The 144,179-nt window shown below is 41.3% G+C and overlaps 1 protein-coding gene and 1 pseudogene across 1 annotated transcript; both read left to right on the top strand.

Moving 5' to 3' along the window:
* The first annotated feature begins 34,242 nt into the window (after window positions 1-34,242).
* HK2 (hexokinase 2) lies at window positions 34,243-124,008 on the top strand. Its single transcript, XM_036751021.1, has 18 exons — window positions 34,243-34,947; window positions 56,539-56,701; window positions 87,207-87,355; window positions 93,434-93,553; window positions 94,465-94,560; window positions 95,666-95,765; window positions 96,985-97,168; window positions 100,853-101,008; window positions 102,336-102,569; window positions 103,824-104,128; window positions 104,745-104,893; window positions 105,450-105,569; window positions 111,664-111,759; window positions 115,815-115,914; window positions 116,026-116,209; window positions 116,817-116,972; window positions 119,262-119,495; window positions 120,519-124,008. The coding sequence occupies exons 1-18, from the start codon at window positions 34,885-34,887 to the stop codon at window positions 120,661-120,663; spliced, it is 2,754 nt and encodes a 917-aa protein (XP_036606916.1). The 5' UTR covers window positions 34,243-34,884; the 3' UTR covers window positions 120,664-124,008.
* LOC118841286 lies at window positions 106,528-109,780 on the top strand (annotated as a pseudogene).
* Window positions 124,009-144,179: the final 20,171 nt, after the last annotated feature.

The raw sequence follows: 144,179 nt of genomic DNA, 5'->3' as shown, positions 1-144,179 counted from the left end.
CTGCAAAGAGCTTTGATTATCAAGCTAAGGAATTTAGTGGAAATAAGGAACCACTGAATATTCTTAAGCCAAGAAATATAACTTTGGCATCTATGGAGAGGATGAATTATCACTTTAGGAATATCAATTTGGTAGCCTCATAGAAGATGACTGGAGAGGGCAAAGATTGGGACAAAAAGACTAGGTGAAAGACAATAAATGCCTGAACTAAGGTAACTGTGGTATAGAAAGAAGGAGACAGATTCAAGAGATGTTGAAGAGGTAACCTGGACAAGACTTGGCAACTGGTTGGTTATGGAGAGTGAGGGGAAGTTGAGAGTTGAGGATGACTCCTCATTTGCAAATTTAGATGACTGTGAATGACTGTAGTCTATTAATGCATTGTTGATGGAGCTGTGAATTGGTCTAGCCATAGTGGAAACTAATTTGGAACTATATTCGAAAGGTTATTAAATACTGTGCATACTCTTTGTTCCAGCAATACCACTACCAGCCCTACAACTCGAGGAAATTAAAGTAAGAGGAAAAGGACCCATATGTATGAAAATATTGATAGCAACTCTTTTTTTTTGTGGTTTCAAAGAACTGGAAACTAAGGAGAAACCCATTAATTAGGAGGTGGCTAAATTATGGTATATGGACATCAAGGAATAATATTGTGCCGTAAGAAATCATGAAAGGGACAGTTTCAATGAAATCTGAAAAGATTTTTATGAGCTGATGCAGAGTGATGTGAGCAGAATCAGAACAATTTATGCAGCAACAGCACTGTAAAAACAAACAACTTTGAAACACTAATGAATACTGATCAGAACAATGACCACCCATGATTCTAGAGGACCACTGATAAAGTATAATACACACTTCCTAATACAGAGGTGATGGACTTAGGCTTCAGAATGATGTGGCCAATACAGGAATTTGTTTTCCTTGGCTATACATATTTGTTACAAAGCCTTCCTTCCTTCCTTCCTTCCTTTCTTCCTTTCTTCCTTCCTCCTTTCCTTCCTCCCTTCTTTCCTCCCTCCCTCCCTTTTTTTCTTCCTTCCTTCCTTTCTTTCTCTAATTAGTGGATGAGTAAAAGGGAGAAAAAAATCAATTTTTGTCAATTAAAAATTAATTTTTTTAAATGATGGCAATGGTCCATGATGAGCAAATGAATAAATGAGTTTGAGGGAGGAATAAACTATCTAAGAAAGCAATCTGTAAACAAGTCCTTTACTATTTGTGTATATATAGAATGTATATCACATATTATCTATAGCATATATGTAACATACACATGCCCGTATATGTATATACGCATATATGTACATATATGCATGTGGTACATATACCAAAATATTTGTATGTATCAACTATGCATCAAGAACCACTTTTTAGACAAGGATTCCTTAGGACTATCCAAAATTCTGTGTGCTATAAAGAGATTAAACTTCACTTCTTTAAAAAGAGTGCCATAATCCAATTAGGGAGACTCAGCTTTCATTTGTGTTTAACCATCCTTTAAAATCAAAATCAAATGCCAGAGGCTCAACGCAATTCAACATGATAACAATTTATTAAATGCCTACACAGCACTGTCCTAGACCCAATGGACACAAAAGCGAAAAACAAAAACTGGACCAAGCATTCTTCCAGAAGCTTACTGTAACATGTAACATGCTAACATTTAAGTAGATAGGAGGGAGGATGTAGTCATAGGGATTGTAGCCCTCACTTGAGCCCTAAAGGAAGCTAAGGATTGAAAGAGAAGGATGCTGGGAGAGAGCATATAGAGACAGAAGGTTAGTTTGCTTGGAATATAGAGTATGTGAAGGGGAGTAGCATTGAATACATCTGGAAGGGCAGATAGCAGCCAGGGCTTTCAATGTCAAGCTGGTTAGTTTGTATTTTTATCCTAGAGGCAATAGGGAGTCAGTTACAGTTTTTGAGACCTGTGCTTCAGGACTATAGTTTGATCAGTGTGGAAGACTTATTGGAGAGGAAAAAGCCTGTTGAGACCCTAAAAAGACATAAGCTCTCTGAGGCTTAGTTCCCTCATCAGTAAAATAAAGAGTTAGAGGAAATAATCTCTAAGATCCCTTCTAATTCTAAAGCCTATTTATGTGATTGGATATTGCAAGAATAAAACTTGGAGGGGCAGCTGGGTGGCACAGTAGATAGAGCACCAGCCCTGGAATCAGGAGGATCTGAGTTCAAATTTGACCTTAGATACTTGACACTTACTAGCTGTGTGACCCTGGGCAAATCACTTAACCCTGATTGCCTTAAAAAAAAAAAAAAGAGTAGGACTTGGGATGGACCTGTCAATTATTATTGTCTCCTTTTCACAGAGAGAAGGAATGCAAAACTATAGCCCAGTCATGTCACCTTGAAAACTTGTCCTTTCCCAGACTACTTATGACCAATGTCCCTGGGTGGCAACTTAGTATTTAGTTACTTAGGGTCCTGGATGTCCCTTACCTCATTTTTGGAAATAGAAGTACTAACATAGGGACCTGTTCCCCACAAACAAGAGAGGATTTTGTTTTTCAAAGACAAGAGAAAAAACTGGCTTTGGATAGACAGGAGCCTTGAGGTTTGTTCAAGTCTAACTACCGAGAACTGCAAGTCCTCACCTTCCTCACCTTCTTCTCCCTGATCCCTCCCCCAGCCATTTCCAAAGCACTTCATGTACCTCTTGAAACTTGGACATTACAATCAGTCCTGTCCAGCCCTTCAGAATGGGAGCTTTATCTCCGGGGCAGGTTGTCCTCATTGTTTCTTGCCCAATCTCCCAGAACAAGGTCTCCTCCTACCCTCCCTCCTGAACAACTATTCAAGAGCCAAATTCCTTCCTTTCAGTTTAGATGATTATCTTTATTCTGCTCTGTTATGCCCAGCAATGATGCACAAGCTCCTCTAAACCAAGATTAGATTTGTTAATTCCAAGCACAGGAGACACACAGGATGGTGGGTCAGACTTCCAGGGCCCTTTCAGTTCAGTAGTCAGGACCTAATAAAAGTCCACAAGAGATAATTGGCACACTGTGGTATTTACCTAAAAGAAGACTGACTTCCAAAGGGTAGAGAAAAATCTCTAACTTTTTCGTGACTACCCATTATTAATATATCCTCTCTCTCTCTCTCTCTCTTCCTCTCTCTCTCTCTCTCTCTCTCTCTCTCTCTCTCTCTCTCCCCATATATATAATATATATATATATATACACACACACACACACATATATGTGTATATATTTTTCAAATTAGTAATACATCTATCAGATGTAATCAGACATAATTGGAGAGAGTGGTAATTGACTTCCAGGGTTTTGACCTCAAAAGGTTAGGGAAAGGTCCTTAACTTCCCCTTGATTACATATTCTTCATCTGCCTTCTTAGATATCTTAACAGATTCCATCCCTGTGGCCTAGATTTAGCATCCCCACTTTATTCAAATCTTCTTGGACCTTAGGCCAGATTAGTATCAGAGGTCCCTCTGCATAGAGTATTTCCAAGACTCTTTATCTGAAGTACTCAGAGCTTTACCAATCATCAAGACAGCTTACAACACTCAACGAGCCCTGCCCATTTAAAGATGGAAGAGCAGGTCCACTAAGAGAAGGGGTTTAACTAGCAGTTATCCAAAAAAAAAAAAAAACCAGGAAAAACTTTTTAATAATAATAGTAGGTGGCATTTATACAGCTCTTGAACAGTGTCTCCCCCTGCCTTATTTACCATACATACATACTTATTATCTCATTTGATCCCCACAATAAACCTGCAAGATAGTCATGGTTATTGTTCCCATTTTACAGATAAGAAAATTAAAGCACAGAGAGGTTAAATGATATAGTTATGGTCACACAGCTCATAAGATGGGAGTAATGGGGGTAGATTTAAACTCAGGTCTTCAGTGATTCCAAATTCGACACCCTATTCACTGTGTCACATTCCCACTTTATGGCCTTAAATAGGCCATCTCTCCAGTACAGTATTCTTTCTGTGCCTATCCTTGTAACTCCTGCACTGAGAATGTGGCTTTGAAGATAGTAGGTGCTTTGAAAATGTTTGAATTTAATTTAATTAGAGTAGAACAGACATTGTTTCAGCTGAGTTTGTTCTGTTACCAGCTTAGACAGGCTTAACCCAAAAGAGAACCAGAAAGAGGTGGGAAGGGACCACCTAGATGCTACAGGAACTGAATGAATACCAACTGTATAACTGAATTGAAAGATGACATAAAGATGTAAGACCCCCCCCCCCCCCCCAAGCTGTGGGGAAGGGAAAGGCTCACATAAAACAGCCCTGGGTCTCAGAGCTACAGGAAGAAGAACACAGATCACAGAATTGAAAAGTTACAGGACCTAGTAAAGCTCATCTTAGAAAAAGACATTAGAAAGATCATGTTAAGATAATAGAAAACATATTGAATGTGGAACTTCAAAGACCTAGGGTTGAAATCTTACTCTTGACTCTAACAGCTAGGGAGATCAGGACAGTATTCACAGAGTCGGTGGCACCTGAGCTGAACTTCTAAGCTAGCTATGTGACCGGGAGCAAGTCACTTAAACTCTATGAGTGTTAGTTCCCTAATCTGCAAATTGAGGATAAGAATACCTGTATTACCTACCCCACAGGGTGGTTATGAGGATATAATAATAATAGCTAGCATTTATGTAGCATCTACTGTATGTGAGGTGCTTTACAAATATTATCTCGTTTGATCCTTACAACGATCCTGGAAGGTAGGTACTATTGTTATCCCCATTTACAGTTGAGGAAACTGAGGCAGATAAAGGTTAAGTGACTTGTCCAGGGTCACACAATTAGTACATTTTTGAGGCTATATTTGAATTCAGGTCTTCCTGACTCCAGGCTCAGCACTCTTTCCACTGCACCACCTCCTGCCTCTATATAAATAAATAAGCAAAAGGATGTAAAAATGCTTTGAGAATTGTAAAACATTATAAGAATATCAGTTTTTACCACTGTCTAGTCCAATATTCTCATTTTTCAACTTTTATTTAGAATTTTATTTTCCCCAGTTACATGTAAAAACAATTTTTAATATTCATTTTTCATGCTTTCAGTTCCAAATTTTCTCCCTTCCTCCCTCCCCACCCCACCCCCACTGAGAAGGCAAGCAATTCAACATAGGTTATACATGTGCAGTCAATGCAAAACATCTCCATAATGGTCACTCACATTTTCATTTTAAAGATGAGGAAACCGGGGCCTATAAAAGTTAACTCGCCAAGGCCACAGAGCTAGGTAAGGAGAATAATTAAGGTCGGATTTGAATACTGGTCCCTAGGTTCAAAGCCAATGCTCTTTCCAGCTTCAGAGAGAACAAAATAAACACAAAAACATTACGCCAGTCCTACGGACCAAAGCCCCTGTCTGCAATGATACAGTCACACTGTCAATCATACTACTTCAGTTTTATTCTTAACTAAGGGGTCACAGTTCAGGGGCAGGCTACTTTAGCCCTTCTTTCTCCTGGAGAATTCTACTCTTCAATGGAAAAAAAAAAGAAAAAGAAAAAGATTATCCTTGAGCTCTAAGGTACACACTGTTCTCTGTATCAGAAATCATCACAAAACATGATGGCCTTTGATATGTACATAAAGGTGGTGGTGATTGCTGTTATTAAAATAAAATGGCAGACTACTTTGGGTTCCTAGCCATTTTCTCTATTCTCCCCTTTCTTTTTTCTGTCATTCTCCCTTCTTGAACACTATTTACTATGATCCAAGGACTCGCAGATAGTTGCAGTAAATCATTAAATGCTGTAAAGAATAGATTTCAGTAACAAACTAAAAAACAGACTTCCTTTAAAATTAAAAAAGTTTTTATGATTGTCTTTTTAAAAATTTCACTATAGTTTCCCTTTATTTGTTTCCACCTCCCGCCCCAGAGTCATTCCAATATAATAAATGATATTTTTAAAGACAAAAAAGAAAGAGAAGAAAGAAAATCAGCAAAACTAATCAATACATTGAAAAAGCTAAAAATATGTGTGATGTACAATACTTATACACTTCTCACCTCTGCAGGGAGTGTGGTGGAGGACAAGTCTTCTCATATCTCTTCTTTTGAATCATGATTGTTTTTTGTAATATTGCAACATTTGCTTTTTATTTTTTTGTAGTTGACCTTTCAGTTCATATTAGTATACAGTTATTTTTTTTTATGCTTTATCCTTTCCTGATTTAGGCATCAGGACTATATTTGTCTTATAAATGGAGTCTGACAGGGTGCTTTCTCATTTTTTGAGAATAATTTGTGCAGTGTGGTTACTAATTGTTCTTTTTAAAGTTTGATGAAATGTTCTAGTGAATCCATCAGGACTAGAATTTTTTTTTTTTGCTTTGGTAGCTTTTTAATAGTTAATTCTACTTCTTTTTTTTGAGATTTGATATATCTGGTCTTTCTTTAGTTTAGTTATTTTACATTTTTGAAGATTTGATATATCTGGTCTTTTTTTAGTTTAGTTATTTTACATTTTTGAAAGTATTCCTTTTATTTGTTTTATACTTTCAGTTTTTGGTAGCATATAACTGCACATAGTAGTTTCTGATAATTCTTTTTATTTCTTCTGGTTTTGTTGTGGTTTCACCTTGTTCATTTGCTATATTGTTTGTTTGAGTTTTTACCCTCTGCATTTTAATCACATTGGCTAAAGGTTTGTCAATTTTATTAGTTATTAATCTTTGCAAAGAACTAGCTTTTAGTTTTATCATTTCTATAAGTTTTTTTTTTTCTGGTTTCCAGTTTGTTTATTTTTCCTTTAATCTTTAATATCTCTTTTGTGCTTGTTTTAGGTTTGTTTACTTGTTGACTTTCAAATTTTTTTAAATGCACGTTCAGTTTCTTAATCCTTTTATATTTTGCTAATTAATGTTTTTAGGGATATAGTTTTTTCCTTGAAGATTGGTTTAGATGCATTCCAGAAATTCCAGTATTTTTTCATATAATTGTTGTTTCTATGATTTGTTATTTGACATTCTCTTTATAATTTTATTGTTAAATCTCCATTTGGGTCTATATCTTTTGTTTGTGTTACCTGAACTGATTATAGTTTTAATTTTCTTTTGTATCTATCTATATCTATATATTCTTTAGGGGGCATGTTTACTAGTTCTATCTTTTTATATATATTTTTTGCAATATTCTTTGTGCCTTAATGAACAGTCAATTTTTGTAAAAGTTCTGAACAGTGCTGAGAAACACATATACCCTTTAGCAGTTCAATTTAGAAAATGCTCTAGCTTCTCCAGCAATTTGTTCAATTCTATATTTTCCCTTTTGTTTATCTTTCTGTTATATTTTTTCAAAACCAAAGAAGAACATTGACGTCTCTGGCCACTATGTGTTACTGTCTATATATTCTTACAGCTCAGTTAATGTTTTAGATGCTAAGGCATTTGGAGCATTTAAGTTTAGTATTGATAGCAGTTTGTTGTCTATGTTTCCTTCAGGTATTATGTAGTCTTCTTTATTTCTTTTCTGTTACAAATTTTGTTTTTGCTTTGTCTGATAGGATGATAGTCAGTTTTGCAGGGTAGATTACCTTGGATTGAAGCTTCAGCTCCTTTGCTCTTAAGAATACATTTTTCCACTCCTGAGGTTTCTGGTGGGTTCAAAATTTTCTCATGTTATTGGACTTTCTTTTATATTGAATTATTTTCTCCTGGTCACTTGAAGAAGTTGTTGTTTGTCACATGAATGGTTTGTGTTTGTTGGTTGCCATCTATGTTTTTGTTTGTTTGTTTTTGTTTTTACCTAGAGGCAGTCTTTAGATTTTTTTTTCATTGGCACCCTATTTTCTGTGTTCAGAAGTTATGGGCAGATTTTTTTGTGTTTTTTTTTTTTTGCATTATGAGGTTCACATTTTTAACTTTTGTTCTTTTGAGAGACCTATGATCTTTAAGTTGTCTCTATGCACCCTATCTTCAAAATCATTATGTTTTGCTTGTATAAATATCATGCTTTCTTTTAATGTTATTGCCTTTTGCCTTTCTTCTTCCAGATTGTCCTTTACTTTTACATACTTGCATTCTCAATCTGTCCTCTCTTTTGTTTCTTTCTATCCGCTGCTCCACCCAGCTGCTTCTCAACTAAGTACTAGATTAATCTGATGTACCTCTCCTCACTGGTCACTCCATACTAGAATATTAGCCTAAAAGGTTCTATTTCCGAAGAAGGTGGAGTGAGGGCAAAGATTTCCTAATAAACCCATTCAGTTAATAATTACTTGCTAAGCATTTGTTGGGGGTGGGTGGTCTTGGCATTTAAGATCATCTTTGAAGGAGAAGAATTGGAGACTTGTAACTGGAGATTGAGAGAATTCTAAATGGATAGAATAGTATGAGCAAAAGTCTAGAGATGGGAAAGCTGAAGCATGAGACCTTCAATAGACTCCTTTGGCTAAAAGAGATATGGTGGGGAAAAGGCTGTAGAGGAGGAGTGGCTTCAAATTATGAAGAGCCAGGTAAAGCAATTTAGATTGGAGGACAACTGAAGGTTTTCAGCAGGAGTATAAAGTGATCGGAGCTGTACCCTTGGATATCCAATTTGGCAATAGCACACAGAATGGACTAGGTGAAGAGGCTAACCAGGTACAATATCGCAATAGTCTAGGGCAGAGACAAAGAAGGCCTCATTCAGAGATTCAGAACCATATTTTACTGGTAAAGGTAACCACCACTCCATAACGATTTCCATTAAACCTAAAAATACTCTAAGACCTTCGTTTACATTTCAAGGCATTTGATCCAATGCCCTCCTCCAATTCTACCCAAAACACACCCTTGGTGGTAACAGTTTCTCATCCAATATGTAGCACCCTGGGTGGGGGGGGGGGGAAGGGGGAGGGGGGCTGGTAATTCAAGCTCAGGTACCCTAGAAAAAAGAGGATCCAAAGGAACGCGGTGGATCTGATTTCCTAAAACTACAGCTCAGAAATCTCAATTCCTGAGTTAACCTTTCAGGTAAATTAGTCACACATTCATTAAGTGCCTAGTATGTGCCAGGCACTGTGCTAAGATACAAAGAAAGGAAAAATATATTTCCTGCCTTCAAGGAGCTCACAATCTAATGCCAACACATTAAAAAGTAGAAAAAGGTCAGGCTTTATAATGAGGTCCTGCAGACAGTGGGAAATGATGTCTGCCCCCACCTCTCCCCCTTAGGAGCTCTCTAATATCCACCCTTCACCTTCCCTGAGGGAGATCTAGGAATGTGTGGTCTTTACTGCTTCCAGTCTGGGTTTCACCTTGCTGATGGGTTGATTTGATCTTGCAGGAATGTGTGGTCTTCATTGCTTCCAGCCTCGGTTTCACCTGAAGTCCTTGGGTAGGGTGCTGTTAAACTCTTACCCTAGGAAGGGTGGGGTGCCTTTCCAGTTCTGCCTCCTCAGAGTCTCAATCCCTTCCCTTTTCCGTAGGGACCAAGCTCTCTTTTCCAAACATTCCTCCAGAGTTGGTCCTTTTTTAAAATCCTTAGAGACTTCTAGGGGCAAATACGTGTTCTCCGATGATCTTCAGGGCTACTCAAAATCTCAAGTCCTTACATAAGCATTGTATAGATCCTATGCTGGTGAGGTCCTTTGTTTGGTTGGGTTTTTTTTCTTTTTCTTTTTTTGGAGGGGGAAGGCAGGGCAATTGGGGTTAAGTGACTTGCCCAAGGTCACACAGCTAGTGAGTGTGTCAAGTGTCTGAGGCCAGATTTGAACTCAGGTCCTCCTGACTCCAGGGCCGGTGCTCTACTCACTGTACCACCTAGCTTCCCTGGTCTTTTGATTAATTTCTTAAAAGTAATGTAATAAATACAGCAGGGGCAACTAGGGGGCACAGTAGATAGATCTCTGGGCCTGTAGTCAGGAAGACCCATGTTTAAATCTGACCTCAGACATTTAACTAGCTATGTGACCTTGGGCAAGTCACTTAACCCTATTTGCTTCAGTTTCCTGGTCTGTCAAATGAGCTGGAAAAGGAAATGGCAAATAACTCCAGTATTTTTGGGGTCATGAAGAGTCAGACATGACTGAACAACAACTTCAGAACTTGTGTTAATGCATATAATGTACACAATTTTCTTCCTTTGGGAAATATATAAATTATAAGTCCTTGTATTGGTATAGTGCTTTATACTTTCCAAAGCTCTCTTGTGACAAACCTGTGAAGTGGGTGGACCATTGTGATAGCATCTTTATGTTTCTTTTACAGATAAGAAAATTTAGACATCAGAGATATTAAGGGACTCAACATAGAACAAGTGAGTGGTAAAGCCAGATTAAGGACCCAGGTCTCCTGACTTCTACCTACTCATTCTACTGAATCACACTGTCTCAGTATACCATTAGAAACTTCTTCAAACCAAGAAATTAAGAAACAAAGGTTTCTTTGACTAGGCCTTTAACTTCTGTAAAGTTTTTTTTTTCTTTTTTTTTCTTTTTTCTTTTTATTTTTTTATTTTTTTTTTTATGTAAAGTTTTTAAATGCAAGCATGCATTGGTTAAATCGAATGATTTTCCTGTGGTTAGTATCCATTCTATCTTACTTTACAATGTGTACTGAACTGGAAATTAAGAAAATGATATTTCTTTTCAATGTTCCATAATTTTCACTGGCCACCTCCTCCTGCCTCACCCAACAAGCACAGGTTCAATTTGTAGTATCTGCTCTCCCCCACCCCCACCCCCCTGTCCCTTCTACAGAGACTTTAAGAGGAGGTTGGACAAGTAGTCATCTAGCTGGTGTGTTTTATGTTGGGACTCCCTGTTCCAAGACCTTCTCCCACTCCAGTGTGATAGTAGCCACAAAGTCCACTTTATAGTTTCATTGCATTGTAATGCAATTAAGTTCAATCCCCAAACATTTATTATGTCCCTTCGACATTCAGAGGACAGGTTTTCTAGTTAACATCGTCCCTTCAGGCTCTTGTTGCAAATGTGTATTATTGTTATCTGTATTGCTGTCTTATCTACCACTAGACCAGGAATTCCTTCAGGACAGGGCCCATGTGTTATCTGAACTTTGCCACTTCCACAGCACCTAAAACAGTGCTCTGCATATATATTTTAAATTTTTTTAAATACTATTTTTTTAACTACATGTAAAAACAATTTTTAACATGTTTTTTTAAATTTTGAGTTCCGAAGTCTCTCTTCTGTTACTTGTCTTCCCTCCCTGAGATAGCAAGCAATTTGATATAGATTATACATATCCAGTCATGCAAACAAATTTCCATATTAATCATGTTGTGAAAGAAAACACAGACCAAAAAAAACCAAAACCCTGCAAAAAAAAAAGTAAAAAATAGCATCCTTCAATCTGCATTCAGATGCTTCTTTCTCCAGCTGAGAATAGCTGAGTCATTCACAGCTCTTCTTTGTACAAAATGGCTATTACTGTGTAAAATGTTCTCCTGGTTCTGCTCATTTCGCTTTGCCTCAGTTCATATAAATCTTTCCATGTTTTTCTGAAAGCATCCTGCTAACTAATTCACATGAATGAGTTCATCACGGAATCTAGGAATATTGGGAGTCGGAAGGAACTTCAAAAGTCATCTAGCCCAACGTCTTACCTGAATCAGAAGTTCCCTCTACAATATCCTTGAGAAGTAGTTACTCATACTTTGCCTGAACCCTTTGGTGACAGAGACCTTACCGTTTCCCTAGGTAGCCTATTCCATTTTTGGATAGCTCTGCTTGCTAGTAAATTTTTCTTTCTATTTAGCTTAAGTCTACCTCCCTGATCTTTCTACTGTTTGTTCTGTGTCTGGAGTTACAGGGAACAAGTCTAATCTTGCTTTTAGCTTGATATTCAGGCATTTTAAAACATGTTCCACCAAAAAAAAAAAAGTTTCCAAGGTTAAATGTTTTTGGTTTCATCTTCATATGACACGGTTTCATTATCTCTTAACCATTTTGGTTGCCCTTCTCTGACTGCTCTCTCCCTTGCCACTCTCTCTCTCTCTGAACATGTGGAACCCAGAACTGAACAACATGCTGCACAGTTGATCTTACCCTCTCCACTGGCTCCACTGTCTCACTCATCTTAACCACTAAGTATTTATTCACATTGCCTAAAATTGCATTAGTTTTTGGTGCTTGTGGAGTAACACTATTGACTTGTACTGTGCTTTCTGTCCACTAGAACCCTAGGGTTTTTCCCACAACCTATTTTTTAAGCAAATCTCCACGCTTCCCTGGACGACAGAAGGAACCTAACAACAGAAGAAGGCCATGGATCTTAGCAGGAGAAACTGAGTCATGGACCATTGTAAAGTACTAGACCTAAAGCTGACATTAGAGATCATCTGGTCCAATGACTGTAATTTACAGATGAGCAAACTGAGGAGATAGAGTTATCAAAGGCACATAGGTAGAGGAGCTATAAATTGGAAGGTAGTACTGATAGGAGAGGTGGTCCTCTCCAAGACAAATTTTGGCTTACTTGACAATTTGGTAACCAGCCAAGTTGGCCCTGGATATTTCTTTCAAAGTTTCCTATTTGAGATTAGAAGTATCTGTCTTAAACATTTTCAGAGAATTTGCTTTGGCCTTGGATTTGACACTTTGTCTCTTGGCTTCCTGAAAAAGAACAAATCTCTGAGCTCATCCACACAGGCAGATTAAACCCCAAGAAGCCAAATCCCATATTTATCTTTCCAAATAAGCAGCCTGTGACCTCTGCTTGATGGTCAGGGATTCAGCTTCTTGAAGGGTAGCAAGCACAGAGGACAAGCTGCTTTGATCCATTAGACAGACCACTCTGTCTGCCTTTGGCCAAGGACTCCAACAACAAAGCTAGCGTTGTCTTTGTCAGCCTTAGAGATATCCCTATGGCTGAGGAGCAATTCGTTAGCTGCAGAGATGATCTTGATGTCCATACAAAGGTGAGGGGACTTTAAACTTGATTTGCTTGGCTTTGGGGAAATGGCCTGTGAATAGAGAAGACAGACTGTACCACTCCAGGTGTGCTTGCCGAGCCCTTAATTAGCTGGAGAGAAACAGAAACAGAGCTATGTGGAACCTTAAGACATAGATCGTAGAATGGGTTTTTTAAAAAATGGATTTTTATTGATATCTTTTGTTTTTATATAGCCTAGATTTCCGCCTGTACCCTCTGCTTCCCTCCTCCCACAAAGCCAACCCTTACCCTTATGAAAAAAAAAATCAAGTGGAAGAAAATCTGATATTGTGTGCAATATTCCATGCCCATGGACCCCACTTCTGCAAAGGAAGGGGAATGGAATGGGGAAGGTATATTCTAATATCTCTTCTTTGAGCCAAGTTTGTTGTTTGTAATTTTACAACACTCATCTCTTAATGAATTGTTCTTTCTGTTTACATTATTGTAGTCATTATGGATATTGTTGTCCTGGTTATGCTTACCTCATTTTGCATCAGTTCATTGAAGTTTCTTCATGCTTCTCTGTATTCATCATGTTTGTTAGTTCTTACTGCACAGTAATATTCCCTTACATTCATGTACTGTAATTAATTTAGCCGTTCCTCCAATTGATGGACATCTACTTTGTTTTCAGTAAAAGTAAAAAAAAAAAAGTCTCCAGGTTAAATGTTTTGAGTCCTTTCTTCATATAATATAGTTTCAAACCAAATGTTAATGTGGGAAGACAGTATATAGGATATTAGAGCTGGGAGAGCCTTGAGAACATAGACTATTGAAAGTTAGAGGTCTATGATGCCTCAGCAATTCTCTTGCCCCACACCCTTAACTTGCAGAAGGAAAAAAAGGTTAAATAATTTGCTTGGGGTTCCTAGCTTGACCTTATTTTAAAAGTGCAACCCTGTCTATGAAAATAAAGCCGACAAGATATCCATAGGGGGTAGGAACCTTACATTAATGCTTATTAAATAGTACCTAATGAAGTTCCAGGCATCTAGTAGGTACTCAATAAATATGTGTTTATCAATTGATTGTGATACTTAAATATATTTCAAACTGTAGTTCTCCAATACACAATGGACACTTAATGCATGCTAGTTAAATAAATGAATGGATGGGGATGGATGGATAAAAAAGCGTTTATGAAGTGTTCAGCATGTTCCATGTACTGTGCTAAGTATTGGAGATACAAATACAAACATAAGACAATTCCTGACTTTAAGGTGTTTACATCCTACCAGGGAGAGGGAACACTTATAGGGCAGTGGAGGCTAGGAAGGAATATTTTGGCTTGGAAAATTATAGGGAACAAATATTCATTTGTATTATTTTAAGGTTTACAACGTGCTTTCCTCACAGCGACCCAATGAAGTAGACAGTGTATCATTATTCCATTTTACACAGCAGAGAAACTGAGGCTCTTGAAGAAATAGGAGTCAGTCGTAGCAACTAGTGTTTACAAAGCACTTCTAAATATGTACTTGGTTTCTATTCCTGATCTCTTATGGTTTAGACCAGAGCCTTGTCAGATAGCTAAAACAAACATTATTATTGTCCCTACCTTACAATGCAGAAGAATGAAGGGATAAAGACCATGACTGTTATTTCTATGACACTTTAAGCTTTATAAAGCACTTGATACATATTCTCTCATTTGATCCTCACAACAACTCTATAAGGTGGGTATTACAAGCCTGATTTTCCTCATTTTACAGATAAAGAAACTGAGGTCAGGACAGGGAAGTGGCTTGCCAGTGGTCCCACAGCTGGCATGTGTTGGAGATAGAATTCAAACCCAGGTGGCCTCTGACACTAACGCCAGACCTCTTCCCACTATGTCGAGCAGTATATAACTATTTTATGAGAGCCTATGGTAAATGAGTGTATGAGGACACATCCCGAGACCCCCACCTCTCCTAGGTTCAGATCAGGATGGCTGACCCAGGCTCAGCACTGATTTTGGTTCTGAGCGATTGTGATCATCTCTCCTGATGATTGTTGGCAGAGTTACACAGGACTGAACTTTCGAGTTCAGAGAATACTCCTACGTGAGAATGAAATAGGGCTTGAATCGTCACTCTGCTTTGTGCTGTGTGCTTTGGGGCAAGCTATTTTCCATCTCTGGACCTCAGTTTCCTCCACTATAAAATGAGGGGGCTAGATTAGACGATCCCTAATGGCCCTCCCAGTTCTAGATCCTCTGATATTGCTTTTGAGAATTGAACTTAGATTTGGAAACAAGTATGAAATGCCCATATGAAAAGAACAAAGAAAATGGCAAAGGAGATGAGAAATCACTATTTCCCTCAAGGACTGTACAATCTTACAGGACTGGGAGCCAGAAGGGACTTTAGTAAGTTTTTAGTCCATCCCCCTAATTTTACAGATGAAGAAACTGAGGCCCAGAAGGAGAAATAACTTGTCCAAAGTCATATAAGTAATAAATAGCCTTATCAGTTTTCAAACCCATGATCTTTATGCTATGTCAAGCCAACACTAATACTTAAATAGTCAATAATACAAGTAATAAGTATACAACTTTTTTCCATCTATCCTATGCATAACTTGCTTTGTATATTTTTGTTTGCCTGTTGTCTCCTCTTTTAGATCATAAGCTCCTTGAGAGCAGGCACTGACTTTTATCTGTTTGGTATCCAGAGTGCTTAGCACAGAGTCTGGCACCGAGTAGGTGCTTAATAAATGTTTAATGACTAATTGCTATGGGGAATTTCCTAGGAGGAAACTCCTTCTACTAATGAAAATGCACACGTGTTCTGTCTCCCACTTGTCTCAGAGAGCTGCCTGGAGCCTGAGAGAGACTTCTCTAGGATCACATAGCCACTATGTGTTGGAGGCCGGGCCGGGCTTGAAGTGAGGTATTCCTGACTCCAAGGCAGGCTCTCTGTCTAATTCCTTACAGAACTACTTTTTGAGAGTCAATGAACAGAACTTCTACTAAAGGCCTCTCCCAGTGCCTCACCATGACAAGTGGCTGACCCCTTCATCGCTGGGCCAGGGAAGCGAAAGCAGCTCCTTTCAAGCAGCAACGGCTTTGAGGACTTGATTGGTGATGGCCAGAGGCTGCTGGTGTTGGACCAGTCTAAGTATGGAGAGACCAAAGTGATGAGTTGTTTTTTTTTTTTTTTGCCCCATTAACTCATGATAGGGATGGGCTAAGACCAGTGTTGGTAGAAAGAGTATCTGCATCAATGAAATTATGGATCACTGAGGCACTCAAAAAGAAATAACATCTATGATTTTATATATATATATGTGTGTGTGTGTGTGTGTATATATAGGTACACATATATATATATATGTGTGTATATACATGATTAAAATTTAAAAAAACCCCAACAAAACCCAGACTGCTAGGACCACAGGTGTATGACCAGCCCTTCAGTTTTAAAATTGTCAATCCTTACAACTTGGTCACATGCATTAACTGGTGTGATGTGAGACATATTTAGCCTACAGAAGGAAGACTCAGGGTAGATATGTTAATTGTGTTTGAATATTTGAAAAGCTGTCATGACAAAGAGGGATCAGATTTCTGTTTGGCTCCAGAGGGTAGAACCAGGAGCAAAAGGTGGAAGTTGCAAAAAGGCAAATATAAACTTGATTTTAGGAAAAACTTCCCAACAATTAAAAATATCCATAAATGGAACAGGCTGCCTTGAGAGGTGGTGGGTTTCCTTTCCTTGGAGGTCTTTAAACAGAGAATGAATGACCTCAGTGATGTCCTAGTTTGGATGCCTCTTGGGTGTTGAGTAAGTAGATGACTGCTGTGGTCTGTGCTAACACTCAAAGTCTGTGATTCTAGAGATCTGATGTGATGAGGAGGCAGTATGGAAAGAACTGAGGTCTCAGAGGTTTGAATCTGGACTTAAACCTCAGCCATCTTTTCATTTGGTGCTTCCTTGCCTAGATGAGACATTGCCCTGAAGGACTTAACCCTTTCAGCTCTAGAACACCCTCTCTGGGGCCCTTGTCATCCTGATTGCCAAGTGCTTTATGTGGCCCACTATATTTAAGCTGTCTCCAGCTTTGCTTCACTTGGCCATCCTCTTTGCTTCACTTGTCCAGCACCTTGCTGCCTGGCACCTCCATCCCCTCTATTCAAGTCTGTCTCTACCCAGATACCAAAGCTGGTTTCTTAAACCATAGGTCTGACTCCATTCTCAGTAAATTCCAATAGTTTCCTGTTACCTCTAAGGATCAACTATGAACTCCTGTGATTCATCTAAAGCCCTTCGCAACCTGGCTCCATCCTACCTTCCTAGGTTTATCAATATTGTTAGAACTCTCTAGGCCAGAACTGGACAGACCAGCCTTCTGGATTTTCCTTATGCAAAACATCATGTCCCCTTCTCCATGCCTTCTCACATTCACAGGGAGGCTATGAATATGTAGGTGCATACTGGACCTTTCTTTGTCTTTGACCTCCCTGGGGGAGGATATGCCAACCAGCTACCCATTTTCTTCCCCTCAAGAGGTTGTGTTATACAGAAAGGGAGAAAATGGGAAACATTTTGAAACATTTGTTCCTTAGTTAGGAATTCCAACTGACCCTTTCTCTATTAAATGTATAAAACTTTGATGCCCTGGAATTATCATTCTTTTCTTTCCAAATAACACTCTAATAAGTGAAATTTTGAGCAAAAAAAGATACTGAAAATCTTGTTCCTTGGATAGAATCCAACCAGAAAGATGTGTCTACTGTTTTGCAATCTCTTGTGCTGTTTGATGAAGTTTTCTGCATACCAAGAAAAGGCAACAAAAGAGCATTTGTGCTCTTGTCTCCCCTGAAATCCATCCATTATGCATGCTCACTTACAGGTCTCTTTATGCCCAAGTTAATTTTCCTCTATGCTGGAAACTCTAGACTTGACTCCTGCGTCACTACTGTGTGATGGAAAGGACTCCAAACTGGGAGGCAGGAAACCCATATTCTATTTCCAGATCTGTCATTAATTTGGTGGGTGGCCTGGGCCTCAGTTTCTACATTTGTAAAATAACAAAGTTGGATAAGCTTATCCTTAAGGTCCTACACCATCTTTAAGATTCGAGGATAATCTCCTTATTGAAGTAAATTTGGATTTATAACCCAGAAATCCTGCCAATTGTAAAAGTGATGGACTGGGTCAACTGGATTTAGAATGAATAAATTTAAAAAAAAACCCAAAAGCAAAACATTTAAACAGGTGCTTATTACATGCAAGGCACCATGCTAAGAGCTAGGGATATAGATTGTTGTTGTCTTTTGTTTCTGAAGAGGACCAATGAATGATACCATGGGTGACCATTTAAACAGGTACTTATTACATGCAAGGCACCATGCTAAGAGTTAGGGATATAGATTGTTGTTGTCTTTTGTTTCTGAAGAGGACCAACGAATGATACCATGGGTGACGTCTTGGCTTGCTTGTGGACTGGATTTAAGTGAGGAGGAGTTGAGCAAATTACAAAAACAACAAAAGTCAGTCCCTGCCCCCAAGGAACTGACATTCTAATGGGGGAGTGTGTTAGAATTGTGTCTTGTTCTAGTCTCCCTGTTTACCCCCTCTCACCCTCTGGGTAGAACAGTAACGAAGTTTATAAGCAGCCGAAGTAAAATAACATTAGCAGGAAGTAAGATTATGGAGGGAAATTTGTGAATTGTATCATATATTAACCCAAAATAACATCCTGGTAACGTGCTAAATCGGGGGAAGACATCTAGGCTCCATTCTCAGGGCCTCTCTGTCCTACGGTATGTACATCTCAGATAAAATCCACATATCCTCAATAAAACCAGTAGAACAATAAATGTTACTGATAACTTTGAGATGACAGATAAGGTAACTTCAAGTGACAACTTTGAGGTAATTTGTATGTGTTAGAGAACTAACCCCAAGGTGGCACAGAGAAAAATTAGTCTGTTCTCGGGCAAAAACCCTGTAAAAACAAGACCTCAAACTCCCGCCCCCTGAGCATGTTTTCATTTCCACCTGGGTCCATGCTGTCCAGAGCTCTCAACTCTAATCCATGTTTCCATGAGTGATTCCCTATGCCCCATCCCGTCCCCATTCTCTTCTCCATACTGCCTGCCTTCCTTCATCTTCTCGTCCCTATCCCCCATACCATCTGCCTCTGTAGCCCATCCTTCACTCAATAGGCACTTTCTATGCCCATTTACCCTGCCCCCTCTGTGCCTTAGTAAAGTGCTGCCATCATGGGCTTTGCCAGTGAGTTCCCAAAGAACTGGGTGTCCCTGTTCCCTTTCATAATGCCATAAATTGTCAATTCAGGGAGAAAAGGGAGGGAGGGGAAGAGGAACCAGCTTTTCTTTAGCACCTGCCATGGTCCAGGCACTGTTCTGAGTGCTTTAAAATATTATCCCATTTGATCTACTGTCAGCTAGCTATCTCTGGCTAGGGAGGGGACCTGAGACATCCCCTAGTCTAACCCACTCCTTTACAAAGGAGGAAGCTGAGGAACAGGGAGGTCACACAGGTAATTAGTGTCAAAGCTGGGACTGGATCCTAGGTCCTCTGATCCAAAGAAAATGTTCCATTCCACTGCCTCTTATATATCGCTTTGTGGTTTATTAAATGCACTACTTAATGCACACAGAGCTGAGGAAGAAAATGCAAATATCCCATTGGACAGACGAGTAAACTGAATTTTGGAGGGGTTTAGTGACTTATCCTTACAGCTGCATAGATCATGGGGATTCAAGTTCTGAGTCTGGTATCTGGTCTGCTAGACCACAGAAAGTACTCTGTCTCATTAAGTTAGAAGATCTGAGTTCAAGTCCCCTTCCAGGTGCTTATGGGTTGAGTGACTTTGGGCAAGTCACTTCAACTCTTTGAGGTTCAATTTCCTCATCTATAAAATGAGGATGCTTCACATTACCCATTTTATGGGGTTGTAATGAAAGTGCTTTGTAGATCAGATTAGCAAACAGTGAAAAGCTAAGAAGGCTGGCTAAGCCGGGGGTCCTAAGACACGGACATAACTAAACAATGAGGTTTTGTTTTTATTTTGCTTTGTTTCGTCTGGAGCTGTGATTGCAGCACCTTGTGGGAACCTCTTGGAATAGAAGCTCTCTTCATGGATGCAGATCATAGAATCATTAGGATCTCCCCTCCCCCACCCCACTTATCTTCTTAGAGAGTTGCCCCTGGGGACACTGAGAGATAAAGTGACTTGCCTGCAGTCACACAGTCAATATGTGTCAGAGAATGGACTCTAAGTTCTCCTAACCCCAAAGCTGGCCTTCTTTCGGTTACCTTTCAGGACAATATAAAATCATAGGATCATAGATTTCGAGCAGCAAGGTACCTCTGAGGTCATCTAATCCAACTTCTTAATTTTAGAGCCTAGGAAACTGGGGGGCGGGGGGTGGTGGTAAGGTACTTGTCCAGGGTCACAGAGGTAACAGGTGGCAGATTTTAACCCAGGTCTTCCAACTCAAAATCCAGTGAATCCAGTAAATGTGAAGTTCTGAAAATCAACTCTACACCAGTATAGGATGGGGGTGGGGTGGGGGGACCTTGACTGGATGATTGTTCGAAAAGGACCTGGAGTTTTTGGTGAATTGCAAGCTTGATTTGAGTCAACAATGTGATGAGCTCGGTAAAAAAGCTAACGTGATCTTAGATTACACTGAGGCATACTATGTAGAATGAGAGATTGTGATCAACTTTGCCATACTTTTCATGGTTAGGTCAAATTTGGAATATCTTGTTCTGTTCTGGGTGTCACATCTTATGGAGGCTATTGACAGGGATGTCCTGGAGTTAGGTTTTTGAGAGCCAATTGTTAAATTTTCAGTGTGAGATTTTATACCTTGGTAATCAGCAAATGCTCCAATTCAGGGTTTCATTTATTGTTCTGTTGATTGTCTAGATGTAAGAAAATGATGGAGAAAATGTTCCTATGGCAGATTAAACTTTAAAATGTGTCATGTGTACAGTTCCTCCCCCCCCCCCAAGTTGGTTGTTAAACATTTGCCTGACCCCTCCCTACTGCACAGTGACATACTAGAACGTTTCTAGAGGAAGACAGCCAGGGTGGCCTATAAGTATGGGTTAAGTGAATTAAGGATGTTTAATCTGGAGCAGAGAAGATTTAAGGGGCAGAGGATAACTTCAAGTATTCTAAAGGATGTCACACCAGAGAATGATTAGACTTGTTCTGCCTGGCCCCAAAGGGCAGAAGTAGCAGCAAGAGGGAGGAAATTTCAACTTGTACGGAATTGTGTTAATGCTTACCCCTTGGAGGGAGAGATATTTGGTACCTATTCTGTGTTTAATTTCCTAAGTACATGTTCTTTCTCTAGCGAAAAAACCAACCAACCAAACACAAAAAACCCCCAAACTCCATGAGGTGGAGATTGTTTTGGTCTGAGTCTCTGCATCCTGAGTTGAACATTGTTCCTGGCATATTTCATGAATGCTATTGATTCCATTGGATGAACCTGATTAAGGCGAAGCCACCCAGCATCTAGAACTGTTCAGATCAGGCTTCCCAATCAGGTAGCGAGTTCTCTAAGAACAGAGGTTTTAGGGAGGGGGAGGTTATAATGCTCTTTGTCGAGGAGCCCTGGGAGGAGCGCCCTGTCCAGGTGTTGGTCAGCCTAGAAAGATGCCTGAGGGTCTCTAATTCTAGGATATCACGGGGTTCTGTACAAATGGGCGCTGTTATGATTGATGATCCTGGTGAGATGCACACGTGCTCTGAATATATTTAGAATGTAATGTAGTGGTGCTCTTGCCATCCACATTCGCTTTGTGAATAGTCACAGTTTGGAGGGAGTTTTGGGGTATCTATGGTAGAGATAGTGGCTCTTCACTACCTAGGTCATAGGGGGACTGATGGTTATACTGATGCCCTGTATATGAGATTCTATTTGTAAAGTGCTTAGCATAGTGCCTAGCACATAGTAGGCTTCTTCTCTCTTCCCCTTGCCCTCATGCATGCTCCCGTATAACTATTACGATGTAATGGAATTAGCACCGGATTTGAAGTCAGAGGACTTTATCAATTAATCAATAAACATTCATTAAAGACCTACTATGTGAGCATTGTGGATACAAAAATGAAATAAGACAGTCACTTTACTCTAGAAGCTTACATACTACTAGGGAGAAGGAACATGCATATAGAAAAGTATACACAAAGTCATTTTTTTGGTGGGAGAGGGGAAGTATTAGTAGCTGGGAGAAATATCACCCAAAGCTCTCTGGACCTCAGTTTCCACACCTGAAGGGATACTAATAGATTCTATGATTTTCAGCTAGGAGGCACTTTAGAGAGAGTTTAGTCCAACAGCACGTAGCACAGTGCCTTGGACATGGGAGGGCTGATCCACTGACTTGCTTCACTTCATCATACTGTCCCTCCAAGGTCCTCTTTAGCCCTAAATCCTATGGGCTGAGTTAATTATGACCTCTGGAAGTTTTGTGCTGTTCATTCTGACAATATTCACTAAGTGAGTGAAAAAAAAATTATCAGCACATCTTAACTCCTACCCTGTGCCATATGGTGACCATATAGTCTCAACAAAAAAATAAGGACGTGTATTTTGAAAAAGAATAATACTTTCGTAGCCTCTTCAAAAATTCTTATTTCTTGGATTTTAGATTGTCCTGGAAAAATGCAAGGCTATGTGGTTATTATATATGTTTTTATGTATGTGTGTGTATATAGATGCATATATGTATATATATGCATCTATATACTGTATGATTACTGTGTGTATACACACATATTAATACACATATATCAATCATATGGCCTTCTATTGTATATACATATAAAGATGCATGTGTATGCATACGCACGCTCCATTCCTATACATGTATACGCGTGTATGTGTATCTACAACATATGTATATCTACAACATGTCTGTCTGTCTAGCTAATCTCATTTTCTGTCACAGCTATAACAGAATTTCTCAGGACTCCTCAGATCCCCATCTGCTATGGGTGCTTTCTTCCTCTTTCAATTACTTAGGTCACTCTGTTTAACCTTTCCTAAGTACTTAATCATTTTCCAACCCTGAGGCATCTGTGGCTTAGAAATAGCCTTAGATTTGTCTGTGCCACTTAATAGTTGTTGGACCTTGTGAGAATGGTTTCATTTCTTAAAACTTCAGTTTCCTAATAGTGCGTCACACTTGAAGTTAGAACTGGGGTTCAAATCCTTCCTCATTTTCTTTTTTTTTTTAATCATGTGAAAGATTATTTTATTTCCAAGGAAGGACCTGTTATCTTCGACTGAAAAACCAAGTCTTTCATTCAATACATATTTGAATGCTTGTGATGTACAAAGCTCCATGAGGGAGGAAGAGATTATAAGACATAGTCCTTGAATTCCACTGATATTTTAGCCCATCCACTCCAGCTTTCATCTGGGATCCTGCCTGGCTTCACACATTGATGGGTCAAGGTGGCTCAGCCTAGGAGAAAGAGCCCTTGAGCCGGAGTCAGATTAGTTAGAGCCCCAACTCAGAAAGTTGCTGGCTGTGTGACTGTGGACAAGTTACTAACCACTATTTCCTGGTCTGTAAAATAGCTGCCTCAGACATTTCCCAGCTGTGAGCCCAGGCAGGTTATTTAAATCAACCTGTATTATTAAGTCCCTCAGTTTCCTTATCTGTAAAATAGGGATAATAATTTCATAGGGCTGTTATAATGTTCGCACGAGATAATGTAGATAAAGGCCTTATGATCATTACAGAAATAAGAATTATGTTTTCAAATCTGTAAACTGAGAATAATAATTCCGGCACCATCTAGTTCACAGGGTTATTGTGGGAAGCCAATGAGATTACGCGCGGGAACGGTTTTGTAAACTGTGTGGGGGAAAGGCAGCAGTGCTGTGGTGGCTGGAGAGTTGTCCAGATTAAGGAAGACCAGGGGTTCAAGCCCCACTTTTGACCCTGGGGATGATACCTAGCCTCGCAGTACCTAGGAAACTGGGGTAGCTAGGTGGCACGGTGGATAGAGTGCTGGGCCTGGAGGAAGGAAGACATCTTCCCGAGTCCACATCTGGCCTCAGACACGTCCTAGCTGTGTGACCCTGGGCAAGTCACTTAACTTTGCTTGCCTCCGCTTCCTCATCTGTCAAATGAATTGGAGAAGTAAATGGCAAACCACTGCAGTGTCTTTGCCAAGAAGACCCCAAATGGGGTCAGGAAAAATTGGACATGACCAAAATGACAGAACAACAGCATCCTAGGAAACACTGAAAGCCTACACGTTGAAGAGCTTCAGCTGCTCTGCACTGCCAGAGGGAGTTTCTTACAGAGAAATGATATCATAGGTTTAGTCCCAAAGAATTCAAATTATCCAGGTTTATATAAATGTCAGGTTTCATTATGACATACAGTTATGTGTGTCCCTGCCACACTTCTGGCAGCAGACTACAAGCTCCATGAGAGCAGCAAAGTGGGGCGGGGAAGGAATAAACATTTATACAGTACCTTCGATGGGCCAGGCACTGTGCTGAGCGCTTTAAAACATTACCTCATCTGAATTTTACAACAACCCTGGGAGCCAGATCCTGTTATCATGCCCATTTTACAGTTGAGGAAACTGAGGCAAGTAACTTGCCCAGGGTCATGCAGCTAGGAAGTGTCTGAGGCTGGATCTGAACGTGGGTCTTGATCTCTAGACTATCTGCTTCTCCACCTAACAGTGACAGTGTGGTTTTAATACTGACAGCGCCTCCCACACAGGAAGCACTGGAGTCAGGAGTCAGGAAGCCTTGAGCTCAAATCCAGCCTCAGACACTTGACACTCCCTAGCTGTGTGACCTTGGGTAAGTCACTTAACCCCAACTACCCCGCCTTCCCCCCTCCAAAAGGAAAAAAAAATAAATGTTGGATTGAGTTGATTGTATCTGCTTTACAAACAAAACACAGTTGGTAGATTTTTGTTCTTGTTTAGTCGTTTCAGTTGTGTCTGACTCCTCATGAGCCCATTTGGGGTTTTCTTGGCAAAAAGATACTGGAGTGGTTTGCCATTTCCTTCTCCAGCTTATTTTACGGATGAGGAAATTGAGACAAACAGGGTTAAGTGACTGTCCCAGGGTCACACAGCTAGTAAAGTGTCTGAGGCTGGATTTGAAGCAAGGAAGAGGAGTCCTCCAGACTCCAGGCCTGGTGCTCCCCTGCGCCACCTAGCTGGCTTTCTTGGTAGGCATTTTCTAGATTTGGCAGATATTTTCTAGTTGGAACTACAGAACTACCGAAGTTTTAAAGTGAATTGCCCTCAATTCACAGCGCAGGTGGGGCTGGGGAAAGATTTTTGTCACGTCTTCAAAGAGTCCTGCTTGGTCCATGAGATTATCGTAAGAAAATCATTAATTTGCAACTCTCTAATCATCAGCTAAAAAAGGCAGAGCTTTCCAAAAAAGGAACTTAATGTAGATATTGACAGAGAATTTCGTGGGACTCGGTGAGCCTTGGATTTCTACCTCCAATGGGGGCCATAAACAACTGCATTTTTCTTACAAAGGGTACTTTGTAGCCCTGGGTGCCAGGAAAGCCTGAGTGAATCATCTGCTCCCCTCCCAGCTGACTAAGTCTGCATCTATGTTCACAAGCTCTTGTCAGGAGTCTGCACAGAGCGCAGTCACCACTCTGAATGTTCCTGTGGCAGACAGCCTGGAGAATTCTATGTGTCCTATCCACTGGAAAGGGTATTGTTTTTCAGCTGTAAATCACTCTGACAGTTCAAAATACAAGCGGTTCTTCCTTTTATGCAGTGGGAGCTTGTAGGATTTACAGCTGGAAGGGGTCTTTAGGCCATTTAGTCCAACCCTTATTTTACAAATGGGGAAATTGAGGCCCATTTATATAGCACTTTAAGGTTTGCAGTGTTTTACAAATACTGTCTCATTTGATCCTCACTACAATCTTGGGAAGTAGGTACTATTATTATCCCCATCTTACCAGTGGGGAAACTGAAGTACATAGGGGTTAAGTGACTTGCTTAGGGTCACACAGCTATGAAGTGTCTGAAGGAGCATTGGAATTCAGGTCTTAGCGACTTCAGGTCCAGATCTCTATCCACTGCGTCACCTAGCCGCCTCTAGGTAGGGCTCTATCTTCAGGGAGATTCTGGACACCATCCAGTCTAGATGGGCACTCCTAGCTCTAGGCAAAATGATGATGGGGGGGATGAAATCTGCTTTCATGTACTCCAACCTCCCCTCAACCCTCACCCCCAAGTGCTCATTGTCCTCACAGGAATATAGATTTTAAAGCTGCAGGGGACCTTGTTCTATAAGCACACAGTCCTTAGAGATTACCTAGTCATAGCTTCATTGGAGGCAGCTTTTGGGGCCAGAAGGTACATTAGAGGTCATCTAGCCCAACTCCTTCGTTTTACAGTTGAGTAGCTTTGTACACACAGAACCCAATAAAGCGGAGGGGGGGGGTGGTGGTGGTGGTGGTGGTGATGGTGGAGGGGGGGTGGAATGTTAAAAACCATTAAAACCCTATGTGGCAGAAACAGTGGTACGACCAGTTTTGTACTATAGATTTAGAGCTGGACCTTAGAATTCAGAATGGAATTCAGACCTAGGTCTTCCTATTCCAAAGATAATATCCTTTCTGCCTTACCATGCTACTGCCTTCTGACTGCCCCAAGTACTCACTATGGCTTTTCCCCTGGGTCTGCCTTCGCAAGACCTACTATTTCCTGCTTAGCATCTATACCTCAACCCCATCAAAAGTTACCTGTTCTATGTACCACTCATTCAGAGTCCTTCCATCTGCTAATTATTTCTTGGAAGGGAGTCTCAGAAATAAATTTAGGATAAGCTGTTGGTATCTGATAATATCCACTGCTGGGTGTTACAGTAGAAAGAGCAGCAGGCCGGGAGTCAAGAAGACATCAGTTCAAATCCAACCTCAGATACTTACCAGTTGTGTGATCCTAGACAAGTCACTTAACCCTGTTTGCCTCAGTTTCCTCATCTATAAAATGTGCTGGAGAAGGAAATGGCAAACCATTCCAGTATCTTTGCGAAGAAAACCTTAAATGAGGTCACAAAGAACCAGACACGACTGAACGACAACAAAATGCCAATAATAGCTTAATGTGTTATCTCCCACAAAGGTATCTCATTTTAACTTAGAGACTCTGGGAAGTCCAAAGCCTTAATGCAAATCAATGAAGTAGTCTTTATGGATGATGGATGACGTTCTAGGAACTATGTGTACGTGTATAATAGGGAAAGATACAAAAACATTTTAAGGCCCAGTCTTCAAGGAGTTCACTTATCCTACGATATAGTAGGAGCGTAAAAAGATTTTCCCAGTGCCCAACAGTGTAGAAGTACAATCTGGATGGCAATGTGCCAAGTATAGAGAAAGGAAAGATCAAGTGAATGGAATATATTTCCAGAGGATGGAACTAAGGCCATTGGGTAAAGGTGACGAAGCAGTAGATTTCAACTCAATATAAGAAAACGCTTTCTTACAACCAAAGCTGTTCAAAAAGTGCTCAAACAATTCAAGGATGGCATAGAGGGGAGGTCCCAGATGGAACGGGGGAATGCACTCTTCTCTCACCTGTGAGAAGCAGTGCTATACAGTAGACAGGGCAGTCAGGAAAATCTGGTTTCAAATGCCTCCTTGTAAAGACCACGATCTGTTCTGCCCTGATTGTAGGGCAGGCAGACCCTCCAGAAGATTCCTGAGATACTGAAGAAGGAGGGGCCTAGGTCGGCTTGGTTATTAATAAATTTTATTAGGGTTAATTGGGGGAGTTGACTTACAGGAGGCCAGTCCTGGGCAGCAACAGGACTGAGTGAAACGGATCCCTGTGCCATCCTTAGGCCAGGTCAGAATATTACATAGAAATAGAACAAAGAAGCCATAATGCCAGGGTTGGCCCAGAGTCACACTGGTGTTGTTTGTCCTTTGTTGTCTTGACTTTCTAGTAAATTGGATTTAAGTGAGGCAGAGCTGTGCAAAGTCATCAGCCTCACTCTCTCCTCTAGAGTCAATGGAGTCCAGTGGCAAGACAAAAGTTAAGACTAATGGTGAAGGGGCAGCTAGGTGGTACAGTGAGTAGAGCCCCAGCCCTGGAGTCAGGAGGACCTGAGTTCAAATGTAACCTCAGAGACTTGACACACTTACTAGCTGTGTGACCTTGGGCAAGTCACTTAAATCCGATTGCTCTGCTTTCCCTCCTCCAAAAAAAAAAAAAAAGATGCAATGGCTGACCTTGGCCTTTTTAAATTAATATCTTTCCCAAGTCTCAGTTTGTCTGAGGGAATACCCATTAAGTGATTAAGGACTAGGTTAGAATTGACACAAAAAAATGGCCTAGTTTGCCATCACAAAAGAATCAATTTGGAAGGGAAGCTCTTCAAGAGTTTCTGGTCAGAGCAGGAAACAATTGCTATTTCCACTCACTCTGAGCCATCAAAACCCAAACAATGAGCAAGTAAGGCTTGGGCTGGGACCTGACCTATTACTGGGCATTCAATGAAAGCCTGAGTGATTTGGGTTTAAGGGCATAGTCAAGAAGCTCCATTTGAATCACCATGGGCTTTTTCAAAGCCTGTTTTTCCAGAGCTACATTTCAAGAAATCATAAATGAAAACTGCCCAAGACAAAAAGTTGTGTCCCAGCTCTTTAAAAAAAAAAAAAAGACTAAATGGAAAATTTTAAAAAATCTAGCCACCAAACCCAACGCCATCTTACAAAATATAAGGGAGGATCATATGCAAATGTTCCCATGAGATAATTGGAGCTTCTTCTGCTATTTACTTTTGTTCAAGGAAGTTTACCTTAACTATGAGACTCAAGGCATGTTTCCAAGCTCTGGTTTTCACCACATACTCCTTAGATACTTACTAGCTTATGTGACCCAAGGCAAGAAGGTTAGCTGCTTGTGCCTCAGTTTCCTAATCTGTAAAACAAAGGGGTTAAACTCAATGGCCTCCAAGGTCTCTTCCAGTTCTTTACCACTTGGAGTCTTAGGCTTCCTTTAAAATTCACCTCAAAGGCCTCATGTCTTTCTGGTCCCTTAAGTGCAACTTCCCATCCAAGGTTGCCTTGGGTTTGCCGTGTATGTGTCTCATGTAGATCTGTTGTCTTCCCCAAGAGAATGTAAGCTCCTTCAGGGATTATTTCTTTTCTATTTTTGTATCCCCAGCATCCAGTACAATGAATTTCTAGCCCAAAGTAGGCCCTCAATGAAGATTTGTTGCTAGATTCCTGCAGTCAGTAGGATGTCGGAATAGATTACTTCTAAAATCCCTTCCAAGAATTTTGAGGAGTCAAGGGGCCAGGGTTGGAGTTCCAGCTCTGCCACCCACTTGCTGGGAAACCATGGACCAGTCACTTCATTTCCCTTAGTTTCTTCCTCTGTAAAACGAGTGACTTGGACTAGATAATCTCTTAAATATTCCCTCCTTAGCCAGAGGCGGCCAGGTAGCTTAGATGGAGCCTAGAGTCAGGAATGCTCAAGTTCAAATCCAACTGCAGACGCTTACTAGCTGTCACTGAACCCTCTGTCTGCCTCAGTTTCTTCAGCTGTAAAATGGAGATAATAAAAGCACCTTCATCCCAGGGCTGTCGTGAGGACCAAATGAGGTCATATTTGTAAAGTGCTTAGTGCAGTGCCTGGCACACTGTAGGCACTTAATATTTGTTTTCTTCCTTTCTGTGACCCAGTTTCCTCAACTGTAAAAGGAGGAGTTTGACTAAATAACCTCTGAGGTCCCTTCCAACTCTAAACTTTTGATTCTTGTTCAAGAAAAAGGTAAGATTTAAGCTGGGCCTTGATGGCAGAGAATGAAAAGGAAAAAGACAGACTTCAGCATCTTCCCATTCTCAGGGGTCTTTCTTTCTCTGGGTGTTCAAAGGAAGGGGTCTCCAGACAGAGCCTATAGCTCTCTACTTCCTCTCAGCATATTATTGGGTTTTATGAACATTTCTCCGCATTTTTGAATTCCTTTGAGTTTCTAGGTGCATCTGAACTAAAACACTAAACTGCTATGTCTTTTTCCCCTATAAAAAAAAATCCAAACAAAAACCAGCCCAGAGATTGTGGTGGCTATAACGTGAACCCCTAGGACCTGCCTCTAGTCAAGTAAGAGAGTGACCTGTACAATGAACAGGTCTGGAAAGAATCAAGTCCCAGCTTTCAAGAGGCAGGAAAGGGCAAGGAATTTGGTTAGCCAAAATCTTTGCCTTGCAGATTGTAAGGGTATTTTAAAAAAAAAAAACAACTCTGCCAATAAATATTTATTAAGCACCTACTGTGTGCTAGGCACACTTTACTAAGTAAATGTTTGAGGACATAAAAGAAGGCAAAAGACAGTCTTTGCCCTCAAGGGGCTCACAGTCTGATGGAGGAAACAACACACAAACAACTGTGTATAAACAAGCTACATACAGGATAAACTGAAGATTGTTTCAGAGAGAACACTCTAGAATTAAGGGGAAATCAGGAAAGGCATCCTGTAGAAAGCGGGATTTTAGCTGGGACTTGAAGGAAGCCAGGGAAGCCACGAGGTCGAGATGAGAAGGGAGAGCATTCCAGACATGGGGGATAGCCAGTGAAAATGCCTGAAGTCGGTAAATGGAGTATTTTGTTTAGGGAACAGCAGGAGACCAGAGTCACTGGATAGCAGAGTACATGGGGGGGCTATACGGTATATAAGAAGACTGGAGAGGTAGGGAGGCAGGTTGTGAATGGCTTTCAACACCAAATAGAGAATTTTATATTTGGTCCTGGAGGTGATATGAGGAGCTACTGGAATTTATTGAGAAGGGAGATGACATGGTCAGACCACTGAAGGGGTGCATCCTGACAGCTGAGTGGAGGATGGACTGGAGTTGGCCAATGCAATGGTGTGGTGGAAGTATCAGAGGAGAGAAGGGGTACAAATGGGAAAGAGGTTGCAAAAGTAAAACTGACAGGCCTTGGCAATAGGGGGAATGAGAGAATGAGTCAAGGATGACACCCAGGCTATAAGCCTAAGGCAGGAAGCCAGTTTGTCAGGCTGCAAGGTAGACAATGTAAGTGGCTGCCATTTTAGAACAAGGGAGGTATGAAATACCCAAGTAGCCACAAGAATATTTAAACTTATTTTGCTGGCTCCTTCTGCTACCCCCTCCCATTTTGGCCTATGTGTCATCTGTTGTCAAACAAACACACCCTTGGGTAGGAGACCTGTGGTGACAGCATACACACACCTACCATATACACCTCCTGCAGGGAATCCAGAAGTCACCTGTGGCCCTCAGGATGAATGAGACCAGACCTTATCTCTTTTTACTTATGAAACGGCCCCTCTTTTTGTTTTCATCATTTACTGTGACCCTGAGCATTTATATAGAACTTTGGATCAAAAAGTAGGCAAATAGATGGAGTGGGGGAAAGGAGGACATGAGCTGTCCTAAGATAGTCATGTCAATCTTTGACACATTCAATTAAATTCAGCAAATATTTATTAAATGCCTGTTGCATGCAGAACACCATATTAACCATATAGGGAAATAGTTTACAGGTCATAGTCCAGTAGGAGATAAGTTATGATAATGATTATACATGTATATAATTAGAGAGATGAAAAAACATTATAAAGTGGGATCTAAGGGAAAATGGTTATTATCAACTAGAGAATCAGGGAAGGCTTCCTGGAGGAGGTGATATTTGTGATAAAAATGGACAGTGAAGTAAGGAAGTAGTGGGGGAATGAGACTCCAAGATGAGAGAGGGAACAGTGTGATCCAAGAGCTAAGAAAGCACAAGGAGGGCATAGGGAATGACAAGTGATCCAGTCTGGTGGAGATAAAGAGAAACAAATAGTATGAGATAAAGTTAGAACACCAGGATTAGGCCAGATTGTAGCTGGCCTTGAGTGCCAGATTAAGGAGTGTGACATCTATATGAGGCAATATGGACCTAAGAAAGCTCCGAATGGCATAGGCAGACCCATGAGGATGGACTGGAAGGGGGAAAAGTGGGTGCACACAGACACGTTAGGAGGTTATTGCTAATAATTTTAGCAGATATTTAAATTGAGATCTGATTTGAGGCAAACCTGCGAAGCAAGCATTAAAGTTATGTGCTTTGCATAGCCTGAAATGTTTCTGCTTGTGGTTTTTCAGCAGTATCATTCCATTCACCCTTAAGACATGAAGTTCTAAAATCAAACATATTTTTACATACATTGCCCATCTAAAAGCCCCATTTTTATCCAGTTATCTTTACACAAAAAGTTCACTCATTCATATTCATTATACTTCACGAAACTGTTTTTTTCTACATGGATCTTTTAGGGCAGGGGTGGGAACCTGTGGACTTGAGGCCACATGTGGCCCTCTAGGTCCTCAAGTGTGGCCCTTTAACTGAATCCAAACTTCACAAAACATCCCCTTAATAGAAGGATTATTTATAAAACTTGGACTCAGTCAAAAGACCTAACTCGAGGATCTAGAAGGCCACATGTGACCTTGAGGACGCAGCTTCCCCCACCACTGTAGGGTTTAAGGTAGAAGTGACTTCAGAGATCATCTAGTCCAACTCTCTCATTCTATGGAAAAAGAAATTGAAAAAAGTCATCTATAGTACAGTAAGCATCAGAATGTTACAGAACTGGGGATTCTTTGCCTGAAGATGAGGATACTTATCGAGTACATGACCCCAGTCTTCAAGTATTTGGATTCAGAATGTCCCAGGGAGGAGTCTCATACTTACTATGTGACTGGCATGAGGGCTGATTTCTTTCCATCCTATCTTATCACAATGCTGTTAACAGTTATCTCAGAATGTCAGTTTCCTTATTTGTAAAGGGAAAGTGATAGTATCTGCATTCCTCACACAGGTGGGATATTGTTGTTGTTAACAAATAGAGCTGTCCAAAAGCAAATGAACTGCTTGTGCATTTATGGAAAAGGGGGGAGGGGAGGAGGAAGTTTCTTCACTATGGAGGAGATGGACCAGAGGCTACAAGACTGCCTGTCGGGAATGTTAGAATAAGGATTCCTATTGATACAGGTTTGGCTTAGATCACCCAGGAGGTCCCGGGAGTTCAATTCATATGTATTAAGTGCTGATAATGTGCTGGTGATAGGAAATAGGACTTGTGATTTCATTGGTAGGGTCGCAACCCATACTTTAAGAAGTGCTGAAAAAAAAAGTTACTGAAGGGGTCTCCAGTGGAAAAGTTTTAAGAAGCCCTGGATAGAGAACTCCTAGGTGAGGAAACTTTTGCCCATGGTGTCCCCCATCGGACTGTGAACTCCTTGAAATCTGTATCTCCAGCTCTTAGCTTAGTAGCTGGCATAGAGGCGGCACTTAATAAATGCTTGTTGATTGCAGGTCAGCATCTTCATTTCCATTTGTAGTTTTAGAAAGTTGCTTAGAGCATTGAGAGGTTAAATAACTCCTACATCTAGCGTGTGTGTCAGAGAGAACTTGAACACCTCTCCTAGGCTTTAAGTCCATCTCTCGATCCACTATGTACATCACACTGACTCCCTTGACTCTAAATTATATATACAATGTGTAACAATGTGACTCCTTACCTTTCCAATCTTCTTACACACCTTATTACCCTCCCTCCCCCTCCCCCCCACCAGGAACTCTGCTATCCTGTCACTCTGTTCTTCCTGCTGTTGCTCAAACAAGAAACTCCATCTTCCAACTTCTGGCATATATGTGTGTGCATATATGTATGCACACACATGTGTAATATACATACATAGAGACACACCCACATAGACAACACCTGAATCGTTAACCAGCCATACTCAGTTTACAAAGCTCCTAAACTCTCCCTTCAATTAATTGTGCAGGGATGGCTCATCTTTGGATATTTTTCCAGTCTTCCACACTCCTCCCCCTTCACCTTCAGCCGGGATCTCCACCCACCCACCCAATATGCACAACTCCCCCTCCCCACTTCCCATGCCCTACGCCATAATCCACTAACCTTACACACCCTCACCATCAGCTTTACTCACTCACTCACCACTTGGGATGGACAATCACGTTCCGTCACACACACTCACACCCAACCACGTGTCCCGTCCCTCTCCCCGCCTCCCTGCCCAGAGGGATGCTGGCTGCCTAGCTAGGCTAGGGGCCCCCGCCGGGGCATCACATGAGACTACCCGCCTTAGGCTAGAGGGAGGGGGCACCCAGGAGCCCGCGGACGGGGATTGGCAGCGGTGGGGATGCCGGCCGGCCTCAGGGAACACACACCCTCCAGTGGCAGCCAATAGGCGGCGGGCAGGGCGCGGGCGCGTCAGAGGAAGGCCGAGGGGCGGGCTCAGCTCTCAATGAGCCACATTGTTGCGCGAAACTCCAGCGAGAGCAAGAGGACCTCCCGAACCCTCCACCGTAGTCGCCACGGCCGCGGGACTTAGAGAGAAAAGGCAAAGAGCGAAGCGAGGCAGGAAGCACCGGGGGATCCAGACACGCGGGGAGCCCAGAGTGGCAGTTTTACCTTCGATGAATTAATTAGTCGCGCCTCCCATCCTGAGTTTCACCGTCTGATCTGTTGTTCCTTAAGTAACTCGTGTTTCTTACGGGCCAGTGCTGCAGTTGCTAAACCGGAGGCGCTCGGTTTGAGCTCGGGTTTTGTTGAGATTATTTGGTGGCGGTCTATTACTTATAACTGAAATAGTGTACCTGTTTAGCGAACGCTGCCTATTGAACTAAAAAAAATTTGGGGGGGGGGGGTGAGGCGACCAGATTTCAAACTTTTAACTCCTTCCCCTACCCTTCCATCCCTTTGCTCCATCATTTAAGTTGCCCCGAGCCCTCTTTCGATTTGAGGCATCAAGAGAGCGGATTTTTGCCTCTGGTCCAGTTGCGATTGAGCGTTTGGGACTCCACAATCGGCCTCATCCACGCGCGCCCACTTGTCGGTTAGATCCACGGCGCCTTCGCCTCCACCTCACTTCTGTCCTAAAACAGGATCCGACTAGCCCACTCGGGAACAGCTGGAACATGATAGCTTCGCATCTGCTCGCTTACTTCTTCACGGAACTCAACCATGACCAAGTGCAGAAGGTAAGGCGAGGGTCGGGGAGGGCTTGCCCCCCAACAGGTAGAAGACTATTTCTACCTCTTCTCATCCTCTCCCTCCGGGGCTGCCAGTCCCCCGGGGACTGAGAGATATCACCTCTTTTACCCTCGGTTGCCCGGGTTTTTCTAATCCGCTCCCAGTGGCTTGGGAGCTGGAGCCCTGTCCAGGACTCATTTTACTCGGGGCAGCTGTCCAATTCCGAGCAGTTTGGCGGTGGACCGACCCCTCCAGCCCTTCTTCTTTCCCCCCACACTGCCCCAGGGAGCCGGAAAAGACTACTTCACTGCTGGGAAACTCCTCCGCCGAAGCCACGTCCGCTTAACGAAGTCCGGGGGTGTGCGCGCACTTGGGTGGATAGGAGGGCTAGTGTGTGTCTGCGCGGGAGCGCGTGTGATTTCGGACTCTCTCTGTGTGTGTAGTATGTGTGTGTATGTGCACGTGTGTGTGCGTGTACGTGTACACGTACGAACACAGCTGGGGTGGATTTCCCTCCCCCATGTCCAGCCCAGAAGGTCAGGCACACACTTTTTCACTTTTGGAGGGGCCATGCCTTTGCGCACGTGGTTTGGGAGCCCACCAGCAGAACTACGGGAGGGGTTAGGAAAGCCTCGCTTCCTCCTCAGGCGTGCTGTATAGGTAGAGAAAAAGTTCAGGGAGGACTCAGCCCACGTTCGAGAGTCTGTGCCTGTCCCGGTCCAGACTTGGGCGGGTTGCTTTGGCGGGTGGGGCGCGACGGGGACTTGGTTGGCCCCGGTGCGTGTGGATTAGAGGGGAGGAAACTTCTCCCTTTTAAGTTCCTCTAAATGTCTGGTGTATATTTCTCCGCCCTACTCGTAGCTGTTCTCCTCTACTCCACTGGGAGGGCCCTCCAGCTTGGTATTCCACGTCAAAGGATTTGGCGTCATTTAAGTGCCCTTCACTTTATTTAAACTAACTCAAAGAAAACGGGGACGAGCTCTAAGTTGGCCTATGTTGTCCATCTGTAGTGACTGTTGGGTTAGGGGTTAGGAGGCGGGGTGAACTAAAGGAGGATGGTCCTACTGCCCCCTCTGTCTAGCCACCTATGTTCGGAAAGCCTCACCCCATTTACCCCCACTTTCAGCTCATCAACATCTTTTGGCTCTTTCTCATTTCACTTCTGTAAAGGTGGAGAGCGAGAGGGCAGGACATAAAAGAAACTATCTAGATTTAAAAGTTAGTTTCCAAAGGTTTCTAGGGAAGGTCTCCACCTCCAGGATTTTGTGACGGCAGTGTTGAAATACTTTTCTGCCTTCTTGGCACCCCTGTCGATAGTCTCAGTTACCCCAGCTGTGGAACTGGCCAAAGGTCTTTAGAATTGTCTCTGGACCCTTCTTTATAGAGTTTCGATGGATTTACATGAAAAAAGCCTTTTTGCTAACCTCTAGGCTGTTGCTGGGCCTCCCCTCCACCAGGCCTGTGGGGGTGACATAAAGCCCTCTCCCCCAGTTCAAGAATTTAGAATGCGCCTTGGCTTGGCGGCTCTAGTGCGAGGGAGGACTTTGGACTTATCTTGCTCCAGAGCTTGGGGTTGGGGGTAGGGATGGGGAATGAGTGGAGTGATTGATGGTGTGCAGGGACTGAATGAACCAATGCGTATTGGTTCAGAATCACAGTCTAGCGACTGGAGAGCACGCTTTTTAGGGAAGGGGGGTGGGGCAGAGAAGAAAGACAAACTTTTACACGTCAAATAGTTTGTCTACCTAAGACATTCCTTGAGCTTTAGTGAAACAGACCCACGTGCTTGGGTGCCAGTTGTTAGAGAGTCTGCGCTTACAGAAATCCCAAATCAGGTACTCAGGAGAGCAGGTGGGTGAAAGGCACTCATCTAAGAGTATAAAAGCAAAATAAAATGGGACCATCTAAAATCTTGTTCCTGGAACTCTGACAAAATCACCCTGCAAATAAACCACACCATGACAAGGCCTGGGTTTGGAAAAGCAACAGAAGAAAGGAGTGTTTTTGCTGAGCTTTACTTGTACTTATAAGTAGTACTTACCCACAACTCACTGTTGGAATGTAGCTTTAGGAAAACAGTGATTCCACCCCCTGCTCAGCTCTTTTAATATCCTTTTATTGAAACAGTCTATGAGCAAGCTTGCCTTTGCCAAGATCTCGAGGACTATCTGTCTGCCCGGGAAGGAGAGGAGCCATTTGAGTTGTGCCTTGGAGTAATTTTTTTTCTTAAGCTTTGCTAATGAATTGGTAAAGACAAAGTTGAAAAAGGGAAGAAATATTATCCTCTCGGAGGTCACTCCAGCTTGAAGAATATTCCCAACCCCAAAGCATTTGGCATCATTTAGAGTACCTTTTGCTTTATTTAAATTCCTACCCTTTGGGAATATAAATGAATTTGTATTCCTAATGGGAGATAGTGGAAAGAGCATTGGAATGGGAGTTTAGAGAGATCTGGCTGTGGCTGTGTCACTAAATTATCTTCCCTTTAACTTTTCTTAAACCTGTTTCCTTATCCTGACAAAACTAAAACATATCCTGAAAACTATTATATAACTATAAGGTGCTATTATTAGTCTCTCTGGGTTGCTCTTAGCCCCTCTGGGCCTCAGTTTCCTCATCTGTAAAATTAGAGAGTTGGACTAGATGGCCTTTAAGGTCTTTTGCATCCCTAGTTCCATGATCCTCTTAGCTTTATCTGAAAAATGAAGATATTGAATTAAATGATTTCTCAAGTCCCTTCAAGTCCAGCTCTAAAGTTTTTGATCTTTAGGTTCTATAATCTTTGAAGTCCTTTTCTCTTTGAAGTCTCTTCTGTCCTCCTCTCCCAATGTCACTTTACTGGTATCCACCACCATTACTTCATCTTATCCAGACTAGGGCTATAGGAAGAAAGGTCTTGCTTTCAAGCTGCTGCCAGACCAGTTTTTTAAATTAATTTATTTTTAGTTTGAAACATTCACTTCTATAAGATTTTGAGTTTTAAATTTTCTCCTCTTTCCCATCTGATGTAGACCCTGTTACATATACATTCGTATTAAACATATCTTCACATTATTCATGTTGTAAAGAAGAATTAGAACCAATGGGAGGAATCAAGAGAAAGAAGAAATAAAGCAAAACAGCAACAAAAAAAGAGAGCAAATAGTGTGCTTCCATCTGCTTTCAGACCTGCAAGTTCTTTCTCTGGCTGTGGATAGCGTTTTCCATCATGAGTCTTTTGGAGTAGTCAGTCATCAAACAATGTGGCTGTTACTGTGCCAGACCAATTTTTGATGTCCCCAGGGTCTGGTCATGTCACTCCTCCATCACCAATCCTCCTTGGCCCCCAAAGGCCTGCACAGTAAAGTCTAAATTGAAGGGCCTGGTACTCTAAGCCCTTCAAAATCTGCCACAAAACACCTTCCCCTCCCCCAAACTGAGGTTTTGCCAGTTAAGTGATTGTCCAAGCCCAGGAAGGATAATTAGCAGCTGGGACTAGAAGTCTGGTCACCTGATGTTTCATGGTAGAAACTCTTTTATTTACTTATCTTTGTGTTGTATCTCCCCTGGAGAATATAAACTGCTTAAGGGCAGGGATTGCTTCATTTTTTTTTTCTAGTATCCCTGATTCCTATATCTTTACTTCCAATAGCTGGATGCCTTAAATGCTTGCTTGCTTTCCAACTTATTTAACACCAATTCCTTACTTGGTTTAGCCAAACACTAGTTTGTGTCCCTAAACTTGTAGCTGTCATGTTTTTGCCCACACTGTTTCTAAGCCTGGAATGTTCTCCCTTCCCTTATTTTCCTACTGTCCCTTAGATCTAATTCATAAATGACACCTGTTTTGTGAAGTTTTTCCTGGTTTTCTCAGTTGATAACAACTTTCAGCTTTCATGTAGCACTTGGTTAGCACCTTCCGTGTGTGTGTGTGTGTGTGTGTGTGTGTGTGTGTGTGTGTGTGTGTTTACGTTTACATATATGCATATATATATATATATACACATAAAATAGTTTATCTGTGTGTGTATTCTTCCCAATAGCCATGAAATACAGAGTATATTGTTCATTTTTGTATCTTCAGTGGCTGTATAGTGTATAGACATAGAATTAATACTTGAATGTTTCTTGAATTGAACGAGGATAGGAAAGCCATCCTCTCTAAATGACTTCCAGTGCCTATCACAGTGTTCCATACATAACAGGCTCTCAATACTGAGTTTTGAATTGCTGAGTTTGAATTTAAAAATCCTTTGTTTCTACCAGTACCACCAATTGATCATTTCTCTCATTTTTTTGAAGTTAAAAATCAGTAAATGACCTAAGTGGCATTGGACTAATAGACTGTTTATTTTCTATAGAACTCTTATAACTGATCACTTTCAGCTCCTCAGTAGCCTTATGAAGGTGGAGAAGGGGGTGATGTCTGGTGGGCCCCACTTGTAATCTCCATGTGCTGGAGAAAGAGACACAGGCCTTTAAAATTTCTTTCCAACAAGTGGTTATTTCAGCAGCTATGTTATTTGGGGCTACATTCCAGTGGCTGCAATAGTTGTAGGGAGCCACATTTCACACGTGTTCAAGTGTTCCTCCGTCCCTCTGCCATTCATCCAGATAGCTCTTGCTCTCCTGACTAAAACTGTTTTAAAGAGCATTTTAAAGCTTGAAGCCATTAAAGAGATACATGTGTACGTGCATGCATGCATATATACATACACATGTATGTGTGTATCATTTGGCTTGTAATCACTCTAAGGAGGCTTAGATGTGTTTTCTCACTTCAATGATAACTTCTTTTGCTGTTAAAACAACGAATAGCAATAGTGGCAGGAGGGCTGGCCACAGGCACAGACTGGTTTAGTCTATAGGCAAGGACCTAATAAATAGCTCCTATCTGTGCTTTGAAGTTTATAAAACACATTCCTAACAACAACCCAACAAGAAGCTAGACAGTCCAACTTTCATTAATCCCATTCTTTATACAAAGGAGGAAACTGAGGTTCAGAGATTGAATGACATCCACCACTGTCCAGGGTCAGTCTGAAACCAAGTTCTTCTGACTCCCAAGTCCCTTGTTGTCTCTTCTGCTACATCATTGTCCCTCAGAGGCTTGGGAAAGAATCATCTGAATGAATGAATGAATGAATGAATAAAGCATTTATGAAGGGCTTATGTGTAAAGAACCTTAGTAAGCCTTGGCGATACATATGTATCAATCCCTACTGTCAAGGAGCTGATGTTCTAATGGAGAAGACAATACATACAGGCAGGCTTCAGCTGGAAGTGAAATGGGCAAAGCTCTGTGGTCCGGAGGAGGAAGCCAGGGCAAAGCAGATGTTACTACCTCTTCTTGAATGTCATTTTCACCGATAAAATCATATCAGTTTCTGATGTTGAGCCATTTGACAGTGCCAGGAAATTTGATAGCAAGGACTGACTCTTTTTTCTGTGGCTTCAATAGATGGGGCTGTAGTACATGTAAGAACAGTTTGCCAGGTTGCATCTCTACATGGTTTGCTTCCTAGAGAGATGGTTTCTGGCCACTGAGCTGGAAGCGTTGCTCTTCCCCAAGACTCTTGAACTCAAGGTCCTGGTCTTTCTCCATCATGGTGTGAGGGGAAATATATGGTGGTCAAGGTGGAGGTGGTGTTTTGAGTTACTTGGTACATGTTGCTTCCTGCCTTTCTCTCAGAGGTTCCTGCTGCTTTTTACCTAGGCTGGCTGACGGGCCTTTTGGGTGGAAATTGGTTAGCAAGTGGGGGGGATGGCTGGCCCATTACTCCACAGGAGTTGCTTTTCCAGATATTGGTTCTGAAGTCTGGGCATTTGCTCCATCAAGGCTCCAGCCCTCTACTGACTTAAAATTGCCGTTGTTAAGATTAATACACTAAGCAGAGGGGCAGCTAGATGGCACAATGAGCAGAACACCAGCCCTGGAGTCAGGAGGACCTGAGTTCAAATGCAGCCTCAGACACTTACACACTTACTAGCTGTGTGACCTTGGGCAAGTCACTTAACCCCAATTCTCGTGCCCTCCCCTCTCCAAAACCAAACAAAAAAATAGATTAAGCAGAGCATTTCCAGAATATCATCTGAGAGCTCTCTTTTTTGGGAGGGGGAGGGAGAGTGGGTAGGTTCATATTCCCTTTTATTTATCTATTTGAAAAACCACACATATGCACAGCTTAATAATTGTAATCACGTAGAAATTTCCCATAGTTCCACAATGATTTTCATTGGTTTCTAGATGTACTAGTATTGGAAACAACACTGCATTCATTTGGTAAGTAACTTTCAAGAACCCTAAGGCATATTCAAAACTAATGCTTGACTGAACACAAGAGTGTACTTCAGCTTAGCATGCAGGGGTGGGGAACCTGTGCCCTAGAGGCCACATGTGGCTTTCTAGGTCCTTGGTTGCAGCCTTTTGACTGAGTCTAACTTTTACAGAACAATCCTTTTATTAAGGGGATTTGTTCTGTGAAGTTTGGTTTCATGTGGTTCCCCACCCCTACCATTGGACTCCTCATGGAGACAAAATTTTCTTCATATTGAAAGAGTCAAATAATGTAACCGCTAAACTCTGAAATTTCTTTTTGTTCTGTGGTACCTAGTACCATAGTATTATCCATTTGACAGCATAATACATTGCTTCATGTTATTAGATGTTAATATATATTTATATATTCAATCTCTTAGCATAACAAATGGCTTCATATTATTAGAGAAATATTCATGTCAATGCAAATTTAAACTTTCCTGATCCCCCCTCAGAAGCTAATATTTCCTTTGCCCCAATTATCTTGTCTTTTGCATATATTTAAATGTGCACGTATTTTTTTGCTCTGGATAATGGAGACTCCTTGTGACCAGGGGCTGTTTCCTTTCTATACCCCCACTTGGCACAATGCTAGAAAGATAGTAGCTGCTTAAGAAATGCTTTTTGATTGACTGGCTCATTGATTGAATTATACTATAATGGGAGCGCTTTGCTAAATCTCTACCGGCAACATTCTTATGTGTTTGAGCAGGGCCTTGAAGGCTAGTCAAAAGGATCCAAACAAATGACTAAAGCACAGTGCATTGAATTCCTGATATCCAAGCCTAGGAGCAGGGACCATGCCATTTTTCTACATAGTCATTTAACATTGTTAAATGTTGACTGTTAACCTTGTTAATTGTTGAATTCAGTCATGTAAGCTCCAAATAGGAGATTTTTTTGATTGGGTGTTGGGTGAGTAGGTCATTGAGGTTTCCAGTTTTGGTTCTTTCACCAGTTATCTATGTGACTTCAGACAAATCAAGAAACCTTTCTCTCAACCTCAGTTTATTTATAAAATAATATACTACATCACAGGGTTACTGTGTAGATGGGTAAGAGGTTGATGTGAAAGTACTTTGTAAGCTTTAAACTATATAAACATCACTTATTAATCCTAATCTAAGTGAGTGAAAGTCCTGAAGAAATATCCAGCGTCAGAGGTAAGAAACTTAGTGGCTTCGGATGAACCCAGGGACTTGGAAAAGGATACCCGACTTTGTTTATCTGCCCTTAGTTATTTAAAAATGTTTTATTTATGCCTTTTTGTCTTTACATCGCAGTGATTTATGGGGGAGAAAAAGGCTCCAAAGACCCTTTGCTCCCTCTAATTTGAGTGCTCCTGGGTTTTCAGGAAAAATAGGGAAAGAAGCATTGAATGTGACCTAGTATGTAGCATTCTACCTTAGGCAGTCTCATTACTTTCTGCCAAAGGAGGAGATGCGTTAGGCCATTTGGTCTCAGGATCATTCATTTTTTGTTTTGTTTTGTTTTCAAATACTTGATAATCCGTGACTTTAAAAGGTAGCTTTTGATAACATTTTTCTTGACTTCAGTTCAATAACATGGTTTTTCATTGTCACTGAAGTCAGCAAAATTCGTTTGTATGTTAACACTTTTTTCATTTATGTTTTCAAAACAGTATCATGGTATAGTTGGTGATACTGTGCTATCGGGGAAAGTACTGACTGGACTTGGAAGTTTAGCCCTGGCTTTGCTACTAGCTAGCTGGGTGACTGTGGGTAAGTCACTTAACCCTCACTAGGCCTCAGTTTCCTTAGCTGTAAGACAGAGTAAGGTTAGACTAGGTGAGCTCTTCTTAAGTTTCCTTTCAGCACCAAAGAGCTATAAATCTGCCTTAGTTCTGTCACAAAGGAGAAACTCAGAAAGAATCCCAGCTTGCCGTACTGGGCATGGTTCAAAATATTTGGATTCAAAACCTTCCCCCTCTACTTTCTAGTTGCAGCACCTTGGGCAAGTTGCTGCTACTTTTAGCTGGTCCTTGTTTTCTTTATAAAATGAAAGGTTTGGGCTGATCACCTCTAAGGTCCTTTCTAGCACTAAATATATGATTCCAATAGATGTGTTATCTATTTCCTTGGATTTATGAGGCTTTCTTCTTGGTACTACATGGAGTAAGTCAAAGTTGAACTAATTTAATCTAGTGACTAAAATCAGAACAAAAATAGGCTTAAAGAAGGCTTGTGGTGGTTGGAATTTACTTTTCCTTGATGTAAATGTATGCAGAGTCTTACTAAAACCAGAGGTGACATGGAACAGGGCAAAAAAGCATTGGCTCTGGGGTCAGAGGATCCTTAGGAGAGGATTTAGAGCTGGTATGGACCTTAGAAATGACCAATACAACAACCCCCTCATGTTACTGCTGAGGGAATTGATGCCCAGAGAATAGAGATGACTTTCCCAAGGTCACACAGCTTTGAGGGGGGATTTGAACTTAAGCTATCTGACTCCAAGGGACCAGGAGCACTCAAGAAACCCAACTTACTCTTTTGGATTTAAGAATTTGCTTGATCATGCTTGTTACCTCTAGTTTCTTCCTTTGGGGTGGGTATGTTTTGTAGAGGCAGCTTGACAGATCCCTGTGGATGGATTGTGTTGTGGTACCTGGTCATGGTCATTTATTATCTCAGGACTTCCCTACAGTGAACTATAATAGAGCCTGGCCCACCTCAAGGCTAAGGTGAGCTCCAAATTTAAGTTTGGCTGCTTCCCCCTATAGGCCAGACAGGTGTACAGTGCCTCTTGTCTGGTCATTTCAGTTCAAATTCAACAACATCTAAGTGCCAGCTCTGTGCTCAGTAGTTTTTACCCTCAAAGGAATTTATAATGTAGCAGAAGAGGGTGACATGTACTTGTACAAAGCGCTCCAAGTTAGAAAGTGGCTCAAGCGTGCTGGAGAGGCTTGGAGCCTTTTATCGTTGGCCTTGCCCAACCAGGGGGCTCTTAAGTGTGGAGGCAGAATTCGTTTTTTTGAATTGGTTGATTATAGCCTGCACTTGGTAGTTAAATAGCCCAAGTGGATCCTCAACCCCAGGGTTCTAGGTCACTCCTTCCTTACTCCTGGCCAGACAGCATTTAGTTTGTGCAATGAATGACTCAGGAATCTTGGCCTCTTTCCTAGGGGATTGGCAGGCTGAGTCCCAGTTCACCTAAAGTGCTGCCCTAATTTAGGGGTGTTGAAGCTTTTTGCACTTTTATCTGTGGACTTCTACCTCCCAAGTACCAATCCTGTGAACCTCTCTTTGCAGGGAGGGTAGAATAGATGATTGGCAGTGACAGAAGTCACCCAGCAGGCCATCAGCAGAGCTGGGGAAAAGAGGCAGGGGTTGTTTAATGTCCTGGGCCTAATCCAGCTGGTCACCCCCATCACCCCCATTGGAGCCACTGCTTTACCAGGAGTGGTCCCTCATTCCAATCCCACAATTTGGTGGGATTCTGTAGCTGGAACAGACTTTTTAGCCTTTCTTGTGAAATTGCCAGCTTAGCTGTTGGGTGAAGAAAAGAAGAGAAATTATCAGAAGAGTCTTAATGAGGGGTAAAATCAGTTTAAAGCTGCCATTTTCCTTTACCATGTTGTTTGTCTATATTGGATATTTTCCCTTTTGGCCACTCTTCCCTCCAACCATGCTTGTTTCTCAACTTATCCACTAGGTTTTTCCAGACATGCCCCATCCAAATTATTCCAGTAACCTCCTTTGTTTTTTTTTCTTTTTCACACACACACACACACACACACATGCACACACATGCGCGCGCACACCCTTGATCAGTTACGTATAATGCTTGGTATACCGCCAGGTGGTTGTGTTTGCCTTTGAGTTTCGTAGATTTATGTTTGTATCACTTAAACATAGAATCTGAAGCTGAAAGGGACCTTAGAGATCCTCTCATCCATCTTCCCCACCATGCTTTACAAATGAGGAAACTGAGCCCCAGAGAGAGGGGGAGGGACTGTACTCAAGGTTACATAGCTAGTAGCATAGTAGGGTGGGTTTGTGGTTCCAATTCAGCTTCCTCACCACTCCACTCTAAATTCTCTTTCTATGAAGCATAAATTAGTGTCTGTCTGAGCTCCCCTAGAGCCACCAACTTTTATTTTAAGAACATAAATTAATTCAGTATTACAGAGGGTGTCTTCTACTTAAGCAAAAGAAGCATTGTGAGCCCTCTATCTACAGTCAAAACTGGGTCCAAATCTAAGTTGTGTTTACTGGCTTACTAGCAATGTGCCTTGAAAAAGTTGCCTCCTGTGTATGGGCCTCAGTTTCCTCATCTGTAAAGTGAATTCTCATTCCTTTGCCATAACAATCCCTACAAACCTCCTTATGCAATGGTGGCTCAGTTGGTTGAGGCATCTGATGAACATGCCCTTGACCTTTGCTCTGTCCCTCTCTTTTCCCTCTGCTAAACTAAAATGTATCTGATTGTAAGCCCCTTGAGGGAAGGGATCATGTCTTAAGACATTATGTTTCTATACCTACAATCTCTTAACCCCTCCTCCCAACAAACATATATACCCTTCCCTCTGTGCCTAGTGCATTGCTGTCTTTGGAAACAGTTCAATAAATATTTGTGGTTGGTTCAGATTTCATTTGAGTCATTATGGAGCCCAAGTGGCTTTTTTTCCCTAACCTCATACCTAGCCTGTCCATTGCTCTTCAGTCCACATGTGGACTATTCTGTTGCAGTCCCATAAAATCCAATCATTTTATTGGCTGGGCCACATGTGTGATGATATCATTTAAGTTTTTCTGTATTTTACACATTGTCACACAGCAGCTTAAGTTCTTTCTACTCAGGGCCATTAAGTGCACACAGTACTCTGTTTAGGGGCCACATGTTTAAGGTTCCCATGTAGCTCCCATGGTCCAGGGCTCACCAATCTTAATCCATTCTAGACCCTTAACTTCCTCTTTATGTTGCTGGATGAAATCTGTATGAAACATGATGCTGCAGACAGTGAGAACTGGATTAACAGGAAACTGTGTGACTCATGGATGGTTGTAATAGGATCTTGGAGGACTGCCCCACATTATAGCTCTGTCATCTCCACACCTAAACAGCCACCCTAGCTTAGCCTGTGACCGATGTGGTATGGCAGAGTTGGAATCATGGAGATGAGGGAGGGATTAGCCCAGGATAAAGAAGTACTAGTCTTACCATCTGAAGGGGATTGAGACTAAAGTTAGGATTTTTATACTGGTGTTTTAGGTCAAGGGGCTTAAAAACATCGTGGGGTGTGTGTGTGTGTGTGTGCGTGTGTGCGCGCGCGCGCATGTGCGTGCAGCGCGCTCACATGCACTGTTCCTGGTTGTCATTCTCCCTTTTATTATCAGAAGCATCTGGTATTTTCTTGGCAACTTTACAGTGTAAACTTGCTGCTATTTGCATAGCCCTGTCTCTTGAAGAGTTTGTCCATGTGTCATTAAAAGGGTACCTTGTCTTAGAACTGCCAGGCTTTATCCTGAATGGGTGACCCCAGCCTTGTGATTAGAACAGAAGTTAGTCATCAGGATGTACTCCATTCTGCCAGGGCAGGGACTTAGCATTGAACTTCCCTTAGCTTTTCCCTGCCTTAGGTTCTAAGCTTAGTTCAAAGAATCAATAAAAAACAAACAAAACCCTGCATATCAGCCAGTTTCATTAGTAACTTTAATCCTTTGGAAGCTCTGGCTAGGTAGATTATATTTTATCTAGATTTTTGGATTTCTTTTTCTTTCCAAGAACTCAAGGGAATTTGAATTCATGTATCTGGCACCTGGAAGGTGCTCTAGAAGATAGCTAATCTAATCCCTTAATATTAAGGACAGGACAGTTCTGCCTCAAGACCGGTTAAATGTGACCAGTCTAAGGTCACAGGTACTACCTGGCAGAATCAGGGCTCTGACATTGACTTTTGAGATTTCAAGTTCATCAGCCTTTCCATTATACTATGCTGTCTCATATTCTAAGCTCCCTAACAACTATAGTAAATAGCATAATATTCGTTAAATTGTATAATGTTATGTATGTTACATTATGTAATATATGATACACAGTATAACACGGTGTAATACACAATCTGTCATATACAATTTCAATGTATATATTGTGTTTATTATATAAAATGTATAACGTAGTAGATTACAATGTTATAACATATATGATAATATACATTTGAGTATAGTTATATTTTAGGAAATTTTAATTTTTAATAAAATATGATATTATACACAATTATACATAATATGTTATAAATATATGTGTACATATATACATGTGTGTTTGTTGTTCAGTTGTTTTCAGTTGTGTCTGACTCTTTGTGACCCCTTCCATTTCAGCTCATTTTACAGATGATGAAACTGAGGCAAACAGGGTTAGGTGACTTACCCAGGGTTGCACAGCTAGTAAGTTTCTGAGGCCAGATTTGAACTCAGATGTCTTCCTGACACCAAGCCTGGCACTTCATCTGTTGCAACTTCTAGCTGTTGCTAAATGAAGTATAAATATACATTTATTAAATTATTAAATATAACCAATATATTATCTATTTAGTATATTTATCAAACATATACATTCATGTATATAATATATTTTTATATTTCAGGAACTTAAATCTTTCAAGAATTGTTCTCAATGGCAGAATTCTTCTTTAAAAACTTCTTTTTTTCCTCCCTTCTTCCCTCTCTCACAAAAATAGACCTCATGTAACAAATAATCAGTCAAGTAAACAATTCAATAAAGTGGCTATAACTGGGAAAAAAATGAGGGGGTTGGGCTAGGTGACCTCCAGGTCCCCATATGTTATGTTCTTTCAGTGGATCCTTTTGTGACATTGTTTTCAGACCTTTCTTCATCCAGGTCACCCTCTCTGGACATGCTTTAGCACCTCTGAGTGTTGGGGGTCCATGAACTTGCATGGGAAAAAACTTAATCTTTATTTTCCTTGGTTTCCTTTGTTGTTCTGTACATTTTATTATACTTTAAAACATTATTTAAAATATTATATTTGAAACATTCTGAGAAGGGAGGCCATAAGTTTTGCCAGACAGCTAGAGGGAGAGTCTATGATACACAAGAAGGCTAAGAACCCCTGCTGTAGCCAGGGTGGACCTAACCAAATATAACATAATTAAATATAACATAACCAAAAAGTGCACATACTGGTATAGATAGGAGCCTCACCAGGATAGCATATGAAAAGATTATCACTGCCCTCTTTCTGGTTAGAAGAAAATGTGGGAATTGGAGTTAGGAAGATCTGGGTTTAAACCCTGTTTTTTACCTTTACAAGCTATGTGAAGTTTGGCAAGACAGTTAACCTCTGACCTTTCATTTTTTCCTCTCCAAAAGCAATAATAAATCATAATTTAATTATTTGGGGATAATGATGCCTATATCTCAGTGTTTTTGTGAGGATCAAGTGAGATAATACATGCAAAGTCCTTTGCAAAACCTAAAGGGCCATGTAAATGTCAGTTATTATGACTTGATACCGCAGCCTAAGTTCATGTTAAATTTTTTGGCTGCCATTTGATACTGCCAACTCTTTGAATGTGGTCAGTATCCTTCCCAAAACATGATACTCCAGTTGTATTCTGACCAAGGCACCGTATAGCAGGATTATCACGTCTTTTGTTTGGAACACTATTCTTGTATGAATTTACCCCAAGACCCCATTAGCTCTTTGGCTGCCATAGAACCCTTTTGACTCTGAGCTTGCTGCCCAACAAAAACCCTTGGAGCTTTTCCACACTAATGAATGAAAGCATAAATTGCTTTCTGAGCATATCTCGCTTAACTCATACTTGGGTAGTTGGGTTTTTTTGAATCCAAGTGTCGGATCTTACATAGGTTCCTATTAAGTTGTATCAGTTCATGATTCTAGCTTGTCAAGATCTTTTGAGTCTAGTTTTGCATACAGAACAGTTGATTCTTTGGCTTCTTCACTAAACTCCCACTAAACTAAGTCCCATCATCTCAAAACATCCTGTCAAGCCTCGTTATTCCTACTCCATCACTATCCCCCAATCAGTATCCCAGTATGGTAGAAGCCATAAGTAGGACCAACTTTCCTCCCACATCTCCTCATCCCCACACCACTCCCATTTCAACTTGCTTTTGCATGTTGTCTCCTCCCATTAAATTGTAAGCCTTCTTGAGGCTTAGTTCAGCGTACACCCACCTTCCCATTTTTAAAAATTGAACAACTTTTGTCTGTCTTTAGTCCAGTACCATTTCCGTTTCCTTTGTCAAAAATGGCAGCTCAGCAGTAGAATATTTTTCCCCCAGCTGTCCTGGGCTATAACTTGATTGATCCTGGTAAATTATATTCATTAAGGACACCAAGATGCTCTCTTACTATCACATCACCAAATAGGTTTTTCAATTCCTTGGTAACTTTTTTTGAGTACTTCTGCCAACTTAGAAGATTATTTTCCTCTGTAGAAAAAAGCAGAAGCCAAAAAGGAGTTGAATAGTTTGGCTTTTCTCCCTTAAGCCACAGCTCATCTTGAATTTCCTGACACTTTTTTTTTTTTTAACAAGACAATACTACTCTTGTGTTTGTCTTTTGATACTGGCCTCCTAGCTAATCCTCCCCAAGACACTCAGTCTCCTGACTCTGGGCATTTTCATTGGTTATCCCCCATGCCTGGGATTCTCTTCCCCCTCTCTGCTTCCTGGCTTTCCCCCTTTTTGTAAGAAGTCTTTCTTGATCATCCTCTTTATTGTCATTTTTCTCCAGTTTGTCCTGTATGTGTTTGTGTGTGTGTACATATATATGTTTATATGTGTATATATGTATACATACATAGACACACACACACACACACACACATATATATATATATATTATAATGTCTGTGTCTGTCTATCTAATTTGTATGCTGTCTCCCCTGTTTGTTAGACTGTGAGCTCTAACCACCATCATCAGCCAACTTTCTTTTTAAGTCTTAGATCATGCAATTCTACGTTATGTCTGGATTCTGAAATATACTCTAGTAAGTTCTGGAACACACTCCAGACCAATTTGTGTTCTCCCTCAGCTTATCACAAACTTCAGTTTTTGTGGCCACTGGGTTCCAAGGTTCTGGTTGTTCTTAGTTCACTGGCTGCTTCTTCCTTATTCATCAGAATCAGGTCCTGGATGGCAGTTTCCTCATCACTTCTCTTACCTTTGGAAAGCTGACATTATCTACAAGTAAAAATGTTCCCTGGCTGCTCAGCTTTTAAAAGAGGTAGGCCTTTTGCAGATAATAACAGTCGAAAGTTTTTTTTAACACTTCTGGCCACTGATCCACAGTGTTTCTCAATTGCCATTAAACAGTTTTTCTCCCTAATTATCAAACATTTGTTTTTTCCCCTTTTTTCTACTCCTTTCTACCCACTGAAAAGGGAAAGAAAAGAAGAAAGAAAAACATCACATAAGCACACTAAGGACAAAACAAATTGCTACATTGGTCATATCACAAAATATCAGTCCTATGGAACCATGGCTAACCATTTAGTTGGACGGTTTAATTGAACAGAGTTCATAACGCTTTAAAAATTGTTCATTTTTGTACTGTTGGTGTTCTATATAAATTGTTTTCCTTGTTCTGCTCACTTCACTCTGCTTCATTTTGCATAAATCTCCCCCTGTCTCTTTGAAACCATCTTTCCCCCTCGTTTCTTACAGCACAGTGTAAGAATGTATTCTATTTCATTCCACAATGTGATGTATCCCATTCCCTTCCTATACTACAATTTGTTCTGCCATTCTCTTTTATGTGCTTAAACAGGTTTGCCAAGTGTTCTGTGATGGTCGCATGCTCCAGTGGAGAGAGTGCTGACCTTAAAGGACCCGCGGTTCAGTTGTGACTCAGTCACTTAGAACCTTTGTGATCTTGGGCGAGGCAACCTCTCTGAGCCTGTCAAATAAGCGTTGTGGCAACAGTGACCCTAAGGTTTCTTCTAGCTCCAAATATATCATTCTGTGAGACACTCATAGACCATTAACAGTTAGCAAAGTGACGTTCTCATAGCCGTAGCATTGATTCATCTGGGTACAGCTTCCTGGCCTTTTGTGTTGGCCATAGTGGCTTTTTGTACTTAGGCCACTAGGAAGCTAAGTGAGTAGTTCATACCTTAGTACCTGGAGCCAATTTAAGGCTCAAGAGTGGTTTCAGTACCTTTTAAGGAAAAATGAGTATAGCCTATGAGGAGGAAGGCCCTAGAAAAAGCTAGTCCAGCCTATGAAGCTAGAGATAGTGATCGTACACACCAGCCAAGAACAACTCATTTCTGAATTGGATGTCATTGGTCAGAATGTCAAGCCTCATTCTCATACCATTTCTTTTCCTCTCCTTCCTTTAAACTTTGATCATTATATAGCTTTTATTACCTGTAAAACTCACGTTTCACTTACAAACTTCCTTATACTATAGTTGTGCCTGTTTAATTTCACTATCTATATTATAAATGCCTGGAGGGAAGTCCCCAGTTTACAATTATTTATCTGCCTTGTACATAAGAAGTAAGTGCTAGTTAAATGAAGATAGCTTGAACTTGTTCTGTAGAGCAGATCTAGGGTCATTGGGGAGGGAAGTTGCAGAGAGGTAGATGTAGCCTTGATATAAGCATGTTGACATTTAGAGCCATCCAAAAGTGGAATAGGCATCTTTAGCGGTAGGGCATTCCCTATTGGAAGTCTTGAGATGGAGGGTTAGAGGGACTTCCTGTGTATGAATGGGTTGGATCAGATGGCCTTCCAAAAGTAGAGGCCAAGTATTTTGTCCTTCATTATCACCCATCCTCAACCTCTGAAGATGCTTTAAGTTTAGGATTTTTAGGATGTTTAAGACAAGATTGGGCAAAGTGAACATAATATGATCTGGGGTAGGGTAAGGACTTGTGATTTCACTGGCATAAGGGACTCCACCAATACAGATTGGGATCTTTGTCACTTCTAGAACTGAACAAACACTTGGGGCAATTCTACTCCTCGTGGGTTCAAACCAGATTAAAATATAATTGGGAAATATTTAATAAAGTAAATAAATTCAGTAGAATGTAGATAATGCTAATAGGTGGTTTTTTAAGTCAATATGTGACCCTGAAGGGATCCTTATGTACAGTTTAGTGGCCCCATTTCTATTTGAGGTTCACACAACTGGTTTAGAGCAGCCAGAGGTCAAGTGAAGGCCTGGGATCACAGAGCCAGTGTGCGTCAAGCAGGACCAGAGCCCAGGTCTTCTCCACTTTGAGGCTTTGTATCCATGATGCTACATTGCCTCACCAATATGATCCAAAGAAATCATTTACATATCATTTACTTTTCCTGCTCTTGGTGAAAATAGGTATCATGCAAAAGAATACGGAAATTACTTTTAATTTACCTCTTGTGAATGTCTAGATCTTCACCTAGTGTATTTGCCCCAAGTCTTTATTCCATAGATAATTCTGTCTGTGTCAGTATCTTCCCCTCCTGCATCATAGAGGAAGTAGTCTAGTTCTGGGGTATGCTGTGGGGAAGGAGACAGAGATTACCCAACCAGGAAGTGCTTATCTATTCCTGGCTGCTAGAGAAGTTTCATCTAAATAGGATAGATAAACATAGCTTCCACTACCACTAAAATCTGAAGAAAAAATCTTCCTTCTCCCTCTTAGATGGATGACTCCTTTCTTTCCCTTTTTAGGGTGTAGGTAGAAAGTCTTGAACTTGAACCCTTGGCTGGCTCCAGTGTTTGCCCGGTCAAAGACTGAGCACCTTGTATGGACTGCCGCTGAGCATTGAGATTGAACTGTTGTCTGTTAATTGTGAGGTAGCATGGTAAAGTGTAGGGCCATGCAAAGGTGGCTCTTGTTTTTGTTTTAAATATTAGGCCACATAAACCAAAGAGCCTGCCCTTGTGAATGGAGGGTTTGTCTGGGAGTCAGAGCATTAATAACGTCCTGTCCCTCTGTTAGCCTGGGTGATGCTTGTAGACCTCTGGATTGTTGTGCATCTTCCAAGGACACGCGGCGGGTTTCTTCAGTTGTAATAACTCTTTAACAAGCTTTGATATGCCCATGAGAATCACTTGTGCAGATACTAAGACGGCCTTGCCCAGAAAGCTAAGATAGCAGCTTGCAGGTGGGTGATGAAGGCCTTGCATAAGGCCTTGAAGTGGGCTGACAAGGTCTTGATCTGAGCATTGCAGTGTTCTTCCCGCAGTGCACTTTTTGAGAGAAGGGCCTGTCTCACACTTCTGTCTGCATGCTTCACTCCAAAGTGACATGATAGGAGCAACAGAAAGGATACCATCAGGAACTTCACCAGGCAACCTCAGACAAGAAGGACTTTTGAGTCTAGGAAGATCTAGGTCTCCTGGGTCCAAACTTCAGCTACAGTGGAAGAAACCATCCCAAGCAGAGCAAACTTAGGCCCTATTCTAAAGGGAAAGCCCTTCAGATACTTGAGGACACTTCTCTGATTTTTCTCTTCTCTGAATCCCTTACCAGGTTCTCATGTGGCAGACTCTAAACACACCCTCTTTTTTCCTTAGCTGTTTGGCTCAGTGGATAAAGAGCTAGAACTGAAGTCATGAAATTTGACCTCAGACACTTAGCTGTGTGGTCCTGGGGAAGTCACTTTTCTCTGCCTCTTTTTCTTCAACTGTAAAATGAGGATAATGGTAGCACCTACCTCACAGGGTTGTTGTGGGGCTCAAATAAAATAATGTTTTAAAGCACTATAAGACATTTAATAGATGCTTCTTCCCTTCCTTCTGTCTCCCCACCCTTCCCCCTTTTCTCGGAATGTTCTTCACCTTATCAAGGTATCTTCAGGTCTCATATTCTCTGTTACAAGGATTCTATTGGGTCTGAAGATTCTATGTCCTCTGGTCTAAGGCCCCTTCCAGATTTACCAATGACATGATTCTAGTTGTCTACTCTGTGCTCCTATTTCTGTGACTGATCTGCCCATTTATATCATTTATGATTGAATCCTTTCCAGTGGGTTGAAGAAGGGATGACAAGATTTGCTATTTCCTAACCTTTAGCCTGTTGCTGTTATAACTCATACTGGGGAGTGAAGGCTCCTTAATGAGGTTAAAGCAAGGAGCTGGTTTGTGCAATTTGATCCCAATTAATAAGTAACATTTAATTGGACAAGCTTGATCATAGGCAAGAGTGATGGATTTCAGCTGCAAAGGATTTTAGTTTCCTGCACCAGAGGAAAATTTAATAAGGAGAATTAGCCTGGTGCTGTTATTTCTCGGGTCCTTGTGGAATCTGTTGCTGTTTAGGAAAGGGCAGTTATAAAATAAAACAAGACTTCATGTGATTTTTAACCACAGCATCATTCTAATCCTCATAAATGGTGTGATGGTGGGCATCTTGAGGCTAGGACACCTGGATTTAGTTTATTTCTGAGGTGGCTTAATATCTGGGATACAATGTCAGAAAACCAAAGTGGACTGAGTATCGGTTTTTCCATCTCTAAAATTGGCACAATAACATGCAGTATCTTACAGCGATGCTGTGAATGAAGAAAGTGCTTTATGAACATTTGAAACACCATGAAAGGCAGGCTACTAGCATTACTGATTTGTTGAGTCCTTCCTGAGATTTCCTAACTCTTTTCTGCAAAAATCTTCTGGTACTCAACATACTAGATATCTCCTGGCCCAGGTCTTCAGTCAAATGACTGTAGTAAAGGAAGGAAGGAAAGACGGAAAGAAGGAAGGAAATAAACATCCATAGAGTAGCTTAATCAGTGAAAGAAGAACAATGGATTGAAAATCAGGAGACCCAACATTTTCAATATGAACAAACTCCTGTCTTAGTGTAAAAAAAAAATCATCTCATTGCCCTTCATATAATAACATGAAGGGCTGTGGTAGAAAAGGCACTGGATTTGGAGTCAGCACTGGGCTTTGAACCAGGCTCTCTGTCTTTTTACTGTGTGTGACTCTGAACATCTCGTTTTTCTCCTCTGTAAAATGAGGGGGTTGACTAGATGATTTTTAAACTCTCTACTAGGTCTAAATGACAGAAAATACGAGTGGCAAAGTGCCATACTATGCGTTTAGGAATACGCCTTAAAATCATTTGTATTAATCACAACAGCTTCTAGAAATCAAAAAATACTAATAACACATGTTATTACTATGTTAGTTCAGTAGGTACGTTAACCTCATTTATGATACATAGTCATTTAATGATAGACTCACGTGTTTGGGCCTCAGTTTTTTCATCTGTAAAGAGAGGGGATGGGATTATATGACCTCTAAAATACATTTCAGGAGAGGGCAGCATGGTGTAGTAGGTGGGTGGAGCTGTGGGGTTAGAGTCAGGAAGGAGAACCCGTTCAGACATTTACTAGCTCGTGACTCAGGCCTCAGCCTTGTTTGTTTGCATCTGGAAAGTGGAGAGAAGAATAGTGGTTACCTCACAGGATTGGATAAGGTTCAAATAAGGTAACATATGTAAAGCATTTTGCAAATTTTAAAGCACTAAGGAAATGGTATTATAGCAGCTCTAAATCTGTGTTCCCAGGATCCTGTAATAGCTCAAAGGCCCCTCATGGCTCTGTGACCCACAGATGGGGAGTTACTGCTTTATAGGATTTTCAGTAAGTTCAAAGTTGGAGCCAGTAACAACCAGGGTTTCTTGATGATGAGAGCAGAAGGGAACAGGCATACTGCGTCATGTTCCAGTTCACAAGGTTGAGGAGTCATAGGGACCAGAAATCCTCTCTACGGCAATTCTGACAATGGTCTCATTGGGCCCCTGCTCGAAGACGTCCAAAGAGGGAGAACCAGCCCTTCCTTTGTTGGTTCTACTTTGGGGTAAAGTCTTATTTGTATAAGGAGTCTTGTCTTTGACTTGGCTCATAGGAGGTGCCTCATAAATGGTTTTTTCATTTGTTCATTCTCTAATTCTTTCTGAATAAATGAACTTTATATGATGCAAGTATTTTATATGCAAAGTGCTGGGGAGCTAAAGACAAAATAATGTTAAAGATTTTGTTTTCCAGGCTTTGATTGTTGCCTGTGGGCTTGGTGTGGGGATAGGGTTGAGGGAGGTGGGGTGGGGAGCAGAAGATTTACTGCTGATTTCAGGGGAGAGAGAGAGAGAGAGAGAGAGAGAGAGAGAGAGAGAGAGAGAGTGAGAGAGTGAGTGTGTGTGTGTGTGTGTGTGTGTGTGTGTGTGCACTCGCACACTCGTGTTCTTCCTGGAAAGCAGAGAGAACGTGAAATAGTATAAGATCATGGAGGGTGGGAAATAAAAGACACAGATAGGGCCACTTCTAAAGCCATCCTTGCTTTTCCAGGTCGATCAGTATCTCTATCACATGCGTCTCTCAGATGACACTCTGCAGGAGGTTTCCAAACGGTTCCGAAAGGAGATGGAGAAAGGGCTTGGGGCTGCCAGCCACCCCACAGCGTCTGTGAAAATGCTGCCCACATTTGTGAGATCTACTCCCGATGGAACAGGTAACGAATGAGCTGGAGGATGGAAAGAAGGGGCTATTTCTAGTGTATTCTGTAATAGCTTATTAGTCTAGGGTGTTTTTTCCTTGAGCAGATGAATAGGGACATCTTCTCTAATAAAGGATTTTCCTTTTAGCACAAAGTTAATGAAACCTCACTGTAACATTACTTGCAGAATTCTGTACAAGAGGTTCACCTTGGATTCCGTCCAAAGCCCTGAAGTGATTAAAGAGAAACCTACTTTTCTACAAGGCAGACAGTATAGCATGTTGGAAAGACCACTGGATTTGGAGTCAGAGGCCTGGGGTCAAATCCTGTTAGCTGTGATCTTCATTGAGTCATTTTAAACCTCCAGGTCTCAGTTGCCACCTTCAAAATGAGAAGGTTGGCCTGACTACCAACTCTAAAAGCAACGATTCTGTCTTGGAGGCCATCTATAAAACAGTGCTTTAGAACATGAACTCTACAGTGCCTTTCAGCTCTGAACCTGCTGCTATCTTGTTGACTTAAGGAAAGACATTTCTGGGCTCTGACCCTTGGGAGAAATGGTCCAGGAAGCTTTGGTCTGCTTTTCTTTTTTGAAGGTGTATTTCTACCAAGCATTCCTTAACCCTGCAGTGTTTACTTAAGCCTCTGATGTCTGATAATGTGCTTTTAAAGGATGGGGGTCTGTACTTTGTACAACAACATGCCCAAATAAGGATTCTCTGAGAGCTTGATCCGACCCACTTGCAATGTTTAACACTCATAGGGTCATAACGTTTAAAGCTGGAAAGAACCTTGGTTCTTCGTCTACCTTGTAGACCCGTTTCATGCCTGTCCTCTTTCAGCCTCCCAAAAAAATTACAGATGAAGAAACTTAAGCTCATAGAAGTTTAGTGAGCTTATTCAAAGTTATTGAGCTAGTAAGTAGCTGAGCTGTAATTCAGACTTATGGGAGGCAGGCATTTCGGGTAAAATATGTGATTTGGGGTGGGGGGATGAGTCAGAAGACCTAGATTTTTGTTCCCACCTAGCTTAGCAAATCACTTAACCTCTCCCTGCACAATGATACTAGCACCTAACCCTCCTTGATTGTTAGGAGGATTAAATGAAATGGAAAGTGCTATTTAAATAATTGAATATTAAATAATTACTCTGACTTCATTATTCTTTCCAGTATTCTATACTTCTTTGATCATTTATCTGCTAATCTCAGTGTTCTCTGTCTCTTTCTGTCTTGTCTTTATCTCTTTCTGTCTTGCCTCTGGTTTTCTCTGTCTCTGTCTCAGCTAGCATTTATATATGCTTTCAGGTTTGCAAAGTCCTTCATATACTTTATCTCTAGCTGTCTCTCTCTCTAACTCCCAACTGATGCTCCCTGTGCCCACAAGCTAGGACTTAACATCTGGGCCTTGGGCTTCAGCTGGGTAATTTGGCCTGAGCCTGTCCTCTCTTTCCCCATCTACCCCCACCTCTAGACATACCACACTTTTGGCCTTCTCTGCTGGAGGGAAGGGGGCCTGAGGCTGACTCTCACAGCCTCTTCTTGCAGAAATTTAAAGATTTTTCCATCTTACTTCCTGCTCTTCAGAAAAGTGGGAATTTAATGTATGAACAGGTGGCTTCCAGATTTCTTTTATCTTTCCTGATTTGTACCTTTTAAATGGAGTGGGGCTTTTCCTAGGGAGTGTTATTTACTCTTGGCTGCTAGGTTTACGTCACCGTTTGCAGGACAATGTCAGGAAAGAACACCTGAGAGACTCGGGGTACTTCTAGTCTGACTGTGCCTGCAGGCACAGCTGTGCTAACTCCAGCTCCCTCTAGCTAGAGTTCCCTAACCTTTCCATAAAAGGGGAACTGACTCTTGATTGTATTGTGCCTTGGCAGATAATTGAGAACATTTGCATGAGTTTGGAATGTTTTTGTAACTTTCTTTAGGCCTTCCATCTCTGAAAATAGCGATTTTAAGACATTGTACTCAGAACTACAGATATGAAGATAGTTGAAAAATGGTAGTTCCTTCTCTCCAAAGCTTATACTCTAATAGAACAATATGAATAAGAATAATTGTAATGATAGCTATCATTAAGGTTTGCAAAGTGAACATAGACTATCTCATTTGATCCTCCCCGCCACCTCGTAAAACGCCTCGATGTATACATAAGGAAACTGAGGCAGAGAGAAGGGTCACGTGGCTAGTAAATATCTGAGGGAGGGTTTGACTTCATGTCTTCTGACTCCTACGTCCTGTATTCTATTCCCTCAGCCAAGACATCAAGAGCGCTCTAACTTCATTTGAGGAGGGGAGGGGTCAGTTTCAGGTGGATCATTGCAGGAAGACTTCATGGAAAAGGTGACCCCTAACCTGGGTCTTGAAGGAAAGGAAGAAATTCAGCGGGCCAATGAGGAAAGAGTATTCTAGGCATGAGGGACGATTTGTCCAAATGTGGAAAAGTGGAAGATAAATTATGGAGCTGGAATGGACCTTAGGTCATCTAGCTAAATGTCTTCATGTTACAGATGATGAGGCTTAGAAGAGAGGGTAAGTGGGCAGGATGAAATGAGTCCCTCTCAGCTAGAACAGAGAGTGAAAGGAGAAGTAGTATTAATTAGGGCTGGGAAATTAAGCTGGAGCCAGATTCTGGAGGGCTTCATAATCCCAGATGAAGAAAGCATTGGAAAACACCAAAGATTTTTGAGCGTGGGAGTGATGTGGCCAGGTTTTTTTTTTTAATCCTTCGTTAGATTGGTTAGAGAAGGGAGAGACTGGAGTTGAGGAGACCAGCCAAGCAACGTAGAGGATGATGGCCTCAACTTGGGCGGTAGTCGTGATGGTGAGTAGAGAGAAAGGGATGGAGAAGAGAGATGGATGTGGGATTTGGCAAAAGCAGTGAGGGAAGGGGAGGAGGCAGATGACCACCTACGTGTCGTGTTTTTGGTGGAAATCATCCGGGTGGAGAAACTGCTGAGTTTCACAGCAAGGTGAGACCAGAGGGAAAATTTTGTCTAAAGTTGCAGATATTGATGGTCGTGAAATTTAGAAATGGAAAGGATCTTAGAGGTCATCTAGTCTGATTCATTTTACAAATGAAGAAATGAAGGCTAAAAGAGATAAAATGACTTGCTCGTATTAGCCTAACTAGTAAGTATCCGAGGTAGGATTTGAACCCAAGTCCAGCATTCTGCCCGTTGTGTTCCTTCTTAGCTTCCAGACTTAAAATTTGCTTGTGCCAGACTTTCTTTTTAAAAATCTTTTATTGATACATTTTGTTTTTGTATTACTTTTGTTTCTGAATATTTCCTTTCTTCCTTCCCAGCTAATGATCTCTTGCAACAAAAAAGTGGGGGAAAAGTCTCATACATCTGCAAAAACAAGGAGAGGGAGAGGATTTTTCTTAACTCTTCCCAGATGCTATTCTTGTTCATTATAATTAACAGAGCAGGTAGTTTCCTTGATTGAGTTTTTAAATTTTGTCATTTTTCTTTCTGTTTGCTTAGTTGTTTTCAGTCATGTCTAACCCTTCATCATATCATTTGGGGTTTTCTTGGCAAAGATACTAGAGTGGCTTGCCATTTCCTTCTCCAGCTCATTTTACAGATGAGAGAACTGAGGCAAACAAGTTAAGTGATTTTTTTCCCCAGAGTTACACAGCTAGTACATGTCTAAGGTTGGATTTGAACACAAGTCTTCCTGACTCTAGGCCTGGCACTCCACGTACTGTACCACCTAGCTGTCTCCAGCCAGCTATGTTGTTGTAATCACTGTTTTCCTGGTTCTACTTAATTTATTCTCTATCAATTCATGTAAGTCTTCTTGTGCCTCTTTGCATTCTTCATATTGTTTCCAAAGGCACAGTAATGTTAAGCTATTTTCTATTAATGTTAATCTAAAATTTTATTTAAAAATTAATAGTCTAATATCTAAGAATCTATTTTAATTATTCATTTGCTACAATTTGTTTAGTTGTTCCCCAAATCAGTGGGCATCCTACTTTGTTCCCAGCTTGTTATCACAAAAAGTGCTGCTATAAATATTCTAGTATATTGGCCTTTCTGGTCTCTGACCTCCTATGCCTACCAGTAGGATCTCTAGGTCAAAAGATCCAAATACTTTGACATTTGGATCTCTTTTCTGGCATAAAGCAGATTGTTTTCCAGAGTAGTTAAAGTGAATTCAAAGCTCCGCCAGTGGTGTATTACTGTGCTTTTTCTGAAGGCTTTCACCATTGATTATTTCCATATTTTGTCTTCTTTGCCAGTTTGCTGGGAGTGGTTCAGTACTTTCAAAATGACTTAAGCAAATCTTAGGCCCTTGAGACAGGCCCTGTAGGAAGTAAGTCTTAACCTCACTGAAATTTGCATCTGAAGATTAGAGAGTAGGTCAAGCCAGGGCTCCACCTTCTGTTGCTTGGGGTGTTGGCCCCAAAGGACAGCAAATAGCAAATATTACTAAACTATCAGTTTGTGCCCTGCTTTGCATGTGTAGGGTCTTTGCCAACTGTGGAAATCTAGTAAAGTCCTTCCTTAAACTAGAGGAGGGTGGAGGTGGTATTTGTGGCAGGCCTACAACCTGTAGAAAATCCAGTTTAGTTCACAGGGCTCCGGTCCAGGGAATAGGGAGCTCATTATTTCAGCCTGTCATGTTTCAGAAGAGTTGTAATTATTGATTGGAAAGTTTTTCCTTGGAGTCTTAACTATCCTATCCCCTAAGGTTAGATTTAGATGTATAAAGAGCAATCTCCCTTCCTGTGTACTACTTCCCCCTACAAAAAAGCTTCAGTTTTGTAGCTCTGGGCTCCAGTGGTGGTTATATAGACCTTTTTGTGGGACTTCCTGACACTCCTGCATCTCCCAATGTATCCCTTCTCTTCTCAGTCAACCCTTATAATAAATAAAAAAAAGAAAGAAAATGTTCAACAAAACTAACCCAGGTACTGAAAAAAGTTGACATTATGTGCAGTGTGCCACTCCCAAAGTCCCCATCTCTGGAGAGAAGCCTGTGGAGGTCCCTTTTCATATCTTTTCTTTGGTCATTTTAACTTTCGTAGCATTTTGTTGTGGTGGTGGTCTCTCTTCCCATTTATGTGGTGGTTGTAGTCTTCCTCGTGGTGCATCGGTTCATGTTAGTCTTTTTTTCCCCATTTTTTTTAGTGGCACATTAATTCATGCATCACAATTTGTTGAGCCATTCATTCCTTGGTTGATTTTTTTTTTTTTTGGCCTATTTGTTTCCAGCTATTTGCTGTGATAAATATTTTTGTATTCATTTTTGTCATTTACTTCTTACTAATGGAATCTCTGGGCCAAAAGTTAAGGACATTTTAGTCATTCTCTGTTAGAATAAAAAAATTTCCAGCAATCAGTTGTTACTCACTGAAAATAGACTGCCATAGGAGAAAACCAAGTGTGGATGACTGCTCCAGAGGGCTGTTATAGAAGGGATTCTTGCTCAGATATGGCTTGTAATGGATGATAGCATAGTAGAAAGATTACTGGATTTGGAGTCAGAGGTCCAGGGGTCAGGTTTGAACCTGGCTTCTAGTATCCCTGGACCAAATCACTTAATCTCTTTGGGCCTCAGTTTCCTGGTTATGCAAATTCTTGGGATGATGGCTAGTGGGGATAACAAAGTTAAGTTGGTCACTAACCCTGATTATTGGAGCTGAGCATCTACTCTGGCTTTTTAGTAAGAGAAAAATAGAATGAATATCCTTTATTTTGCAGAAATGTACTTTCTAAAATGCAAAAAAGGTTTAGGTCAGTAAATCAGGTGAATTTTAACATAACTTCAAAATAGTTTATTCCAGAAATTGGAACACACATTATTGCTTTTCAGCAACTAGACTTGGTGTGTGATGATGGTGAATGTATCCCAAATGCCCTTTAATTCTTTTCAGATACCCAGGGCCTTCCCCCCCTTACCAAAATATGATACCAGGAACGGATCTGACAGTACACCCCCCTCAGATCCTTCATGGAGATGTGGAGCCCACTTTGGCTTAAAGATTAAACCTATAGAATTAAGGCTCTGACTGGCCCTTCTGCACACAAAAGGCAACAAACATTTATTAAGTGCCTACTGTGTGCCAGGTGCTGGCACACAGGGTTACAAGGAAAGATAAAAATATGGTCACAGGGGAGACCTCAGGAATACAAGTGTGAACAGACAAGATGTAGACAGAATAAATTGAAGGTCTACTCAGATGGAAGGTATCAGCATTAAGGGGGATTGGCAAAGGTGGGGTTCGTAGCTAAGACTTGAAATAAGCCAAGAGATGGCAATGAGGAGGAAGAAAATTCTAAGCCTGGGAGATAGCTCAAAATCCCCTGGTGGGACTGCAGACCAAGAGAAGTCCAGGCAAGTGTTATTTTCTTCTGTTTTTTTCGTCCCCCACTACATCGTCTTTCTATGTAGCACATATGTCCAAGTTTAGATTGTCGCATGGCTTGAATCTGTAGCCATCTTTTATAGGCGCTGCTGCCATTTGTGCCTCTGAACAGCTGAATCAACTGTCTTTCAAGACCTATGAGAAATGAGCTTACTTGGAGCCTTCTCATTTCAAAGTCCCCTTCTCTTCTTCTTCTTTTTTTTTTTTTAATAAAAATGAAGCACACCTAATGTGGAAAGGACTTACACTCTCCCTAGTGATAGGTGTCTACACCGACTTGGTGATAGCAGAAATCTCAAAGTGTGCCTTTTATTACTCTGTGCTCTGGGCAAACTATGGTACTCAGCCCTTCCCTCCAGGCAGAGTCACACTTCGTTCTCTTGCCTCCAAGCCTTTGCTCACACTGTTCCTTGTTCCTTTAATTTCCTTTTTCCTCTTCTTCAGCCTTGTTCAATTACTTCCTGGTCTTTAATTTAAGCCCAAGTCAAAGGCCACTTTCTCCTTGAAGCTTTCCCTGGTGCCTACTTCATCTCCTTACTCCAATCACCAAAGATCTTCATCTTTGTACTTCAGATAATCCTTTGTTTTGGACCTCTCCAGCGAACCCCCACTAGTGTACATGCACATCTGCATTCCCTTATAGACAATGAGCAAGGACCCCCAGTCTGATCTAAACTTTGTATGGCACCCAGTACAGAGCCGCACATACAGTAGGTGCTTAGTAAGTAAGTGAATCAGTGAAATAGCAAGGGAAAGGCAGTAGGTTGGGGCCTGTAATAGTATGGAAGTTTAAGAATGTTGAGTGTAGAACAGACAAGACCTTTTGAAGTGGCCTAGACAGACCTACAGCTGATATTGGCAAAGACTTGGAATGGCGCTGGTACAGGGAGTTGGGAAGCTCGTATTGGATCACCTGACAGGTAAGATCATTTTTGTTTGAGACCTGTAAATGTTACTAAAACTCACAGGACACACTGGAGTCCCTTAGGCAAAAACCAGTTCCCAACTGTGAATTCTAGAAGGCCTAGCTAATTATTTGCATGCATTGCATGTTCAGTTAGAGTAATGAATAGTAATTAAGGAAAAGTGAAGATTTAATAAATGGAAGGTACTTCAGGGAATTTATGTCTGTTATGATTCTTTTGGGGAAATGAATCTGCTGAGCAGAAAAGTAGCCATTGAGCTACATAGATGATTTGGAGTCTGTAACTTCAAAGATCTGCATCTTCATGGGTGTGGGTATTTCAACCGCCGATGCAGATCAGTTTGGTGTAATAGATAGAGTTATGGACTTGGAATGAGGAAGAACCGGGTTCGAGTCCTGCCTTAGACATTTAACTCTTCCTGTGACTCTGGGTCCCTTGAGCCTTGGATCAGCTTCCTCTCATGTAAAATGGGGATAATAATATCCATAGCACTTACCTCACGGGTTTGCTATGAAAGATCAAATGAGATAATACATACATATATATGTATACATATATATGTATGTATGTATACATATGTATGTATGTATGTATGTATGTATGTAGCACCTTACGAATGCCTGATGTCATCATGGTCATCATCATCACCATCACCACCACCACCATCACCCTTACTCCTCCATATCATGTTTCAGTCAGGCTTCCTGTAGGCAATATAATTCTCCCCATGATGATCGTCTCCGGGCTTAGCTTGACTGGTGTTTGAGTTGTCTTTTGTTGGGCCCCTGCTCAAAATCTTTGTAGCTGCCGGAGCTTTATGTTCCTACTGGTGTAGCCTTTGAGAACCCACTTCATTTCCATTAGGCAGCTAAAGTAAGTCTTGAGGAGGATGAAGCTCTCTAGGCCAAAGAAAGGTTCTTAGCCTTTTTTGTGTCCTGGACCCCTTCGGTACTCTGGGGAAGCCCAGTACCACTGTTTTGTTGCCTGTATGTAGTTTTTTCCGTCCAAGTTCACAGACCCCTAAAACCCATCCATGGGCATGGATGCCAAGTTCAAAATCCCCTACTTTTGGTCCACTTTAGAAAATATCTTCTTAAGATTAAAGATATAGTTTTTTACTGAAGATACTCAGATGGAGTTAATATGGATAAAAAATTGAGAGAATGAAGAGATTACTGCAGCAAAGCTGATTTTTCTCTATGGAAGTAGGTCACTGAATTAATAACAGTTTTGTATCATTCAAACATGAGAAGCACCACCATAATAGCCAAGGTGAAAATTTGCCAGTGATCCAGTTCTAGTTCAAATCTAATTCAGTCTTGGAACCAAAGTAACTTCTAGCCTACCTTTTTCCTCAGCCGAGATTGCATAGGTATCATTCCGTCTCGTTTAGTGTAGGGTGCCCCCAAAGACTTGTTTTGTCACTCATTTGGCATTTATGATGCAGTCTTCTATTGTTTCATATTTGTGTTTGCACCCCTTATGATGCTCATCCCACCAGATTTTGATTCCCTAATTGTAGTGTGGAGGTAAACTCTGTCACCTTCAGGATGATGGATTTTTTAAATTAGCAAATTTCAGAGATCGTGTGCTAAGGGGTTGTGATCTGTTTGTGCTGAGATATGGTATGGTAGAGTGGAATGCTGCCCAAGGTGTTAAGAAGACCCATGTTCAAATCCCACTGTAATTTCCTTAGATGTTTGACCATGGGCAAATTACTTCATTTCTTTGAGGCTTAATTTCCCCATCATTAAAGTGGTAATAATAAATATCAACCATTTTTATAATTATTAAATTCAGAGGAAGGATTAATTATACTGACAAAATCAGGCTCTTGAAATATTGAGGTATGTATCCCCCTAACTGGATGTATAACTTTGAAGGGGAGAAGAATACTTTCTTAACTAGGGTGGTGGGGAAGAGTTAGTCAAATGATTTTGAATCAAGAATTAAGAATAATAATGTTGACATTTATATGGTGTTTTCTTGTTTACAAAATATTTTTATATGTATTATTTCAGTTTGGTTCTCACAGCAACCCAGTCAGGTGTGAGTATTATTTCCATTTTACAGATGAGAAAACTGGTACATAGAGGTTGAATGACTTGCCCCCCAGTATCACACATCTAAGCAGCTGAGATGGGATTTGAACTGAGTCCTTTCTGACTTGAAGTCCGATATTGAATACACAATGCTAGGCTGCTTCTGACTGAGGGTTGCTTTAGTGCTTCATGGCTTCCTGGGTGGGATTGGAGGAAGACAGTGGAAATAAGGTAAAGTAAGGCTTGGCCCCTGAGTTTCAAGAGTTTTTCTGGTCACTGGGAAAACAAGGCTTAGGCAAATAAAACTCAGAACCAAGCAGGATAGTTCAGTGCAAGTAATATATGATAAAGGGAAACTGGATGGATACTAGGTACATATGGTCTGTTGAGGTTAGGGAAGCAATAAAATAGGTAATTGAAGAATGGACTTATCTGGGCTGCTACCTTTTAATTATGCCAACAAACTCAATACTGTTGCTAAGGTGATAACCTTAGTTAGCCCTAACGTATAACATAATTATCAACCCAGGAATAAATTGACAAATAGCCACTTATATTAAGAAAGAGCCTATTATAAAAGATTAACATATTCTGGTCAACAGACCAAATACAGTAAAAGCTGTTCCATCCTGCATTATATCATTCAGAATGACAATTAATGGTTATAATGATAACTCAACAAGGCAGAGATAATATTTAGATAGTGTATTAGTGTTATATATTTTATCATTCACAGTTCTCCCAAAGATAACCCTATGTAATAGACTTGGGACAAGCTTGTGTTTCTTTTTTTTTTTTTTTTTATTGACAGCCCTATGTGAAGTGTAGATGATATAGTGGCAAATGAAACAATAAAATATCTAATTGAGAAACGTCTTTATCTCGGCCAACGGGGTGTTAGCTCATCAAATATGTTACTCTGGCTAAGATCATACCAATAGTTAGAATATGAATCAGTATGAATAAATAGATCTGACTGTATCATATTTGAAAATATGGCTGATTTTGTTATGAAGGCTCATTTTTAGATCATAACCTCTCCACTCCTTATGGTAAACTTCTGTGGACAAGGAAAGTTCTTCCCCTGGTAGTCTTATTTTTTGGTAATGGGCTTCTCTGAACTTAGCCTGTTTGTTTATGTAAGCACTTATGGGAAGCTTTTTCTAGCATGATGTTGAACCTTGCTGTAGAACCTGGTGGGGTAGGGGTCACTTCCTCACCACAGTGAGGCATTGGTGGGGACTTTAGCTGGCACACATCTCTGAAACCATAGGAGCTGGCCGTATTTTGCCGTTTAATACAGCAAGTTAAATGGAAGAGACACTTAATATTGTGAAGTCACTCATCAGGAACATCTAAGGTCCACTAAGAGCTAGAAGTGACCTTAGAGATCCTCTAATCCAGGAATGGGGAACCTGTGGCCATAAGGCCACATGTGGCCCTCTAGGTCCTCAAGTGCAGACCTTTGACTGAATCCAAACTTCACAGAACACATCCTTTTATTTAAGGGAATTTGGATTCCACATCCCTCATCCTACAAATTAGGAAATTGAGGGCAGGAGAGGGTAGGGTAAAAGATACTCTCCAAAACACAGGTTGCCAAGCTGGGATTTAAATCCAGGTCTTTCTACTCGATGGTAACACACTACCTTCTTTCAATCTATTGCAGAGGAAGTGGAACCTTGTGTGACCTGTAGGGCCTCAAGATGAAGCTGGTTATTATGATGTGGCTAAGCACCTTAAAGATTGTTTATTTAGAAGAGATTGTCGTGGATGATACCTTTTTTTTTTAAATCCAGGATATTTCTCTTATTAGTATAAAGGATTATATAAGGTTCAATATTTGGCTAATAGCTGAGTAGTAATACTATGTAAAGAATAGATTAATTCCTGCAACAAATACCATAAATAGATTTCATGATGATTTCAGAGCTGCCATTTCTCAGGAGGGAAAAGTGGAGCAGGAATTATTGTTTTCATTTTCAAATGAAAGAGACTGAGGTCCTGCAAACACACTGGCCAAGACAGAACTAACTCATTCCTCTCTTTCTCTTTGTAGGTTGGCTCCATTGTTGCCCTACTCCCAACTCCAAACTATGTCTCTTGCGTCTTCTCTCTATACTGACAAAATTCCTGAGGGATTTTTGCTTCTTTCCTTTGAGTCAGTGAGAAACCTCAAAACGGCCCTCAAAAGTGATTCTGGAGTTATTGGGTGAGGCAGGAATAACCATCTCCCCTTGAGGCAAAAAATAGTAACTGTTTTATAATACCCTAGGGAATATCTGTAGCATACCCTAAACTGAAAGGCCTCATTGGGAAGCCATAGTCTAAGAATTTAGTCTGTAAAACTAGAAATACTTGGCTGGTGCTTGTCCTTTGTTCTGGAAGAGGATCAAAATGACTTCACTATGTAGTGTGTCCATCTGATGGATCAGCCCATTATGAGCTTGGAAGCCTCTACCACAGGCTGGGTAGAAATAGTCCCTGTGAAATTCGGAGTGGGGATGTCTCTAAATTTGTGCATCTCACTTTTATTTTTGAGCGACTACCATTCTGCTTTGCTCATAGAGCACAGTGCCTTCTTTGATGTGGGCACTCTATGCTGGGTGGTTCTGTGCCAGTGTCTCCCACGTCTCACAAAAGTTCTTCAGAGTCTTGAGAGTGTCCATGAAACACTTAGCAGGTTGAAGAACAAAATTCCATTCATTGCAATAAGCATTTATTAAATGTCTCCTTTGTGCCAAGCAATGGGATTACAAAGACAAAGAAACAATCTCTGCCCTCAAGGAGCTGATGTTCTTCTAAATCACTATGGTATTGAATCCAACCTTGGGTAAATCTCTCTCTGGGTCTCCTGTAAAATGATGATGTGGGACTGGAAGGCTTCTAAGATCTCCTTGGCTCACAACATTATTCTGAGGCCTCTTTTATGTTTAATGCCAGTGGTCTGTTTTTAAATAAGTGGCAAGGGCCTGATGATAAAGTAAAATGAACTCTTTTAGAAAATTCTTCTAAAAAAGAAATCTTTGGTTTTCAACTTTCTAAGAACCCTTCCAGCTTTGTCATTCCACCTTTTTATATTGTCAATTTTAAATTAACTAGTAAGGGCCTAGGGCAGCTAAGTGGCACAGTGAATGGAGTGCTGGGCTTGGAGTCAGGAAGACTCATCTTCTTGAGTTCAAATCTGGCCTCAGACACTAGCTGTGTAACTCTGAGGCAAGTCGCTTAACCCTGTTTGCCTCAGTTTCCTCATGATCTGGAGAAGGAAATGACAAACCACTACAGTATCTTTGCCAAGAAAACCCTAAATGGGGTCATGAAGAGTTGGATAATGACTGAACAACAACAGCAAGGGCCTAACGATGCAAAATGAACTCTTTCAGAAAATTCTTCTAAAAAAAGAAATCCCTGTTAGCATTTTTTTAAGCATCATAAGAATAATTAAACACAGAATTAGTTAATCAGGGCTGGTTTCTTCTAGTTTAGGCTGTGGATTGCTTGAATTACCAATGATGTATCAACTGACCTTATTTATTGTGTTAATACTTGGAGCCATAAAATGGCATTTGAATATTTGCTAGGCATGTGAATTCCCAGGTATACAGGGAAACTGAAACTACTTTATCTCTCTGACCTTGTGTTACTGATAAGGTGGACGCAGAAAATGGGAAGAAAGGAAAATCATGGTAGAAAACAGAGTAAATAATCTCCCCCCAGTGATAAGAATTTCCTTTGGACAGTTCAGTTTCTCAATTCCAAGTGTGAGAGGAAGGGAACTTTAGTGCTTCTGGCCTAAATGCATCCTTTCTGCTCAGTTCCCTGATCCTGGTGAACACTTGTTTGCCTTCTTATAGGGCATAGAGTCAGTGACTCCTGTAAATTGCCTCTTTTCAAGACAGAAGGCAACATAGCAGGGAGTGATAGATCTCTAGGCAGCACAACAGAACAGGCCTTGAGTTTGGAAACCAACGAGTTGGGTTGACATCTCAGCTCCAGCACTTTGAGCTTGAGCAGGTGAATATCTGGCCCATCATGTAGCCATTTGCCATGAGGCTTGTCAGCATATCCACAGTGGTGCTTGTGCGTCTCACTCCAAGACAGAACCAATACCCTTCCAGGACTCTAGAAGGGGTTGTTTACACATAGATTTAATTCTCTCATTATCTTCTCATTCTTCAACCTCTTGCATTCTATATTTCTGCACCCTCCAAAAAAATTCTACTTGAAACTTCTCTCAGAAGGTCTTCAGTGACCTCCTAATTGTCAGATCCAGTGGCCATCACCTCCCTTGAGATTCTGACTTGATTTTGGTGTTGCTCTCTTCCCAGACTGCTCTGGTGGTTGTTTGTTTGTCCTCCCATTATTCAGGTGTGTAAGCCTTGCCTCAAGACCCCTGTGCTCAGCTTTCTTCTCTCTCTGAGCTCTCTCCTGGGTCATCTCATCCACTCTTGAGGTTTTAGTTACCACTTGGATCATGACAGGACACCCCCCCCCCACCTCCCCCCGCCTCGGCCATCTGTATGTATCTACAATCCTTGATTTTCAGCTGCCTGCTGGACATCCTCACCTGGATGTCCCACCAATACTTCATACTCACCAGGTTTAAAATGCATCCTTTCCTCTAACTTGCAAATTGAAATGGTTCTGCCATTCATTCTTCCACGCATCCACATTTAAAACCTCGGACACATTTTTGACCAACCTATGTTAAATCATTTGCGTAGAAGTGTCCCCCATGCCTGGAATTGCTTCTCTCTTCATCTCTACCTCGGAATCCTCAGCTCCCTTTTAGCCTCTCCTTCTCCTACGAAATCTCTTCTCTGTCACACCTCATTACCACCATAATTTAATTTGTGTACTTGTGGCATTTCTTCCTCACTTTGAGAGTGCTTTGAGGAAGGAGATTGTTTTATTTTTTGTCTTCCTGTAGGCAGAATGGAGTGCCTTGTACACTGCAGATGCTTGATGTTGGTTGAACTGAATTGAATGAGCTGCCAAGTTCTGTCAGTATCATCTGGTCTCAGATTTGTCTTCTCCATCTAGACCCAGTCTTTCATTGTATCTGACTTTCACTAAGTTTCCTCATTTATAAGACAGCACAATGCAGCATGATTATCGTGACCAAGTTTGAACCCAAGAAGGGAGATAAGAATGTGCCTCCTTCCCTTCTTTGCCACGGTGAGGGGAGGAGTATTAGGAACATGGAACAGATATACTGTCTGACCAGCTGTGTTCGTTAATTTAGCTGAAAGATTTTTTTCTTATCTCTTTATTTCTTTCTGGGTGGCAGAGAGAATTGGCTGAGGGAGAATTGGCTAATGAAGGCGATGCAAAAATGAAAGATATTACCGTAAATATTGATATTAAACAAATAAAGTAGAGATAATTCTTGCATTATCTTTGAAATTTTAAGGTGCTCCTAACTGATGCCCCTATTTTGTAGCCACTTTGAAAATTATCTTTCCATTATAGAGCTGGTCCTGTTACTGCCCTGCCCATATACACCTTAATCAGGGCAAGATTTATTTATTTTATATATATACATATATATGTGTGTGTGTGTATGTGTGTGTGTGTGTGTGTGTGTGTGTGTGTGTGTGTGTGTGTGTGTGTGTGTATGTTCTCTCTTGTATCTCTCAAAGTGCCAGGCACTTTAGCTTTAAGCTAAAAAGTTGAATTATAAAAGTCTTCTCCAAGTTTTCCTTTCACTTTCCTGCATTTACCTTTGCCCATTCCTTCCAGATGGTAGTGTTTATGATTGAAATTTCAAATGTGGCCACCTGTTGCAATATTGGTCTCAGTTCCACTTTTTTATTATATGTGCTTTTAAAAAAAAGCTTCATTTTGCTCCTAGCCTGAATTACATCATCCCGTAAGCTGTTTCTGCTTTTTATGGTTTCTTGATCCTTTCCTCAAGGGCCAAGCAAAGCAAATTATTTCCTCTTCTACATGACAGGCCTTCAAATATTTGAAGAGTGATGTCAGGTCCCCCTAAATTACCTCTTGTGCAGGCTCAGTACCCTCATAGCATTAACTTGAGGTCTCTTACAGTCCACCCCAATGCTTGCTAGCCTTTTTAGTAAAAGGGGGTGCTCAGAACTGAACACAGTCCTTCAGACTACCCTCTCTAGACCTTGGATGCTGTGCCTCCCTCACTACAGCCAAAGCTTACGTCTGCTTTCTTGGCTGGGATATCTTGCTGCTGTTGGCTCCAGTCTACAGAAATGTCTACCTTCCTCTCCCCGCCTCTCTCCCTCCCTCCTCCCTATCTTGGAGGCAGTTACGTGGTTCAGTGGACAGTGCCTGGGACTGGAGTCAGGAAGGCTGGCGTTCAAACATGGCTTCAGACACTGCCGTGTGACACCAGGCAGATCATGTCGTTTCCTCCTGACTCAGTTTCCTCAGCTGTAAAACGGGGATGACAATAGTACCTGCGTCACAGTGAGAATGGGGTATTTGTTAAAAAACAAACAAGAACACGCTTGGCACTGTGCCTGGCACGTAGTTGGTACCACATAAATAAATACGTTTTCTGTTCCCCCTAGTTTGTCCTTCCCTGTCTTGCATAATAATAGCTAAGAGCTCACCTGTGCATAGATCTTACTGTGTGCCAGGCACTGTGATAAGTGCCCACTGCAGTCGTCTCATGCCAGCCTCACGACTATCCTGGGAGGTGGGTGCTACTGTTCCCATTTTACGGATGAAGAATGTGAGGAAAACAGGTCAAGTGACTTGCTCAGGGTCACACAGCTAGCCTGAGGCTGCATTTGAACCCAGGTCTTTCTGTCCACTGCACCTCCTAGCTGTCCTTTATGAAGTGGCTTTTTTCAAGCCAGTAGATTTGACTCGGTGTTCTAGGCCACGTGTCAAACACTGCTTAGTGTGACCTGAACCACATTAAAATTTAATTGGGAAATATTCAACAAAATAAATAAAAATACAATAGAACTTAGATAATATTAATATGTCGTTTTTCTAAGTTAATATGCAGCCACAGGCATCTCTTATGTAAGGTTTAGTGGCCCCTCTGAGTTTGATACTGCCATTCTAAGCCATCAAGGTATTTTTGGAAGCTGACTTTATTGCCCACTATGTTAGCAGTATCTCCCGGCTTGGTGTCATCTGTACATTTGACATGCATACCGTGTCTGCCGTTATCTTCCAGCTGGACCTTGAATCCCTAATGAGTCTTTGAGAGTCTGCCCATGCAACCGATTCCAAGTCCACCTAATTTACTGTAGAGATGACATCTTGTTTCACAAGGATAGCATGACCACCAAATTTTTTGATAAAACATAAACTATACAGAGAAGTCCCCTACCATTGAAGTTTTGTAAGCCTGTCTACGAAGGGAATACAGTTAGTCTGGCACAAGCTGTTCTTAGATGAAACTATGATTCTTTTCTAGACAGTCATTAACCATTCCATTAGCACTGGGTATTGTAGAATTTTCTTCAGCAATTGAAGACAAGCTCACTGGTCTATGGTATAGAGACTCCATTTTCTTCTTTTTCTGGTGAAAATTAGGACAATTTGCCTTTCTCTGTTCCTCAAATATAGGAATCTGGCCATTTCATTTCATTAGTTCTTTGAGAATATAGTTCATCTAGTCCGGGTGACTTAAATTCATCAAAGGCAGCCAGATACTCCTTTAATATCTCCTTACTTGTCTTGAAGAGCAATTCTCTGTTAGTCATTTTTATTCTGTCCCCTTTCATTTCAAAGACCATTCCTCTTGACCGAAAACACACAAGCAATGGAAGAGTGTGTCACCTCATGTCTGCCTTTTCTCCATTGTCCATTATCATCACTCCACCCATTGAGAGCAGTGGCTATAATTTTTCTTTTGTCCTAATCTTACTTATCTGTCTTACTCCTTTTGAATTAGGAAAACATTCTTAGACTAGGTACTAGTTCCAGTCATGTGGCTCATCCCATATGTCTCAGTGATATTTAGCCAAATTTGCCTTTTTGAATTAGGATCCGATTAATCTTGCTGGCTATCCATAATACTTTAGACAGTTGTGTATAGACCTCTGAAGGCAAGGGTTTTATTACTTATTTCTTGGATTTTATCTCTTGTGAACCTCTGGATGTTTCCTATACTCTTCTTCCTATAATGTTGCCGCTCTCTGTGGTATCAGGCTTGGTAATAATACGCCTATGTAGTTTTCTCCTTCCCCCTTCCTTCTTAGTTTATAGCTTTTCTGATTAGATTTATAAGACTCTAGGCAAATAAACTTTTACCAGCTTTTGTTAACTGCTCTTGTATTTTATTTAAGCCATGGTCCAAAAGTCTAAATCCCTTTCTTAGACATCATCTTCTAAATCAGCTCTAACAGGTCCTCTCCAGCTCTCAAATTCAGTTATCCCATACTTTGAAGAGAAACTGTGGGCTCAACAGAAAAGATATGAAAGGAGGATTAGCTCAGAGGAGATGATTTGGAGGGGCAGACACCCAGAAAAGGGACTGGAAAATCTTGTACCTCCATCTCTTATTTGGTCTGGTTCCCTGTCTTTCTGTCTCCATCTACTCCCCACCCCACCCCATGCCACCTGCCAGTTCTAACTTCCAGAAGAGTCTGGTTGGTTCCCCCTTTACCCATGTGTTTCCTCTATATCTTTTTCTCTTATAACTTAGACTAATGGTGTGAGTATCATAGATTGCTGGCTCATGATACAAAGATTCCTAGAATTGATGTGCTCACTTCTTACTGACTTCAGCCCTAGCAGATTTCTTTAAGGAAAAAAAAATCCTAACCTATAGCCATGAAGCTTTGTGCCTCTTATACACATTAACATTTGTCTTAGGTGGCCCATTGTGCCGGGATGGGGAAAAATGTTTATTTCTGACTAATGTTCTGGAGACTTCATTCATTTGGGGCCTACCTCTTGTTATAAGTAAACCACTTATGCTTACTATTTACATAAATAATTATGCCCCAAGCCAGGTACTACCGTACTTACTAACAGACCCCTAACACCTTGCTTCCAAAACTCCTTCCATCAACGTATATTCATAGCATCCCATGCCAGAAACACACCTTTGTACGCAGTCCAATCCGGCCTTCTCATTTTACTACCAAAGAAATTAAAGTCTAGAGAAGGGAAACCAATTTGCTTAGGTAGTCAGGATTTGAACTTGGGTCTTCTGACTCCAAAGCTAATCCTCAAAACTTCTTCAGGACACTTTCTCTGCTTCTAAGTTTTTGTTATTTAAAACAATAGGTCACATTACTCAAATGCTTTTAAGATATTCACAGTGTTTCTTTTCCCACAGACTTGGGATTTCAGCAGTATCGTATGTGTTATCTCCATGTTACTTCTGAGAAAGCTGAACTTAGAGTTTAAGTGCCTTATCCTTGGTCACATAGCTTAGAAATATTGGAGCCAGAATTTGAACCCAAGTTTCTGACTTCAGGTTCCCTTGTACTTTACACTGCACTGTCAAGATTGCCATTTGTGAGATAGTCTGCTAGTTTGGGGGTATATGACCATGTCTCTGTGGATTAAAAAAGAACTGCTTAAGGTAGCTTATATTAGAAGACATACGTTTGCTGTGCCCTGATAACAGGGCAGTATACTGAAAAGCAAGGTTTAAAAGGGGGTGCTTTGCTTTGTCTTGTGTTTGCATAAAATTCATTCCTTATTTATTAAATATCTATTGCATGGCAGGTATTGTGCTAGACACTGTAGCCTGGAGAAGAGACGCTAAGATAAGTAGAATAAGGTTCAACTGCCAGAGATAGATGTCATTGGGGACAAGAGAGCCAGTCAACTTTTCGGGCATGCTTCCCTCTCTACATACACACACACACACACACACACACACACACACACACACACACACACATATACATATAATTTAGAATAATGGGACAACTTTGTTAGCTATTTGGAAAGCTACAGGAAGTGTTAATGAAGAAAGCTGTATATAATTTTATGTAAAACACCTAGCATTTAACAAAGTAGGACCGAATAATTAATGGGCAGCAAACATAAAATCCCTATCCCCACTATCTTTAACTGTTTCCCTTTTTATAGCTGTGATCAGTGCTTAGTTTCAGTTTGGCTCATCTGGTTTTGCATGACTTCATATAACTTTTTATGTATTTCCTCATACTCATCATTTTTATCATATTCAACATCAAGATTCCATTAATGCAGTAATATATAATATTTTGTTTAATAATAAATATTTTTTAATTATCAATACTGTTTAATGTAATTTATCCCATTAATCATAATTTATGCAGCGACATCCTAGTTGATGGACACATGGGCTATTTCTGTTGTCAGGTTTTTTCCTTCTAGTAGTGAGTGTTATAAAAACATATTTTAAAAGGAAACTTACTGCTTAAATTCCAGCACTGTAAGAAGAAACCTGAGGACCACAGGGCTATTTGAACTCTTAACTCACTTCCAATCTAACATCCTGGAATTCTGAGTGACTTGCCCAGGACCACACGGCATTGACACTAAAATACAGGTCTTGCGAATGACCCCTTAACAGTCATAGTCTAATATTGCTACCTCTATATCAGTTTTCCTCAGGAATTTATTTTAGAGTCTAGAGTTAATTATAGTGTAAAACTCCTTCCCTGTATTAAAATTTAAGTTAGAAATTCTAAACCAAACTTAAGTCTGATTCCCTAAATTAGAGGCTTATGGACAAATTTTTTCCTCAGTCATGCAAGGCTTACAGGTTGGGGAGAGTTAAGTGATGGGTCCATAGTATAGGTAAAAGAATTTGCCTGATGCCAGCCACTTCCCAGTAAACTCACCTATTGCAGGCTCTGTTTGCTGTGGCATTGCTGTTTTCTCCCTTCTACAGGGGAAGTTCAGAATAGGCTAAGCTTTTCCAATATGGAGTGCAGTATCGGTCTAGTGCAGGGCTGTCCAAAATGCAGCCCACTGGCAGCATGCGGTCCATACTGTGACTTGCTCAGCTGGCCTACAAGCATAGAAATTTACATAAACGCTTGAGTAAACAAGCGGAGCTACTGCAGAGCTCTCACTAAAATGGCAAATCAAAATATATTGCCTGTTTCAATAAAAACTTATAGTTGAACAGCCTGGTCTAGTGGAAAGAGAGAGATTTGGAATCAGAGGGCCTGGGTTTGAATCTTGTCCCTTTCATTAACTAGCTGCTTATGTGATAATAGTAGGCAAGTGACTTCTGCTTTGGGCTCCCCAGTCTCTTTATCTGATAATAATAGGGTTGGTACAGGTGACCTTTAAAAGTTTCTTGTAGTTCTTGCACAGTAAATTGTAATTTTCTCATGTAAGGAATCATGAGATATGAATCTACAAAGCCTTCATGTACAGATAAAGAAACTGTGGTCTAGAGAGGGAAAGTGACTTAAAAGATGAGATAATGTACATAAAATGACATGCCACACAATTGTTATTATTAAGCAAAATTGGGGCAGGTTGGAAATTATGAGAAAATGTAATTTCTAAAAGAAATACTTGGCCTTTTTCAGAGGCTTCTGTAACATTCAACCCATCGTATCTCTTTTTAAATTAATATGAGTGAGTAAAAATCAGTTTTCTCTGATGCCAAACCATTGAGGGGAATATAAAGAAAAACAAATATGTTTAATATAACAAATATGTATAGCCAAGCAAAAAAAAAAGTTCTGGCATCGGACATGTCCAAAAAAGGTCTCGTTCTGCGGAGGGCAGTAGTAAGGAGAGGATATGATAGCCCATTTTATAATAAGAATAAATAAGAACTGTCTTTGGTGCTTGAAGATTTGCTTTCCTCATAATAGCCCTGTGAAGTAATAATTGCAAGTTTTATTGTTCCTTTTTTTTAGATACCAGGAAGCTGAGACTTAGCTCAGAAACCTTAAGTGACTTTGCCCATAGTCACCCAGCTCATGCCTAAGCCAGTCCCAGGACTTCATCCATCCTTTTCATTATTTCTTATGGTATAGTAGTATTTCCTACAGTACCATGATTTCTTCAGCTCTTCAGTCCAGTAGATGAATACTCCCTTAATTTCTTTGATACTAGAAGAATTGCTGCTCTATTTTTGTATATAGGTCTGTTTCCTCTTTTTTAAAGCTCTTTTTAGGTATTATTGGATCAGAGGGTATGCACAGTTTAATGAATTCCTGCAGCTTGTCATATCTTAAAACAACTACTGTACAGCCATGGGGCCCTTGTAATCTGCTAAATCTCTTGTCACATCTATCCGTCTTTTTATCATTTTATTGCTTCAGCAATCTAGATTTGAGTCAAGCAGGGTTATTGAACTCTGTGCCAAGGAGGAAGAGAGATGGGGATCTCACATTTTGAAAAAGATAAAGTCAGAAAGTAAATCTAACAGATCTTAGGTGGCCCTGTAAGGCCCATAGAGAAATATTGCTTCATCTCTTGCCAACAGTTATTTAGTGGTGACAGGAAATGAAGACATTCAGAGAATGGCATGGACTCATGTAACCTTGTCATCCAGGGGCAACTGACTCCTCCTGAAGTACTTTCCATTGCATCTCACCACCTCCTTTTAGACCGTGTCCAGGAAGGAATGTTCCAGCCTGGGAACATGGGGGTGCATAGGGAGGGCAGTAGTAAGGAGAGGATATGATAGCCCATTTTATAATAAGAATAAATAAGAACTGTCTTTGGTGCTTGAAGATTTGCTTTCCTCATAATAGCCCTGTGAAGTAATAATTGCAAGTTTTATTGTTCCTTTTTTTAGATACCAGGAAGCTGAGACTTAGCTCAGAAACCTTAAGTGACTTTGCCCATAGTCACCCAGCTCATGCCTAAGCCAGATCTCAAACCCAGCGCTCCTGATTCCATATCCAGCCTTCTTGTGCAAGTTCAAATTTTGCATTGGGAATAATTATTGAGAGTAATTGTTCATTGGTTTTTCTTGCTTTTAATTCAGCAAAAAGGCACTTGCCCTGCTGTTTGACCTAGGAAGGTCAAGGTGATTGACCCCTGTCATGAAGATGACTTCTGACCAGAATCTGCTGGGGAGTGTTGGACTCCTAAATCAGCCCAGCTTTAGTTTGGTTTGGACCCCTGTCCTCGTGAGAGCATCACCCTGGCACAAAGGCAACCCCAGCCACCTTAATCCCCACAGAGTAGCTAACTCAGCGCATTGAATGTGTTCAGAAATTAAGAGTGCTGATAGAGGCAGTTTGTCTTTCTTTTTATTTGTCATCCCCCATGACAGATATTTAATCAACCAGCATGCAGCTTTCCTAGAATCCTACTGAGGCCTAAACTACCAAGGGAAACTCAGAACTGGAATACTCAGAAATGTTGCCTCAGGCCAGTGGGGTGAGGGTGGAGGCGGGTAAGAAGAAGAAGAAGAAGAAAAAGTTACACCAGGGTTAGTCCTGAGTTTTCCATAGCAAGACTGGGATTACAAAGGCCTTGTAAGGCATCTTTAAAAAGCTAAAGCTGGGAGTGGACAGTTCACTGGAGGACAGGACTTGTGAGAAGTTAAATCTCAGTCACTGAGCAAAGTCACTTGCATTTCTGAGAAGGATTTACATATTCTTCTCTGTCCTTGTTTTTGTTTCTCAGCCACCTAATCCTGCATGATGGGTGGAAGTTGTCTTTTGGCTTTTTCCTTACCAAAGGCAGTATAGTATAGTGAGAGGAGCTCAGATTAGGAGAGGGAGACCAGCTGATTTCTAAGGTTTCATTGACTTCCAAAGGCTAGTGTTTAAAATCATGGCATCTGGGTTTTACCTAGATGAGCCAGTCAATAAATCTCTCAGTAGACATGAGACTTAAGAAAGAACCTTCCAAGCTATAAAAGCTTAGGGTGAGGAGGTCAGGGAGATAAGTTGTCCTTTGAGGTTTTTCCTCAATGTTAAAGCAACAGGAAGGCTGGGTCCAGGTCTGGATGCAAAATGAACTTGTTGGTTGATTGAATCAGAGTCCTTTTTTCTTGACCCTCTAAATCCGTATAAATTCATCTTGTCATAGTTTTTGCATCATGAACTCTGAGGTAAAGCTGACTAGAAAGTACCAACAGGTGATACTTTGGGAAAGCTCTTTGATATCCCTGGAGGACAGGGGCTATCCATGAACACATTCCTGCTGTTAGAGGGAACTGGGTGCTGCCTGAGGTTACTCCCTTCAGAGAGCCCTCAGCCTGTCTGCCCACACTGGTCTCTTCCGTAGCACTTACATTCTCTACTTGTGTGGACAATGGAAGGAGCCTCACAAGACTCCGGTGTGAGTCACACTCCATTACTTACTAACTTTGTGACACTGAGCAAGTCATATAACCTCAGTTTTCTTATCTGTAAAATGATAATGATACTTATTCAACCACTCACACAAGTGTTCTGTCAACCTCAATCCACTATAGGAATGTAAGTTATTATTTTGTGTTATTAGTGTGGCCACAGCTTGTCCAGTAGAAGGGCGTTGTGAATGGCAGATAGTGGGAAAAAGTCTTGGAGATGGAAGCCCTATTCAATGGTTAAGTGACCTTGAGCAAGGATAAACAAAGTTAAGAGGGAGAGAATGTTTCTAACTAGCCAGAGGGGAAATCCAGCCTCATTCCTCAAGGCAGAGGTGAAGTAGGGAGGGCATCCCAGATGTGGGACACTTGGGCAAAAGTCACAGAGGCAGGGGATGGAATGTCATGGGCAGAGAACAACTAACAAGGCTGGAGTGAAGAAGATGTGAAGGAGTTGTTGAGTTGTTTTTCAGTAATGTCCAACTTTTCGTGGCCCCATTTGGGGTTTTCTTGGCAAAGATACTGCCATTTCCTTCTCTAACTTGTTTTACAGATGATGAAACTGGGGCAAACAGGATTACTTGACTTGCCCAGGGTCTCATAGTTAGTGAGTGTCAGTAGCCAGATTTGAACTCATGAAAATGAGTCTTTTTTTTTTTTTTTTGAGATTTTTTATTTTTAGTTTGCAACACTCGGTTCTACATAATTTTGAGTTCCAGATTCTCCCCCTCCCCCCACCCCAAGACAGCATGGAATCCGATATATCTTCTACGCATAACTTCGCGTTGAACTTATTTACACACTAGTCAAGTTGTGAAGAAGAATTATGACCAATGGAATGAATCATGAGAAAGAAGAAACAGAACCAAAAAAAACCCCCAAAACAAAAACAAAAGAGAAAAAAAAGGGGAAAAAAGGCAAGCATAAAGTGTGCCTCAGTCTGCATTCAGACTCCATAGTTCTTTCTCTGGATGTAGATAGCATTCCGCATCATGAGTCCTTTGGAGTTGTCTTTGAACCTTGTGTTGCTGAGAAGAGCAAAGTCTGTTAGGGTTAGTTGTCGCAGAATCCATATGTCCGTGGTTGTGTTTAATGTTCTCCTGGCTCTGCTCCGCTCACTCAGCATTACATCATGTAGGTTTTTCCAGGTTATTATGAAGTCGGTATCTTTCCCATTTCTTATAGCACAATAGTATTCCATTGCCTTCATATACTACAACTTGTTCAGTCATTCCCCAATTGATGCGCATCCCCTTGATGGTGAAGGGGAGGAGCGTTGCAGGCATGTGGAATAGCCATTGAAAATGCCTGGAGCATCTTACTGTGTCATGAAGTTCATGGCAGGGTGTAAGGCATAAGAATGCTGCAAAGGTGGGAGGGCAGGGCAGTTTATGGAGGGCTTTGAATTCCAGAGTATTTTATATTTGCTCCTGGAGGTGATGGGGAGCCACTGCAGCTTATGGAATAGAGGGTATCCATGTGCTTTAGGAAGATCACTTTGACATGTATTTAACTACCATACAGTTAACTACTCTATACATATTTGTATTTCTTAACTTCATATTTATTATCTCACTTTTTTCACATTTATTTAGCTACTCTATTAGAATGTAAGCACTGAGGGATGGTTTCATCATTTGTATCCCCAGCATTTGGCACAAAGAAGGCAGTTAATAATTATTTGTTGTTTGATTGGTTGATTTCATGAAGAGGCCAATGGTGCTTGCTCCTCATTAATGCTATCAGGGATCCTGGCATCCCCAACAGGTACTCTAGGAATCTCTGGTGTATTTTTAAACTAAATGCAGTAACCATTTTACTTCCTGTCCCATTACTGTAAGAGTCATGAGGGCTTTTTTATGACAGGACCTCCCTTCTGGAAGTTCCTTATCATAAATCAAGAAAAAAGGGTAGTTTTCAATGTGACTGACTCATGATACGGCTCACACCCTCAGATAGTGCCAGGCAGCACGTCCGTACTTCATAGACTGGTGGTTCTCTTCTTCCTCTTTGAGAGGTAGAAATGCTTGTGAGCTGGTGCTCAGGGTTTGGTTACTGTAATTACCCTCTGAATTGTTCCAGTAATGGGCCTGGGTTGTGTCAAGCCATTCGCAGGCTCTCTTCCTTGTGTGCTCATTAGAACGTCTGTCTGGCAGGATTAGGGTTTCTGTCTACATCTGGGAAGTTCTGTATTCTTAAGGTTATTGATGGGAATGGAGCCTGGAACTCTAGCCTCTTTAGTTTATTCTCTACTATCAGTGTTTGTGTTTTCTCCACCTTTTGTTGAGATCTCACACAGGGCAAGTGCTCTCAGGGTGGTCAGAAGAAGCAATACAAGGGCGCTCTCAAGGTTTCTCTTAAGAACTTTGGAATTGATTATGTGATGTGGGAGACACTGGCACAGGACCGCTCAGCATGATGTGCCCTCATCAGAGAAGGTGCTATGCTCTATGAGCAAAGCAGGATTGAAGTAGCTCAAAAGAAATGTAAGATGCACAAATTTAGAGAACCCATTCCAAATATTCCCATGTCCTATTTGTACCTGACCTGTGGTAGAGCATTCCGAGCTCATATTGGTCTTATCAGCCACAGTAACTTGACTAATGTAGTGATGTCATTTGGTCTTCTTCCACCAAGGAAGGACAATAACCACCCAGATTGCTAAGTTTCATGAGAGGGAAAGACTGTCTAATCTAAATTCTGTATCTCCCACATCTTTCATTGCAGCAGAAAGTCTACTGCTCACGGGTGGTCGGTATTTGTTCATATATGAATGACTGGTCCTGGGTCTCTCTCCTGGAATTTTAGTGGTTCTCTCTTAACAATGTTGTATACTTTTCTTTCTTGAAGAAAATTAGTAATTGCTCATGACATTTAAAAAACAGCACTATACGTTTTAGTAATTCAGTTCGATTTACAAACATCTAGGTACCTATTATTGGCAAAATGCTGTGCTGTGCATTGAGGATACAAAGAGAAAATGAAACAGGAGGAGGTTAGGGGTGTGGGTGGTGTTTGTGGCAGTGCTGTAGGTGGTCTTCACAATTAGATTAGTTAGCGATGTGTAGTGAATTCAGTTCAATTCACAGATCTCTTTTTAGGAGGAGATTGATGGGATGCTTGTCGCTTCAGCCTGGCCCACTTTGGGATACCTTTAAATACTGATCAGATGTAGCCCATAAAACTGTAAAGCTCAAGACTTCACTTAATGTCTACTCTACTCATCTCTCCACTCATTTCTCTACCAGAACTTGGTTATTTGTGTTCCAGCGGTGGTTCCTGACCTGGTTAGTGCCATGGTGCGCAGAGCACTGGGCTTGGAGTCAGGAAGACCCGGATTCACATCAGACTCTTACTAGCTGTGTGACCCAGGCGCATCATTTAATATCTGTCTGCTTCAAATGTAGAATGAGGACAATAACAGCATCTCCCTCCCGTGGTTGTTGTGCGGATCAAATGAGATACTGTTTGTAGGTGCCAGGTACAGTGCCCAGCGCTGTAGGTACAAATGCTCATCACCTTTCCCTTTCTCTCACTTCCTAAAACTCTGGTTGTGCTGCCTGGAGTATTATTTTTGGTTCAAGATCCCATGTTTGGAAAGAATGTTAACAAGCTGAAGAATGCCAAGAGCAAGGTGATGTTGAGGAAATGGGATCAATTGAAGAAGCTGGCCATATTACTCCTGAGGAAGTGAAGGCCTACGAGACACAACCACCTCCTGAGATTTGAATGTGTTATATGGAAAAGGGCTTCTCCTCGCTCTGCTTGGCCCAGAATGAAGGGCAGTCAGTGGAATTTGCAGGGAGACAAATTTAGTCTGGATGCAAGGAAAAATGTCCTAAATAACCAATTGGCTGTTTCCAAGTGGATTGACTTGCCTCAGGAGAGGTCTCGGTAGAGCTTAGTCTTGTGATAGATGTACGTGGGACTCTTCCTCAGATCCCGCTTGGACAGGATGTGTGTGTAGTAGAAGCAATGCTGGATTTGGAATCAGAGAACTTGGGTAGACCTCCTCTGTCACTCTTTTAAATCACTTTTGGCCAAACCTCAGTTCTGGATTCTTCCCATCTTCTGTGCTCCTAACTTTCATATACTGCCAGTGAAAGCTGGAGAAGGCTGGGTCCACTAAAATTATCTTTCTATCTTACCTAATCTTTACTACAATGAAGTCATTCTACTCCTTCCTAATTGAAGGGGGGCTATGCTAAACTTCCTAATCTCTCCAACCTTCCAAGGTACCACCTTCACCCTTCTATTTGAGAGGAAGGTGATGATAAAAGCATCCCCCTGAAAACCATAACATCAGCAGGGTCACAGAGGGAGTTAAATAAGATTGAAGGCCTGGGAATAATTTTTGTTAGGTTGGTTTGATATTAAAAGAAGAAAGGGAAGAGAAGAAAAGATATACTGAGGGGAAAAGGAGGGAAGAATGGGGTGGTAGGAACTAATTTTATGATTGGGGGTACACAGTTAAATCTATACATATACATATCTGTATACACACATGTATACATATATGAATGATAGAACCTGTTCTTACAGAACTTAAAGAAAGGCATTTACTTAAGTACTGTGATATCCAGGAAGATCAGTTAAGTGTAAAGGGGAAGGTCTCTGTAAAATGCTAGGAGAAATTTGAAGGAGGATTGCTTTTACCTGCTTAGCAGTGAGAAGTGGAGTAGAAAGAAGAGCACTGCTTATCTTTTAGCATTGCCAAAGGAAAGCATGGCAAAACACATTTATTTGGGAATTTGCTTTCCAGGTTAAATGTTTCCTTTTCGATTGGGGTGAGATCAGAGGAATTTTGTAGCCATTGTGCATTGTGGTGTTACAAAGTATTTGGCATGCCTTGACACAATGTGGGCTGGGTGGTAGTGCAGTGATGGAAAGCCAGTTGAATATCGATCAGAGGACATTTATCTGAAGAGGTCATCTGGGTAGGGAACAATTCAGAGCAGAAAAGGGAAGGCCTGAGGAATTCCCAGATGCTGGAAGGCTCTAACTGAAATCTGCGTTGTTAAAGGAGTAGAGTTACTAGGGAGGTGGGTAGTTTGTGAATTGCTTCCTGCAGCTATACAAGCATTGGTTAAAGGAGAGCACCTGGAACTTTGTGGTCCTGACAGTATATTTAGCAGACTTATAGATTAGCATGTGACTCATAGCTGGGAGGGATCTCCACAGACTGACATCACGTTAAGTCAAGTTAAAAGAAGAAATCTGCATTCAGCCTACAGTTACTCAGTTGAACAGTTAGAGACTGTGGAAGAGCTGTTTAAACGTGCAGGACTTTTGAGAAGGTCGTAGGCCTTTTAGTTGACTATAAGCTAATTGGGATGGGGCTGCTTAAAAAAAAATGAATGCCATTTAATATAAGAGTTGTGTTAATTAATACAAACGTGTCTGGATCAGGGCAGTCCCATCGTTATTCTGTACTATTCAGTATTCCTTTTCTAGAATACTGTATTCACCTGTTGTGAAACTGGATTGTGTCCAGAGGATGGCAACCTGGGTGTTGTGAATACCAGATAAAAGTGTTTTGTATACCCTCAAGTGCTGTATACATGTAAGCTATCATTATTATGACAGGGTCATAGGAGGCGATTTGGTGTAACCGCTTAATTTTATAGGTAGCTGAGATCCAGAGAAGTTAAGGCACTTGACCACATAGCTGGCTGCTGGATTCAGTCAGGAGGGCCTGGGCAAGTCAGTAAACCAAACCTAGCTTCAGTTTCTGCATCTTTAATATTGGATAATAAAAATACCTACCTCCCAGGGTTATGAAGATAAAATGAGACAATATTTGTAAAGTACTTTGCACTATATAAAACTAGCTTTTATGATTCTGTATCTAAAGCACGCTTTGAACCCAGGCCTTCCTGATTCCAAGTGTAGCACTCTATTCGTTCTTACCATACTGGCATCTCTAATTGGAAGATGAGAACATAATCACAGTCTCCAAAAATTTAAGGTCTGTCATATAAAGTAGGATAACAACAAATAAACAAAACTGACTTACATAAACTCTGAACATGGCCTATAATTCCATTATGTTTCCTCCTAGATTTTCCAGGGCACAGACTTGTGTTGACTCACTCTTCATAAAATTGTACCTTCTGTTTTATCTACATTTGCTAAAGCTGTATTTCACAAATATTATTTCCTGGATGAATTTTGCTGCTCCCTAAAATGTTTAAAGACTAAGGGTCCTTAATTTTAAAAGCCTAAAATAGATTCCTTCTCCCTTATATGTTCTTCCCATTCCAGTTCACTCCTTCCTCATTCATAGTCTCTGCCCTTTGAGCTTCTGAGACCCTGGGGCTATGGAAGATAGAGGCCTTTAGGAGGCAAAGGATTCATGCAGCCTAAGGGTTCCTCATTTGTAGTGATGTGTCACATAGCCTGCTTGGGAAACGCTGACATAGAGGTCCTTGGACAGCCACCACTCTGACCCCACTTCATATACCGCCCCCCCCCCACCCCCGCCCCAGCTCTGCTGCCTCCTCCTGCTATCCATCTTGGCTTTTACAGAAGGAAACCAGAAAACCCAGAATTTGGAAGGGATTTGCCTAAAGCTTACGCAGGTGGTAAGGTGGTTGATCTAGGTTTAAACCCAACTCTTCTGTGTCCGTTCCGTACTGTGCTCATGGACAGACGGTGCCTGATATATAGGATTCTGCCACCGGAAGACCCATGAAAGTGTGTGATTGTGTACTAAGTCAAACAGCAATTGTCTTGTGTTAATCAGGTATATAGAGCATTGCACTAAACATACCACCTGGGCAATGTTCCTAGTCTTGCTGCTGCCTCTGACTGGGTGAGGCTCTGCTCAGTAGTCTTCTCCTTACTGATGAAATTCTCTAAGGGAGGAAGTCGATCAAATCAAACAATCTCAAATCCCTTTGACCTTCAGAGAAAGGTGCCAGGAAGTACATTTTTTTTTCCTCTCTGCAGAAGATGGAGACTTCCTTGCTCTGGACCTTGGAGGAACCAACTTCCGTGTGCTGCGAGTGAGAGTAACAGACAATGGCCTCCAGAAAGTAGAAATGGAGAACCAGATCTATGCCATTCCAGAGGACATCATGCGTGGCAGTGGGACCCAGGTAGGTCTCTTGGGGGGAGGCTCCCAAACTCCACATTCTAAGGTCACCAGATGCTCTTCTCTTTGGGGAAAGCCAAACAGTGTATACTTCAGGACCTTGCTGCTGGACCTCATTTGTCCCTTTTCCTGGGCACGCTGCTTGACCCTGGATGCCAGAAGCTCCTGCTTTCTGAAATAGCCTGTTTGGAATGGTAGAGCCAGGAACTGACCTGCCTCTAACTGACTCCAAGTCCAGTACCCTTTCTACACCAGCAGTCTGACTACCTCCTAAGAGATGCCAGTGGGGCAGCCAGGTAGAGCTGCTCTTCTCTTAGTTGGATCTATATTGGGTTTGGAGCTCAGGGCAGAGAAGAACCTCTAAATTCTTCACTACAGGTCTCTATATGAACCTTTTTATGAGGTCCTCTTCTCCTCAGGTAACAGGGGTTGGAGAACATTAAAGGATTAGGATTTTAACATTCAAAAATTCTGGTTTTTAAGCTTTGGACTGGATGGGCCATAGGTGAGCTAATTGGTTTGCTGCCCACTCTCTCAAGGTATGTCGGCCAGCATTAGTTATAACACATAATTTACCAGTCTGTGTGTTGGGGGGGGGCTGTTTTTTTTTTTTTAAACATGCCTTTTATTGTGAACTTAATCCTCAAACACAAATGTTTCAGTATTTCTTCCCCCCCACCCCCATCCAAAAAAAAGTATATGAAACCATGAACTTCTGTTATATACTTTCTTTTTTTAAAAGCATTAATCTCTATTTCCATCCTTGGTCCCTTGAGTTCTCAAGTCACATTTCTTCCTGACTGGCATTTCATAGGAAACAATGTGGTATAGTATATAGTAGACTGAATTGGTTGTTAAGGATCTGTTCTTTCCCACCCTAGTGACTCTGGGCAAGTCACTCTCATATTGAGTTTCTTCACCTATAATGGTGGAGGGTGGTGTCTAATTATGTATCTTCTAGATTCGGTTCTTTCCTGTTGCTTAGCCCTGACATCCAACCAGCTGCCAAGTCCTGGTGATCTATCCCAGTTTTTCTGTTCTCCTGACCATCACTGTCAATCTGATTCAGGCTCCTTCGTAGTCTTAGCTGGTTTCCTTGGTTTCTCCCCTCTCTAATCCATCTACCACATAGTTGCCAAAGCGGGTTGTCACCACCCTTCCCTGCTCAGTCCTTCAAGATTTCCCCTTCCCACCCAAGCACAAGCATAGGCGTAAGCTTTTATCTTTCTCCACAGAATGAAAAGCTTTAGCTCTTATTAAAGAGATTTCTGGCAGTTGAGCTGGTGGTAGAAGGAGATTTGCAGGGGGAATGGGGTGTGCGAAGTCCTAAGCTAGTGCTGTTGAAGATACAAAGTTTAAATTGGTTTCTGCCTTCATGAAATGGACAGTTTAGCAGGAATGAGTACCAGTGGGGCTTTGTGGTGAGGGTTAAGCTGGATTTAAGAACCTTTATTTTTCTTCAAAAATGAAAGTTCCTTGACCTTTCTTTTTTAAAAGTGTAAGGAAGAATAAATAAAAAAAATTTATTTTAGCTTCAAAATAATTTATTTCAGAAAAAAAAGACCAGGTAATCTTTTCAGACAGCAACTAATTAGCAGTGGATTCTAGATTCCCTGTTCAAGAGAGGGCAGATAACCAAGCCTAGCCATAAGCAACTTCCGGAAGATCAGGATGAGGCCTATATGAAAGATAGATGATGCTTAATTATTAAATGGTGTTGATAGGAAGGAAGATTCATCCCTGATGCTGAATATAGAGACTGGAGAACTCAGAAAGCAAGAAGAAGTGAAATAAAAACTGATTTTCACTTTGCAAAAGTTCCTTCTGAACCAGTCTCCCAGGCGCCTTTGAAAAAAGACTAATGCTAATTACAGTTATTTATGTGAATTGCCCACCATTTATACCCAATTACCATACAGTGAAACAAATATGCATCTCATTAATTTAATACCTGTCTTATTTAGTTCTAACAGTCACCTGTATGAGTGTGTTCAGCCTTTGTAAGTATACTGCTAGTGTGATTGCTTATCTAAGTCTACAATTAAAAAAAAATGAGCTGCCTTTGTTCTTCCACTAGTTCTATGGAATACATATTAGTTAGAATCCTAGATTTGTAGCCAGAGTACCTGGATTTGAATCCCCACTCTGCTCCTTATTACCTGTGGGACCTTGGGCAAATACATGTACCATCTCTGGGCTTCACTTTCCCCTTTTGTAAAGGGAGGGAGTTGGATTAAATTATCACTTAAGTCTCTTCTAATAGTATTTGTGTGTGTGTGTGTGTGTGTGTGTGTGTGTGTGTGTGTGTGTGTTGTAATAGTGTATAATTTTATGATCCGCCATTTCCAGTCCCTTTTCGAATGACCTGTAGCTTCTCTTGTTCTGCCCCTTCCCCTAAAAGTGATCTCTGGTTTTGAGTCTTTTGTTGAAATCTCTCTCTGTCACAGTCTTATCCTTTTTGTTGGGGAAGGGATTGGAACTTCCTAAAAGGGCTCCTTCCAGAACCTCAGCAGAGACAAATATTCCATATAATATTGGTGGCCTCTTTATGACATTTATTAGAAATCTAGATTGGTGAAAGCCCTCAACTTCTGAGGAGATACGGCCCCTATTCTAGAACTTTCCTGCTGTTTCTTCCCTTTTCCGTCATCCCTTCTCTTCCTCCCAAAGTCTCAGCCTGTCAGTAAGTATTTATTAATCTCCTGCTATGTATCAGGCACTGCACTAAGTATTGGGGATACAAAGAAAGGCAAAAGACAGTTCCAACTCTCAAAGGAGCTCAGTCTAATAATGTGAATGATGAGCTAGCAAAGGGGACTGAGGAAGAACAGTCAGATAGAGGAAGCACAGTCAAGTCAACAAGCGTTTATTAAGCTCCTGCCATGTGCCAGGCACTGTGCTAATTAATTGCTGGGGATATAAAGAAAGGCAAAAGTCAAGGAGCTCAGTCGAATGGAAGAGACAACATTAAAAAAAAAAACCGCGTATAACAAAAGATAGACTCAGGATAAAATTGGAGACATCTCAAAGGGAAGGTATTAGGATAAGGGGGACAATTAAAGGCTTTGCAGAAGGTGGGATTTTAGATGAGCAGTCAAGGCTGAATAGGCTGGCCTAGTAAAAACCATTCTACTTTCCCCCTTTCCTAAAATTCGCCTCAACCCCAGTTATCTGGCTGTAGCCTTGCCCAATTTGTTTCACTTCTCCTTTTTAAAAAATCAACTATTTTTGTTAGATGATGGGATTATAGATTCAAACCTGGAAGGGACCGCAAGTCTGTGGGGTTGTGACCTGCAGTTTACGAAGTGCTGATTGTAAGTCAGTCCCTTCGTTTTATAGTTTTAGGAAACTTGGACTTGCTGGGGGTCACTCAGACAGTGAATGGCAGAGCTGGGCTTTGCCCTCTTGTTGTTCTAAGAGGCATCTTGTTAAAATATATAGAGGGCTTCCTTCGGAGTCAAGAATATCTGGGTTCAAAGCCAGAGCTATGTGACATATGGGTAAATAAATCCACAGAATTCTCTAAGACTATAAATTAAAAACTTGCTAGACTGCATCTGTCATCTTCATGGCAGAAAGAATTTGCACATTTCACCTTTTACCTTCTTTGCGTAAGGGCAGTGGGGATGGAAAATAGGACTATATTTACCTCTCTGTCCATTTCTTGATGTGGGTAGAACTAAACCTTTTTATATGCTCAGAATTATATAGAAAGTCTAACAATTGATTTACAAAGCACTTAAGGTTTACAAGACAACTTTATGCAGAGTTACCATATTTGAACCTTAGGGCAATCTTGTTAGTAGAGATATCATAAATCTCACTTTACAGATGAGGAAACAAGCTAACCTCTCTAGGTTAAATGACTTGCCCTTGAACACAGTTATCAAGTGGGACCCAGGACTTCCTGGCTCCAAATCTAGTAGCCTATCCACTGTACCTCAGTGCTCCCAGAAGAAAAGTTAATGCCAACTGGGTCACTCTGTGGTCTTTGTGGGTCAGGTACAAGAAGACTGCTCTCCAAGTATAAACTATATATAATATACAGAAATATAAATAGGATAAATTGTTAATATAAATATAGCTTTATTTCAGGAAAGTATACAAAACTGTTAACTTTGGCTCTTTTCCTGACCCTAGCTCTCAAGCTTTAGGCCCTCCTTCCCACCTCACTTAATTTTTTTCACTCTTCTCCCTCCTCCACCACCTCCCCCTTCTTCTTTTAAAGTGCATATGTCATTGGGTAGGGTGAATCCATAAGCCTCTTTCCTAAGGGATTTATACCCCTGTGACTGTACAAGTGGGGTGGGTGGAACTAGGAGTGGGGAAAGGGCTTTATAGGGTTGCTGTTGGGAGAGAGAGAACTTTACAGTTCAGCTGTATCTTTCATTTGGTTGCTAACCTTATCTAAATGCTTTATACTATAGGGAATATGACACTTGCAAGACCATATGTGGAAAGGGACCTCAGGGGTTACCTGTACCTACAGCATGAATCCTTTTTAGAGTTTCCTATCCCTTCCTCCTTGAATAAGTTAAGCTTTTACCTGGATCCAAGAAAAGAGTCTTAATGTCATGTAAACAAGGAAAAACTCCATTGAGTGTTCTTTCTTATCTTTGAGCAGGAACCTCAAGAACTTTAGGTAACTGAGATAGCATAGTTTCTCCTTAGGCTCTATGGTTACACATTAGCAATTGGCATGTGAGGTTAAAGGATAAATGTCACCTTTTTGAGTTTGTGTGGTAGGTAACTGCAGCCGAATAAATCTCCTACAGTAAAGGACCCCTCCTGTAATTTACAGTCTTGGAAGAGTAGTCAGAGGCACTGAGAGGTTGAGTAGTGTGTCCCACGATCACACAGCTAAGTAGGAACCCTGAGAGGAAAGACTTGAACGTCAGGTCTTCATGCTGGCCCTCTGTGCTGCTACTTACAGCTCTTCCAGGAAAGAAGCCTCTCTGCTCCCCTGTGAAGTAACTAACACAGAGAATGTGTATTAGGGTTATCCGAGTGATTAAGTGATTTGGGTAGAATTCCATAGCATGTGCCCAAGGCCTCTCAGAACTTCTTCCTTACCATGTCAGCATCCCTCTTTCCCCTGTACTTATCCTGGAATGTTGTATTTTGTAGTTATGTGTTTCTATCTTATTCCCTCTACTAGACTGAACTCTGAGGTTGTCTTATCTAAACTTATCTCTTGATCCAGCATAAAATGGATACTTAATCCTGCTTCTGATCACAGATAAGTCATCCTTGGACCTCAGTTTTCTCATTTGTAAAACAAGGCAGCTGGAATAGATCTGTTTCTTAGCCTCTGAGGTCTTTTCCAGATCCTAGATCTATGATCCTTTGATAAATGTTTGAATGAATGAATGAATGTTGTATGGCACCATGCCTATAGGACATGCTCAGAAGGAATCCTTTCCTTATGTGTCGATTTTGACATTTTAAAGTTAAAGAATAAAGATTGCTCTTTGGTGATCACACCATTTTTTTCTGCAATTAATGAGATTAAATGCATTCTTATACTGTCTTCTGATGGGTTGCCAAAGCAGTGCCAGCAAAGAATGACTCATCTGGCAGTTGGGTGAAGGGAAGGCTTTGCCTTAAATGTTTCTTATTGGCACTAAGATAATTGATTGGATGGGTAACAAGAAGTTTAGCAGAAGAAGAAAAGGGCTGCCACGATATATCAGACCAATCTCCCATCTAGCCACAGGTTATTTTTGACAAGGGCACCAAGGGACAGCCCAGATTTATCAGTGTCTTTATGAATAACTTGACATGTCTGAACTCTAAGTACCTCTAGACACTCTATACCAGAGGTTTTTTTTCATATAAAATGAAAAAATTGAGGCAAAGCTACCACTTTCTCTGATTCACAAGGATTCTTTGGACAATTATGAAGGTGCAGTGGAAAAAGCACCAAAAGGCCTGCAGTACTCTGGGCTTCAGTCTCCTCTTTCAAATGAAAAGGATGAAACAACTGATATCTTCCACTTGGAAATCCTATGAACTTTATAATAACCTTTTATAAGAACCTATAATAACCTTTTTCCACTCTGATAACTCCATGTGTCTACAGCTGTTTGACCATATTGCTGAATGCCTGGCCAACTTCATGGACAAGCTACAGATCAAGAATAAGAAACTCCCTTTGGGATTTACCTTCTCATTCCCATGCCATCAGACCAAGCTGGATGAGGTAAGACAAGCTCTGGAACATCTTGTCTTGCAATCTTTTGGTATGAGGGCATATGTCAGGGTGGAGGGTTGGATCAAGAGTGGGAAGGAAGAAGGAAAAGGACCATCAGGAAGCCCTAGAGGAAAGGAAGCAGGAAATTGTGGTGGATCGTTGGGGTTGGGAAAAGGCAAGCATCCTCTCCCTGAAAAGCTTGCCTGAAAGCCTAGGAATTTATATTCTTGCTAATGGGAGAGAATTCAGGTCCCTAGGTAAGGGTACCGGGAGTCATAGCAAGATTTCTTCTGTGTGGATTCCTTCCTTCTGGGTTCATAATTTCCTCCCACTTCCCCTACTTTCCTTTGTGATCTTATTGATAAGCAATGAGACCTCGCTAAGGCATAAAAAGCAGAAAGGCATGTCTGACCTGGAAAAGGAGTCAGGCTTATCACCCCAGCATGGGATGGGATGGGGTGCCCTGAGTACTACACTTGTGTCTGCACAGTATTGAAAGAGCCAGAGGAAGGCCTCCAGGGTTGGAGGATTCTTGGAAGGACATGGACAGAAATCACACGGGATCAGAACGCGTGGCTGGGATGTTCTCTGCAGGAATGGAAGAGCAGTGCCTACACCAATGAGACCCACCAAAGTATTAAAGTAATCAAATAAGGTTTTAGCCACCTGCCCACCAGTTGTAAAGATAGCCTCAATGGACTCTTTCCTTCTCTCACCTTACGACTTTCTTTTCCATTCCAATGCCTCTCGGATCCCAGCACATGTGCCCTACAAGGACATCATTCATGTTCTCGTTACTGGGAAGTGCTTCCTTCAAACATAAGGTGTCTTGCCTCAGGTTTCCCGCTTTTTTTGAGGGCATTGACCTTGGAGTATTTACTTTTGTACTGTTGTCCACTCATCCTTTTCTCTTTCTCCAGAGTTACCTGGTTTCCTGGACTAAAGGGTTCAAATCCAGTGGTGTGGAAGGAAGAGATGTGGTGTCCCTGATCCGGAAAGCCATCCAAAGGCGAGGGGTGAGTTTCAGGTTGGCGGGAGAATGTGAGATGGTGCTGAGGGCTCTCTGCAGGAGTTTTATGGTCAGCAGACAAACAATGGGAAGAGGATTCGAGAAGGAACTTGAAAATGCAGCTTTTTCCTTGCTTCTGACATCTTATACACATACATACACAAACACACAGTATGAGTATGAGAGCCCTCTGTAGCCCTCAAAGAGAATTTTTGTGGGACATGCTTAAACATAGTAAATTGCTTTTGTATTTCTAGATGAGCTTAAGAGATTATTTATAAATGTATTTATATGGCATAGAAAAACCAGGTCCCTTCAACCTGAAGATTTGATTAGTGAGGTTAATGGTTTTATGAAGGCATCTGAGTGTGGAGGAAAGATTTGAATCCTAAATCTGCTGTTTTACACATAGGCGACCTTAGGCAAATCACTTAACCTATCTGAGTCTCAGATTTATAAAATGAAGGGCTTGAACGAGATAATCTCTCAAGTTCCTCCTAGTTCTTGATGCTCTGAAGGGAGAAACAGGAAGATAGGGTTGGAGGATTTTTCTCTCAGCAGTGACAAGACAGGGAAGCAGCTGAGAGCCGGTGACAAGAGGGAGTTAGGAAGAAGAGTGAAGGGATTGAGTGGACTCTATGGATGAGAGGAATATCCCAGTTTCCTCATCCATAAAACTAGGAAGGGAAGAGTGGATGTATGTGTCTATGTGTATGTGTATTGCAGAGAAAGCGAGGGGAATTGGAGATCAGGGAAAAGGCTATTAGAAATAAAATTATGAAAGATTCCTCCCAATTTATAATCTTAAAATGATAGGCTCATAATCTAGACCTGGAAGGGACCAAAGGGTCCAACTGCCTTATTTTATAGAAGAAGAGACTGCAGCCTAGAGGAGATGAAGGTCACACAGGCAGTCATTGATGCACAACCAGGATTCAGATTTAGGTCCTCCGACTCCTAGTTAAGAGATCACTTTTGTGGGCACCAAGGACAAGAATTCTTCCCTGCCACTTCAGTTCTTCTGCCCAGATGCTGTCTCTCTATGTCTCCAGGTTCTTGGTGTCACTGTGGTGGCTTGAAAAGCAGCACATCTGTCTTTTTTATTGTTGCAGGACTTTGACATTGATATTGTGGCTGTGGTAAACGACACTGTGGGTACCATGATGACCTGTGGTTATGATGATCAGAACTGTGAGATCGGCCTCATTGTGGGTGAGTTCCCACCAGAGCCTAGGCAGGAGCAGTGATTCTTGTCATCTGGCCCCAAGACTTTCATTCATTATTCTTTTTGATGCTTTGATGGATTCAGTTGAGTGAGGGAGTAGAAACATCCTACTGCTCCCACTGTCTTGAACAGTTCTCCACAGTTTCTTTGGTACATCAAGCCTTGCCTTTGGGCAGGACAATAGAAGGAGAAGGCTGCTTCTTTTTTTTTTTTTTAAAGCTATGTAAATTTCACATACTGTATGAACACTAAATGTTACATTGATAGGTGTTCTTACAATCCAGTAGGGGCTATTTGTGGCAGAACAAGTGACAAGGATGTGTATCAGCATGGAGTGGGGTGCCTTTGGAGATGCTGGAGTACTCGATGATATCCACACAGAATTTGACAGGGAGATTGATATGGGCTCACTCAATCTGGGCAAGCAACTGTGAGCAGCTCTCTTGTGTGTTCACAAGTGAACATGTCCGGGTACCCAGTAATTTATTACATCCAAAACCACATTTCCTTTAGACCCTAAATTTACTATATATTCCCATCTCAGTTAGAAAGTGTTTATTAAGTGCTTACTGTGTGCCAATCACTGTGCTTTACAAAGGAGGAAAAAACAGTCCTTGCTCCTAATGACCTCTCATTCTAATTGGGGAGTCAACATGACTAGGTCTACATACAAGCTGCAAACAGAGTTGATAGAAGTCGATCTCAGAATGTGCTAACTGCTGGAGGAGCAGCAAAGATCCTCCTGTGACATTCATTGTCTTTCTGTTTTTTTAATTTCTATAATCAGTCAGTTAACCAACATATATTAAGTACTTTCTGTATGATTGGCACTATACTATGTATGTGCTTGGGCTACAAGAACAAAAGTTAAAATAGAATGTTCCAAAAGTCAGTGCAGTTTCAAACCATGAAAGTGTAAGACTTTCGTTGTGGTTAATAACATGTATAGTTGTAAAAAGCTTTAAATAGCAAGCAAAAGGGTTTGTTTTCGAGATTAGACATAATAAAGAGCCACTCTTAGCCAAGTGGCAGGTAACATAATTGGAGGGGATGGAAAAGCCAGTGTGCTAAGTGTAGTTTTTTGGTTTTGCATTTACCAACAATGACTTTGGGCAAGTTCTTTCTCTTTTTAGACCTCAGTTTCTTTCTTTTAAAGGAGAAGGTTTGGCTCTCCAGCACTAATCCTCTATGATTCTCTCTGCCCAGGGACTGGCACCAATGCCTGCTACATGGAGGAGATGAGGTACATTGACACAGTGGAAGGAGATGAAGGGAGGATGTGCATCAACATGGAATGGGGCGCCTTTGGAGATGATGGAGTACTCGATGATATCCGCACAGAATTTGACAGGGAGATTGACATGGGCTCACTCAATCCGGGCAAGCAACTGTGAGCAGCTCTCTTTTGTGTGTTCAGTTTGGGGGGGATGGGGAGGATTCACAATTGGGTTATTGACAGTGATGTAGTTTGGAGGATGTGGGGTGGCCTTGGCAGCACATTGACTATACTCTAAAACTTCATGCTATATACAAAGGAAAACATGGGCCACAAAGAGTTTGTACTGTCCATTGGTATTTTTCACTGCTGCTTGGATTGGCCAAGTTTCCTTCAGCCATGGGGGTGCCAGACCCCTTTGCTTGGTATAGGATTGTAAAGCCACTTTTATGATAAATGTGCTAAATTGTCCACATCCTGAGGAGTGTTGTCCTCTTCACAGTAGCCCTTGAGAATGTGCTTTATGTGTATTCCAACAAAGCTATTTTCCCAAATGTTTTAGTTTTGTCCTTTTTTATTGATGCTTTTTGTTTTTACATCATATTCATTTTTTAATATCTTCTCTCCCACCCTCACCTCAATCCCTGTACTTTCACATCCAATATTGCAACAAGAATTAAAAGAAAAAGAGAAAGGAGAAAAAGCAGTTCTGATAATGTAAGCTATATGCCCCACTCCTGGTCTTCTATCCCTTTAATGAAAGGAGAAGGGGCATTTAAAAAAAACTTCTTGGAGCTAAGTGCATTCCAAATATTTGTGAAATTTGCTCCTTTTGGAATTATCCATTTACCAAAATCCAGGAAAAAACTTGGCACCATTTCTTTCTATTTATTCACTTGTTTTTGACCGAAGATCATCTTTTCCCACCTGTGGTAGTGCACAGCAGTTGCATTTGTTATCAGGTTGTGAGTTTTGCTGAGCTCTTCCACTCACCTGAAATTCTTTAAAAAATCTAAGTGTACTACAGTAGAAATAGCATGAGATTGAGAATGAGAAGAGTCCCAGGTTCAAATCCTACTGTTCTGCCTTCCCACCTCTGTGACCTTGGGCTAATTGTTTGCCTTCTCCCTTCAGTTGCCTTATCTGTAAAATGAAGAGGTTGGACTAGATTGACTGAGGTTCCTTGTTAATCTGGATCCAGTGGTGATTTTTGGCTGTTTACAAAAAGGAAATCCCCATTCAAGATTTTCCAGCATAGAAGATATTCTAAGATATATCCTACAGTCTATGGAGGCAGTGCCAGAAGAGTAAAAAAAAAAATTTTTTTTAGAATAGCATTACCTTGTTTTGCTATCTTAGGAAGGAAAATTTTAATTTATTCAGTCTTGCCCCATATTTGGCCCATCTCTAATACTGCTCATATGCTTGTGACCAGTGTTGATTCAAACCTATATCTTTGTCTGCCTCGGGGACACTTTCTGAAGAGAACAACATTGGGTTGTCTTGCTTTAAGGAAACGCATTATACAAATATTGAAACTGAACAAACAGATCCAATGGCATGTTATAATATTTATTATAATAGTGGATTCTCTGTTTTGCCACAGGATTCATTACATATTCCCTTCTACCACTCAGCATACTCACTGTCAGACATTTACTGAGACTGCCACAGCACACCTATCATAGAATACTTTAATGTAGAGATGGGTAGAAAGGTCAGAGATGGGGAAGAAGGGTCATTGGGAATCCATTGGTCCAAAATCCTCATCTGTAAAGAGGAAGAGGTAAGAGGTGGCCTCTTTGAGGTCACGCAGGTAGTGCAGTGTCAGAGGCAGACTTTGAACCAAGATCCTCCTCCCCCCATTCCAGTGCTCTCTCCCCTATGACACCCCCTTTTTTTGTAAAACAGCCTGTCTTGATTTTTGTGAAGACCAGTAGCTACTGGTCTAGTGGAACCTGGAACATGATGTGCTCAGAAGGAAGAAGGTACAGAACAGTGCCTATGGGAGCGACCTAGCCTCTTGGCTTCTTCCTTTGCTTAACAAGCATCAGCAGACTCTGTGATTCTCCTTCAGTGTCCTCTCCATTGTAGAGTGCTAGACATCTTTGCATTGTTTCCACCTTCAGAGGTCATTCTTGCCTGGAATAGAATGGTTTCTAAAGCATAGAAAACAGTGGCACCTAGTGTTGAGAAATCAAATTCTCTTACTAGTTTCCCTGCTGCATGACTGCTCTCTGTCACAGCCAGAAAGGTTATAGGCTAGTTTATTCAAGCAGGAGGGATGTGAAAAGCCCCAGGTGACAGCGACTCATTACCGGATTAAATAAGTCAGTCAAGGATGGCGCAGTTTGAGTAGCCTGACACATAGAAGAGGCAGTGTGGATCAGTGGGAAACATGCTTGATTTGGAGTCAAAGGCCCTGGGTTTTAATCTCAGCTCTGCTTCTTACTATCAGAAGGAAGATAGAGCAGGTCATTACCTCTAAGCTTCCATTTTATCACCTGCAAAATGGGTTAAACTAGTTAATCCAGACTAGTTAATCTTCAAATCTAAATCCTGTGGCTCTCCCTCTTCCTAAATCTCACCTGCCCTGTTATATGGACAAGAAGGAAGGATTGGCTAAAAATCCAATTGCTTTCTGACCTGGACTCCTTCACTGTCTTCCCCATATTTCCATTCCAGCCCCCCACCGCCATCTCCTTTGGATCCACATCTCAGTGTGCCTTAATCTGTCCTGTAGGACACGTCCAACTGGATCTTATAGTGATAGGTCAAAACCAGTATGTCTGGATTAATTGGCTTTTCCTGTCAAATTATCACCCCCTCCCAAATTCCCTATTTCTTGCTCCTTTTCCCAGTCACTCACGCTTGAGTTATCTTTGACTCTTCATTCTTCGTCACCTTCCATAGCTAAAATCAGTCATCAAGCCTTGTTAATTCTTATTTAAAATGTTAATTTCATCTCACCCTTCTTTTCCATTCTGAATGAGATCAGTGTCCAGGTCCTCCATCACTTCATCTTTTCCATGGAATCTCCCTTATTTCCTCCTTTCCACATGGATCTTTCCCTTTTCAGTACTAATGGCACTTGTTATCAGTACTATAATTTTAAAAAATGTTATATATAACTTTTTTTTTTACATTCTTAAAGTATCCCTTCTCCAGTCCTTCCTAGAAAGCCATCTCTTCTTGTTAAGAATTAAAAAGAGGAAGATAAGAAGTTCAGCAGAAATAACTTTGAAAAAGTCCTAGTGTTCCACGCCTCCACAGAGAAGCAGAGGGAGATATCTTTTCTTTGGGGCCAAGCTTGGCCATTCTGATTTCCAGCACTCTGTTTCTCTTGAGTGTTGCTGCTTTTGTTATTACTATGTAATTTAATACTTAAAGAAGCTTCTGGTTTGAGTACGTGCTGAATAAATACTTGGGAGCAAGGTGTGATGGAAAGAGCACTGGACAAATCGTGGGTTGGTCCTTTCCAGCATTCACTTCCCTCGTAGGTAAATAGAAGGACCAGATGATCCTGTCTTTCAAATAGGTTACAGTTGTGAAATTTATATATTTAAAGATCATAATATTATACCTGATATTGTGGGGCAGCTAGGTGCCACAGTGAGTAGAGCACCAGCCCTGGTGAGTCAGGAGGACCTGAGTTCAAATGCGGCCTCAGACACTTGACACATGTACTAACTGTGTGACCTTGGGCAAGTCACTTAACCCCAATTGCCCTGCCAAAAACCGAAAAACAAAACAGAACTGATATATAAATTTTATCATGAAGAGTCATACAATGACTCACTATTTGAATTTTACAAATAATGTGATTTTAATAAAGTTACCCCTTTGGATGTTTTGCAGATTTGAGAAGATGATCAGCGGCATGTACATGGGGGAACTCGTCAGACTCATCCTGGTGAAGATGGCCAAGGAGGAAATGCTGTTTGGTGGGAAACTGAGTCCTGAGCTCCTCACCACAGGCCGCTTTGAGACCAAAGATGTCTCTGATATTGAAGGGTGAGTTTCCCCCACACTGCACCCCATCTCTCGTCTGTTTTTGAGGGTAACTTCTCACCCTATAATAGGCAGCTGTAGAGTGAAAACACATAACAAACTGAGTGCTGTCCAAACAAGTTGATACAACAGCCTTACTGCATTTAGGTCTTGTAGCTGTTGTTGAAGAAAAATAATATTATACCATTCTCTGGGTTTTAGGTTCAAGTCTTCCAGAAACAATTGTATTCCATTGAATATTCTAAATCTGAGCATTTCTATCCTGGAGAAAGAAATGTCCAGATTGGCATAAACCAAACAGCTTTCTCTATGCCAAGATGGTCTAAAGTAACATTTATGGGAAACTTGAACAAAGAAAATATTGTAATGTGTTAAAATACAGTTTAGGGTTTATATTCCAGAGTATCCTATGTGTTAAACTACACTTTGGGGTCAACATTTCAGTTACCACTTCATTTCTCCCTTGAGCATTCCTCCTTTCTCACCTTCTCTGAAAAGATTTAAAGCAAAGACTTTCCCTTTCCCTGCTGTCCCTTCTGAGTAATAGAAGTAGGCATTTCCCTTGGCTGGGTAGGAAATTGGCCCAGTAAAGGATGGGGAAGGCAGATAAGAAATAAGTTTAGTGATCACCTTTAATTCAATTAACTAATCTTTGATTTAGGAGGAAGGTTTTAGGTTTAATTTTAACCCACTTTCTCAGAGGGAAAAAGTCTGAAAAGGATTGTAGACTTCAAAAATATTTATTTCTTAACATTTTCAGTTGAACTAAAAAGCAGGTTTTTAATTTGCTTCCATGCTGTAAAGGGTAGGACTGGCCCAAGTCTGTTGCTCTCAGTCTTCTACAGGTGGTTATAGGCTTTTGCATCCAGATTATTGTATTTGGTTCTGGCCCCTCATTCTCTAAGGCTGTTTCATTGGGGTGCAAGGTCTGACAGTTTCTCCCAAGCTGGGGATTCAAGTATGAGTCTGGCTATATGAAGTAGGAGGTTCCAAGACTGTTTCTGTCTGCTTGGCTAATTGGGGACAATTTTATTAACAGAGGGCACTCTCATCTGCCCTTAAAATTTTTTTTTAATTTTTTACAACAAAGGAACTGCATGGTATGGAGAGAACCACCAGTAACTGTGGGACCTTTGACAATTCCCTTACTTTCTTCATTTGTCCAATGAAAGGGCTGGACTAGATGACCTTTAAGATCCCTTCCAGCTTTCAGTCTGTGCCTCTGTGATCCTAAATCCTACCTCTCACTGGCTACCATTTGCTTCAGCCCTTTCACACATACCCTGCAACATCGCAGCACCTTTGCTTCAATGACTGTTCATCCTTGCAGGGAAAAAGATGGCATCAAGAAAGCCCTCGAGGTTCTGACCAGGTTAGGCTTGCAGCCATCCCAGGAGGACTGTGTGGCCACACATCGCGTCTGCCAAATTGTATCTACCCGCTCAGCCAACCTGTGTGCAGCCACTCTGGCTGCTGTCCTTCGACGCCTCAAGGAGAATAAAGGCGAGGACCGGCTACGTTCCACCATTGGAGTAGATGGCTCTGTCTACAAGAAGCATCCACAGTAAGTCTGCCTGGGGAGCAAAAGGTTGGTCTTCTTGGCTTGGGATAGAGTTTGGGTGCTAGAGAGGACAGAGCACTAGAGAGGACTAGGAGTTGGAAAGCCTGGGTTCTAGTCCTGCCTCTGCCTCTGATTATCTCTGTAGTGAGTCACATCCCCCAGTGTGCCTCAGTTTTTTTTTTTTTTTTTTCTGTAAAATGAGGGGTTAGACTAAGGCATGTGTCAGGAAGTTATGGCCCAAAGACTTGGGCCATAATCCAACAAAAAAATGTATCCAGCATAAATGAATAAAAATGAAATGTGAAATGAAAAATAAAATGAATCCAGCATAAAAATGCAAAAAACATTCTTAGCTGGGGCTGTACAAAAACAGGCAGTGGCTGAATTCAGCCCTTGGTCCGTAGTTTGCCAGCCGCAGACTAAGGGATCACAAAATTCCTAAGCATTTGCTGTAGTAGGAAAACAATAACAACAAAACTTGATTCAGATTCAGAAACCCTGGTTTTTGAGTTCCTGATCTGCCAGCAGGCAAGTTCCTTCCTTCTTAGAGCTTTAGTTTCTTGTGCAAAATGAAGGTAAGGGCTTAGCTGACCTCTAAGACCCCTCCCAGGCATGAATTCCTTGACAGTATGAGTGGCAGATTGTTATAAGATGAAATCCTGATTATATGTGTGCTCTTAATTTCTCTGGTTCGGTTTTGCTTTGTGTCTTTAGAATCTGGTGAGTGCATTGCAAAGGTGGCAAAAAGATCTCAAAGATTTCTAATGAAAAGTGGTTGTGTTTAGTAGAAGGCAGCATGGTATAGTCAATACTGCATCTTTAGTTAAAGGGCCTCGTTCAAATCTAGCTATTGTCACAAGTGCTGCCTACATGGCCACAAGCATATTATTACCTTTCTCCCTCCATGGGCCTTAGTTTTTTTGTAGTTGCAAAATGAGGAGTCTGGACCACATTACCTCTAGGATTCCTTTCCAACTCTAGATTTTTTGAAGGTGACATCTGCCTTCCTTTTGCATATCATGGTGGATCTTCTAGACATATGAATGGATGGGCTTTTGTATACTGGTCAATTGCCAGGTACTGACTCTTGTGTATGGGTGAATTTTTTTGCACCTCTTGGGGAGGAAAGACCTGGTGTCTCTGCTGTCTTTGGTACCCATGTTAGGATTTGTCATAAACTTTCATAGGTGCATTTCTGATGGCATGCCAAAAGACAGAAAACCCCCAAATCACTCTGCTCCCTCTTTTCCATTGCAGTTTTGCCAAACGTCTTCACAAGACTGTCCGACGTCTGGTGCCAGATTGTGATGTCCGATTCCTCCGCTCAGAAGATGGAAGTGGCAAAGGGGCTGCCATGGTGACAGCTGTAGCATACCGTCTAGCAGACCAACACCGGGCTCGACAGAAGACCCTGGAAGCTCTAAAGCTGAGCCATGAACAGCTGTTGGAAGTGAAGAAGAGGATGAAAAAGGAGATGGAGCGTGGCTTGGGCAAAGAGACACATGCTGCTGCTTCTGTCAAGATGCTGCCAACTTATGTGTGTGCAACCCCTGATGGTACAGGTAGGGGATAAGTATTCATTCATTTTTGTCAGGTGGGAATGCATAATAGGTTAAAGGGTAGACAGGATTTGGCTGCAGAAATAGACCCTGGGCAAAAATATTTGAGAATAACTGCCTTAAACAAAGTCAGGGATGTATCAGGTGCTTCCTGCACCAGTCAGGGCCAGTCCCCCACCGTGCTTTTCACCAATAGTACAAACCTCTTCACTCCAAAATCTGGCTCTAAATGCATCTTCTCTGGAAAGCCTTATCAGGTTCCTGGATTTATTTTGTTTCCTTAGTGTCCATGTATTCACTTATTCTAACAAGTTCCTGCCACTGGTTGCTTGATTATTCCGGATGTTTGTTATCTGCCCTTACACTCCCTGCTCACATTCTGAAACTGAGCTGGTCACACCCATGGGAAAGTTGTTTACTTTTTCTGAACCATCTCAATTGACTTGACTGTCCAGTGATGATAATTGGACCTGCTCTAGCTCCCTTGCAGACATGGTGTGAAGATCAAACAGGAAGCTAGAGGTTAAAGTACTTTGAAGGGTTATCCCACTGCTAAAGGGTCTGTCTTTTCTCCCCCATCATTATTGTCATCAGCATTATTTATTATTTTCCATTTCAGAGAAAGGTGATTTCCTGGCCCTCGACCTTGGCGGGACAAATTTCCGCGTGCTGCTGGTGCGCGTACGGAATGGGATGAGACGAGGTGTAGAGATGCATAACAAGATCTATGCCATTCCTCAGGAGGTTATGCATGGCACCGGGGACGAGGTGAGAGAACCCCTCCAACTCAAATGAGGCCCAGGTTAAATCTTATGCAAGCAACCAGTTAGTTATTCTTCCCTTAACTTCTGGTGCTACTTTGGTGGTGTTCCCAGGAAGTGGTTACCCTGGAGTTGGCTTCCTAGATTGACTATTTCTTCTTGCTTTGTCCAGTGAGGTTGGCTTCCTAAGGTAGAAGAATGCCCCAGGAGACTGGTTTCTCAGTATGCTCATCCCCAGCCTTAAAGTCATCAATATCTCCAATGCAGGGTGTTTACCAGGTCCCTGAACTTTTGATCTTTGGGATAGTGGGAAAACCACACTAGATTTATACTGAAGATGCTGTGTTTGAATCTCAGCTCTAGTATGTATTAGCTATGTGACCATGAGCAAGTCACTACAACTCCATGGACTTTGATTTTCTCATCTATAAAATAAAAGGCTCAGACCAAATAGACCTCCATGGTCCCTTCCAATTCTAGATCTCTTTTCTGGGAGGAACTTTGGAGATGTACGCTGCTGTCTAGGACACCTTCCCACATGCTCCTTCCTTTCTCACTTGCAGCTCTTCGATCACATTGTCCAGTGCATCGCGGACTTCCTGGAATACATGGGAATGAAAGGGGTGTCTCTGCCTTTGGGCTTCACCTTCTCTTTCCCCTGCCAACAGAATAGCCTGGATGAGGTAATGTGTTCCCAACTGATTTTCGTGTGACCCATGGACACTTTACTTTGCTTCCTTTATAAAGTTAATGGTGATTCCCCAAAAGGGAGTTATTATGGGATATAGTAGAGTGAGTTCTTAGAAACAGGAGACCTGTATCTCAATTCCAGCTGACACCCTTCACCTCTCTGACCCTCCATTTTCTCATCTACAAACTGGAGTCAATACTGGTGCTTCCTGCCTCCCAGAGACACAAGGAAAAATGCTTTGTGCGAACCTAAAGAAATGTGAATTGTTATTACCTGCCAGCTATTGACATGTCTCTCTTGCATTGAAGAGTTCTCTCTCCTTTTTTCTATTCTCCGGCTTGACCTGGCTTCTTCTGCAGTCTCTCCACCCTTTGGATTTTATACCTTTTCATCTAGTCCCTCAAAGGGATGTTATGTATGTCTGCATGAGTGTGCTTAGATGTGCTTTCATGTTATAGAATTGGGAACTTGAGCAGTGGAGACTCACTTAAGCTGTACCTAGAATTTGAGCCCATGTCCAGAATTGATTACATTTGAGTTAAATGTTGTAACAGACTCTAATAGATTGACTATTCTGATCAAGTTATGGGCAACATAACTTTACCTTTGGTAACTGAACATTATACTAGATGCTATGGAAGGAAATCCAGGTGCAAAGTGTGATTCCTTTTCTGATGGTCTCCTAAAGATTAATTGGAAAGATGAAATGACCAGAGAGTCTTCTCTAGTAGAAAACAAGCTTGCAGGGGAACAGGAGTTTTCTTGTTTTTGTTTTCTTTGTATTCTCAGAAGCTAATACAGTTCCTTCAATAGTCACCTAGTGTTGATTAAACAGTCCCAGGCACCAGACTTAAGTGCACAAGCATTTGCTGAATTAAATTGAATAAAAGCTATAGTATTTTATAGTAAAGGATTTCATGGATGCTGATGCGATGGAGAAGAGGAATTAAATGAAGGCTTTCCTAGAGAAGGTGCATGGGAAGCTAGATTTTGAAGCCGTGTGGAATGGGGATAACAGCCGGCCAGGTGAGGGAAATGTCATATATCAAGGAATGGAGATGAAAGCAAATGGGTCAGGATCCCTGGCCAAGTCATTTCTCCTCTCTAGGAATTAGCTTTTTCATCTATGAAATGAGGGGGTTAGATTTCTCTTCTAGGACTAATATTCAGGTATTCTTAGTGAGGGGACTGTCAGCAGATTAACTTATCTGAGGCTGAATCAAGATACTGCTCTTCTCCTGGCCTCAGTGCTCACATATAAAAAAATGAGGGCAACATACTCAACCCAGAGATATTTTTTAAGTGCCTGCTATGTGCCAGTCACTGTACTAAGCACTGTGCAATACTTTGGAGAAATATTTATATTATGGAAAACTTTGCTCACCCGTAATCCCCTACCATTACTTCAACTTCTGTATTGGAACTATAGCTAATAGATATTTATATTTGTCCATATATATCTGTCGGTTTATGAAAGCATTCACTCTAAAGGGGAGAAGTCACAGAAAAGAGGTCAGGAGAAAAAAGTAGAGGAGAGGAGAGAGTTATGCTCAGAAGGTATAGTAATATTCTTGCAAAAATGAAGAAGAGATAAAGAGAGAAGGTAGTAAGTGCAGATTGTGTAGAATCTGAGCTTAGATTTCATTTGATAATCCAGGGAGCCCCGATAAATTGTAATGAGTCAGCACCCACTTCTTAACTTAAGCAGGAAGGTGCCCTAGTTCATGCCTTCTTCTGGTCTTCTTGGCTTCTTGGTACTGGTGCTTTTCTCAGCTACACCTGAAACTGAGCTCCTCTGAAACTCCCAGAGCTCCCCTGTGAAGGAGTCTGGATTTGGTTGGCTTTCTGCCCTTGACTCGTGGGTGGCCTTGGGCAAAGCACTCAGTTCATTCTCTGCCCTCCCTATTGCCCCAACCCTTTGTTAAAGGAAGCAAGGAAACTCCCTAGTAAGGGAGGGTTGGGCTGGTTGCATTAATTGAGGTTTGTAAATGGCTTTGACATCCGCAGATGAAAGACTCTTAATTATCATCCATTGGCCCCTACTCTTGCTTTTTTTACATCGCTCTCTGGAGAAGTCTGCTCATGGCTTGGACTCAGCTTTTTCTGAAACCCCTCTCCACCCCAAACCAGTGAATCATTTGCACCCTGTAGTCCTCACCTTAAAAGTATGGAAGCAAACCAAGTAGCCTCCTAGGTCTTTTCCTTAGGCCATGTGCAAAAAGTCGCTCTTGGGCCCAGCATGCTATCTGGACTTCTTGCTTTCAAATCAGCAATCTACTAGGATTTTTTGCTTTTTGATGTGAATACAAACATGTTCATGACAAGTCTTCGGAGGTTTCAAAGCCTTTTCTGTTTACAACCAAGTCTGTGGATGTGGCAGACTTTGGTACATGGCAGGCCACCTGGGATACATTCAGTCTAGCAGGATCTGTACTCAGAGCAACTTTGTAGTGATGTAGCTTAGGCATGTTGACAGAATAGTTCCAGACAAGCAGTTCCCCTAAGGCTGTGGAACACACTTAATGAAGTGTCTTTCTACATTGGCTGGTTTAATTGAATTCTCCAAATACTGTCTTACCTCCACCTAGGCAATTATTAAGTGATCAGCTAGGTGCTTACCTTTGGCTGTAGAGAGACATATTCCTTGCTGAAGCCCCCTCTCTATTTATAGTTATCCAGAGAGTTACAGGCCAGGGTCTCTACTGCCCATGCTGGTTATATTAGAAACCTCAAGGGTGGGGTTAGAGAAGCCAAAAGACAGGTTTTTCCAATGACTCGTCCTCCACGGAAAATTGAATTTTAAATGGACTTAAGAATGAAGTTTGTGTTTAGAGAGTGAGAAGTAATTCCCAAGGCTGGACAGCATCAGTAATTAAGGCTGCCATCGTTCCTACATATTTTGGCTCTCTGGTGACTTACGTTTTTTAAGACACTTCTATATTTCCAAGTATCTGTGCTTTTCTTGATGGGTCAGCTACTCTCTTTACTGATGCAGGTTGTTTTCCAAGTTTCTTCATGAGCTGCTGTAGTTGAGTGCTTGTTACTAGTCAGTCACCTGGTAATGAGCCTTTCTATGCTCTTAGCTAGGATGACAATTCCATGATAAATAGATACATAGAGTTTTTCGTTTGTTTATTTTCCTCTAGTCAGTATTCTAAGCCTTTTCAGATCACCTGGCAGAGCTTGTGCCTACCCAGGGCCCCATCTACACCAGGGTGAGGCATCTGAGGAGAAAGTAGGTAAAGCTTAGAAAAGAATTCTGTTCTCTAGCCGGGCCCTCTGCTCTATCAATGTGGAGAAGTGATCCCGAAGTATTCCCTCAGTATGAGCTTGCTTAAGACAGGGAGCGGAGAGGCAGCCATCGGTAGTGTGGAATGCCCCAGGACATTCAGCCAAGGAGGAGAAAGAGGAGAGCTAACATTTATATAGCTCTTTGAGGTTTGAAAAGTGTTTTACAGCTCCCGTGGGGAGCGGGGACTCCCGGGATAGGGGAAGAAGGTGCTGGCTGTCGCCGAGGAGACATTGTTGTGGACCTGGAAGTCACTTTAGAAGAAGTATATTCAGGAAATTTTGTCGAGGTGGTTAGAAATAAACCTGTGACCCGGCAGGCACCTGGCAAACGAAAATGCAGTTGCTGTCAAGAGATGAAGACAATGCATGCAGCTGGACCCAGGGCGCTTCCAGATGACCCAGGAAGTGGTCTGCAATGAATGTCCCAGTGTCAAGTTGGTGAATGAAGAGCGCACTCTGGAGGTGGGAATAGAGCCAGGGGTGAGAGATAGCATGGAGTATCCCTTCATTGGAGAAGGTGAGCCACCTGTAGATGGGAAGCCAGGAGATCTGCGTTTCTGGATCAAAGTTCTGAAGCACCTCGTGTTTGAGAGACACGGAGATGATTTATACACAAATGTGACCATCTCCCTGGTGGAGTCACTGATAGGCTTTGAGATGAACATCCAGCACCTGAACGGCCACAAGGTTCATGTTGCCCTGGATAAGATCACCAGGCCAGGGGCTAAGCTATGGAAAAAAGGAGAGGGGCTGCCTAGCTTTGACAACAACAACATCAGGGGCTCTCTCATAATCACCTTTGATGTTGACTTTCCAAAGGAGCAGTTTACAGAGCAACAGAGAGAAGGTATCAAACAGCTACTGGAGCAAGAATCAGTGCAAAAGCTCTATAACGGATTGCAAGGATATTAAGTGAATAAAATCAGACTTTGTTTAACATGATAAATGGATCAGAGATATTGATTATCTGCAGGTGTGTTTTTTGTAAAAGACATACAAGATTTTGTTTTCTAATGACCTTCATCGAGTGAATGAGAAAGTTTGCATTTGTCCATTTACAATCACAAAAGGAGAGTGGAGACTGATTGGCCGAAAGAGTAACCCTTACCTCTCCTTTTGAGAAGCCAATGCCCGGTGCTCTCTGTAGAGTTCTGGAAACTGAAACAGTGATGGCAGGCAGCAACTTCCCAAGCGAAGGACATGGGGTGGTGGTTAGCTGTTTCACTCAAAGTATCAAGTGGAGAGGTCTGTTTTTAAATACATTTGGTTGTTACTTAAAAAAAAAAAAGTGTTTCACATAGATTATATCATCTTGTAGATGCTATTATTGTCATTTTACAGAGGAGGAAACTGAGGCTGATAGAGGTTAAGTGACCTGTTCAGGGTCACACAGTGAGTATATGGGACATATTTTGAACTCTGATCTCACCAGCATTCTAGCTGCTAACCCGTCTTGTTGCCTGGAATTGAATAGCTCCTAGTGTTGCTGCTGTGGAAGGATATTGGCCGATTTCCTGTAATTTCCTTGCAGCTTTCCACTGCAAGTGCTCTGGGTTTTTTTTTTTAATTTGGCTCAGAACATTGATTATTACTGGTAGAGCCACATGCCCAAGGAGGAAACTCCCTCTACTAATACCATGGGTTAGTCTTGTAGAGTTGCCCATGGCACTTAGAGGGTAAAGTGACACGCACTGCAAGGTCACACAGCCAGTAGGTGTCCAGTCAGACAACAAGCATTGATTAAGTGCTTCCTGTATTCCAGGTACTATACTAATCGCTGAGAATGCAAATACCAATAGAAAGACAGGTCTTGACCTCAACAGACACTGTCCTCAAGGAGCTCATATCATAATGGAAGAAGACAACACACAAAAGAGAGATGAAGATACCCCTTTTGAGTGAGGGGAATCTCGTAGAGGAAATCCAGAGGGTCAGAATTGAAGCCTGGAGAGCAGTGAAGCCATGGCTGGTGGAGGCACCCTCCTTACAATGGAGGTTCTGGGAGGAAGCAGCCAATCAGAGGGAGAGGGTATTTCTGGTGTAGTCCTGGGTAGAGAGGTTTCTGGGGCAGTGTAGAGAAAGTCTGGGAGAGTCAGGAGTAGAGCCAGGGATAGGAATGAATAATATGTCAGAATTGATCGGAACCTAGGTCTTCCTGATTTGAACTGGCCAGTTCTTTATAACTGGCTTCCTCATTGCTTCCATGGAGTGGGACTGTTCAGCTTGTGCACTGTCCCAAACCCTCAGGTCCTTACCTGCTTTCGAAGAGCATACCATTGATAAAGATCTAGATAGTAGGGAGGTTTTCCTTTGACCATCACCAGAGAACGCTGCTTCTTTTCAGTCTCCTAATTCATAGGCTAAAAGGAGAGGTGAAAAAGTACTCTTGGCTGGAGTTTTCTGGTTAGAAAATGAAAAAGGGTTAGAGAGAAAACAATGTAGTTCATCAGGTTACTTCAAAATTGTTTATTAGTGTCCTTTCCTAAAAGATAAATAAAATACTGCTTTATGTAGCAGCTTTTAGAAGGTTTTGCTGAGTCAGCCTAAGTTGAAACTATAGTTTCAAGTAAAGATAGATAGGTGAATAGATAATAATAACAAATAATGGTTTTTAAATGGAAATGAAACTATTTGGAACCTGTCTTCAACTTGGGAGGTTGAGGACCAGAAGACCCACTCCTAAGAGGTGTTTTGTGTGTGTATCAGACAGAATCCTAACCTTGATCATCCCGGAGTCCTACTGATTAAGGCTTTTCTCCTATTCTTAATCGTGTTCATCTTTAATGTTTCTTTAGAGCATTCTCCTGAAATGGACAAAGGGCTTCAAAGCAACTGGCTGTGAGGGAGAGGATGTGGTCAGCCTACTGAAGGAAGCTATTCATCGGCGAGAGGTAGGAATGGGATCAGGATTATTTATGCCCTGTGCCCACACACTCACCCACACTCATGCAAGCTTGGATCTGGGCATTACACTATGTGATCATATTTATACCAGAATTCCCAGGTAATTTTCTATAGAGATCAATGAAGAAAGAGATGTCTCACATAAAAAAGAATGTAGGTTCATGAACCTTAAGGGTTTCTGTTGTCTGCTAATTGCAAACACATGCTCCCTTTGAGCAGCTCCATAGTCTTTGTGTGGGTGGCTCTGACTGTGTCCAGGTGCAGCTGAGTTAGCAGAGTTTGGTCTAAGCACATGACTGTGCCAACAGAAAAGTAGGGTTTGGGGAAGAATGCTGCTGCCATAGAGGCTAAAGATTTGGGGAGGCAAATTACTTCATACAGTCATTTAGTTATGTTTTCCCTGATTGGCTTCCTTTCAAGACTCCCTGATTTCACCCATTTTCCACTCCAGCCACTGATTGCTTATTTCTGTATTAGGTTACTGGGTTTTGGAGTTCTGAGAAACCCTGACTTCTGCCTGACCTGGCTCAGCCTATGTTTGATGTTCCCTTAGGAAATTGATGTGGCCCTCTCCTCTATTTTAACTTAGGATGGGGATCTCCCTTAAACATCAGGGATTGGCCCACTTACTGTCACATGTTGACTGCCCCAGGGTAATATGACACAAATTATGTGATTCTCATGGCATCAAATAATTTCTTGCTTGCTCTGTAGCTTATGGCTTTAAATATAATGAAGGAAGTAAGGGCTAGGTCTTCATATTCCTCCTTCCTATCTGCATTTTTGTATAAAAATAAAAATGATTGTTTAAACCTGCATAGATGTAAGGTGACATAGTTACAAAAAGTTGCCACAATTCACTTGTCATTTCTAAATAACCACCCATATTGCTTGGCATGGGTATGGACGTTACCTGTAGTGTCAGTTTTTTTTTTTTTCTGATATGCTGATTGGTTTTGCTGAATTTTTTCTTTTTTTTCTGCAAAAAATTCTTCATTATGAGGGATGGTCTCTCTGGGTGGAAGTGAGAAATTTAGGCAGTAAGACAACAATGGACGTCAACAAAGAGAGATGAAAAACAAACAATTCCCATGATATCTTCAGCACATTTAAGTTTCTACTCACAATCTGGTGTTTTTAAAGTTGTGTTGGTACCTTTTATTCTTACATCGCCGTCCAGATTATACCAAATATGACTAAGAAATGTGTCTGTAGTCATGTACACCCCGTATTCCCCTGCCTTGAAATTCAGACAAGGAAGGAGGCGTTGAATGTTTTACAGTCTGTTCTCCAGAACTCACTCTAAGGTGTCTGAGTCATGAATGAATCAGAAAATGGCTGGTTTTGATGACTGTGGCCATTGTCTATATTATTCTCTTGGTTTGGCTTACTTCACCCCACATCGATTCATACAAATCTTCCCACATTTCTCTGAATTCCTAATTTTTGTTACTTCTTAACTTCATGATAGTTTTACATTCACACATTTGGTTTAACCAGTCCTCAGGCAACAGGCACCTGCTTTGTTTGTTTTTTTTTTGTCTATCACCGAAAGTGCTGCTAAGATTATTTCTGTCTATAAGGGACCTTGCCTGATTTTGTTTTGGCATCTCCATTTTCTTCAGGGTTGTTTCCATACTTTCTAGAGCTTTTTATCTGTTAGTGCTAACTTTCCTTTTGTCAAATAGATTTTGGTGTTTCTTGTTTTTGTTTTGTTTCCTGTGTTTTGATCCCGGGAAGGTCCAGCTCTATAAGAAGTAAATTTCAAGAAACATTCATTTGGACACATTTTTCTTCCTTGGCTTTCTCACCGCTTTTCCCATAGGTAGCTGGGAAGTTGCTGAGAAAGACCAGCACCAGGAGCAGGCCCTCCTTCATCATTTCTATCCCTGAGACTAACTCTTTAAAGGCACTGGAAACTCTTACCTGCCTTTTTATTCTCCACAGAGTTCTAGTGCAGGAAGAATTGAGTAGGGAGGGGGGAATGAGATGACTTCTGGGATTGAAGGCATTGAAAAGAAGACTCTTTCCTCTCCTACAGTACTTGCCTTTAGCAGATTTACCCCCTACCTGTTGGCATCAGTCTGTGTGGCATACCTTCAGAAGAAATCTGTGAAGCTGTTCCTGAGCACCTTTTATGTGCTAGGTATTGGGAGAGATACAGAAGTATGAGAGAGGCCTAGGATTGAGCTGGAAGAGAGTTATCCAGTCATCCAGTACTAGGGACCATAGGAGACTTAACAACTGTGTTCACACCTGTAGTCAGTGTCAGACCTGTCCAGTAAGAGGCAGTATATTGTAGTGGTAAAAAATAATAGTCTTGGAGTCAGGAGAAACTTGGCACTTTGGTCCTGCCTTGGACACTTAGGTCTGTTTAACTTCTTCCTTGGTTAATGTAATATATGGGGATAGTAATAGCCATGGTACTTACTTTACAGGATTGTTACTTAACAAAGGGCATTTAAGTGCCTTCTGTGTCATTCCCTGTGCCAGGCTCCGGAGATGTATACAAAAACAAAAAAGAAATAGTCCCTGCCCTCAAGAAGCTTCTATTCTGTTGGGGAAAACACTTTACATATAATCTGTGGAAAGTGTGAGGATCAAATAAAATAGCATGTAAAGCACTTTGCAGATCACAAAGTATTATTTAAAGGTTAAAAAGTTCAGTGCTATTTTAAGCTATTCAGAATATAAGCTACACTAAGGGAAATACTTTTTGGACACCTTGTATAGAAATGTCATGTTTTAAAATTTTATTTTAATTGGGGCAGCTAGGCGGCTCAGAGGGTAGAGCAGTAGGCTTGGAATCAGGAACACTCATGTTCATGAGTTCAAATCAGGCCCCAGACAATAACTAGTTACGTGACCCTGGGCAAATTCACCCTATTGGCCTCAGTTTCCTCATCTGTAAGACAAGCTGGAAAAGGAAATGGTGAAACACGCCAGTATCTCTGCCAAGAAAACCCCAAAGCAGGGCCAACCGGAACTACCGAACAACAACAGTTTGTTTTTTTTATTATTGCTATCGCCTTTATACTACACGTGTCTCTGTCCTTAAGATGCACTCTCCTTGCAGTGGTGAGACTCACCCTCATGAGATACAGATATTCAATGAAGTGTGTGCATGCTCTATATAAGAACTCAGGGATGGTCGGGGTCATGGGAGTGGTCAGGGAAGAGAAGTAGGACCTGAGCTGACCCTTGTGAGCACTAGGATTTAGACAGAAGACTAGAGATGGGCAGGAGGACTTTCCAAGATTGGGGTTGGGGGACGGGGGGAGGTCAAAGACACCTGGGTTGAATTCTAATTCTGCCACTTCTGTGACCATAGGCATAGCACCCTCTCCAAATTGACCCTTCAGTTGTTTCGTCTATAAAATGCAGTCTAGGACGACGATGATTACTTCTACTCCTGATTACAATGGCTAGAATTCATATAGTGGTTTGAGGTTTGTTGTAAAGTCCTTACATGCATTTGTCTCATTTGAGATAACACTAGCCGATGTCAGAGCTCTCATTTAGTTGTGTGTCCTAATGTCCCTTCTAACTCTGACATTTCTGTTTTCCAAGGTCCCTTTTGATGTTCACGTTTCATGTTCTATCTTCTAAGGGCCATTCTAGTTTTCACTTTATATAGTATATGTTTTAAGGTCTAATCTCGCTTTTACATAATGTTTTCTAAAGTCCTATTCAGAACTGACATTCTTCATTCTATAACCTAATATCTCTTCCAGGTTTTTAATTTCATATTGTGTCTGAGCATAAGCTTAGTTTTATGGTGGCATGCAGAAGGTCAGAAGGGTAGTGAGAATAACTTGGCTCTAGTGGTGTTGGGAAAGAGTAGTACATAAAGTTCTGTTAGATGGTGCAGGGCCTCAGTACTGACATCTGTAATGGCTGAAATTCCAGTATATTCCAAAAGGGAGAGATATAGGTAGAGCTGTGATTTGATGCTGTATAAAAAAGACCTCCTGACCATTTTGTTGGGAGGCAGGCTTTCTAGCGGGCCCTTTGGGACTGAACATTGAACTTTGCTTTGCAGGAATTTGATCTCGATGTTGTCGCTGTTGTGAATGACACTGTGGGAACCATGATGACTTGTGGCTATGAAGACCCTCACTGTGAAGTAGGACTCATAGTTGGTAAGATCCCAAAATATGTTTTCCCTTAGTGTGGAGTGATGTGCAGACCCGGGTGGGGAAGACCAAGGAAAGAGCTCAGGCTCCTTTTTGTTTTCACTCCTTCTTTTATAGGTACTGGTAGTAACGCCTGTTACATGGAGGAGATGCGCAATGTGGAGCTGGTGGAAGGAGATGAGGGGCGGATGTGTGTCAACATGGAGTGGGGTGCTTTTGGGGATAATGGCTGCTTGGATGATATCCAGACTGAGTTTGACTTGGCTGTAGATGAACTTTCACTCAACCCAGGAAAACAGAGGTAAGTTCCTAAAAGATTAGATTGTAGCCCGATTTTGGTGATGGTCTTTAATGATGGTGTCCACGGGACAGGATCTCATCCTGGTTCTGAATATTTTGACCCAACAGTGAAGTTTGGAGGAATAAGGGTAAATTACAAAAGCCAAAGGGAATTTAAAACACATTTCTCAAGGTTCTCTGCCAGATGCTAGGTACACAAAGATGAGCAATAACACGTCATCAAAATGCTTAGAAATATATAAGGAGAAACAGTCACCTTCCTAGGTGAACTTGAGTGTCCCGAATGGCTACCAATTGGGTTCTGGGTATGTGGTAATAATGATTTTGAAGAGAAGTCCTGGTAGCTACAGCCCTGGGGAGAAAAGTTAGCCCATAAAACAGGGTAGTTGGTGAGAATCAGGTAGAGGATCCTCTTTTGACCTAGGGAAAGCAAGCTTATTAGCTACTCTACCATGTGGTGAGACTGTCCACCTCCATATAGCTGTACTCCCTCCATACCCACCCCTATTTCCCACTGAAGCCCCCACCATAGTATTTTGAAGACTGATTCTGAACTTCTCAAACCCCCCCCCCCTTCCACCCCCCATTCCCTCATTTTCCTCTTGAAGGTTTGAGAAGATGATCAGTGGCATGTACTTGGGGGAGATCGTCCGCAACATCCTCATCAACTTCACCAAGCGTGGTCTGCTCTTCCGTGGGCGCATCTCAGAACGCCTGAAGACAAGGGGGATATTTGAAACCAAATTCTTGTCTCAGATTGAGAGGTGAGAGTGGAGCCTGGGATGGGTAGGCCTGAGGGACAACTGTTCAGCTGACTCCTTACAAAAGAAACCAGACCAGGACTAATAGGCACCTACGAAGTACTTTGTCCTGCGCAGAACTGTTCTAGGCACTGGAGTCGATAAACTGTTTGGCCCAAGCATAGCACTCATTTATTTCCATTTGATTCAGTGCAGTTTTTATTAACTACTTTCTGAGCACACAAAGGAATCTGCATTCTATCAGGAGGGAGGGGTACAGACTGTGTAAGCAAATGCCAGGTCATTGGAGGAGGGAGGCAGGACAAAGGACTCGGAGGAACAAAGGAGGATTTCCTAGGGGATGTGACATGTGAGCTAAAGGAGATGAATGAAGGATTCTAAGAGTAGACGAATAAATTATGAGAGACCAGCCTTTGCAAAGGCAAATTGAGGGGAGATCAAATTTTCTATTTGGAGGAACAGCTAGTTAGTATGACTGAAACACAGTGTGCAAAGAGGACTGATAGGAAATCTATCTGGAAAAAGCTAGTTTGGAGCCACTTTGTGTATGTTATATAATGGGTAGAGGAAGATTGGGGGTTAGATTTTATGTTTTAGCCTAGAGGTGATAGGGAGCCATTGAAGATTTTTGAGCAGGGGAATGACAGACAATGGGACTTTATCATCTAATTGTGGCTTAACTTGAGGTTGAATTGACACGTGAATGAATTTTTATAGGTCATCTACCTGCATAGACATACCAACTATGTATTGGTCTTATAGCTAAGAGACATAAGATGAGTTTAGTGTAACTGGAACACAGTCATTATGTGGTTTTGACTCTGCTGGGTGTTGTGCTGACTTTTGGGCTAGCCAGAGTGACATCCTTGAGTTTCAGCTGGCATCTCAGAGCCAGAAAATAGGCATGTGTTGGTTTAAATCACACAGGAATGATGAGGACAGCTGCCATTTATAGTGGTTTAGAGCTTGCAAGTTGCTTTTATGTGTATTACTTCATTTGAGTCTCAGAGTAACCCTGTGAAGTAGGAGATATAGGTAATATCTCCATTTTATGGATGAGGAAACGGGTTCAGAGGGGTTTCCCCTTGTCACACAGCTAGTAAATGTCATGGAGGTGGGGTTTAAGCTCTTCCTGACTGCATACAGGTCCAGCAGTTTACCAGTCAGGCATGAATTGCAACTCTTTCTTTTAGCTTTACTGATATGTTTGAGCAGCAAATCATAGTAAAACAAATCCACAGTGCAGCAAAATTTCATTGAGTTAAAGAATTTGTGAAGTATCATTAGGAAATACTTTAGAAATAAGAGTTGTTGATGGCTGATATAGTAAAATGGAAATCTCCTTGATTTGAGCATCAGGAAATTTGGATTTGATTTGTCACAGCTTACACATCTACATATTGACCTGTCAGCAAATTGTTTGACCGCAGGGAAGCCAGGAGGCAAATTATGTGCTTTTTCTTGGCCTCTAATCTTGATTTCTTATCTGAAAAATTGGGGAGAGGATACCATTTTATGGAGCTGGAAAAAAAGGGGATCTTTGGGGGAGACTTGCTTTAATAAGAATATTTTCTAATTTTAGTTTGCTATCTGTCTTAGAAGTTTTCATTTAATGCAAATGCAGTCCATTAGATCTTTCTCTTGAAGCTCCATCGATATTTGTGTCTGAGTTCCAAAATAGGCTGTATTTTTATAGTGGTTGTATGAAACTTGGGGCCTTTAAGGACTCTGATTTGTCATCCTTTATCTTAGAGTGGACAGTAGGAATTCAGAAGTGAAGTGACTTGCTCAGGTCGGCAAAGCATGAAAAGAACAGAGCTGATATTGGAAACTTGTAGCTAACTTGTAGGTTTCTAGGACGCTGTTTAGCCCTGATAATTCTGCTGAGCTTATAGCGTCATAGAGCTGGGTCTAGAAGGGATCTGAGAGGGCAACTGGTACAGTACTGGTTAAGTGATTTGCTCAAGGTCATACAGGGTAGAATTTGAACCCAGGTTCTTAATTTTAGAGGTGAATGGAGAACACTGAGAAGCGAGGGCAACTGAGTTCGAATTCTACTTCAGACACTTAACTGGTTCTGTGATCTTGGGCAAGCCACTTAATTAACCTCTTTTCCTCAGTTTCCTCATCTGTAAAATGGAGGTAATCTCCCATGATTGCTGTGAGGATCAAATGAGTTAAAATATGCAAAGCATAAAGTGCTATATAAATGCTAGCTATTAGCTGCTGTTATTATTAACTTAATTATTGATTAGGAACCAGCAATTTTTTACTTTCCTCTCCTATCCCTAGCGACTGCCTGGCCTTGCTTCAAGTCCGGGCCATTCTGCGTCACCTGGGACTGGAGAGCACCTGTGATGATAGTATCATCGTCAAAGAGGTCTGCACCGTGGTGGCAAGAAGGGCAGCCCAGCTCTGTGGTGCAGGCATGGCAGCTGTAGTGGACAAAATACGGGAGAACCGCCAGCTGGATTCGCTCAAAATCACCGTGGGTGTCGATGGGACTCTGTACAAGCTACATCCTCAGTAAGTTCCTCTTCCTACCCACATCTCTCCTCTCCTCTCTTTCCCTCTTTCATTTCATCTCCTCCCATCCTTCCTCTCTCCCCTCTCCCTGCCCTCACCCTTCTACCCCTCAAAGACCAAAGTTTTTACTTGTCTGATGTTTGGAATCACTTTGGCCGTATCCCACAGTCAATACGGGCGGATCCTCTGTCAGCAAGCATTTGTTTTAGTACCTGCTCTGGTACTAAAGAAAGAGCAACAAGAGTCCCTGCCCTCAGAGAGCCTACACTCTAACAGGAAAGACAGTGCATACAGAATTTGCTCATGGTCCCTGCCTCTGTGTAGGTGCAGTTCCAAGTACTCATAGGATCCTGATAGTCACCAAACCAAGTAGAAAATGTTCCCTCTTGCTTGTGACACCCTCCCTTTCTGCCTTTACTCACTTCCTCTTTGTTCCTTGAGGGGTCAGATAGTTACCTAGTTCATTTCCTGTTGCCTGAAATTAGGCTGTGCTGTTGGCTTCCCTTGCCCATTCTGCTTATGATGGCACTGGGGAGTGACCTGCTTTCCTCTATTCTCTAAGAACATCACCACAGATGAATTACAGTGGCACTCTTCATCTGGGTGGGGCAGAAGCCTTTCTGCTGTAGGCCAGGCAAAGCCAATGAGGCTTTCTTTCATTGTGGGGTGGAGCAGCCGCTAGAATTAGACCGAATCACCACTGTTAGGCTTTCATTGTAGTCCATGATGGTCCTCCCCTGATGTCTGTGCATCCTTGCTTAGAAAACATCTGAGTGTAAGAGACCAATGTCTCACAGATGAAAATTCAGGTCAGGCCTGTGATAGATGCCTCGGGACATTATGAAATGGATCTCTAGCTCCTCTCAGAGGCTACAGGTGACTGGCATCATTGGGGAAGATTTACAGGATGAATCTGTTGCTTTCAGAGAAGAATCTGGGCTCTGCCGCTTTTTGGTCAGTGCATGTTTTCATGGGACAGGGCCTGACTAAGATGTTATTCGGGTATCTTTTTTTCTTTTCCAGCTTTGCAAAAGTCATGCATGAGACAGTGAAGGAACTGGCTCCAAAGTGTGATGTTTCTTTCTTGGAGTCCGAGGATGGCAGTGGGAAGGGAGCTGCTCTCATCACTGCTGTGGCCTGCCGGATCCGAGATGCTGGCCAGCGATAGAGAAATAACTGAGCCCAGGGAAGAAGTGGCAGGGGCTTTCTTGGCCACCTCCTTTTTCCTTTTTTTTTTTTTTAAAGAAGAAAAAAATCCTTTGGTAAATTATAAGTGAACTTGCACCATGCTGAATCTCCATCCCCTTGTGTCACAGACAGACTCCCTTGCCTTTTTTTCTTTTTCTTTTTTTTTAAATTTATAGGACATCATGGTCCTGAGTTTTGTCTTGAGTTCCTATTGTAGAGTTTTGTTGAGTGCCTAGAAACCTGTACCCTCCGAGGCTAAGCCAAATGTCATGTGGCTAAATTCACAAATCCAGTCAGTTTCCATCTTTTCCCTCAGCTGCCAGTAACCTATTTGTCTTTATTAACCTCTTCACAATATAGTGATATGGAGTAAGATTAATGCTTAGTGCCCCTTGAGGGCTCCAGGATTCCTCTCCAGTCTGCGTGCAGTGCGTGTCCTTAGGGTCCTTTACAATTGCATGTTTGACAGTGTTGTGTCACCTTTTAGTGGAGGCTGTTAGCCCCTACATCTTAGAAGTAGCAAAAGCTAGGGGAGATGGATCCCTACCTCAACCCAGGCCTAAGGCGGGAGACATCCGTGTGGCCCGAGGTGCAGCAGACCCTTGACAAAATCCTGGGCATCTACAGAAAAATGGAAAGGAGGACTGGCTTTGAATTAGAGTGAATTGGAGGCCCAGCCGTACTGCCTCTCCTGGTTCTGCACACTCAGCTGCCCGCAAGCCATGAGCCTGTTTGCTGGTTTCCCTTCCCCTTTCTCTAGAAGTGAAAATACTGTATTTTCCAACTATGTTTGTAGAGCAAGGTTTATTTAGTCTGTGAAGTCAGTCTGCACCTTCATCCTGATATTGTAGGTAATTCATGAAATGTATGTGTTGTATTTATATAGTTTATTTTTTGTACATAGTCACAAAAACTGGTCAGACTGTCTGTGGGAATAAAGTTTTGTAGTTCAAAGACAGGCAAAGTTACTGAGCTCCTTGGGGATGGTTTCTTAATGTGTTGTGAGGAGAGGGGGGTGCTTGAAGGTAGTGACACAGTGACTGTTTCTTAGCTTGTCTTGTCTCCTCCCTATCTCCTTTCTTGGGGTGGTGTGGAGTAGCTGGGCGTGGGGTGGGGACACTGGTAGCAAACACACTGCCACAGTAAGTGGCTGTCTTGTCTTCTTTCCTGGGTGAGCCAAACCACAGCATGGAGCTTGATCTCAGTGCTTCAGCTGTGGATGCTTAGATGGACCTCTCATCTCACTGCCATGGGCCCTGTCTTAACTGGTACAGCTCACAGCCACATAGGGAGATATTCAGTCTGCACTTGACATCCAGCTGAGAAGAAAAAGGGCCAAAGGGAAGGGAAGCCATTTCAACTAGACTCATCTCCCAGGGTCCCAACTCCCAATGGTTTTCTTTGTGCAGTCAGCAGAAGGGACCTGTCATGCATAGCTCTTGGGAAGATAGGTCCAGAGGCACGTTTCAGTTTTAAAATATGACCAATCACTGGTTGATACAAAAACATTTAAAAAAACCCACACCCAAATCTTTGGGGGCAACCAGTTGGACTGTTGGCTGCCAGCAAGTGGTATTTGAGCTTTATTTTGTAACTCTATGACATGAGATGGTGTCTGAACCACTGTGTGTGGGCCCCATCAGTCCGGTGTCCATTGGTACTTTTGTATGTTTTTATAAAGTCTTTGTTTCAAGCTGCTGGGCACAATGAGGGTGCCAAGAGATGCTGCTCTGTGTGCTTTGCATTGCAAGAGCACAAATCTGGAAGCCTGTTTTCGGGGGGAATCTCTGAAATGCTTATTTTTTTTATAAGCTGAAACTATACATAATAGAGAATGACCTTGAGAAAATGCAACTTAAGTATATAGGAGAATCTTAGTAGTGTAATTTCAGAAAAAAACTAATTTAGTGTAATTTTAGATGATTTTAAATTAACAAAATTAAAATATAGTGGGGTGGGGTAATAGAACATAGAACCTTGGAGCTGAAAGGGAATGTTAGCATTTAGAAGTTAGAATGCTAGACCTGGAAGAGATCTTAAAGTCACTAAGTGTAGCCAGCCCCTTTATTTTAGAGAAAACGGGCCCAATGAAAAGGGGGGAAATGAACTGCCCAAAGTCATGAAACAGATTTAGTGGCAGAACCAGGACTAGAAACCAGGTCTTTTCACTCCTGATCTTCCCACTCTTGTAGGCTGCCTCCTGAGTGAACCAACCAGAAAATTACCTATGTTGTGGTTGTTTACAGTAGAAAAGCTATTATAGCAAGGCCGTTAAAGTGACCAGATAGCTTTGTTTGGCCAAGATAGGATGGTTTTGATGACTTTTACTGGGTGGATAGATATCCAGGGAAAAGCCCCAGGTGAGCTCAGAAGGGCAACTGCATATGATTTTTGACCAACTGTGAAGAGTGTTCTTCGGCTTTGTGAATTGTCGTAGCTAATCTCAGTCTAGTGTTCCACCAGGGAAAAGGCACAGTTCGAGGGATTCCCAAATCACTGTTACATCAGGAGTCCTTACTCAAGTGCTGTGCTGGGACAGAGATGCAAAGATAATCTAACACTGTGTCCCTGCCCATAAGATACTGAAAACCATTGACTCTTTCATGGCCTGGAAGCTGTGGAGAAGGGAGAGGGGCTGACTTCCATTGCATCCCCAGCTCCATCCTATCTGCTTCTAGTCTGGTCTGTTGGGCTCTCCATCATGCATTGAAATTGGATCATCTAATATAAACCTAAAAAAGATTATTCTGTCTTGTTCCTTATAAAGAAGACTACTCAAAGGAGAGATTCTGTATTGGTACAAATGTAGGCCCACTTTCCCCTTGGTGTTACTTTTTAGTATATACCTATGGATTTGTTGCTTTTTAAAAAAAAAAATTCATCTTAAGGGTGTGACCTGTATTTGGAGGTTGAGGGAGAAGACCAGCCTATATTCAGACCAATGTGATATAAGTTTCTTTTTTAAAACTTGAAAACTAGGGATCATTTATAAATTATTATTTTAAGGGACAAAAAAAACCAGTCCACTGTGGATTGCCTAAATCATCATTGAAGAGCGAAATTGTGTCCTTAAATACAAGACCTTGGAAAGGTGCTCAAGTTTTAAGGAGGTTATTTCCTGGTTCCAGCGGACGGCCTGCATTAATATAGCTTTGCTGATAGAGCTACAATGAATTCTGTTTGAATGAAGTATTCTGTGTAACAGATGTGATCCCAAGGCCCTGTCTGTGTCACAGTTTAACCCAGGGAAGATGTCCTCTGTATAATAACTATTTAAAACTACTTGTACATGTTAAGTATTCTTAATAAAATTTTGAAAATATTCAAAATGTTTTGCTCATTTATTTGGGGTGTTAAAATAAAGATAAATTTAAAAAAAAACTATTGGGGGAGAGGGGACAGGAATTAAGTGTTGCCTTCTGGCAGAGTATAAAGAAAACTCAACAGAGATGGAACTAATAATTTTTCCCCTAAATCAAGCAGCACAAAAAGGTGCCCTGGGTGAAGTGGTGGGCTAGGTAATTTTTTTTTGGCTGACAATTTTTTAAATTTATTTTTAGCTTCCAACATTCACTTTTAAAAGATTTTGAGTTCCAAATTTTTCCCCTCCTCAAGAAGGCATGCAATCCAATATAGGCTATACTCGTACAATCATATTAAACATATTTCCACATTAGTCATATTGTGAAAGAAGAATCAGAACCAAAGGGGAAAACCATGAGAAGGAGAAAATTTTTTAAAAAGAAGATAATATGCTTTAATCTGCAATCAAACATCATGGTTCTTTCCCTGGATGTAGATAGCATTTTCCATCATGAGTCCCTTGGAATTGTCTTAGATCAGGGCTGTCCAAAATGCAGCCTGCCTACAAGCGTAGAAATTTATGTAAATGCTTTAGTAAACGAAGCCGAGTTACCTCAGAGCTCTCACTAAAATGGCAAATCAAAATATATCGTCTGTTGTTTCAACAAAAACCTAAGGTTGGACAGCCCTGGTCTTAGATCATTGCATTGCTGAGAAGAGCTAAGTTTCATAAAGTTGATCATCGCACAGTGTTGCTGTTGTATACAAATATTCTCCTGGTTCTGTTCACTCAGCATTAGTTCATGTAAGTTTTTCCAGGTGTTTCTGAAATCTACCTGCTCATCATTTTCTATAGAACAATAATATTCCTTTACATTCATAAAGCACAAGTTAGCCATTTCCCAATTGATGGGCATCCCCTTTCCAATTCTTTGCCACCGCAAAAAGAGCTGCTGTAAATATCTTTGTACATGTGGGTCCTGGCTAGGTATTCTTAAATCAATGTTAAAACGTACACTTAAGGTGGGAAGATACCCTAGGACACCATCGGATGGTGGGAGACACCTAATGAAGCACACGGGAGTGGAAGAAATAGGCTAAAAAATGTATTCTTGGTATTCTGTTAATGCCCTCTGGTTAAGCCCAGCCACACCTTTCTCAATGCCATCATCATCCGCCTACCTTGAAGTCATAAGGTAACTGGGTTCATGTTCCAGGTCTCAGTTACTGCTTCTGCAACTATTGGAAGGTTTTCTAGAAAATGCGGCACATGGCTAAGCTGTGAATTGAGTCTTGACAAAGATTTTCCTGGAATTTAGAGGTGGGAGGAGGGGCTTAAGAAACACATTTAATCCAATGTCCCTCACCATACAAATGAGGAAGCCAAAGTTCAGAGAAAGGGAATGAAGGGGGAGGGGAGAGATGATTGCCACAGTCTTGTATCATTGCATTAGGGAGATAGGAAGCAAATGGCTAAAGAGAAGGTGATGTTTGCCTCCCTGTATAACCTTGGGCAAATCAAATAAAGGTGATCAGCTAATAAGTCCCTGAGGTCCATCCGTGTTTAATAATGAGTTCTAAGACTATCGGTTTAAGTTTATAAAGCCAGACTTGAGTGGCCCTTTGGTGTATACATATACGTATATGCACAATATTTTTGTTAGTGTCAGTTGTGTCCAACTTCATGACCGCATTTGAGGTTTTCTTGGCAAAGTTACTGGAAGGGTTTACCTTTTCCTCCTCCAGCTCATTTTACAGATTTTACAGGAACTGAGGCAGACAGGGTTAAGTGACTTGCTCAGGGTCACACAGCTAGTAAGTGTCTGAGTCTGGATTTGAACTCATAAACATGAGTCTTCCTAATTTCAAGCCCAGTGCTCTATCTCCTGTGCCACCTAGCTGCCTCTATATATGTAAGTATTGTATGTGTGTATATGCCTACACACACACACACACACATATCTAATATGTGAATCTAGTACACACACACACATACTATCCATCTAATATGTATATATATTATAGTATAGTAAAATACATGTATTGTGATGCTTTAGAAATTCAAGACAGTTTCTGGGTAATTAATCATTTTATTAATGATGCTAAAATTTCATGAAACCTGGTCAACGCTTATATGCCCTTGAAAGGTTGGGTGTTCCTGAGGGTGGCAATAGACTGATTGGTTAACAAGGAATGAGAGAAAATGAGTATTACACTGAGAGGTGGACCTATTCTAATGGGGGGGGCGGGGTGAGATGTACCTTTGATTATGTCATTTAAATATCCTAGCCTTGGGTAATCTAATCAAAGACTTTATCCCCACCCTAACCTGTATAGAGCATAATGGGCTTCCCCACCTGTTGCGAGTCCCTGGCCTTGCAACCAAATCATGGGGGTCTGTGAGCTCCCCACACCCAGGCCTTTGCATAGCAAAGGGCCTGGTCTTGCGGAAAATGGATGGAGCGGGAGCCGAAGGTGGTGGATAACTCCGATTTATTCAGGATAGCAGCAAACTTTTATATCTTTAGTGACGTAGGTACATTCTTTGGTTATGTGGGTGAAAGAACAGGTAAAATCAGGACACCTGGGTACTAGGACTGCCCTGACTCTGCCTACTCTCCTCCCCTACCTTTCCCTAGCTCTCCCGAAGCTCCCTGCGGACAGGCAGTCCAGGCAAAGAACTGGAAGCTCCATGTGCTCTGGCAAGCTCGGGCAGAGAACCATGTGCAACAAGGGCAAGACCCTTTCTCCTGGTCCCTTCCTGTTCCTCTCACATCGCAGGGCCCCAAGTTTACCTCGGCAGGCCCTGGATGCAGAGGTCCAAGGAGGGCAGGGGTCAGCTCTAACTCGCCCCGTTACACCCACCTTAGATTAAATTCCTTATAAGGTTGGGTGGGGTCGGACCAAGATTGAGGAGAAAGTTAATTCAACTTTCAGAGACTGAGCTTTGAAATGAGGACTTTAGAAAAAACGATAACTCAGAGTCTAACCAAATCATTGACTATTAATAATCACTTCAGTATATGTGTGTGTATGTATGTACGTGTGTATATTATATATATATATATATATATATATATATATATATATATATATATATATATAAAATCTTCATCTAATTGTATATACACAGTCTGGCTTTACAAACATGCACACACATAATAACATGTATATATGTATATGTATACACAGGTATGATCACAGATACATCTAATATATAGTATATGTAAAGATACTATACCACACACACATTTATGTATATATAAATGAAGTAGAAATCTGGATTTGGAGGAAGAAAACCTGGTCCCAGGTCCTTGTTCTGTTACTTTACCTCCTCTGTACCTTTGGGTAGGACACTTCTCAGCTTCTTTATCAGAGCCAGTTTTAACATCTTATTATCTTAAGAATAAGTGAGAGCATGTTGAATCCAAACCAATTTCCCTTGGAAACCCCTGGAGAGGCTTCTATATTTTGCTGTCTATGCAAGTTCCAGGAAGCAAGCCCTTAAACACTAACTCAAAGCATCTCAATCAGGGAGTGTCACTATGCACAATTCAACTTACTAAATTTTCAATGCTTGCTGTAGGGAAGGCCTTGTGTTCCAAGGACAGGGATACATGGTATAGTAGTAATGTGGATTTGAAGATCCTTCCTACCCATTAATAGGCCATGTGACCTGCTTACAGCACAGGAAGCCTAAGGCACGTGTGATAGGAGGAGCTTCCTGACAGGAAAAGGAAGTTATGTCACAGGAAAATGCTGAGAGAGAGAGAGAGAGAGAGAGAGAGAGAGAGAGCAGTTATGGCTGCTTATGGCCACCCTCATGATGGTTAGAACTGAACAGGCTGACTTAGCTGTACTGTGAGTTTGTTTTGGGGAAGACCCCAGCAGGGGGGGTTGTAGAGGTTTTGGGATGGTGAGGTTACAGGCTGTGATATGGTGTTTTAAGTTCCTTGATGTTATGATAAAGTGGGCTGACTGGCTGTGACAGCTGAATATTTGGTTATGGTATATGATTTTCTGGTGTCTGAATAAATGTTATACTTCTTTTACCTTATTTATGGAGAGTCTCTCATACCTTGTGATGCAGAACTACATAGGCATATTCATGATTATTGTTGATGTTGGGTTTATTGCCTTACTGTTACACATGGATAGAAAGGAACAAAAACCAATAAAATGTAACACTTTAAAAAAAGTTTCTAACATGAACTTGATAAACATTAAGAAACATGGATCAGGAAACACAGACAAAGAGAAGGAAGAGAATATTGTACATGAATCCATACATGTTTTTTAAAAGTATATAGTGAATTTAACAGTATCTCCAACACTTCTCTGCTTATCTGTGTCCCCTTCTAAACTTTCTTCCATTCTATTTTTTGAGATGCAGCATTTTAACAAATATCAACTCTACAAAACTCTGTGCTGTGCCCTTGGGGAGGTGCAAAGTTTAAAAAAAACCAGCCAGCTCTTACTGATCTCACAGGCTAAAGGAGGGATAAAACAAAAAAAAAATCACAAATCATTAATAATCCATAATTCCAAATGATACACATGTCAGAGAAATCCCTAATGAGGTTGGAGAAGGCCAGAAGTGACTGGTAACCCTCCATGGATAGTAACAGATGGGAATCAGGGAAGACATCCAGGAGAAGGTGGCATTTGAGATGGATTTTAAAAGATTCGTTAGGGATATGGTAGGACAGCTAGGTGGTACAGTGGATAGAGCACCAGGCCTGGAGTCAGGAAGATCAGAATTAAAATCCAGCCTCAGACACTTATGCCTGTGTGACCTTGGGCAAGTCACTTAACCCCTATTTGCCTTTGTTCCTCATCTGTAAAATGGTGACACACTGGAGAAGGAAATGGCAAAATACATCAGTATTTTCCCCAGGAAAAGCCCTATGGACTTGCCGTGAGTCAGACATGATTGAACTAGGGATACAGCAGGTAAAGTGGGGAGAGAGACTGTGTATAGGGGACAAAAGCAAAGGACAGAAGTGGAAAAACATAGGATGTGTATGGGAGATTAAAAGGACCCCAGTTTGGCTGGAATGTCTAGTATACAGAGAGGAGTAATAGGGATTGAAGCTGGAAAGGAAGAATGACACCAAATCATGCAGTGTCTGGAATATCAACCAGAGGTATTTTAAATTGTTTTTGACAATGCCCAGAACTGGAATGTGTAACCAATGAAAAATCTGAGAAACATAATTTCTGGGTAATTAATAATCAATTTATTAACTATGGGTAGCAAATAATAGATTGAGATCAGTGACTTTCTGTCATAAAGCAAAGACCCCCTCCCTCCCCCAATATTGAATGCTTAAAAAGTCTTTGGAAAAGGGGGTGTATCTGAGGGTGGAAATCAGCTCTGATTGGTTAATAATCAATGAGGAGGTGGACATATTAATGAGGAGGTATGCAAAAAAGTCTTCAGGTCTTCCTCCTGAGAAGGTGATCTAATCATGAGACTCAGCCACTTCCAACAATCTGGACAGAACAATCCATCTCTACCCCGACTATTCTGGCTGGTTTTCCCCTTCATAAACTGGGTCACCCTAAATTCTAATGGAAGGTTCCAAGGACAAGGGTTTATTTCCCAAGGGCAAGATCTTGCCTAGACTGGATTCTGTAAGGTCTTCTAGTTGGGTGGGGTCCATCCAAAATTGGAAAGCATGTACCCAGAGGATTTGGGCAATCTCATATATCAGGAGTGTCCTCTAGAGGCTGACTGAATAACCTACAGGGGGCTGGTTTCTGAATGAAGAAATAGGAAGGGAAAATCTTAATTTAATAATTGGTTATTAATATAAGAGGGAAATAATCACTTCTCTCAAGTGGATCTTAAAGATCTAGTGATGAATAAAGAATTAGTGGCCCAGGGAGGTTGTAACTGGCCTAAGGATCTCATTGGGGTGGACAATCCCTCCAGCACATTGTAGATCAATACATACCCTCTATTTCTACACATTGGTTACACATTCCAGTTCTGGGCATTGTCAAACAAAATTTAAAATACCTCTGGTTGATGTTCCAGACACTCCATGATTCAGTGTCACTCTTTCATTCCAGTTTCAATCCCTATTACTCCTCTCTGTATAATAGACATTCCAGCCAAACTGGGGTCTTTTTTATCTCCCTTACACATCCTATGTTTTTCCACCTCTGTCCTTTGCTTTTGTCCCCTATACACAGCCTCTCTCCCCACTTGATTGAACTAGGGATACAGTAGGTTAATGGGGAATAAGATCTTCCCTGCCCATCAATAGACCTCATGTGGAGCCCATTAAGGGAAGCTTGCTTGCTTGTAGGAGGGCTTACACACTTTCGTTAATTTCTAATTAGGCACTGAGCCTATTAGCTGAAAGAGTGTATATACTGAGAAGTGAGCTTTTGCTTTGGGGACTCACTTATGGGAAAGAGGTTGTGATTCCCTGGTAGAGACTCTGAGTGGCTGTATGTTCAGAGTTCCCTGACTCCTCAAAGGTAAAGGCTGCCTTGATTCAGTAGTGGATGTGAAGTTTTGATTCAGGCAGTAGAGTCCTATCTGTTGGTCTTTATTTCTCTTTTCTGTATTTTTTCTGTTTAATTAAAGAAGATTGTTGACCCCCGAAACAGCTGTTTTTCCTAGTAAAGCAGATAAAAGAACTTGCACTAGCAGCCATGCTGAGTATTCCAGTGTGGTTGCTGTTACAGGTGTCCACCCTACTCATGACCCCAATAGTAATTATATGGCATAAATAAATCAAGGATACTTGGAGTAGTTCTTGTCAGATAAAACTAAAGATATCCTGGCTAGTGAACTTTTTACATTCTGAAAGTCCCTGAACCACCTGTCACAGACCTTATGTGACCTAGTGTAACAACAATGTGGCTAGAAGCTGCTGCTGAGGTGTAAGACCAGCAACAAGAGCTGCCAGCACAGGTTCTATCATCTGCTTTTCTAAGGAAAGCAACTTTAAGGGGTTAACAATCTCACTTTAATCAAACATACATATACTATTCACTTAGTTCGGGGGAAAAGCCAGCACCCTGACCTTCAGAGGAAATACAAATAGAAATTACAAACAGAAAATATCAACAGATCAAATAACACAATTCAACAGACAGGCTTTGTCAGATCAAGACATCACATACATAGTCACCAGAAAGAGAAGCACCAACATGTGGGTTTTCTTCAAAGCCAGAGGGCTCCAGCGGCTACCCAGTCTCCACATCAGCACTCTTACAGTGAGTGAGAGCCCCAAACAAAATGCCAACCTCTGAGTTTATATACCCTTTGTAGGGCCTGAAGTTTTCATACCTAATCAGCAAAAGGATGTGGGTCTGGGGCTTTACACCTAGTAAGACTTAATGAAAGGCATTGATTACTTTAGCATTCTAAAAGAGAAAACATTAAAATAAAAAGTCCCACCTTAATTACCAATACACCTAGCAAGCTCTTAGATTAGAACAATTGGGAGGGAAGGTGTGTGGTGATAGGAAACTCTAAAGGCAGCATAAAAAATAACTTCCCAAAGTGATTGTTGTTGTCAGGAGAGTGATGTCTTGACTTGCTAGTGAATTGGATTTAAGTGGGGCAGAGCTGTGCAAAGTCATCAGCCTCATTCTTTCTTTCAAGGTCATCTGAGTCCAGTGGCAAGATATAGGTCAGGATGACTGGAGGTGACCCCAGATGCAATGGGAGACCTTTGCCTTTTAAATAAGCTAAAGTCTTTCTCAAGTCTCAGTTTGTCTGAGGCAACACCCATTCAGTGATTTAAGGCTAGGTAAGAAATGAAGCAAAAGATGGACTAGTTTGCTTACTCAAAAAAAAAAAATCAAACTGGAAGGGAAAGACCCTCAGGGTTTCTGGTCAGAACAGAAACAATTGCTATTTACACTCTGAGCCATCAAAACTGAAACAATGACCAAATGAGGCTTGGGCTGGGACCCATTATTAGCTAATCAGTGGGAGTCAGAGTGATTTGGGTTTATGGCATGGTCAAGTAGCTCTATTTGAATCCCAATGGGCTTTATCAAAGCCTGATTTTCCAGAGCTCTATTACAAGAAATCATACATGAAACTCCATGGGACAAAAAAGCTTTTTTTTTTAAATGATAGAATTAAATAAGTAGGGAAGTAAAAAAAAAATCTAGCCCTCAAGCCCCAAGATAGGCTTCAGTGAAGCAAGGCTTTAGTGGTCAAAATTTATATTCCTTTGGGCAGAGCACCCATATGTAAGGGTATGATTCCCCATGTAGACAGAGGGAGAAGAAAGAAGTAGGGAGGAAGGAAGGAAGGAACATTGCCCAGCTGGAACTGACCAGTTGGGTCCCCAGTGTGGCAGCTCCTGTGTTACTACTAGTCACAGATTGTTGTTTGTCCTTCACTCTGGAAGAGGACCAATGACATCAGGAGGGTGATGTCTTTAACTTGCCAGAGTGAACACTGCTTGTTGGAAGAGATAATCTTGTAACTAGGACAGATCGCTCAACCAACCAATCAACCAGTGAAAAGCATTTTTAAGTGCCTTTCATGTGCCAAGGCAACGTGTTAGGTGTTATATAGCACAAATGCCAAAAAATGAAATAATCTTTACTCTCAAGGGTACCACAAAGGGGATGGTCAGTAAATGCTTGCTAATGATGATAGTGGTTTAAAGCCACTTGTCCTTGGTTAGAGGCTTACAGCTTTGCTTTCATATGTACTTGCTGGTTTACTTGCGTAACTTGTTTACCACCCTTACACCCTCAAAAGCAGAGGAGAGAACAGACCATGAAGTAGGATTTCTTTGGTCACTTTGATCTTTTTCTCTTCCCAGGACGGAGGATTGAATATTATTGAAGTAGGTAAGTAAATTTATTTACTTAGTGATTTTATCAGTAATTATAAAATTAAACTTAATTAATTATTTAAATCGTTAAAAAAATAATGAAAAGATTACCACCAATTTCATCAGTGTGGAACCTCCTGCTACTTACAGATTGTAAACCTTCTATACCTTAATCAAACATCTAAATAAGTTGCTGTGAAAAAAAAAAAAAGCTATCACCTGGTGGCCAATTTACCCAGGCTGGTTCTCAGATAACAGATCCACATTCTAGCATAACAGTCCTAGCACAGGCTTTGAAAACCAAGGTCAAACCAGCCTGAGGCACTGGAAGATGCCTTTAGCAAAGATTCCTTTTTAAAAAGAAAAAAAAAAGTTCTGATGATCTGAGAGATTTCCTGGGATTTAGATCAGTTGCTTTTGTTTCCCAGATTATGAACAAAGTTTCTGAGGGGTAGAAAGAATGCAGTCTTTCTGTTCAACAAACACGTATCAATTGCCTACAATGGGCAAGAAACTGTGCTAGTCTAAAACAAGAATTCCTGCCCCTAAGGGTGGGACTTTACATTTTCATGGGGGAGACTGCAATATAACATAGCATCATTGGACCGTAGATTGAGAGCTAGGACGACCTTTGTCCAGTTGTTTTAGTCATGTCTGACTCTTTGTGACCCCCATTTAGAGTTTCCTTGGCAGAGATACTGAAGTGGTTTGCCATTTCCTTCTCCAGCTCATTTTACAGATGAGGAACTGAGGCAAACAGGGTTAAGTGACTTGACCAGGGTCACACAGCTAGTAAGTGTCTGAGGCCGGATTTGAACTCAGAAACATGAGTCTTCCTGATATAGGCTCAGTACTCTATCCATGGTGCCACCTAGCTGACCATGGAAGAGCCCTTAGGGGCCATTGGCCCTGTCATTTTATAGATTATTTATTTTATTTTATTATTTTACAGAGTATTGAAGAACAGAAGCCCAGAAAGTTTACCAATTGTGCATCTCCTCTGACTCTTAAGTGTAGCATTCTTTCCCTGTACCACTCTGTCTCAGCATGTCTACACATGCAAATATGAAGAGATTTCAAAAGAGAGGGAACCCTAACAACTGGATACGTAAGAAAAGGGCTTGTGGAGGAGGCAGCACCTGACCTGAACTTAGAAGGAAGCTAGGCAGGTTTGAGGCTAGGGAGGAAACTGATGTACTCTTCAGTCTGCATCAGGCATTGTTCGGGGTACAACTAATTCTAGCCAACTCCTTTTTTTTTTGGTTTGTTTTTTGTTTGTTTTTTTCCTGCTTTAATTCCTGTGACTCAGACCTGTATTTGTCATTTGCAGGGATGTCACAAAGCAAATATCTCTAACCCACAGGTGTTCATTGTCTTAAAGGACTGGTTCAACCTCCCAAGGTCAATGGCTCTGGATGCGAAACTCTGACTTGCCTGGAAACTCAAAAGAAGGCACTGATGCTTTTGGTTTTTGTCATACTTCTTTGATTCATTGACTGTTTCCTTTTGTTTTCCTGTCCAACCCACAGGAGCCGGAGTGGTGAGTTCACATCTGGCTGGCTCCAGGCAAAGGAAAATTCTTCGGGGTGTTCTAGAGCCTGTCTGGGACGCAAAGGAGTTGAAAAGCTAGGCAGACAGAGTCAATGGCTATAAAGATTGAAATGTCTCATTTTTCTGAATTTTATTTGTAGTGAGGCAGTACAGAATTTCTTATTTTTATACTTTTCATATTGTTTTCTTGGTGCAAAGTTGTTGTATCTTATGACTCTTCTTTGTGTCAAGAAATTCATTGTTGGGTACATTTGACCCTGTTACCTCTTGGTTTTGCTATATATTGTATTCAACTGAACAGGTGTTTGAGGGGTTTTTTGGTTGTCTGTTTTTTGGCAGAAGACTAAAGAGACCATGCTACACTTGGACAGGTCTAGGACAGTGTAAAAAGGGCTCTGGAGTTACAGAACCTAGACTCAAACTCTAACTCAGCTACTTACTACCTGTGTGACTGGAGTCAAGTTAGTATACCTGTCACTTGGTGAACATCTGCCAAGAAAATGGTTGATCATCATACAATATTGCTGTTACTGTGTATAATGTTCTTCTGGTTCTTCTTATTTGACTTTGCATTAGTTCATGTAATTCTTCCTAGGTTTTTCTGAAAGCACCTTGCTCAGCATTTTTTATAGCACAATAGTATTCTATTATAATCATATGCCACAACTTGTTCAGCCATTCTCCATTTGATGGGAAATTCTCAATTTCCAATTCTTTGCCACCACAAAAATTACTGCTATAAATATTTCTGTACAAATAGGTCCTTTTCCTTTTCCTTAGATTTCTTTGGGGTACAGAGCTAGTATTGGTGGGTCAAAGAATATGCACAGCATCAAAAAATTTCAAAGCAACTTGATAAACCCTCTATTTTATTAGGCTCCCTCTCTGAGCCCTGATGATGATAGAGTTCAGGAGGGATGTATGGATCATCTTCTCATATTAGAATGTAAATAGTTTATCTTTGTGTAGTCCCTTACAGTTGCTCACTTATGTTTAACTTTTTATGTTTCTCTTGACTCTTGTATTTGTATGTCAAAGATTCTACTCAGCTTTGTTCTTCATATTGGAGTATTTTGAAGTCTGCTTTTTCTTTAAAGGTTTAGTTCTCCCCCTCCCTGCCCCCCTCCTGTAGGATTATACTTAGTTTTGGTGGTATGTTATTCTTGGTTGTAAGCTTATATCTTTGGGGATATACTATTTCAAACTCTCCTTTTCTTAATAAAGATGGCTGCTAAGTCTTTTGTGATACTGACTGGCTCCTTGGTACTTGACTTCTTTCTTTCTGTCTGCTTAAAATATGCTTTCTCTAATCTGGAAGGTCTGGATTTTAGCTCTGATATTCCTGGGAGTTTTTATTTCGGTGTTTCTTTCAAGAGATATCCAGCAAATTCTTCATATTCTCACATTGTCCATTAGTTCTAAGAGATCTGGAGTGTTTTGTTTTTGCAATTCCCTGATACATTATATCTAGGCTCTTTTTTTTTGGTCATGGCTTTCAAGTGATTCAAAGATGCATAAATTTTTCTCTTTGATCTATTTTCCAGATCAATTATTTTTGCTATGAGATGTTACATTTTCTTCTATATTTTTCTAGTCTTTTGACTTTGTTTTAATATTTCTTGTCATCTCATAGAGTCATTAATTTCTATTTGGTCCATTCCAATTTTCAGGAAGTCTATTGTTTGGGTAAGGTTTTGCACCACTTGTGCTAAGCTGTTAATTCTTTTTGCCAATTCTTTCATAGCTCTTATTTATTTTCCTTTTTTTTTAAAAGCATCTAGTGCTTTTATTCAATTTAGAAGATTAAGTTTAACTTTTTAAAAAGGAAAACAAAATTTGTTTACCCTCTTCTAGGAATTCTAGTTGGACTTGTGTTCAAGCTGCGTTTTTCTTTGAGGTTTTAATTGTACTTGTTTTGGGGACACTATTCTTCTTCTGGGTTTGTGTCTTAAGTGTTTCTATCACCATAATATCTCTTTATGGTAGTTCTTTTTTCATTTGCTTATTTTCCAGCCTATTTCATAACTTTAAACTTTATATTTTTGCCAAAAATGGTTGTGCTTCTGCATGGAATGTCTGGACTGTGCTTGTGTCCTCTTTTGCCCTTTTGCTTTTTGCATATTGAGTATTGTATTATCCCAGGATCTCAAGGACAGTGCAGGTTGGGGACCTACAAGTTTTTAGTTCTCCTGAGATAATATAATCTAGGAATTAAGTCTGAGTGCCATCTGCATGGTCTGAGTTCTGCAAGTTCCTGACATGGATATGGGTCTGAGCAAACAACTCTGGACTTGCTCCTGGTTGGAATTCCAGTAGACTGTTGTTGGAACCAGTCACTATCAGCCAACTAGAATGCTCTGAAAATTTAGTGACAAATCTGTGTCTTCACTTTGGATGAAGATTTTTGCCCTTGTTCTCCCGCTGCCAGCTCTAAACTGGCCTGGGGGCTGAAACTGAGGGCCTCTCACCCCTCTTCTCCCCTTTGAGGTTAAAGCCACACAGCTGCTACTTGCTTCTATACTTACCCCTTTCTCAGTACACAGTCTGTGGTTCAAGACCACTCCTTACCCTGGAACATTGTTGCGTCTATACATATTTTGCCTCCTCAATCTAACCTGGATTTGTGACCCAGCACTGGTAGTGAGTGATGGAGATACCAGGTAGCACACATTCCTACTCTTTATACAATGTTAGGGTCTTCTGTGTGGGCCTGGAAACTATGATTTCTCTGGTGCAGAACACCTGGGCAAGTGTTGGTTGACTAACCACATTGGAAAGCTCCCATGGCTGCTTCTGGCTACACCTGTCCTGAGTGTCAGCAGACTTCTCTATCTGTCTCTTTGGGTGGAAAAATGATTCACTGTTATTTTTTTTTGGGGGGGGGATTTCCCAGTCATTGTCTAGGTACATTTCTAGGTACATTTTCTAGGTTTTTGTAGAGTAGGTGTGAGGGAGAGCTTGACTATACTTCTTCCTCCACCATCTTGGCTAGTCTCCATATATATATTTTGTGTATATTTCTTTATGTTCTATGCCATCTCCCCCTGAATAGAATGTAAGCTTTTTAAGGGCAGGAACTGCTTCATTTTAGATTTTGTCTTTCCAGTGCCTATCAGAGTACTGGCATACAGTAAGCACTTAATAAATGCTTGTTGATTGATCAAGCCACCTATTAGATTGTAAACTCCACGAAGGTAGTAGCAATTATTGAAACTATTTCTCCTTAATTCACAGTATAGTGCTTCTAACAGAGTAAATATTTAGTAAATGTTTGTTGAATGTTGTCGAACAATTCCAAGTACCCTAAAGAAATTTACAATCTAACAGAATATGAACCTAACGATTCAATCCAGTTGAATTCAATCGACGTTAAGTATCTACCATGTAGAAAACTAAATGGTCCCTACCCTCAAGGAACTTAAATTTTACTGAGAGGATACAATTCATGCTTTACTTAGGCAGACTGTTCTGCTGACCTCCACATAAAACGATTTTTATGTAATGCGAATTAGCCCAGAGACTGGAGAAGGGACAGAAGGAGGCAAGCAGAAAGTGAGCTGTTCATTGACTCTTGGGGGCCGGGGACACAAAAGCGAGAGCAAGAGTAAACCGAGGTGGCGGAGCCAGTGGTGGAGGTCTGGCCCGACCTGAGAGGAAGAAATGGGGATGGGGCCGCAGATAAGTCGGTTCGGACTCTTGGACGGCTGGGCAGAGGGGCCAGAGATCTCCTCTTTCTGTGCTGGAGGTCTCAAGCAAAGCCCCCATTCTTCTGGCTCCTTCTGCTTTTACTTGGAGGTTTGGGGTTTTTTTGGTGGGAGGCCACGGAGCTTTAAGCTGAGGGGCAGGAGTGGAATCATTACACCTGGAATGCCTTCCCTCCTGCCTCTGTCTCACAGAATCCCTAGCATTCTTCAAAGCATAGCTAAGGTGCCACTTCCTACATGAAATATTCTTTGATCCCTTCAGTTTTTAGCATGTTCACACACAGATCACTCCTTGAATTCAGTTTCTTTGGGTTGGCTCTCTTACTCAAACCTGCCCTCATCGTGATGGATCCAGGTTCCCAGGGAGAGATAATTGCTACACAGGTTACATTCAAACTCTCTCAGGATCCTAGGGTATAATCTGGTTGCAGGAAAATATAATTCCCCTACTTGCCCACCCCCCATCCCCACCATCTGAAGCATATTCTATTTACATAATCATCCACTCACAAGGAAATACACCCATACAGTGTGTGATATTTACACAACCAGCCGCTCACAATAATGACACTTTTAGATCTTAAATATAACTACTTAACAGAAAGGCAACAGAAACGATGGTAATAATTAATGCTTATATGGTACAATGCAGTGTTATGAATCTGGATCACACATTTCCACTAATGTACTTAATATCTCTGGTGGAGACTGGACACACACCTGTCAGGGAAGCACATGAAGGAAGAAAACTCAAGTGCTTAGGGCAGGTTCCCTACTCCTGGTTTACGGGAACTCTCAACTCTGGACTACAGCTTTCGATGATATTGGTACATTCAGGAACATTTGCGCCATGGTAAGCTGCACCTCTTCTCACTACTTTACTGGGAAACTTCTCATTCTTTCTCTATTCAAACGGAGCATTTTCAAGCTATTTCAATTTGCTGTCATCCTTAAAAGAACCTTTAGAAAGTATTAGTTCTTATTATGAATGGCAGTTCTCTTTAAACCAGAGACTGCAAAGCTCTTTAGATTGACTGACTCTAGGCTATATAGTCCAGACCAGCTAGTTATTCATTCACCCAGATGCTGTGTGGTTCAATCTTACAACTCTGGAGCTGTGAGAATGGAGCTCATGGCAACACAGCTCGAGTTTACTCTTTAGATCAGTCAAACAAACTTAGTCATGCTCACCAGCATGCCAAAACAGCTGCAAAACTCCCTCTGCTTTTTCTTTATCGAGAGAGAGAAGTAGAGAGGAACAGGGATTAATGTGAATCTTCACCTCTCTCAAACACCAGGTGGCGCAGAAGGGCAATAGCTATTACTGAAACTCTTGGCCGGGGAAGTCAATTCTCTCCAATAATCAGGAATCACTTATTTTGAGCCTTGGGGGAGGGGAGAGAGGGAGCGAAGCTTGGAGAACAAGGCAAATAGCTCCTCATGAGGGTCCTTCCAATACTTGAAGATTGAAAGCAATAGAATAGTGTGCTTGTTGCATTTGTTGGGGATGGGGGTGTGTGTGTGAGATCTTTATTTTTTCTTTTCTACATGGAATTATTAGGAATAAGATATATTTAACTATTAAAATCTTAAGATTACACTTGAGAAAAATATAACTGAAAGAAAAAATAGATTGGTAAAAGTATTTATGACGATCAAGACATTTAAAGTGGTGTCAAACATACAGAGAATTGAAGAATTTACAAAGCTATCTCCAAATCCCCAGTATAGGAACAGACAAAAGGAAGACCAAAATGTTAATACTCATTTGTAGGTATGGTCAGCCTCAGGAAAGAATGAATGAATAAATGAATGAATGAGCATTTGATAAGTGCCTGCTATGTGCCAGGAACTGTTTGTAACGGCAAGCAAAGTGGGACTTTTTGCTGTTTTTATTTTTGGAGTGCTTCTCAGCACTAAGGCAATCAAGGGCCTTTGATTGGGTCTTGCCTTTGTTTGAATTGAGTCCTTGATTGAAAACAGTATATATACTTTAAGGTTAGCATGTTGCTTTGGGGGCTCACTCATTGGAAGAGTGCTCATGTGATTTGGCCAGATAAGACTCTGGGTAACTGTTAAGGAGCCCCCTGGCTTTGAAAATCCAGATGTTGGTACTTTTCTGTCTGGTAACTATGTATGTATTGCTATGGACAGACAGAAGTCCTGTTTGCTGATTTGTGTTATTTGCTCTGTTTATATAATTTCTGCTTGTAATTTCTCTGTGTTTTTTCTCTGAAGTTCAGGGTGCTGACTTTTCCCCCTAAACTAAGTGAATGATATATGTATGTTTAATTAAAGTGAGATTGTAAACCCCTTAAAGGTGCATTCCTTAGCAAAACAGATCAAAGAACCTGTGCTAGCAGCTCTCCTGTGTGCTGGTGTTATTGGCCTTACACCTGTACAGCAGCTGCAAGCAGCATTGTTGTTACACTGTGCTAAGCAAGGAGATACAAATACAAAAAGTGAGACAGTTCTTGCCCTAAATGAGCTTATATTCTAATAAGGCAAGATAATGAATTTAGGAGAATAGTGGTCAGGGAAGGGAGTTTTATTGTGGGAAATTTCATGAATCCTCAATTGATACATGGGGCAGTTGATTGACACATCTTTTCTAAAAGCAATGGCACTATTTGAATACTGTGACCAGAGCAAGAAGTGGAAAAAGGAAGAAGATGGTGACATGGCAGGCAGATGGCAAGATGGCTTAATGCATAGACTGCTTGGGAGTCTGGGGCTAGTCATACCACAGAATCACAGAACTTGAGAGTTGGGAGGAATCCAACAATGCATCCATCTAGACCAACCATACGTGAAAAGTATTCCCATTATAACCTATCTGATAATCCTCTGCTTGAAGATTTCTGAGAAGGGGATTCCTGACGCCTCCCACCCCTCCCACCACTTCTCAAGGCAGCTCATTTCACTTTTGGTATCTGGGGACATACAGATATCAAGGGACAATTTGATCAAGAGATGAAAATTAAAACAATTTTGCAGTACCACCTCTGAACCTTCAAATTGGCAAAAAATAATTAAGAGCTATGGAACTCAATGATGGGTGGGACTGTGGAAAAATAAGATCATTCATTTATTACTGATGGAATTCCAGAACTTTAGAATGTTTCTGGGCAGCTGGGTGGACAGTGCAGAGTCCTGGGCCTGAAGTCAGGGAGGCTCATCTTCTTGAGTTTAAATCTGGCCTATACACTTAGACAAGTGAGCCTGGGCAAGTCACTTAACCCCATTTGCCACAGTTTCTCATTTGTAAAATGAACTGGAGAAGGAAATGGCAAACTGGAGAAAGGAAAATGGACACAAATGAAAACAACAATAAACAAAAGAATTTTATACAATGCAATTTACAAAAACAATGATATCCTTTGACCCAGTAAATCCATTCTTTAGAATATACCCTGAAAAGGTTATCTAATTTTTTTTAAAGAGCTAGCTCATCTAAGTTGTCCATGGCTGTTTGGGATCAGGATTCTAGCCTCATTAAATTGTAGAACCGTCATTGTGTTGTGTTTCTAGATATTTAGTGCAAAGGGTTCTGAGTAGCTTTGTTACTGCATCCTTGGAAGCATGGGTGTGGTGGTTAAACGTATAACAATATGATGCAGGGTATAGTGTGGTGGCGATGATGGCAAAAGAATGTATGAAGGAAACACTTTTAAGTTTAATGTGCATTATTAACATTTCCTCCTTTACTTGCTTAAGTGTAGACAATCAATAAAACATTATGACAAGCTCTTCTGAGGTGTAAAAACTCACACTGAAAATTTAACAATGGGCTCTTGACAGACAGTAGGAACTGGCACCAGCACACCCCTATCGGGAAGACTCTGGGAAAGACTCTGACTCTAGACAGAATAGTGAAAGGCTTGTGGTACTTGTATGTGTAATTTCATTAGCTGTTAACACTTTACCTTTCTTTGAATAGTCTGGCAGGGCTGGAGAACCTGTGACCTGGAGGCCATACATAGCCCTCTAGGTCCTCAAGTGCTGCCCTTTGACTGAATCCAAACTTCACAGAACAAATCCCCTTCATAAAAGGATTTGTTCTGTAAAACTTAGACTTAGTCAAAAGACTGAACCTGAGGACCTAGAAGGCCACATGTGGCCTCTAGGCCGCAGGTTCCCCACCCATAGTAAAAGATCCTATAGGGCTTGCTACCCCCGAGCAACTATTCTTTGAAAATGCCCATTAATTTTGTGAATAGTTCTATAGATTTATTAATAAATGCCCTAATCTCCTTGCACTGTACCTTTCTTCATTTGATTTGCCTCCTCTCATCCTTTGATTCTCTTTCCTTGAAATTTTACATAAATGTTTTGCTTTTGCTTAACCATTCTGAGATCTTTTTGCTGTCTATTCCCTCTTGCAGTTTCTGTGATAAATATTGACACACAGTCATATGTTTTAATAAAGAATCAAAGGAGTTGTGCCCTATGATCAAAGTAGAATCTCAGTAGCTCAAAAGAAATGTGAGATGCACAAATTTAGAGACCTCTCCACTCCATGTGTTCATATGGCCTATTTGTGCCTGACCTGTGGTAGAGCCTTCTGAGCTTGTATTGGTCTGATCAGTCACAGTCAGACACACTGTACTTTGACTCTGACATTGTGACACTATTTTGGTCCTCTTTAGATTACAAAGGATCACAACCATGCCTGGTCTTAAAGTTAGTAGAACAGTAGCAGTCATTTCTTCCCTAACCGTACTGTTTGTAAGTACAAAAATCTGAAAGGAACTTACATGTGTAACAACAAGGAACATTGTGGTGTATTTATATATAATAGGGGGTGGATTGTGCTTCCTCACTGTCTCTCCCACCCAACCTTGGGTCTGATTAGCCCTGATCCTATTGCAGGCCCTGTTCATAATGCTTCAGAGAAAGCTGAACCAGGTGCACTTGCCTATTAAGCCTCGACCACCTGAAAAATAATCCCTCCTACAACATTCTTGACAAATGCTCATCCAGACTTTGCCTGAAGACCTCCCCTGAGACAATCAGTTAGTCAGTTAACTAAACACAAGCATTTATTAAGTCCCTGCTGTGTACCAGCCACCATGCTAAACACTAGGGTTGCTAATACAATAGCGAGATGGTCCCTGCCTTTGGATGGCTCCTGTGTACTCTGGACCTTATGTTCAACTTTTGGATGGCTCTGAATGTTAGGAAACTTTCCTTATGTCACATCCATTGCTCCTGGTTCTGCTCTCAGGGAAGATCAAGTCTAAGTCCTCTTCCTCACGACAGACTTAAAAATTTTTATTTATTTTTATTTATTTTTTAATTTATGGAATAAAACAAGCATTTTCATAATGTGGTATGAAATTTACATCATAGCAATAGATTTAGAAGGGACTTGAGAAGGATCTATTTTAAAAATCTCATTTTACAGATGAGGAAACTGAGTCTCAGAGAATTTCAATGACATGTCCAAGGTCACATAGGTAGTAAGTATTGGAGTCATGATTTTAACCTTTCCAGTTCTTCCTCTACTCTACCACCATAGAAAAAAGGCCAAGGTCTCCCACTGCATTCTGGGCCGTTGCCAGTCATCTTGCCTTATATCTTATTACTGGACTCTGATGAATTTGCACAGCTCTGCCTCACTTAAATCCAATTTACTTGCAAGTCAAGACATCACCTTCATGATGTCATCGATCCTCTTTGAGAATGAAGGATGAACAACAATACCACCATAGCAGTCTCCCATTAAAGATTGCTACCAGATCACTTCTGAGTTATTTCCATGTTAAACATCTCCAGTTCATTTGTCACCTTTAACTATCTTGGTTACCTTCCTCCTGATGCCCTTTAGCTCATCAGTGTCTGTGGTACCCCAAACTGAAGATGATTCTACAGATCTGATGAGGGGAGAGTATAGTGGGATTAACATCTCCTGACTGCCAGAATTTATGCCTCCCAATGTAGTACGTGACCTCTGAGAGTCATAGAGAGAGCCTGGACTTTTTCCAGGTTTAGAAATGCAACCTTTTGACTACTTTCTCAGGAATCATACTGCTGACTCATTGGGTTTGAAATCCTCTAAAACTCCTGGATCTCTGTCAAACTGATGTCAAATCATGCTTCCCCATCCTGTAATT

This window comes from Trichosurus vulpecula, chromosome 3 (genome assembly GCF_011100635.1).
Source record: "Trichosurus vulpecula isolate mTriVul1 chromosome 3, mTriVul1.pri, whole genome shotgun sequence".
Taxonomy (NCBI): domain Eukaryota; kingdom Metazoa; phylum Chordata; class Mammalia; order Diprotodontia; family Phalangeridae; genus Trichosurus; species Trichosurus vulpecula.
This window is presented reverse-complemented; position numbering and strand designations above follow the sequence as displayed.

Coding starts and splice junctions, on each gene's coding strand:
- HK2 (XM_036751021.1), top strand. CDS start 34,885: ATGATAGCTTCGCATCTGCTCGCTTACTTCTTCACGGAACTCAACCAT. Junction 56,702..87,206: donor ATCTACTCCCGATGGAACAG/GTAACGAATGAG, acceptor TCCTCTCTGCAG/AAGATGGAGACTTCCTTGCT. Junction 116,973..119,261: donor TTCTTGTCTCAGATTGAGAG/GTGAGAGTGGAG, acceptor TCCTATCCCTAG/CGACTGCCTGGCCTTGCTTC.